Source organism: Lepisosteus platostomus, chromosome 15 (assembly GCF_059453375.1).
Source record: "Lepisosteus platostomus isolate fLepPlt1 chromosome 15, fLepPlt1.hap1, whole genome shotgun sequence".
NCBI lineage: Eukaryota > Metazoa > Chordata > Actinopteri > Semionotiformes > Lepisosteidae > Lepisosteus > Lepisosteus platostomus.
The window spans coordinates 21,231,213-21,375,391 of NC_142625.1; the positions used below are offsets into that span (position 1 = coordinate 21,231,213).

Here is a 144,179-nt window from a genome sequence, read left to right on the forward strand (position 1 = left end):
CAATCTAAAAGCAGGCATACGAAATACTTAGAACTGTTACAAGCAACAAGTGAAAATGAGCTCTTGCAGCTTTTCTTTAGCTAAAAACAAAGTCCTCGTATGAGAGACCTCTGCAAACTAGCTGTCTTTTGAACGGGAATTTGCCGACTCTCTAGACAGTGACGAGATTATCGACATATTCAATTCCAACCCCGGGGCCTGCGTCTGGTCTAGAAGCCAAAACCTCACAACAGAGGTAGGCACCGATTGGTTTTTTGTGTGTGTCCTCCGTGGCAGCCTAGGCAATTGTTGCTTAACCTGTGTGTGTGTGAGAGAGAGAGACAGTGTGTATACATAAGGTTCAGCTACTTCTACTGTTTGATTATACCGCTCGAGGATTGCATTATAAATTGGAGGGGTGCCCCTATGCTGGCAGGACGGGGCCCAGGCCACCCACTTTTGCACAGGCCCACCCAAAAATCAATTCCTGGCGACGCCCCCGCTTCGCCACCTTCCACCAGAGCTGACTGAGCGCTTAAAAAAAAGTGACCGAAATGGCATCACAATCTTCCACCTCTCTCTCGGGTCTGACGCCGGAGTGGAGTGGAAATTAGGGGCCGCCGTCCTTTTCCTCTTCCCACCACGCGAGGTCTCCGCAGAGTCTCCGGGATTTCATTTCTCACGGCTGAGATGGAGCAGGGGACGTACTGTGGATGCTTGAAAACTTAACACATCGGTTCAATTAGTTGTTTTTTTTTTTGTTTCTTTCTATTTGTATTTCTCCGAACTCAGAAATATACCCAAATGTTAACTCGTCACGAAAACACGTGCTTGCTGAATCATGCCGTGAAGGAGCTGTGCCGAAAGATGGATGTGTACGGACGAGCTGCGTGTGAAATCCTTAGAAATATGCCACGTTGAAATCTGGTTTTTTTTTTAAAAAAAAACAGAATCGGAAGATACACCCGGGGAAACACTGCTTTTCGGGAAATGACTAACATTGCAATTCTAAAAAAAACTAATTTCTGTATCGATTATCCACCTCGGTATGGTAGAAGTCAAATCCCAGGTAAGATAGGTAGGTTTATAAGGTATGAATTTGGCCATTTTCATTTGTGTCTTAGGTCCTAGAATTGTTTTACAGAGACATCGGTATTGTGTCATTGTCATAATTACCAGAAATATGTAATTACTTGTTTTCTACAATTAGCGGGACATTTATTTGCTCTACATGCAGTTGGACATCACTGGAATAGTTCTTTAAAGACCAGTTTAATTTCGTAGGCATTTAATACATGTTTTAAATAGGTACGTCTACATTTAGCACCCAAGTGCTGCGTGTTTCTTACTGGAGCAGTCGTGTTCAGTTGCTGGTACACCTGTAAGCTTCTTTGCTTCACCTGAAATACTACTATTCAAGTTGATGGATGCGTTCTCTTTCAATCCCTATCACTTGCAAACCACAATCTTAGGTTATAGCTCGATAGAATACGCACAGCGGTTGTTTGCAGTCAACACAAATAATAGCTATATCAGTTATATTATTGTTTATTTATTATTGTTAGTGCTGTTATTGTGAATGTTCTGCAGGTCCCGTCGGCTGCTTTCTGCCCCAAACAGACTGATGGTAATTTTAGACGTCATTTTCGACATTAGTTGGAGAAGCAGCTCCGAAAGCCGGTCGTGTGTCTTTAAGAGGCTGAACTCTCCGGCGCTTTGTTGTGCAGAAGGGGGTAGGAGAGGGGGGAAGGGCTGCTGTGTTTCAGATACCGACTAGCTTGCATGGCTAACTCAATGGAGGCTCCCTAACAGGATGCCAAGGGAAAAACCACAAGGCTTTTCCCGGGACTGAAGAGCATCGGCATATGCACACGGGGATGAAAGGAAAGGGAGAGGACGGGCTTTTTTAAAAAAAGAAGAAACGTGGAAGTGCGGTGCGCCGAGCCGAGATCCCTGTGCGCTTGAGTGTTAGTTCGGCATTGTTGTGCTCGTGTGTCAATTACATTTTGAGAAGGTAAGGCGAAGGGGCGCAAGACGAGAGAAAATACTGTACAGGCAGAACCTGACTTGACTGCAGTGATCAGCCATACTTCCCCTACCCTCTCATCTCTCCAATCAATACCGTTTTGTAAGATAGTGGATCCGTAAAGACCGATTTTATTGTGTGTTTTTCCTTCTAGCGCACCGGTACTAGGGATAGAGGCGCAAGATCGACAGCAGGAAACTTCACATGGAAAGGAAACATTTTTTTTTTACCATTACACAGACTTCTGAGCTGTAACTTAACCGTGTAACGGATTGCTGGTAGAACCTGTGGAAGATTTTATTTTTCATCCTTGGGGATATTTAGCGTGGTGAGGTGGGGGAATAAAAAAAGAAGTTGGCATTTTTTCTCTCTCTCTCTCGCAGTTTTGAAGAAATAATACAGTGCTGTTTTTGTTTTAATGCACATTGTAGTTTAAGCGAGCACCCGACAGACCTCTGCACATAATATAGGCTACCCACCAATTCATGAAAATGGACCCTAGCAGAAGTTTTTTCTGGACTGACTTCTTTGTAAGGTAGGGGCGCGTGTGAACGTACCGACTGTCCCGTGTCTGGAACCGGATCATAATTATTACTCCTGCTAATCATCACCGTGAAAATGGATCTTTCTTTGTAGCGATTACCCGTCAATCAGAGGTGCCCTGCTTTTAAAGCCTTCTAGTTGGTAAAGTGTTTTAGAAGAGAAAGGCCAACAAACAAGGAATTGACTATGGCTACGACGACGGGCTTCTTTTCCAACGGATCGGTTCCTTGGATCGAGAATGATGCGGAGGTCAACAATCTGTACAGAGACCTTGAGCTTGGCACTGTCCTGACACTCTATTACTCCAAAAAATCTCAGCGGCCGGAGAGGAGAACATTTCAAGTCAAGCTTGAGACGAGGCAAATTATATGGACCAGAGGCACAGACAAAATTGAAGGAGAAAGTAAGTATTTGTTGAACTACTGCACAACATAGTTGTGTATATGCGTAATTTTTGTTTTTTCAAATATTGGCAGCTGCGTCTTTAAATGTTTTGTTTTAAAATTACGTTTTTTACCTGATAACATGTTTTACAGCTGGGATTCTGATTATGTATCGAATAAGATTTAAAAGATAATACGTTCCAAAAGTTGCTAAAAATGTTACAAAAATATTTGGTGTTACTTAACACAAGTAGCGACATTCTGCAACTAATTCGTAGATGTTTGTTTTCCCAGAGTTTCCAACATTTTTAAACTGCAACATTGTCCACAGATGCATGGCGTAATAATAAAACTTTACAACTTCCTTGAGAAAAAATACTGCTTTTTTTACAGCACGCAAATTCTTGTTGGCAGCATAAATTGATTTCATCCGTTTAGCAATTAATGTCATTATCCTTTATAAACCACATTTTATCTTTATGCGTCTATTCATGACCGAACAATGAGGCCTGTACAGCAGCCATAAATACAAGTTTGGACATGTAGATTCTCGCTACTCATAAAAAAAAAAACAATTTATTCGCTACTGCTTTAGCGACGAATGATTCGACATTTCTAAAGTATTTGCCTGCTTTTACCAAGTACAATGTGTTATAGGTTGCATCTCGCGCTGATAACATTTTTGTAAATTCAATATATACTTTTTAAAGTACAATCTAGAAATCCAAGCTCGGCTAAAAACAAAAATGATAGTAACGTCCCTTCATGAGTACTATGATATCAATTATATTAGGCTGGTACATTGTAAAGTTATATTTAGATTATTTCAGTACCTGTGTAGCACGGAATGATTATTTTTCTCTTAGCAATAAATCAAAACATTAAATACATTTTAAAATAGTGCCTTGAGGTAATGTATACAATGCGTAAGGGTTCCAACAACATGCAAATATTGCTGATACAAGTTGTGACAACAGTGCCAAAATGCTGGGTGTAAACTATGAAAACCACACATCTCCTCAAGAATAAGCCTGGCCCATAGGTGGTCTACATGCTCTGTAAGGGGACATAATCCTTTTTTTCATAAGAAAGCTTATGTCTTGATTAACTGCTGCGTTCAGCACCGGATGTAACATTCAATAAATTCTTGTTTTTTATCTGCACTTTGCAGATACTTGCAACACCTCATGCAAGATCACATAATCCACTTGATACACCAGGTTGGACAATATTAGCTAATATAGTCTGTTAATTTACAGAAAGGGAACTTTACTGAGGGGGGCTCAGTATGGTAAACGATTGGAATTCTGTATGGTGGTTTGTTGTTTTCATGGCAAGCAGGAGGGAAACAAAGAGACATTTTTATCTGCTTAGTACACTACATGAGAAAAACAGGCCTTCGTTTTTACTCTCGAAGCAATCGAGCACTTTATTTATTATATTTGTCAGTTCTCAGCTCAGTCCTTTTGTACATTATCTTAGTTTTGAAATCTCTACATTTGATGCACCTTGCTTATCACGTTGGAAAAGGCTTCCAAACATCACCACCACCAGTCACTAGAGCGAGTTAAGTGTTCAGATTATACAGAAGAGGTGACATTCCCTATTTAATGGACTTTAAAAAAAAAAGTTTCACTTAATAAATTAGTGATTAACGTTGTTCCAGATACATGCTCCCACTGCTGTTGCCTGTAACTGTTATGTACGAACATGAGAGACAAAAGGACATTTTGCCAAACCAAAACGTAGGAAAGACTCTTGTTGCGCAGTGTTGTATGTCAATGGTGTCATGGTGACTGAAGGACTAGCGCCCACTGAAGAACTTGTTCCACTTCTCCATAATTCCAGCAGAAGTATTGTTTTATTATATCTTGGAAGATGAGCACTATACTGGGTTATGTACAAGCCCCGCATGCTGCTCGGTATGGCAGTGCAGCGACATGAAATGGGCCATCTGCATCTGAAACTCTCTAGGTATGTCAGCAAGAGTGTGAACCGTTTGATGGCTTTAAAATCAGCCCTTCAGATTTTTCTGTTGGCACCTGAGGGATACGTTGAACAAGGAATGAGCACTACTTCGCTACTCTGTTTTTTAGGCCAGGGTCTTTGGCCTTTTCATCTACTGCCTTGCTGCCCTTGTGATCTCAGCCCCTGGCCTAGTGTACTGGCTTGGATTGGACACAAGGAAACACAAGGCTGATTCTTTATGTTAGCAGTTTGGGCTTGTTGATTTCTTAGCACCTGAATATCACAATTCTATATTGGTTTTATATTGCAATATTCTATAATACTTGAATTATTGCTTTCTGTAATTTTTATAACTATTGTGTCTAAAAAAAATGAATACTTTATACTATAATTCGAATTTTACCACAACTGGGTCCTTTAATTTGAGTGACTGCTATACATGCTTTAACAGATTTCATCACGTACCAAAATATATTGGCAATAGTCTGAAATTTTCGAATGCAAAACTTTGTTTCAAAGTCAACTGCACATACTCACACAGCAGCAGTTCAAAGTGCTTGTGAATGTTCAGAATAAAGAAAATGTAGGTCAAGATTCAGGAACAGCGCAGTCAAATTCTTAATTAAATTCTAAGAATCTGTAGTAGAAGGCTGTTCTCGAGTGAAATCATCGAACTTTGAATTGAAATATTCTTGCATCGAAGGGTCACAAATTATGAAGGAATAGTGCCACAGGTTCACTGACAAATGTTTAAGAGGGTTTTATTGCTAAAGATGCATCAACTTGCTATTTCTGAGTTCTGTGAAGCAATTGCTGATAGAAATCTATTTTATTCTTTGATTCATATGTCAAGACAAATCTGGAAAATATTTTTACCTTTAACTCTTTCTTTGAGCAACTGGAGAAACTATACAGTTGCCTGTATTTCACCATTCATTTCTGTCTCTCTTCCGTTGTGATTGGCTGAGTGCCATGAGGTTTATCATAACCCCCAGTGAAAGTCAGAGTGTAGAAATAAAATCTCAGCAGAGCACGATCAAGTTGTAACAATTTTCCTATTGCAAAAATAAATACCTTCAAGGAGTATGTAACTTCTTGTGCAGATATATATACGAGAGTGCTGTGATGTATGTAGGCTTTGCACTTTGGTCACTTCTTGATGTTATTTTAGTATGAGTTTAAACCACATGTGGCATCTCTTTTTCATTTAAAGGATGGACCAATATTGTTTGACTTGTTTTCTTTCTTGTGGTATACAAGATGAAGACTGCAGCCACTCTTAATGTTTTTTTAAAATTCAAACCGCAGTGACAGGTGACCTCAGGCTGTATGTAATCTACAGTAAATTGATAATTGTGTTGCTCTTAGCAGAAGAACAGTTTTTTTTTAAAAAACTCATTCTAGCTATTGTTTTGCTTAAGACATAGGGGTGTATGCGGTAGTACTGGGCCAGGAGGGATAGTGAGGTACAAAAGTCATGCTGTTAAGTCTCTGTAGACTGCAGCAGAGACCCACAGCTTGAATTATGTCCTTCATGAATAAATGATAAATGCAGGAAAGCTGCAGTTTTCTTCTCAGTTGCAAACTGCAGGACGATGAGAAAATCTCCAACTCGGTGTTCAGCCCATGTCAGTGTGGAGTGTGGAGTGTCAAGCCCTCTGTTCTTCTCTTGGGGTCAGTCCCGATAAACCCGAAGCTGTGCTGAGGAAGGTCCATTTCTGGTTGTTAGATACTGAAGTGTCTTGGAGACCAATGGAACTGCGGTGCTGTGTCCCCCGTTGTTAGCAGACCATTGATAACCTGCAGCGTTATAATCCTTGTGGTTAAAGGAGAGGTTGTGCCACCTTCCATTTTATGTTAGGCTCCTGACCAGCTACGCTGTTTACATGTGTTCTATGGGATTTTCTGGGTGAATTGTCTCAGAAATAATTACCTATTCCTGTGGGGAAAAAAAGGGCTGCCGAAGAGATGGGGCCACCAGATCTCATGTGCTCAGGAAACAGGGCTTATGCCATGTAATGAGCCTGTTGCAGTGACAGTACTGCCCTGCAGTCTGACAAATATACAGATCCCCTTGCATCACAATGGTTGGCCTGTGCAGCTCCAGATGAGGTCCAGTTGTGCAGAATGCAGTGGTTCTGTGACTGGGATCTAGTAGCTTGTAGCTTGTTGGTTGTAGATGATGTTTCATAGGTTTAGGGGAGAGTGTGAAAGAGCTCATTGTGCTAAATGATTGGATTGTGGAAATGTCACTTCCTTCAGTGTGGTTGCCACGTCAGGGGTGGGGGGGCGGGCCTTTTTCGTAGTGTTTGATACTTGTGTGTACTTGGCATTATACCTGAGACAGCGCTTCCAAATAAGGATGCAGCCACAAATATGATGCTTGAACTGAATTTGCCATGACGCTGGAGGCTCAGTCTATAACAGTACCACTAATGCTCCTATTGCATTTGACCCAACAGACTGCGATGATTAGTTGTTCCAGAAATGTTCTGAACGGCGTATCAGGACACTATGACCAGAGATGTGTACCTATGCAATTTTCTGTAGAATTAATTTTTTTATTAACCATGTATTATTGCTGTTATGATGTTTGTAGAAAGGGTTTATAAAATTCCATGCTAGGCTAATTTCAGATTTAAAATAAAATTTACAGTTTCAGCAAACCAATCAAAATATAAATTTGACTTATGTGGTGTGATGCATAACTATTCACAGACAGTTAGACTATCCTAAGTGTAAAAGTTTATAGTATTTGGAGTTAAATGTGAAAATGGCCACTGACGTCATGCAAGACTGACAGGAATGACACTGACCAAAGTTTGATGTTCTTTTGTAACAGAAGTAAAACAAATTCTGTTTACTTGGCAAAAAAAAATGTTATCTTGTTTGTTAAAAGTTACTTGTGTAAATGTGGACCAGGTATTAGTAAGGTTAGTTATCTTTGTCCAGAAATAAGTTTTGAAGTTAAGCATGGTCATTATGAAGTTTTCAGAGCTCACCCATTTCCTATCCATTTGGCCTTGCGATAAAACGCATTCAAACCTTTTTTTTTTCTTTTTTAACTCAGTGATGTGGGATTGCTGATGACACCTTTTTCCTAACAGGATGCAGTTCAGGAAACTAAGCTATTCTCCTTTCTGTTGTCTGTTTCTCTTCAAAGTTAGCTGCATTAACTGCTGCTGTACAGAAAAAGAAAATCTTTTGTGCATGTTTGACAGGCTGTAAAGTCATTTAGTATGGCAGAATATAGATTTTGTGAACTGTTGTGCGAGGTGCATAATTTCAGTGTTGTGTAAACAATAAATTCCACTTTCAGCTGTGGAAACTCTGCTCAGACTTCCTCTTTCTCACTGGCCAGACAGGGAGAAATGTTAATCATGGAGACAATGTTTGTATACATGTGGTAACTCATGATCAAAATCATGATTATTTTAAAATATTGAAATATGTCTTTATTATATCTGCAAGTATCATAAAAATATTTTAAATACATAAGATTGTTTGTGCCAGGCGTTCGATAAAAGATGTCCCAGACGGATTTTGAGGTCTCATTTCAAATTCCCATAACACTTTGGCTCCTCCTGGCTTTTGTTTCTGGTGTAAAAGGTTGAATTTTCAAGAAGACCAGCTTTTGCTTTAAACACAAGTAAAAACATTCAGATGGAATATAAACACCCAGAGTGGCCAGGATACCTGCACTGTATGAGGGTGCGTGTATCGAAAGTGGCCACTTGATTAAGATAAAATAATTTATTTTTTCAGGACAACTAGTATTATAGGACTAAAATTAGAGAAACATTTGAGTAGTGCTTGTCTTCCAGTGCTGTTCTAATAAGGCCGTTCTGGTTTTCTGTTAGACTCCTGTTGCAAATACTGTTTTTATTGTTTTGGAGGTTATATTATAGTGTTGCTTTTTTACCGAAGAAACAACGCATTCCCTTTTGGGGGGAAAAAGCTCCTTCTTTGTACGTATACTTTGTGACTTCATTTAGGTTTATAGAATTTGGTAACTGTCTATGTACTGTACTCTACAGTATAGTTTTATATGGAGCCTTTGGCAGGAACGGTTTTCATAAAGGTATCCCCAGAAGTGAAATGGCTCGAGCTGTGACGTAAATAGAGACGCAGACACAGATCATGGTGTTGTCAGGGACTAAGTTTTACAAGCAGGGACCTGGATTTCTAATGGCCCGACCTTCTCAGTCCTCAGTCACTTTATGTGAATGTCAGATCTGTCATGCTGGCTGGTCCTGGTAACTGTGCAAATGGGTAATAGATTTTTGATCTTTGTGTAAAGCTTCACTGTGATGTTGTGTGGTTGTTGCCAGTAAGTGTAGCATAACGTAATTGTACCTTTACTGGGAATACCATGGCATCCCACTAAAAATACTTCTCGTGCATGTTTGTTTCACATGGGAGTTTGTTAATAGTCCAGTGTAGAAAAGCACAGTACACATGTTAAACCTACATATGAATATGGTACCTCTATTGTAAAAACCCTGTAAAATTGCACAAATCCTTATAAAGTTTCTTAAGGATACAGACAGGGGTGCAAAGAGAGAGCACCTCAAAAAGATGGAAGTGAGTGATGTAATTATTTGTATGTCCAGAACAGGAGAAGTGTTGTTTCTAGCCTGAATCCTTGTTAATGTCTATTTGAATCAGTTATCATTTTCAGGATGTAGGCTGCAAGATGCAAATAAATGCAATGCACAAAAATGCACACATTTTACAAACATTCCTCCCACATCAGTCAAATTTCAATTTAGGTGGGAACAATATCTGGGTTTCTAATAACTGACTTGAAAAAGTCAGTCATAATTGATAGCTGACGAGTAGAACATCAAAGGAAGGTAATTTGTACCAAACAGAATTACCTGTTTTATCTCAGAGAAGCCAAAGGAAATGTGTTTGGGACTTAAGACAGGAAATCTGTCTGTATTTAAGATAAGAATTTAATTACAGAGGGATGTGTTAAGAGATGGGTTTCTCTTGCCTAACAGTTAAAAAATAAAGCAATGTCTCAGATTAGATTTCCCAGAAGCAACACAAAATAACTTTAGTCCCAAAACTGATCCCTGAGGTACACCAGAATAACATTTATTTCATCATGGGGAGAAGTGACCTAAAAGATGTTGGATTAGTGCCGGAAAAACAAATGTTTTTAGATTAGCAAAAAAAGCCAGCTGGTCCTCATAGTTAAAGATTTCGGTATATAGACGTACTGATGGAATGGAAAGAAGATGGATTCTGTTCATTGCCACTGGCCCGACAGATCAGCACAAATTTGCATGGTGTTTGATTGCTTGCCCTCTGGAGCTGCAGGGGATCTTGTCATCTCCGTTTTATAATCGAACTCTTTTCTTTGTGTATTGCAAAGTCTTAGCCTTTGGGGAGTTACTGACTTGAGATGAGATGACTCAAAAGACCTGCAAGTGAAGGAACGGAATTCCAGGGCCAGTGTTGGTCACCACTGTTCCAGAAGATCAAGCAGTTGAGCTGATTTTGATGTGTGATTGGTATTGTTTTTATTTTGGCGTTTGCTATACAGTTGAGATGTGCAGAAATTCGTAGCACTTAATACATTTTAAAGGGGAAATTCTAAGGAAAATGAAAGTGATCTAAAACGTTAGCTTCAGGAAGCTTTTTGTTTGTGGAATGTGTGATCTGTCAAGACCCAGCTACTGACTGTTGTGTACGTGCACATTTATGTTGATGTCAGTAGTGTGTGCATTGAATTTCTCTTTGGTGCAATCATGGGGTTATCGGTGTACTATTAATTTTATAACTGGTACTTGGGGGAAAACCCCGAGGATGACTGCTGTGTGTAATCGTGGGCTGACCTGGGGTGTCTGACGCTATATCCATGCAGTGGAAATTATGATCATAATATTGGTGGGAGGTGAAATTTTTAATTTTTTTCATGCATATGTAGAACATGACCTTGAAATTTGTTTTCTTAGCATTTCGGGCCCTCTTTTTTTTCCTCTTTACGTTTATACATGGTTCTATTTTTGCAGTTGAAAGCTGAGGAAATGAAAATGGCAAAGAAGAATTTTCTGAACAGTTGTTTTGATGGCGCTGATAAAACGTAGCACACACTGAATGTTTGTTTTTCCGTTAGCGGCTAGAAACATTTTTCATGTGAATTTCTGTAAAATGTTTAAAGCGTGGAATCAAATATTAATTTCCATTCCAGTAGCAAAATCCACTGTTTTGATTTCAGTTTTTTTTTTTGTAATTTGTACTATCCTTTGTTCCAGCAGTGTTCCAGTAATTCTGGGATATGCTGGCATGAAAAGCAGTACAAAACAAATTTGATTTTGCTATTGTAACAGTATTTGTTAATTTTGAGAGCACACAGTGTTCGATTAAACTAGAGACTGTTGCAAGGTAGAATTCAAATATACCTTTTGTGACCGAATATTAGCAAAAGGCAAAAGGTGTTCAGCAGCAACATCACAGCGTTTTTTATTTTGCTGTATGGGATTCCATACAGAAGCAAACTCAAATGGTAACAGTATGGTTAGCTGGGTTTCTGACTTTCTGTTCTGGGAGATACTTTGAATGTGCTGAAGTAGATAAAAGCTGTTGCAGTTAAAGTACCATTCTGAGATGCTAAAGACTGCTTAAATAAGTAACAAGTTTCATTGTCTATAAGACAGTTTTTCTGATGGCAAAACATGTGGAAACCAAGGACTGTGTTATGTCCGTAGTATTGGGTGAACATCATATCAAACAATAATAGTATAGTAGTAGTAAGACAGGTATCGTGATAATGTCTGTAAAATCAGGCTCGTGATAATGTATGTCTGTGGTCAGAGCTTGGCCATTTTTGAAGTCTGTCATGGAAAAGACAAGGAGATTGTATGTATTCAGTTTTGTTCCTCACACTGTTCTAAGTACACCTTCTTGCCTGTATCAACTAATCAACTCTATGTAGGTAACCCAGCAGCACAGGAAATGTGGTTAACGCAGGAAGAAGGAGAGATGTTAACTTAGTGCAGGCTAATGCATTTCTCTGTACCCACATTGAAGATGGTAGATTTTGTCCGCTTCTCATGAACTCTCAGAAATAAAATAAATGGCAAACACAATTGTCCCACTCATCTTTAATATTTGTGCACAAATTGTGCCTTGCCTTCATTTTCGTTTCTCTCATTTTTGTACCTGTGAATTAATGTCGGTGTGGATGTAAACATCAGTCTCTGAATTGCGAGCTCCTGTTTTTCAGAGTCGAGCAGCTTCGGTGCCTGTTGCTGTTTGCACAGCTGCTGTGAGCAAGTGGAGTTATCTGCACTGTGTGGTGGATACAAAAAATTACCTGCAGAACTAGAAGGGGTTAGCACTAGAAGCTGGTGTGGGAGTTAACTGTGGAGCACATGCAAAGATGCAACATAATATGCTGTATATTAAACAGAAAAATGAACGGGCCTTTCTCCATACCTTTTTCTGGTATGGTCTACCATATAGCAAGAAATCCTCTTAATAAACATGAAAGATGATTATGCATGCAACTGTCTTTGACATCATTTATACAGTTTCTGTTTTGCATGCTCTGTAAATGGAGGCAAAGCTGCCTATTAAATAGCAGTTTTAACCTCTGTCTTCCTCCTCCCAAAATGAAGAGACATCCCCTTGGTTACAATGTATGACAAAAAAGCTCTGTTTAAATAAACACCCAAGTCCAATGTTATGGAGTCACAGGGCTTTGAGGGGTTCTTACACCCTGTGCAAGAGGAGTCTGCGATGCTTCAGTTTGCACTGCTTGAGAGCTGGTGACATCTTAATCCTAAAACTCCTACAGTCCTTGGAAAGTGGAAGAAACGAAATCTAGGTCCCATAGATCCTCTTTGATTGCCTTTTACAGAAATAATGGAATTTAAATCTTGAAAAGAAACCCATCAGGTTTTTTGCACTGCCAGAAATAGTGTTACTGTCAGGAGGCAAGTGGTGTTCCGAGCAACCAGTTCCCCTCTGAATTGTGGGTTGGCTGGCCTTGCTCTTGATATTGTGTTTTTAGAGATGGTGGTGTTAAATCACATGGAAATCATTTTTTAATCCTGTAGGAACTACTTTCATTCTCCTAATTTTTTTTTAAATTCTGGTTATTTACTAACGCCATCGATGCTTGTCTTCCTGTGAATAATGGTTGTACTTGTAACCACAAAACCGCTCAGACTTGTAACCTACACTCTTGGGAATTTTTGACAGAGCAAAAGACCTGAGAATTGAGGACCACAGGCTTCCTGCTTTGCTCGGTGGCGATGCACTGCTGTGGTTTCTGATTGCACTTTTGTCCCACCCTGATAAGTGGATATTTTCTAATTTATAGTTCCTTTTTGAACTTCTCTCTTCCAGAGAGATGTAGTCCTTTTAGGCGATGGCGTGCTCCTGCAAACACGGAGTGTGTTTCCTGGATTGTGCCTTTATGTTTGCCTCGCAGTTTGGAAAGGTTTGCACTGCGTGTTCTGTGAGATTCTTTTGATGCCCCCTTAGTAGGCCGATGATCCTTGTGGTCTTCGTGTTTGGGCATCTGGGCTGCTCTGAATGGGGGAGGGGTCAAATTAAGAAGATGAAAGACTATACATGATCACATTTGCAAAGCATTGCATTTGGTATAGAACATGTTCCAGTGGTTTTTCAGAATACAGTAGCTGCGATATTAGGATATAATCATTGGACTTTGTACAGGATCCCTGACAGTTGGGACACACTTAGCTTTTCTCGCAAACCTTAGGAAACACTTTTTTTTTTACCTAAGAAAGCACAGAGAGCGAGCGAGAGTATCCAAAACCCATCCTGTGAAAACCAAGGTTTATTTTTTCCTCTTCCACTTAGTTGATATCCGGGAGATTAAAGAGATCCGACCCGGCAGGAGTTCCCGGGATTTTGAGCGCTACATCGAGGACTCCTCTGTGCGCTCTGACCAGGCCCACTGTTTCGTCATCCTCTATGGCCCTGAATTCCGCCTCAAGGCTCTCAGCCTGGCAGGTAGGCTCCACCGTTACAGTTCCTTCTTATTTCACAGCCAAGAAACCCGATTATTTTGATATGATTTAGGAATATTAATGTGGTACAGCAGCTAATCTAAAGAATAGTCATTTAGTGTGAACAGTTTAAAACCTCATCTCAACCATCTCATTTAAGATGTTACTCTGCAGTCCTTTCAGGATGCTTGGCAAACTGAGAAGTCGGTGATTTCATTATCTGGGGTAACGATCTATATAAAAAGTTCATAAACGTATTGCGATGACTGTTAAGGTTAAAGTTAAATTGGTAGATCTCTTATCTGTCTTAATCTAAGCTGTTTAATTGTATGGTCCTGGCAACACCCTGACGTAATGCATTAGAATCTATTTAGATAAAGTTAACGTTGCCTCACCTGTTGGGTTTTGAAATCAATTTCTTTGAGTCATTTCAAAGTGTGTAGAACGCAGATAGATGTGCTAGAACCTGCTATTACTCTGTACGTAAGTATTTGTGTATCGATATACGTTGTGCCAGGTCTGTCCATTTTTACCTGTTACTATATTTTATGTTTTCAGCTTGTTAAATCAATCATTTTTAGTTTCAATGATTCAGCTGTTGCAAGGTAAAATTATTTTCTTTATTCACAACCATGTATTAACCTGTACTGGATTGTACTGACCAGGATTTGAAGGAAGTGCTGCCGTTTGTAGTGAGGGCAGTCTTTTGTGGACAAGCTCGGTGTCTGAGCTTTTCTCTCCTTGATTGGCAGCCATGTCAGATGAGGAGATGACGATGTGGGTGAAGGGCTTGAACTGGCTGGTGGCAGACACACTCAAGGCCTCCACACCCCTGCAAATCGAGAGGTGGGCTCTTGGGAATTGACTTAGAATTTGTGGGATTGCCCTGGAGGGGGGGTGGTGTACACATGTCATACGTGGAAGAGAACTATTTCGAAGATTTCACTTCCTTTTATATCTTGATCTTTGTTCTTGGTAATGTGAATGGGTACTATAAGATACTTATGAGTTTATAGGCCAACACAGTTCTAGACTGTGTTGTGGAGGAAACAGCATCATGAGTCATGTCTAAATAGCTAAGATTTTTGGATTTCGGCATGCTATCATGGCAGTCAGACTACCAATTGTAAAAATCTACCTTTTCTTTCAGGTGGTTACGGAAACAATTCTATGCAATTGATCGGAACCGGGAAGAAAAGTAAGTGAATTCCGGCTTTCCTGAAATGTAAAATTTAAAGGGAAATAAATGGTAAATCGGTAAATCTGATCAAAACTGCATTGTTTTTAAATCACATGGTTAAATATAGAGATTTGAATGTTTTTCCTCATACTGCTGTTCAACAAGTTACAAGCATTTTGTCATTTTCTGTTTAAATCAAGTGATAGTGAGGACACACTTGTTTTGTTTTAGCATTACATAGCGAGGACTGATGAATAGATACTATTCTCCTTTTCCTCTGGTCTTTATCTTGTCCCCGTCTAACCACAGGGTATATAGTAAGTGTGGAATAATTAACTGAATTCCTGTGTAAGACTCAGGTTATTTTTGGTTAGAACAGAGCAAGAGAGAGACTGGAGGTTTTCATAAGGACATAAGGATTTATACTGTACAAGAAAAACTGTCATACTTGAGTTCAGACATTGAGTACTGATCTCAGATTGAGCAAGCTTGGCAGCTAAAAGGTTATTTTTAGCATGACTACAGTTAAAAGCTCTGCTCTGTTGTTGTGAACCTGGTTTCCTTCCATTTGCCGAAGATCAGATGTAACTCCCATGTCTCCTGTTGCTAGATGGCTCCGTGAGTGATTTTATGAATGAACACGCTGAGATGGGCGCTTTTCTGGCTGTCTGCCAAGAGAGGGGGAGTGTGTCTGTGTTGAATGGTGGTGGTGGTGGGGGGGGTGGGGGTGGGTGTGAGCACACAACCCATAACTCTTCCAGTTCCTGTCTGTTCTCTTCCCATTGTGAAGCCTGCTTTGGGCTACACACCACATGAAGCCATGTGGAGAATAATTAACTGTTTGTAACCTAACTTAATTATGTTTCTTTGCTAGGTTTCTAGCTTGCTTTTGTGCAAAACAAAATCGCCTGGGACAAGCCCCATAGGTTTATCAATTGAATTCCAAAGTGTTTAAAACTGGGTTTAATTTAGCTGCAGTTTTGCAGAGCTGCTTAGCTGTTACCTATTTCTATTGCTTGTTGGATTGTGTATGCTCACAAGAGGACACGGTCCCAAAGGTTTCTTTTTTTCTTGCAAAAAGGCACAGCCTTGTTAAAACCCCGCTCCGCCCCCATGTTTTTGGTCATGCGTGGGTGGGGGGTGTTAACGATATTGTTGCTTGTGTGGAGAAGGCCGGGTGAAGATGCAGCTGTCGGTCAGTGGTCACATACCGAGTTGCAAGCCAGCTCTGTTGTGCAGTAGCTCCTGGTGCCACGTCCTCAGGAGGAGAAGAGGGGAGAGCAGGAGTGAGCGGAGACCGAAAGATCCTGTCAGAGCCAGCCTGCCTGCAGCTTTATTCCAGATGCCAGTGACCTGCTGGCCCTGGTCTTTCCAGACTGCAGTCAGCACCCGGATTAAGCGTGGGGCGGCTGAAGGTTATTGGTGCTCTGGGAGGATTTCCCTTTCGCACTGCGCTGTTGCCGGCCACCCCCTCGTCCTTGAAATTCAGCTTCAGACGCCCGAGTCCTGAAGCATCATGTTGCACGAATGAGGCAGTACTGAGTGAAATGCATACCGTTACCTCTCATTGCACTAACAGATGCAAAGATGCATCAGCCCCAGATTTCCCAAGATGTGTCATTATACAGAATTAACAGGAACTCATTCACCCTTTCGGTATGTCAGTACAATTATTGAGTCTTTGAGCTCACATCACAGACAGATGTCGATTTCTTTTTTTTTTTGTGCTGTCAGTTTTTTTTTTTAACTAGAGGTTGCCAGGCTTCCTGAGCCCTGAGTAGAATTTAGCTCGATATCCTGATGCAGGAAATGTGCTGAATAATTAATAAGACCTCCTGTTCATTGTCTGGGGTGAGCTGATCACTGCTCAGGATTCAGCGAAGTCGAAACGGTACTCTTCCGTTGTGTCACTACACATGTGTATGTCCTATGTCAGGTTCTTGTCCTGTATTTATTGGGAACCCTAAATAAGAAGAGGCTAAAGAGCAAGAGGTGTACATTAAAAAAAAAAAAGTCAAGCAAATTACTGCTAAAGATACTGTGAAAGGTGCACCATTGACCATATTCAAGATGTGAACATCCCCTGTGATTGTTTGGTCAGAAACATTATGATGGTTTATAAATTCAGTACCTGAGCCAATCTGTTGCAACCTTAGATCGTCCAGGAAGTTCTTCCTTGAGTAAATTACATACCCTTTTTTTGTTTTGCATAAGGATCATGCAGTTTTATTTCCTATTCTTTCCTTAACATATAAAGAAAGAGTGAAAAGGGTTTTTTTTGTTTTTAAAAACCGTTATTTTGTTTCAGGATTTCCTGTAAGGATCTGAAGAACATGCTGAGCCAAGTCAACTACAGGGTCCCGAACATGAGGTTTCTCCGTGAGAAATTTCCGGTAATGCATCTGGGCCAAAAGAAAGATGGGTTAGGTTCTAAATGGGTGTAGAATGACAGTGCAGTTCTTCAGTACTTGTAACATATATCCCTTTCTGGACTGCTAATCTGGAAGATGAGTGAAACCTAGTGGTTCATGGACAAATAAGGAAAGGAACAGGCTTTTGAAGCATTCGTAATCACCTCAGCCTTACTGAATGAGCTGTAATATCAGCCATTCCTGTTGGGTCATGGTAAATGGGCTCTGAGTGAACATACCTGTACATTAATTTGTAAAGAATAAGTAATTTCTGGAGGTCAGGTTTATCAGGTCTCATTTCAAAGTTACTTATTGTCCCCTTCAGATGTAAAGGTTCCATTTTTAAAATAGTTTTTTTTTGCTACTGCCAGCGGAAATTTGAAATACAAGCTCTTGGTGTTCATGTTGTGTACCTAGCTATTAAATGATGCATTATATTGACGTGTTTTTTCAGCGTAACATGATACTAACAAGAATGATTTTTCCTAAACTTTGTTACATGCAGCGTTCTTGTATGTGTGTGTCTTTTTCAGGATGTGGAGCTCAGAAATGGGGACGTCACCTACAGTCAGTTTGCCCAGCTGTATCGTAGCCTGATGTTTGATGCCCAGCAGTCTGTAAGTTAATCTGAGGAGCTGAGGGAAGGGGGTGAGAAAAGCGAAGTGAAGCTGTTTCTGGGTTTGACCTGGTTGACACACACGGCAGACAACAGCCCTACTACACCGCAGATCAGGAGGAAAAGTGAGAAATGACTTCACCCCTTGAGCCAGCCTTAGAATTTAGGGAGGCTAGATTATGCACACCCGGAGTGGAATTTAGTTGAGACTGAGGTTCACACCCTGCTTTTAAAAACTTTGCCATAGTTCATGGTAATCAGGAGCTCGTTTAACAGGTTATCTGTAGGACAGCACCTCCCATAACAGTGTCTGTGGTTTCCATAATGGGGTATTTGGGTGCAGGGGATCTCAGCCTTGCTTAGCTCTTTTGAGAGCTGATCAGATCACACTACAAGGCTGCAAGTAATACTTCTGTCTGTGAGCCTTAAATAATGAACCCAAATAGGCGAAGTTCAGCTCAGGTTATGCCTGTCTGGATTCAGAGCTTCTTTGATTACAGTGACATTGCTGTTCCGAGATGGAGAAACAGATCGCTCCTGCACCAAGTGGGCTGTGTGTGATCATGTATTCCGAGTAATGTTGAATTCACAAGAAGGGCTCCCAAAGCACAGGGGAGACAGATATGGCTTTCATGCAAGCAGAATATTTTAATCCAAACCACTCTACCCCCACCCAGTTTTCTGTTCATCCTCCTCGGCTCTGAAATCAATACCTACAGGTTTAAAATGTAGGAGACCTTCTGGTAAAAGCCATTAAGCCGCAGATGCACAAGTGGCGTGCAAAGAACCGTGTGTTTCGCGACTAATCATCTAAAAGAATTGTGATTGGGTCTGTGAGTGCCTGGGTTTATATGTGTGCTACTGTAGTGTGAAGAACACTTTTGAACTTATGAGGAGATACACAACTTTTAATTTTGCCTGGCTCATTGCTTGTTGTGCTTCTAGAGGTTGCTATTTAAAACTATACAGTTATAAGAGTCTGTCTGCTGTTGAGTTGCTGCTTCAGTCCAGTTCCTCAGAGTTTCTAGGTCTTGGCATAAATTGCACTTTGCTGAATCACTGGGGAATTAAGGTCTGGGTTCAAATCTCATAAATCGGAAAGACGTCATAATATTCTTGACTTTGAAGCTGTGCAGCTAATGGCTTGCTTAGTTTCACTGGTAGTATTGTTGCATTAATTTAGCACAAGCCACGGTGCTTTTTGTAGCAAGGGAAATTGTTACAATGAGGAAAGGAAGGTGTGCTTTTTGAAAGAACAAGCTGATTGAAAGCTGCTCCATTGTTCTGCTATAAAGTTACATTTCTTATGGATTTTTAAATATGCAATATTTAATTTGGACTGTAATCTGTATTTTAATCTGTTATACTACTCCAGTTGAGTCACTTCATGCATCATATGGGATTACTTTGGGATTACTTTTTGTATTATTGAATAAATAATTAGGGCTACCAGGATCTTTTCTGTAAGGAAACTCTCAAATAGTAAATGTACAGTCTTATTCTACATTTGTTTATTTCACTCAAATAATACATAAGGTAATGCTTATTTTTTAAAGAAGCTTTAATATTAATGTTGATGACATGATGATAACTGTAACAGATTGCTTACAATAATCCATCAGATTTGAATCAGACTTTGTTATATGATAGGCACTTAGAGTATTGTAATCACTTATTATCACTAGACTGTCACTGACATTAGTGTCCTAATTGTATTTGAAACTGACATAGAAGGAGAAATATCGGAAATACTGCTGCTTGTTATGAAATTGAAGTTTGGAAATTAAGTACAGTATGACCAAAACGTTTACCATGTATTGTTCAGTGTTGCTGCTGACCTCTACAAAGCAAATCTCACAATGTGAGTGTAAAAGGTGTGGGAAGCAGTGAACTTACTGCATTCATTGCGATCTGATCATTTGTAATTATTTAGGTGAGATACTGACCCATCTGTTTGCTTTTTTTGTAGATGGACATTCCTTTCCTCCAAAAGTAAGTTTACACATTTGATTCCTGTTTTAAAACTTTCCTATGTTGTGGTTGGATGACTGGCTAAAAACAGTAAGAGGTCCATTTGTCAGGAACACGGAGCCTAGGAATTGGCACATCGCCTGTCTTAGCCTGGCCTGTGTCGTTAGCCCTCTGGCTGGGATGTTTCACGTAGTGGCACACAGCTGTGTGCTGCAGGTGTTCAGGGGGGCTTGAGTAGGCCAGATTATTCTTGGGGTGTCCCTCCATCACTGACATGTTGGGTGTGTGCAAACCTCTGTAATGAGTGACGGTTGCATAATTCCCTAGATGTTATTTCCATAAAACAGGGAAGCGGGGCAAATATGTTGAACTGTAGTCCAGGTTATAGTGTAAGTATTTAATCGTGTGGTGGAATGTGGGGAATAATTACTAGAACTTGTAAGTTTAGCTATGCGGCTCTGTTAGTCACCAAACTGCCTCAAGGTCTGTTAAAGTATGATGATAACTGACTTTGTAAAAACAACAATAATTGGTTTGCCCCTAACGAGGTCATCAAGAGAAAGAGTGCTCAACTTAAAAAAAAAACACAGGACACAAACCAGTGCCTGAAACAAACCATCCCGTTACTAGGCTGTAAAGTGTAAAAAGAGATGGGAAAACTTCAGCAGTTTCTCTGTGCACTGCTGCTGTGGTGTGTTGAGCCCAATAGAAGCTGAATCTTAGAAGCCCGCTTAGAATCATACTGGGCAAAATCATGCAGCGCTCCCCCAAGAATGTTTTTTTTTAGCAGAAAAGCACATGTAAAATCTTCGTGCCCTTTGTGATAGAATGCCACAAATTCAGGAATGATGGATTTCTTTTATTAGTAATAATGTGTCTTGGTAGTCAGTAGAATGTTTTAAGTTGTAGACAGAGGAGAGTGGCCTACTAAAGGATCTGGAAGGGCTTGTGGGAATAGCGATAGAGGTGGCACCAGCCCCATCCCTCCAGGGAGCAGAAACGAACAACATGGAGGGAGAGGGCTCTTCTCCTGGCAGTGATACAGCCCTTGCCTGGAACTGACATTTTAGATTTACTTTGATGCTTTTTATTTCTATTTATTTGGATATGTTTCAGGACATAAAAGTTACTTTGCCCATTCCTAGGAAATTAATTACATTTGTTTCTTTCTTACAGATATGCAGAAAGACCAGATCAGCATAAAGTCACTCTAGAAGAGTTTCAGTCTTTTTTAGTGGAACAACAGAAGGTATTAAGTGAACTGATGTTATTGATTCCTCTGTCCTCTTCATAAAAAAACCTATCTATTCAATAAGGACAGTATCAAAAATATAAAAATGTACTATTGAAAAGCTTTTAACTGCAGTTGTATTGAGGAAGGTATTCTAAACCCGTTTGTTGCCCTATATATGCAAGACTCCTAATTATGGTTAATGACTATGGGTCTTTTAAAAGAAAATTGTGGAATTCAAGGCTTTCCATTAAACGTTCATGATTTTGGAGACAATTGATGAGAAATGTGTTAATCCTGCAACACTGATCTTTTGGATTATTCTTTGTGCCTTATTTAATATAATTGTGTCAAGTGTTTTTTTGCAGCACTTCTCTTTAGTCGACCACATACACCCATGCTAATGACCAAAGCCCCGCTCTGAGAACTGTTTTTATGTATATTTCTATAATGTTTAAATATTTGTATAATGAAAATTTGATATATGCTGTTTATGTAAGGAAAAGTGTGGCTTCAGGCCGGGGATCAGGAAGCTGGTGTGACTTAATATGGTGTTTGCACGCAGGAGCTGTGGGCCACAGACAACAACCAGGTCCAGGTGTTCATGTTCAGCTACCTGCAGGACCCACTGAGGGAGATAGAGCAGCCCTTCTTTTACCAGGACGAGGTGAGCTGCCTGCGCTGTTCACCACCGCAGGGCGGAATTCCTGGTTTACTTATTTACCAGCTGTTTTTTTTAATAAACCTTAGTAACTTAACAGCACCTGTTTTGGAAATTGAATTGCATTGTTTCGTATCTGTTTACTCCATTGACTTTCTACCTGTGTGGCCCTCACACCCAAGATGATTGCTGACACTTAGATAGCACTTTTCTGGACACTGCACTCAAAGTGCTTTACAGCTAATGGGGATCCACCACCACCAATGTGCAGCCCCACCTGGATGATGTGACGGCCAGAGTGTGCCAGAACGCTCACCACACATCAGCTATCAGTGGGGAGAAGAACAGAGTGACGCCATTTTTTTATAGATGGGGATTATTAGGAGGCCATGATTGGTAAAGCCCAATGGGAAATTTGGCCAGGATGCCGGGGTAACACACCTTCTCTTTTCGAGACGCACCCTGAAATTTTTAATGATCACAGAGAGTCAGGACCTCGGTTTTACGTCTCATCTAATAGACGGCGCCTTTTTACAGTATAGTATCCCCATCACTATACTATGGCATTAGGAGCCACGCAGACCGCAGGGTGAGCACCCCCTGCTGGCCCCAACTAACACCTCTTCCAGCAGCAACCTTAGTTTTTCCCAGGAGGTCTCCCATCCAGGTACTGACCAGGCTCACACCTGCTGAGCTTCAGTGGGTTGCAAGGGTGATATGGCTGCTGGCTACAGCTTTGCACATACAGAGCATTTAACAATCTGTTTGGTGCTGACACATATAGGACTCCATATCCGTATAGCCAGGTTAGAGTGATAGACATGACATCTGTATTAAGGTAACAACAAAACCTATAGAAGACATCGCTTTGCAGATGAGGGCTTGAGCTTTCTCTTGGCTTCTTCATTTTCACCGCACAATATATAACATAGCAGTTGCACATATTGGGTGCCCAATGCAGTTTAAAAACTGGCAGACCTCTCTGGTAGTTCAAGAACCTTTAAAAATGTTTAGAAACATTCTTATATATATATGATCAATATCATGTTACCTTGTATTGTTAGTACTACAAGTACTACAGAGAGCGTTCAACCTACTTTTCTGGACAACAAGAAAGTCTTTAAAAACCATTTTCCTAATAAATCAGTCTTGTACTGGCAAGATTTTATCTCTCTAAATCACAACACAAGAAAGTCTCCTCTCATTTGTTTCCTGTCTGTCGTTTCCTGCTGCAGCTTCTTGAAGGAGCCTTAATCACATGGCTGGGAAGTCAGGCCAGACATTCACACCTCTAAGAGCTGTTTCCCATTCTCTATCATAAACAAGTTCTCTCTTGGTTTCCAGTTGTGACTGTGTCCTTGTTTCACTACAGAGAATGAAAGAGTTCCCTGTCTTTACATCTTGGGATTTTATTTATTTCAATCAATTCACCTCTCAATCTTCTTTGTTTTAGACTAAACAAGTTCTTTTAACCTGTTTGTATATGATTATCCCCTGAGACCACAAATTATTTTTGTTGCTTTCCTTTGAACTCTTTCTAAGGCAGTACTATCCTTTTTGTGGTACAGTGACCAAGACAGGTCTATTCCGCCCTGATTCAGGTGAATAGTCATTGTAGTGGTGTCACATTTTACTTCAAACTCTTTGAAGTAAAATGTGAGACCACTTATGTTTCTTGAGCTTTTTTTAAATCCCTCTGAGCTTGCAGTTGTGCTTGTTTCACTGCTGGTTTTGTGGTTATCTTAACAATGTGAGACCTTTTCCTTTGTTTTCAGCTTTGAAGTGAGTTTGGTCCTCCATATCTACTCTGATTCATTATGTTTTTCAGAGATGTGTCCATGCGTTCTTTTTAATATCATACTGGACCACCTAGGTGTGTCCTTCTTACTGCTGTCTTGTTTGTCTCAGTGCTGCTGTGGACGTTGGAGGTTTCTCAAAGGGCAGATTGTCCATTTCCTAAAGCTCTAATTGTTTTTCTTCACTCTGTCTGCTTTACCACCCATTATGTGAATATCTGCTGAACATCTGTTTTTCTCCTGATATTTCTGTTCTGCAGTTCCTGACCTACCTGTTTTCCAAAGAAAACAATATCTGGGACCCCAAATTCGACCAGGTGTGCCCAGAGGACATGAACAATCCACTGTCCCACTACTGGATCTCCTCCTCCCACAACACGTAAGAGCCGCTGTGTTCGTCTTTGACTCATTGCAAGCAGAGTAGTCTGTGTTTGGTATTCAGATTTTTTTAGGGAGATGGAGGCTTAATGTGTGTGTCGTGCGCAACTCGTGTATAAAGATAGAAAAGTGCTAGTGTTACCTGTGAACCCAACATTTACTTCAAAAGCCAAACTTTTCACTTTCAAAAATGGCAGCAATTAAGTATGTGAGGGCTAAAATGCCTACCATGTTACTTGCAGATACCTGACGGGGGACCAGTTCTCCAGTGAGTCTTCATTGGAAGCCTATGCACGCTGTCTGAGAATGGGATGCAGGTGTATTGAATGTAAGCTACCCTTCCTGATATCTCCTGGCATACGGTGTGTGAATCAGTGCTTTGTCATTTCAGCCTAATCCTTCACAAATGCAGGTCTGGAAACATTATAAACATTTTTTTATGATGGCATAGGCATATTATGAAGGATCCCCATTCTCCTTATCCTGTCAGGTTTCTTAACACAACACTTATTCTTGTTAAGTAAATCTGCTCTGCCATTTGAGCTGACACGCTGTTTTTTTAATTTAAATGATTTGTTTTTTCTTCATATGAAGCTGTTTTTAAGATGGATCCAGGCAGAATTTCAGTTTCTGGGGTTATTAGAAAGAGTTCCATTTGCTTGCACTTTGTTTCAGTGGACTGCTGGGATGGTCCAGACGGAATGCCAGTGATATATCATGGGCACACCCTCACCACCAAAATCAAGTTCTGCGATGTCCTGAACACGATTAAGGAGCATGCCTTCGTCACATCTGAGTAAGTGCACCTCAAGATCTGCCTTTGGTCATGTGCATTTCATTACATCCGAAGTATCCGCTGTGTAATCATAATGATTCAGACTCATATCGTAGGGACCATTGTCAATAACCCTGTTTTAACCCTGGGGGGAGGTTTAAATTACATAGCAGAAACACAAAGGGATTCGGTTTTTGCAATCATTCCCCCCCACCCCCCATGCCAGAAAAGTGGGAAAAAGTCCAACAGTGTATATAGTTCTGTTTGGGGAGTCGTTTTAACACTGTGGCTTGTCTCTCCTTCCAGATATCCCATCATTCTGTCCATTGAAGACCACTGCAGCATTGTGCAGCAGAGGAACATGGCCACCTACTTCAAGAAGGTGTTTGGAGAAATGCTGTTGACCAAGGCTGTGGATATATCTGCAGACGGTCTTCCTTCACCCAACCAGCTAAAAAGGAAAATCCTCATCAAGGTGAGTGAGGATGATAGTGCCTGCTGTCTTTTCTAAATTGTTTTCTAAAATGATCCACAAAGATTCATCTGGTAAAATGTTGCTTTAAGAAAGTATTTGCGTTTTACTAAATGGGTGGGGCCCATAAAAAATTTAGTTGGTCAAGTTAGGGGCTTCTGAATGCAGATTTGAATGCTGAGCCCATTTGTTACAGACATTTCTTTAGGTCCAAAGATTTCACTTTTATCTGTGACCTGGAGTCTCCGAATGAGGGAGCACGATCGGTTGCGTTCTTGGAGGCCTTGAGCTGACAAGTGTGTCTTGGCTCCGAGTGCAGCAGAGACGTCTTGGACCTGTAAAGCACTTGCAAGCTTGAAGCGACACCACTAAGTGATGCAGCTCCTCTAACTGGCACTGGCTCTCCCGTAAGGCACTGTGGACCTGGCAGTGTGTCAGAGGATGAGTGGCTCTGGCAGGAGGACATGTCAGACGAAGGTCTCTGCAGGTTCTCATTCTCCCTGTGTGGTACACTAGTTGCTGTTGAGTCATTACCACTTGGCAGTTCTAAAATTGTGGGGATGTATAATGTAGAAAATGGGAGGACTACTTCTGAAGAAATGGTCTAATGTAACTACTTCCTTCTTTCGGATCTCTGTTTGTTCCTCGGCCCATCTCCTTGCCCTTGCAGCACAAGAAACTGGCAGAGGGCAGTGCCTACGAGGAAGTGTCCACCTCTACCCCCTACTCGGAGAACGACATCAGCAACTCCATCAAGAATGGGATCCTCTATCTTGAGGACCCCATCAATCACGTGAGCATCTTTCTAGTTTTCACAGCCTACGATTATAAGCAGGAAATGTCTGAATGGGTTCCCATGAGCGATCTTGATATTCTTCACAAGCAAAACCTTCCTCTACAGTGTTGATTAAAAATATATATTTTTTTGCATTGTCATCTGGAAAGTTTACAAATAAGACTCAACCGAGGTTCTGGTAGCCGTATCACAACAAAGGCACACACCTAGGATCTAAATCCAAAAAACATGTTCCCTGAAAGGATGAACAGTGTTCTTTGGTATTTTTTGTGGAAAAAAAGTTCTGAAATATTTTTAAAATAAGTTCAAATTTAAACTGGAATAGCTTACTGTAATATTTCTTGGTTGAGTGTGATGCATTTTAATGGAGTATGGAAATGTGTTGAGGAATTGTACTGTGGAAACATGGCGCATGAAAAGTTGGATGTAAGGAGAAGGCCTCTTTAAACATCTGTATAGAAACAACTTACTCGTGCCTTTCAGGAGTGGTACCCTCACTTCTTCGTATTGACAAGCAACAAGATTTACTACTCAGAAGAGACGACAAACAACCAGGGCAACGAGGATGAAGAGGAGCAAAGAGAGGTATGTTAATGTTGTCATGAGCTTTCCGAGCTCACCTCCTGTATTCCTTAATGTAGGGCAGGGAGAGGATGTTGGCCAGAGAGCCCCAATCCAGTTTCTTCACTCTAAGACACCTATTTTTTAAGATTAGGAAACCCTATACATGATTGCTTAACTACGCATGTTCTCAACTAAGCAGGTGTCCAATTAAGGTAATTTTGGTGCTTGGGGGTCAGAGGGTCTCCATCCTTTTTTAAAATTACGGATAAAAAACCACTACTTTTAATAATCACCAGATTAACTGTTCCCAGTAAACTTGTCCTAGCATTTGAAACTCCTGATGTATGGGCCTCCCAGATTGTATAAATGAATAAAAAATGAAGGAATAGGTGTTATTTTACACAAGGCAACATTCTAATTCTAAAAGGTTGTAAAGATATATTTTTGTACATTTTCCACAGTAAAGCAAAATCCAGTTAGAGCACCACATGTAGAGGTGATAGCTCTGTGATGTCTGTGTTAATAGTAATGTCAGTTCATTAGAGCTCTGAGGTTTTCAAGAGTTCATGGCATTAGTGAAAGCCCTAGTCTCTGAGGTTGGAAAGGAAATTGAGAGAGTTGCAGGAGCAAGCAACTTACGATAATTGGGGCTGGCGGCCGTGGTGTCACAGGTGTCCAACGGCATGGACCAGCATGTCACGGAGAAGTGGTTCCACGGGAAGCTGGGCGCAGGGCGCGACGGGCGCCAGATCGCCGAGAGGCTGCTGCAGGAGTACTGCCTGGAGACGGGTGCCCCCGACGGCTCCTTCCTCGTGCGGGAGAGCGAGACGTTTGTGGGAGACTACACTCTATCCTTCTGGTAACGGAAGCCGGCTCGCTGAGCACACTCTTTACTCCAGGGCAGAAGGAGAGCTGCTATACACACAAACTATAAAATCTGGGATGAATAAATAGGTCTTGGTTTCATTATGCAAAGTCTTTATTTGTTGAGATATTAGATTTTCATCTATGGATCAGTGTAATTTGACAAACAGGTTAGTCTTGATTGGCGAATGCAGACAGCTTGACACTCCAGTTTGGTAACGGGTGTCCGCTGGCTCCCACAGGCGCTCCAGCCGAGTGCAGCACTGTCGGATTCACTCCCGCCAAGAAGGCGGCAGCCCCAAGTACTACCTGACGGACAACCTGGTCTTCGACAGCCTCTACGCCCTCATCACACACTACAAACAGGTGGCGCTGCGCTGCAACGAGTTCGAGATGAAGCTGACGGAGCCTGTTCCTCAGACCAACGCACACGAAAGCAAGGAGTGAGTGTCATTCCCTCACCCTCTCCCACAACTCCCACCCTGATATCGCCACTGAGCAGAAGTATTTGAATGTGTTATGCAGACACTCCTCGATTTACTGTCGTAGCTATCATGATCATTTCTGGTCTTGTAAAAACATTGTAAATGTTCCTAACAAACGGAGACTGATTTGCCCATCAAGCTCATTAGGTTGCCAGGGGCTAATTGACTTCTTCTTGAAAGAAGTCAGGATATCAGCTTCAGCATGGTTGTCCGTCCTATTCCAGAATCCCACAAACCTTTGTGTCAAAAAAGTGAACTTAAGTGTGTGGTTTAAGTATTACTATATACTAGAAGTATTCTTTATAGTGTCCACTTGTGCTCTCAGGTATGTGTTTTATGGTTAATTTTGTAATCCATTGGGTTGATTTTGTCAATACTTTTGAGTGTTGTGAGTATATGGTTCAGGTTTCCTTGTTCAAGACTAAAAAGGGTTGGTGTCAATTATAGCGTGTCTCTGTACGACATTCCTTTGAGCCCGAGTCTCTGGGCTAGTAACCTTTTTCTTTCTTAATTGTTAAATTAGTAGGAATCAGAACGTTAATTTTTTATATACGGACACTACCAGGGTAATGCCACATGTTATGCAAACTTTCTTTTACATAAACTGCGAGTTTACAAATCCAGATTTGCTATGATTTTTGCATATACATGTACTGTAAGTATGTTTCCTAGCCCTTCCTTAAACAACCGCTTAATTCATGAGTCTTGTTTAGTCCATTCATGTTTTTCCCAAATATTATTGCATAATACAGTGTATTTGTTAGATGACAGTTAATAAAATAGGTTAGGAACCTGCCATCGAAGAGCATAATAGTAAAGCGCTAAAAAAGTGAAATTTGGCATAAAGTTTCAGTTCTGGAAACCATTCTGTGAGTCAGGGACTGTCTGCACCTCTCTCTTGCTCAGATAAGCATGTAGTTCTCTTCTGGCACTGAGATTCCAGTGGCCTGGATGGTGAGGCTGAGTGCTGTGCGCTTGTGTGCCGTGCAGGTGGTACCACGCTAACCTCACGCGGAGCCACGCAGAGAACATGCTCATGAGAGTCCCTCGAGACGGGGCCTTTCTGGTGCGCAAGAGAACGGAGCCCAATTCCTACGCCATCTCCTTCAGGTGAGCACGCCAAACCCAGCAGACCTGCACTGGCGCCACTTCGCCAGCAGACAACACTGGCCCACCACTTGGGGCACTGACACCTGCAGGGAAGCGGAATTTACGGGCTGGTTGGTTAAAAAAAATATACCACCTCTTTTGTCTTAGTCAGGGTCGTCTTCAGTTCAAGCAACAGGTATGCCAGTTCCCCCCTTTTATTTACTAAAGGCTGTCATTTCATAGAATTTCGACTTCCATTTTTTAGTGTTTTCACATTCTGGGATGTGCTTGTTCCATTGCAAAAGTCGAGGGCTTACATTAATGTATTTGTATATATGTGACCGTGTGCAATAACTATTTTTGTTTAGTAGTTAAGACTTAATTGTGAATATACTTGTCTGCAAATCTCCTCATTAATTTACATGATACATAGACAGAGTGAATATATAACATGCACACAAATACTAGCAACAGTATAAACAGTACATAGAGTATTTTAGTCCATGAAACTGCATGAATGCTTTCTTTTCTAAGTTTTTTATGAGTTAGAACCCCTTTTTGTGATAGATGTCAGTGCCAAGGAACTCTCCCCCACCCAGGTCAGCGGTCTCTCCTGGAGAAAGAGTGTGAAGAAATCCAGCTGTGTGTTACTCAGTTCAACAGAGGGAGAGCTGATCCCTCCCTCCCCTTGTGTCAAAACTCCTGACCCCCATTTTCTCACAGGGCGGAGGGGAAGATCAAGCACTGTCGAGTCCAGCAGGAGGGCCAGACAGTGGTCCTGGGCACCTCCGAGTTCGACAGCCTGGTGGACCTCATCAGCTACTATGAGAAGCACCCTCTGTACAGGAAGATGAAGCTGCGCTACCCCATCAACGAGGAAACACTGGAGAAAATCGGCACAGCTGTACGTCTGCGGCTCGGTGTGGCAGGACTGATTTCTTAACTGGAAACAGCTGCAGATCAAGGCGATTATGCTTTCATCCCTCCAAGTTCTATTCAAGCCTATTCTGTCCTCTGGCCTCTTCAGCTGATCCTTTCTGGGATGGGATGTTTTGCTTTTGTGAAATAGTACAACTTGGAAAATGTTGTACGTAGGAATGGCAGAACCTGACAAAAAACATGCTAAACCTTTACAGTGTTTTAGGCAGAAACCAGTTTATATTCTGTTCTTCAGTTATTTATGGTTTTCTTGTAAGGTCTGAAATTGAATCGCATTGTGTGTTAGGTGCGCAGTGGTAAAGATATCACAGGAAAGATGTTTCAAAAAGTTTGTCTTTCCAGGAGCCCGATTACGGATCTTTGTACGAAGGACGGAATCCAGGATTTTACGTAGAAGCCAACCAGATGCCTACATTTAAGGTGTGGCTTCTTCAGCATCAGGCAAGCCCCAGATTCATCCAAAACCATCCACTCTTTGTGTAGTGACTCTGTCTTCCTCTCTGCAGTGCACTGTGAAGGCCCTGTACGAGTACAAGGCCCAGCGTGATGATGAGCTCTCCTTTTCCAAGAATGCCATCATCCAGAATGTGGAGAAACAGGAAGGAGGCTGGTGAGTCAGCAAGGGCACACAAACCCATCAGCTGGTTAAACCCATGGCAGCTAAATAAGAAGGAGGGGAGGCACCAGTTTACTTTAAGGAGTTGAACTGGTTTTTACATCGTGATATTGAGTTGCAGTGTGTGTGGGAACTCCAGAGTACAGTTCTGGGATCTTGCAGCTCTTGTGTTTTGGGATACATGCAGTATTGTCAGAGAATGAGGTGAAAGACTGCACAGCGTTTCTCTTTAACTGGGTATTGTGTGTCCTGTCTGCCTCCATTCACTCTGCAGGTGGAAGGGGGACTGTGGAGGAAAAAAGCAGCTGTGGTTCCCATCCAACTATGTGGAAGAGATCAGCCCCACCACTGTGGAGCCCGAGAGATCTGTACGTTTTCTTGACTTGTTACCACTGTATTTCTGTCTGCAAAAAGAAATGTATGGATTGCAAGGGAGGCTCACTTTTCTCTGGACCTTAAAACATGGTTATTGCGAAGTGTATACTTAGTTAAATGTAACTACTTTACTTTTTCTAACTCTTGAACACCCAAGGGTGAATAAATGTCAATCTTTAGTCAAAAAATATTTAAAGAAACCCTAAAACATTTGTGGTAAAATCTCTCAAAATGGCATGCAATGTCACAGCATGACACAAACTACTGTTCAGTGTGTCCAAGCAAACTCCTAGCTGTGTTCCGGGCCAAGGACTCTGGCCTTCCCATCCCATGACGGTACTAACGCTGGTCTGTTTGAAACTGCAGCCGTCGGCTGAGAACAGCCCGCTGGGAGACCTGCTTCGGGGGAGTGTGGATGTGTCTTCGTGTCACATTGGTGAGTGACACTCGCAGATGATCCGTGCCCAGTCACGACACATAGACATCGTGGGTTACATTGCCCTGGGATGCTACATTTAGTTATCTCGATGCTCGTAAAAAAAGATCAGGCATTTCTAGATTTATTTTTCTGTGTGCCTTGTGTTTGTGACCCATATTGGTGTGTTCTCAATGCTAAATGAACTTGACTAATTATGTACATGTATACTTACTGGTAATGAAAGCTTGAGTGGTTTTGCGAACACATGGCATCCTTTAGCCTTTTGCAGGACCATGAAAGAAAAACACTGGAAGGCTGTTCTTCAAGGCCTGATGGTCTATTGAAGTAGCTGGCACAGCTATGCAGCTCAGCCTTCCTCTCCATCTCCGCTTTCCTGCAGTTGTGCGCCCAGATGGAAAGGGACCCCGGCCGTTCGTCTTTTCCCTCATGACAGCTCCCACACCGCGGCCCGGGCAGGTCCTGGACATCGCGGCCAACACGCAGGAAGAAATGAAGGACTGGGTGCTGAAGATCCGTGAGGTCACCATGACCTCTGAAGCCAAGGTCAGCCGCCCGTCCACGGCCTGCAGTCAGATGTGATGCAGCAGTCCTTCTATAGAGTTGCTACATGACAGCTCATTTGACAAATAATTACCCGTTTCTTTTATATGCACTTGATTTAATGTCTTTTGTACTCTGTCTTGTCTTTTATTTTGGTTTTAGTAAACATTTTCAGCAGCAGATGTGCTGTAGGAGTCTTTGGTGTAACGTGTAGTCTGAGATTCCCATTGCAGAGCACATCAGTGTCCTAGTTTTTAGATCCAAAACGGGCTAGATGGTGTCGAAGGACTTTCTTCACTCAGGTTAGGTGTGGTCAAGCCGAGTCCTTTATTCATGCTCATGAGGAGGATAAAATCATGCAGACCTGAGAGCAGTCTCTCATACAGATCTGTAAAAATCTACCCACACTGAGATGGTAAATGCAATGAGTTTTATACAGCAAATTCACACAGGAAAGCTCACTCTAAGTTTCCATATTAGGAGATGTTTTTTCTCTCTACAAAACATTTCTTTGTAATTGACCACGTTCTTCCTAAGAAGCAATTTTACCTTGCATATAGACAAAAATGAAGTAAGCAAACAGAAGGTGTGAAAATGAACTAGACACTTTGCGGTTGTAATATTAATGTCAAAAGGTTAAATAATATGCTTGAATTATCCTTTTATACTGTTGCTAAGCAAAAGCATATGAGCAAAGGCAAATAGTCACTATATTATATACTTAATAAAAAGTCAAATGCTAAAATTCTTCCTCAATGGGCTGAATGTCCACCTGCCATTTGTAGTCATTCTTCTATTCTTCCATGTTGGTAGCATTCCTTCTAGTCTATACTCTACAGTAACTCTGTGCAGCCTTCTGGGCAAAGTTATTTACCAAGCCAGTGTCAAAACTGGTTATAAAGTAGACATAAACATTGAACTGTTCTTCCTACGTAATATCTGCTTTAATGGTTATTCCAGGACTATAATGGATATATGGACCATTCCTGTTGTTCCATTGAGTCATTTGAATTTGTTTTCTTCAGCTGAATCCTGCTTGGTTTTTCTTAAGTAAACATAAAGTTTTTTAACTATGATAAGAGGACACCAACCAGCATTTTGTAATGTGTGTGTGGTCCCTTGCTGGTAGATGGAGGAGGGGAAGATGATGGAGAGGAGGAAGAAGATCGCTCTTGAGCTGTCCGATCTCGTCATCTACTGCCGACCTGTTCCCTTCGATGAGGAGAGTAAGGGCTATTCTTCATCAAACGATACTCTTTTAGGAGAATGAGTGTTGGATAAATCTAAATATTTCTATTAAGAAGGATATGAGTGATGTATTCAAGGGAGTAATTGTCATCTGAAGGTGACTTTCTAAGATATGGTCCCTGTATATTGGTGTGTGTATGTGGTGGTTAGGCTTGTATTGCTAACATTTGTATTGTGGTCATTTATTTTTTAAGTAGTTAAAAAAGCTGTATCTAAAATCTCACATTTTGATATGCTTTTCATATTACTGCACCAGATAATTAGACAATATTCCTGTGGTACAGGTAAAAATCAGTACTTTATTCATCACATCCTGCTGTCTATGCTCATGTAGATGAAGTAGTTGCTTGATGGATGTCATGCTGAAAGCTCTAACCTCCCTGGTCTCCTCTCCCCTGGCAGAGATTGGCACAGATCGTGCCTGCTACAGAGACATGTCCTCCTTCCCAGAGACCAAGGCAGAGAAGTATGTCAACAGAATCAAGGGCAAGAAGTTCCTCCAGTACAACCGGCTGCAGCTGTCCCGCATTTACCCCAAAGGCCAGCGCCTGGACTCCTCCAACTATGACCCCCTCCCCATGTGGCTGTGCGGCAGCCAGCTGGTGGCTCTGAACTTCCAGACGGCAGGTAGGGGAAGAGAGGGCTTTGTAGGAGCTTTGTGCAGTGTCCCAGTGTGGCCTGGCCTTCTGAACCAGTACACTGCGTGAACCTGTGGTTCAATCCAGATCGTGTCAGTCTTCAACACCTAGAACATTGAGATCTTCTTATGTGCTAAGCACGTTTCAAGAAGCAGTCTTTAGACAGCTTTACCTAGACCCACGGACATTGAAGTGAAATCCCTTCCAGTTCAGTACTTCATTCAAATGTGGTATTCCTCTTAATCCATATTAGAGCCATACATAGTGCGTTCAAACAATATAGGTAATAGAATGTAGAAGGAGAAGAATAGTTTGTATGGTCTCTTACCCTAAAACGAAAGGACCGTAGAGTTGGGTGAGAAAACTGCCCTTTCACCGCTCCTCACAGGACACACAGAATGACTGGTACATGTACTGCCCTCTGTCTAGACAAGCCCATGCAGATGAACCAGGCACTGTTCATGCTTAATGGGAGGAGCGGTTATGTGCTGCAGCCTGCAATAATGAGGGATGAGAACTTTGACCCCTTTGACCGCAACTCGCTACGCGGGCTGGAGCCAATCACCGTTCAGATAGAGGTAGGTAAATGGCGCACTCTGTTCAAACTCGCATTGGTGTACAGGGCAGAAGCATTACATTTTAAGACGGCAAATATTTTCATTTAAGAGAATGAAAGCATTCAATCTAATGATTACATTATCCTATCACTTTCAGTAACCGCTTATCCAATTCAGGGTCACAGTGGCCTGGAGCCTGTCCCAGTAGGCATTGTGTGCAAGGCAGGATATAAGCTGGAGGGGACGCCAGTCCATCACAGGGCACACACAGACACAATCGTGCACACTCTCACATTTTTTACCAGTTAACCTGCCAGTATGTCTTTGGACTGTGGGAGGAAAATGGAGCACCTGGAGGAAACCCACATAAACCCAGGGGGAACAGCAAACTCCACACAGACAGCACCCCAGATTGAACCCAGGGCCCCAGCACTGTGCCACCATGCCTCCCGATTCTAATGATATCCAAATCTACCTCGTGATGGTATTGGCTGCTTTGTTTCCTTCCCCTGAAGTGAGCACAAGCAATGTTATTATGTGTAGTGATGAGAGAGTGCTTTTGGTCCACACAGTCTGAAAGGTCTCTCATGCGATAGGTGCTGGGTGCTCGCCACCTGCCGAAGCATGGGCGAGGTATCGTATGCCCGCTGGTCGAGATTGAAGTGTGTGGAGCAGAGTATGACAATGCCAAACAGAAGACTGACTCCGAAGGTGAGCAATCTTTTGTCTAGTTTCAATGTACAGATTTGTATTGGATATAATATTGCTATCTTGCTAATAACAGCTTAGTTTAAAAATGGGTATATTCATATTTATTAGTTATTATGTACAGTGTATGTATCTAATACAGTATATAGGGTATGATTATACTTGGTTTTGTCTGTGTGCTTTCCAGAAAATCCTTTCTGGTCTTTATACAGATTCAGTAATTGCCTTTGAACGGTTGTGTGTTATGTTCAAAGAAAGAGGCTAAATTCATAGGTATTCATTATATTTAAAATAAAAATAGTTTTAATCAAGGGATCACTGTCAGGTCTGAACTGTTGTAAAACAGAGTTTATGCTCTGCAGGTTGTAAAGGAAGTTGCTAACATAGTTTTGGCGTTTGTTTCGAAAAGACTGATTATACTCTCTCTCTTTGTCTCCAGCGGACAATGGTCTTAACCCTATATGGCCAGTAAAGCAGTTTCGGTTCACTGTGTGCAATTCAGAATTTGCTTTCCTGCGCTTTGTGGTCTACGAGATTGATATGTTTAATGACCAGAATTTCCTCGCACAAGCTACCTTCCCTGTGACCGGACTCAAGACAGGTATGGTGTGTTCATGGAGTGTATCTGGTCTGCCGATGACAGCAGTTTGTCCTGTGAGATTCTGTGGCAGGTTTTCTAAAAGAGACAATTTAGTCAGATCTAGGTCATGACTATCTAGAAACCTCCTTCCTCAATAAAGTCAAAGCTTTAATGTGTGTCATTTCAAAGAAGATTTTTATCTAGTCTAAACACTGCTCATTTTTATGTACAATTTTAATCTTTCATTTCAGACTCTACTCTTAAGCGTTAACATACACTATTAACAAAACAAAGACAAGCTGTCATAGTAATCGGAAATCGGAAACCACAAATACTTGTGCGCTCTGCTAAATCCACATTTTCTGGAAGAGCATCAACAGGAAGTATAGGGGGACTTTAGGTTATGAAACACATAGTTAAACATTTTTGGATTCCCTACTTTGTAACTGGTCAGAGCTGAAAACTGTAAACTTGTAAAACCAAGCGCGGTTGCAATGCGGTTCACTTTCAATATTTTTCCCCGTGTGTCCGAGAGCTCCTTCACCGCAGCTTGTGTGCTCTGTGTTGCTGCCCAGGTTACCGGTCAGTCCCTCTGAAGAACAGCTACAATGAGGACTTGGAGCTGGCAGCTCTGCTGGTCCACATAGACATCTTCAGCGGCAGGGTAAGCACTGGTCTTTGACTGTATTTCAGTGTCCAGGGCTGCATGTGAAGGTGGCAGCTTGTGTTTACAGCCTAGCTCGGGGGTTTCCACGTATTCATACAGGTGACTCGAAATCACATGTTGATTAAAGATGACGAGCACTCGTTTAAGCAGTTGATCAATTAATTCCAAGGGGAAAGCTGGTCCCTGAGGGCTGATTCTGATTTCTTGTTCCAAATGATCTCTGAATTACTTCATTGAACACCACGTATTAAATAGTTGCAGGCTTTTAAAAATTGATGTCGGGTCCTCTTAGTAAATCTGCTGGACTGATGCCCTCCAGGACCAGGGCTGGAGACCCTTGGCCTGGTTGTAAAATAGCTACGGAGCAAATCCTGGGTTCCAGACAAGTGGCAGAGCCCTGAGACGGCCACAAGGTCCGACTATGGAGAACGGTCCCGTTGAATGATCAGTCAGCAAGCGCCTGTCAAGGAAGTGATGGCCCTGCTTCTTCCTCTCTAGCACGAGAATGGGGAGCTGAGCCCCTTCCTGGGCGCTGCCGCGGCCGCCCACACCATGCGGGACAGGCTGGGCGACGCCTCTCCCGGCCAGACGCTGGCCTACCGGGGGCGCGAGGGCTCCTTCGAGTCGCGTTACCAGACCCCCCTGGACGACTTCCGACTGTCCCAGGAGCAGCTCCTGGACCACGCTGACCCCAGAGAAAAGAGGTGGGACTGTCCGTCTGCATCAGGATGCAGTAGCCAACCCTGCTCGTGCTTGAGACCCTGCGTGCTGCTCAGCAGCCACAGGTAGTCGCTGTAGTGTGCAATACCGTCGTCGCATATTCCAACAGGAGATGCTTCAAGAGCAGTGAGCTGTTTTTTTCCTTACGCTTTGTGTCAGCAGAGTGTAAATGCACCTGACACTCCTGTTAAAGCTGACTTATCCTACATCAGTAATATTATTTGCGTAGTGTCAGGTGAATTATGCCATTGCCTAGCACATTTGTTTTTTGTTTTTTTTTTCAATCTTTGGGGGTATGAAATGAAACATTCTGTAATGTAATAACTTTTGGTTTTGGGCTTTACAGGTTAATGCGCAGGACCAGGGTGGGTGGAGAGAATCGTTTGTAGATGAAGCGGGGCCTGTTTCAAGTGCCTCCAGTACTGATGATGTCACTGACTGCTGTGAAAACTGGTTTCTATGGAAACGTTACCGCTTTGGCCTACATTTCAGGCAGCTCTTCCTCTTCTCTCTGTCCTCGGCCTCCCAGAACTGTTCTTGAATGGGGGGGGGGGGGGAAGCCATCAGTTCTGGAAAAAGAAGAATTGAAGTAACGCCTCTGTCTTGTTTTAAATGAGCTTTTATGTGCAAACGAAGAGGAGGAGTCTGATTTGGAAATACCAAGTCGTGCCGACATCTGTTTTAAACTGTTTATATAGTTTTCATTTGTTTCTCACATATATTTATTCAAGTTAGCTGCTTCCCATTTGGATCCAGCAGCTCCTTTTCTGCTCTCAAAGAGCTGAAATTCATTTTTTAGTTTAACAAATATTTTAAAGTTTCATTGTATTACTTTTTTAAAAATGTTCCCCCAGAGTGTTGATTCCACTTCCTCCTGATTTCCACTTTAAGGTGAAAAACAGGCATCCAGGTAAACTACTTTCATGTGCCACTGCAAAGTGGATATTTATTGTCATATAATTTCGGTGTACAACATTTTTGCTTCTTTTACAGTGTTTTTTTCGGTTTATGAGATGAGATAAATATTGGCTTCAGACCCAGCAGTCCTTCAACTCGGGCCTCCTGCTGTAGTTTCCCAAGACAGCCTTCTAAATCAAAACATTAAGCAAAAAATCTTAAAATGGCTTATCTTGCTTCACGAACTCACATTGATACAAAAATTGAGAGCATGTACTCTACATGTAGAATAATCGGCAGGGGCCAGTCATAAAAACACCCCACCCACTAAAGGAACACAAGCGTGGTTTCTTCATTTAGATCAAGCAGCAAGGAAAAGCACCGGTTGATTGGCCCATGATGAAAAGTGGTCAGTTTGTTAATGTTCTCAAAAGGCCAGAGATGTTTAAAATGGCTGCGTGGCGCTGACCGCGCTGTCCTGCAACCGAGTCGAAGAAGGTGTTGAAGGTGTCGTTGGAACCCCCATCAGAGTGATCCCAAAGAAGTGTGAGAGAGTTCATTTGGTGGGAATGCTATAATGTGGTGAAAAACCACAAACGAAGAGGCGTTTTAGAAGCCAGCGCTGTTTCCTGTCCCTCGAAGCAGTGACAGTGGCTTGCAGCACTCAGATGCTCTGTTCAGGTTCCAGCGTTTGAATTACACAGTACTTAAGATTTTATTTTTCCCCATCAGCATCACCGAGCCCTGAAAGTTTAAAAGTTCCAGTCCCCATGAAGCTGTTTTCAATTTTAGCAGGGAGAGACTAAATGGCTAAGCCTACGCTGTACTGCAAAAGTCTTTGCAAAACTCCTTGGTACGCTAACTGTTGTCTTAGAGGGAATATTGACATGGATGCAAAATGTGGCTGAACAGTGTGCTGCTGTTTCAAGCAATTTTTCCTGAATTAATGAAAAACCTGTTTGTCATTTTGTAGCATACCACAAACCATGACTCTGTGTTGTTGCAGTGTTCCGGCAAAGAAAAAGGAATTTTGTCACCACCTGGTTTTGACTGTAGTTAAGTGTTTGGGTAGGAAGACTTTTAACTGTGTTCAAGAGTATAGTAGATTTTAAAAGGAAAAGGTTTTATCATGACATTTCATCCTTTGCTAGTACAAAATGTGCCTTGACGGTTGTCAAGTTTTGTTTTTTTAGTCCAAATTGTTTTTGCCGTATGATTTTTACTGTTCTGTGTCTTTTTTTAGATTACATGCACTGCAGGAATCGGTCAGTATGTTCTCAGAAACCATTAATTCTGATAAAGGGTAGACTTGTTCAGAACCTTAAGTATTTTTTTTCCAGTTTTTCCTTTTTTTTTTAAATCTTGACCAACAAATGAAGTAATATACAGTATAGGAGGACCAAATTTCAGAGTATTCTTTAAAGAGAAAGACCAGTGTTCTCAAAGTTTTTTTTGGTGTTATTTTAACAAGGGGACCAACATTAGCATTAAATGTTGATAGAAAAAATGTTGTAATGGGAATTTTAATACTACCACACAATATCATAAATAGCCCACTACGGCTGTAGTTGATGGGTAACTGTAAACACAAACTTTGACAATAAAAAGCTTGTTAGTCGCAGTTACAATATGCTATCAGCAGATGTCACCCTATCACAGCTTTAGCCAATTGGAAACCTGATTTCTTGGACTTAACTGAAGGTCTAAAACCTCAAAGAAAGCATGTGAATAAATATACTTGCTTAGATATTGTAATCCACTCAATCCAATTTTAAGAAACTGAAGAGGTGCTTGGAGTTCCCATTTTATGCAACCTTTCTCAGACAGGTGCTAGTTTTGACTCTAGTGCAGGAGATTAAATCAGTTGAAGATTGAAGGCAGATGTAAATGAGCAGTTATGCCATTTTTTTATTTAATTTTACCTGGAAGCAGTGTTTCTTAATATAGCTGGGACAAGTGTAATAATTATGCTGCCAAAAACTTTCATTTCACTCTGCAGAGATTACTGATGCAGTGTTGCCGTTGGTCAAGTATTGATGGAATGCATGTCCAAGTTCTGTCTTGCAACAATATCCCTGTTTCAGATGCTGCTGTCACTGACTTTGACGGAGTTCTAAATTAACTGCAGGTTGTGTTGCTGAATTGGCGTGAGAAATGTGTTTGGCGGGTAACCCAAAGAGTACTCGCGCCACTTTGTGAGAAACCTCTACCTGTTTGTTTTCAAGCCTTCCTCCAGTCATTTCGCAGACTGAACTGTCACCACTGTATCTCTTGGCCAGACTGACATTCCCCCCCTTGTGTTTTCACTTGAGACAATGGAGTGTCTTTAAAAAGACCGAAACGCTATGCCTTACAGAGCTGGCCTCTCCGTTGCTGAACAGAGGAAGCACTGGGACAAGTAGTGGAGCAGACGTCCTGTAACGGAGGTCCTTCTCTGGCTGTGTTATGTGAGTCGCTGGTATGAGTCTGTGCCTGTGGACTGAAACGGGGGTACTGTTGCTATAGTTGGCAACTCCCAACAGCTGCTGCCGCTGATCTGTTTTCGCTTCAATGTGCCTCCGTATATATATTGTGAGACTCTTGTTGAATGTCTTTTTTATTATTTCTTACTGTTCTATTTACAAATGAAGCCTTTCTGTAACGTGCCTAAGCTATGAAAATATGTAAATTTAATTTTGCCTTTCATATTAAACATACTCTGCCTGAGAATTAAACTACTTATTCAGCCATTTCAGCACTCTTGCCTGTTTTCTGTATTAACTAGCGGGGCTGGAAGAAGAGCTGAGCAGAGGACTTTTAAAGCCTAGTTCTCAACATGATTTTTATTTTACAGTCAGAAATACAGTTAGTTAATCCAATAGATAAACTTCTTAAAACGAGATGATTTAATAACACGTTTTTTCTTTTCCCCTAAAAGTCAGACAGCTCAGAATCCATGCACTATTTTAATTATCCATTTAAAATACAGTACGGTACACACCCTTTTAACATTTCTTTGCTGAAAACCAGACATGCGGTTTTAAGAGCTACAGTTGGTAAAAGAAATGGAGACAGTTACACGGGGGAAAAAAAAAATCTCAATTCATGTGAATGTTCCATTTATTCTACAAGGGAAAAGAATTATAAATAGACAATGCAGCAGCCCTTGGTATGTATTTTATTCTGATAAAAGTTCGTTTGAAATCTTACACAGTCTTTATATTGAACAACGGAAAGTTAAAAACTGTCGAATTAACGGAGAGTAATTTTGAAGTTGTGCTGAAGTACGGCTTGTGAAATGACACAAATAGAATAAAATCCTCACAGATGTGCCTGGGACATTTAAAAATTGTCCACATCACTCCTACCCAATTGGCTTTTCGACAATCCCTCATTGCCAGCCGCAGTTCTGTCCTGTCTGAGCGTTCTTTTATCAGACCCGCGACTTGTCCTTCCTTCACATGCTGACGGGAGTCCTCTCGGCCCCGTTCCGCTGTGGGCTGAGGAAACCCGTCCCTGCTGGGACCCTGGCAGTGCCTCGCTGCGGCCCAGTCCCGTCCGAGGTCATGAAACAAACTCCCAAAAGCATCCATCTGCAGAGCCCGTCTCACTGCCCACTCTGGCACACAGGGCCTTCGCTTTCTGCTTCTGAAACACAGGGGCACAACAGGTAAATGTAAGGCCTGCTAACGCCAACCTCCTCCCTCCCTCCCTCCATAGGCAGCCAGCTCTGGGAGAGGAACTCTAGGCCTGGGACCAGGGTTTTACAGGCTTCTCTGAATTAACTTAAGAGCATAAAAAAAAGAAGATGGGGCTTTTTATCCACCAAAAAGCTCTTAATTACAATCCCAGCTAAAGGGCCACCCCTGGAGTAACCCATCTCTCATATATAATGAAGAATATTTGAATATTTTAGTTATGTTTTCAATCAGGAATTATGTTGGGTTTATTTTTAAAAAATGTACATGGCACTTCAGCTTGCCTGTCTAGACAAGCCACACACCTCTTTCTGTTTCCTCCTTCATGTGGTTCCTGAGCTCTTATCCATTCCCCACATTCACTCCCAGAACAAACACAACTAAAACTGATTAACTGGCTACCCTCCAGCTTCCAAGACCAGCCAGACAGCTGTTTCCCCACTTATTTTCTTCTTATTTCCACGTGAGAGTGTTCTTTGAATTGACATGAAGCTGTAAACATTTTCTTAAACATTATTCCCCACTACTTTGCCAAAGACTCCACGTCTAAGATGATTTGAGGGCTATGAAGAGTATGTTGTCTTACAATGATAGTTATTAAATATCTGAAAAACAGTATTTGTTTCACTGCAGATTTGTCTTCTTTCCCCAAGACCATAAACTAAAACATTTTCTAATTGTTTCAGTCATTAAATGCCCTTGTTTCACGTGGTTTATAGGAACTTCACCACCGCTAAAAGGTTGCAAAAGCAATTTTGAATCGCAGGTATGTTTTTTTAAGATTGTCGGTAGAAAATGTACTGCTTTATTTGTGGGGAATAAAGAAAATTTCCTTATTTCCTTATATTGGAATGAAAGGGGTTCTTGTACTATGAGTTATATTTTGTACAAAATTAACACAACAAAAAATACAATATTGTTATAGAGTTATAGAGGCAAACAGCTCTACACGATGTTCCAAAACGTCAAGTTTTAAAATGCAATACAGCACCATTAAGATTTGTCCTAAATATTGAAATACCATTTTATATTGTTCATACTAACTGCCTTGAAATACATATAAAGTAATACACACAAGAATTCCTTCCATGTCTCACCTAATGTATGCTCCTTGGGCTTTGAAGACTGCAATTCATGTGCTTGTGTTGTTTCCACCTCGCAGCTCAGGCTTTTTTTGGACAGTTCCTCTTTTACCTCTTGGTCCTGGGCCCCCTCTTCACTGCCCGTCTCTACTACTTTGTCTTCCAGTGGTCCCATGAGCAGGAGCAAATGTTTGACAAACCACTGCCGTACCTGCTCCTCGCTCAGGCCGCTGGAATCCGCCAGCCCTTTGACGTGCTCCTCCTCCAGTTTCTTGTGACTGGCCAAGTAGTCCGCCAACACCTTTGTGTCCTCCTTGCCTTCCTCCTCCACCATGCGCTGGTAGCTTTCCAGCCACTTCAGCTGCCCGTTCTTGCAGACGTAGCGGCTGTCCCCGAACCAGCGCACCACCTCAGGCCGCGGGAGCCCCGTCTGGGTGGCCACCTCCTCATACTGCGTGTTGCTGGGCCACTGAGTACGGGCAAAAAGCTGTTTGAGCAAGTGGAGCTGCTCGGGTGTCTTCTTACTGCGCGGAGATACAGAAGGAAGCGTTCTGGGGCTCTCTGTCGGCGCTGGAGAGCTAGCCTCTGCATCAGGCTTGCCATTGGACTCGGTGACCTTCAGCATCTTGAGGTTGATCTTAATGGGGTTCACCTTGGGTTCGGAGGCGGACACCTCCTTCTGTTTTTCCTCCTTCCCCCGCTTCTGAACACCCTTTCCTCGTGAGGGCTCTTCCTTTTCCTCTTCTCCCCCCTCCTCCTCTTCCTCCTCCTCTTTTTTCTTTTCCGCAGCCACTTTCTTTCTCCGCTCTGAGAACCAGCCATCGATCTCGCGGCGGGTCATCTTTGTCTCGGCCCGTAGGCGGTCCACCTCCTCTGGAGACGGCAGGGGGTTCTGGGTAAAGCTGGCTTCCAAGGCTCGCACCTGCTGTGGATCTCTTTCCTTGTAACGGATGGCGGTGAAATCGGGGGTCTGGTGCCACGATGATCGCCGAGAAGGAGTGCTTGGCGTTGCCTGCTGTTGTGGCTGTTGAGGGGTGTGCTGATGTTGTGGGGATGTCGGGCTCCCCACAGAAGAGGGACTATCTGCAAGATCCAGGACAGAGTTCCCGCTAAAGAGCCCCCCTGCAGAGGAGCGGGTGCCCTTCAGGTTACGGTAATGGTAACGCCGGTCACTGAACCACTTGCGCACCTCCCGGATGGTCAGCCCTGTGATTTTGGTCAGTCTCTCCACTTCCTCCTGTTCGGGGAACTGGCTGCGTAGAAAGCTCTGCTTAAGGGCAGTGAGTTGCTCTTGTGACTTCTTGTTCTTGTAGAAGCTGGGGTCCAGTATACTACTGGGGAGAGTGCGAGTGCTGTGGGTGATGTTAGCAATGGTTGGCGCAGTATCCACCACTTTAGTGCTGCTGCTGCTGCTACTGCTGCTGCTGCTGCTGTTGTTGACGCTGCTGCTGTTGTTGCCGTTTATGCTGTTACTGCTGCTGGTACTGGTGCTATGAATTTTGTTGCTATTGCTGATGCTGCTTATGATGACGCTACTGCTGCTGCTTCCACCGATGCTTACTATGGTGCTGGCCCCTTTGTCAGCCACAAGAGCAGTGCTGGGCCTGGCTTGCAGCTGAGGCTTGGCTGCCATCTGAGGCTTTGGGGTGACCGCCAGAGCCATAGGGGCACTGCTCACCTGGATGCCATTAGCCATCATGGGCTGAGTGACTATGACCCCTCCTTGCCCTACTAAGCTCCCTTGAATAATATGAGGCATGCCATTAGAGCCTAACGGAGCAGGCAAGACGGTGATGGTGTGCGGGTGAGAACTGTGGTGTGGCGGGGCTGTCTGAATGATTGTATTGAACATCTTCCGGCGGGCATCCTCAATTTCTTCCGGTGACCAGCTGATGCCCTGCTTCAGCCGCTGAGCCGTGAACCAAATTTTGATCTGTTCTTCGGGGTACTTCGTGACCACAGTTAGGTAGCAGAGTTCTGCCTTGGTGGGGTAGGGGAACTTACTAAACGAGGACTTGAGGTAGCTGTTGGTGTCCATTGCTGCATTATAAGCCGGGATGCTGCTCAGGGGAATCATGACCTTGGGGAGATTTTTGGAGCTAGTTGAGGACAGTGAAATGGGAGCTGGCTGTTGTAGGCTTCGATTCTGCACCACAGATACCACTTGTGTGATGGCAGTCTTCAAAACTGGCAGTGCATTTGAACCATTCACGATTTGTATTGCAGAAGGGAGGGTAACTTTGCTGGGTGGTCCATTGTGGACAATTGTAGCCATTGCTGTCACTGTGGGGGTCTCCCTTTTCTCGGGCTCTTTGCTGCAGCCTGTGTCGGGCTCCTCTACTGAATGGGACACAACAATCCTCTTTGGCTCCGACTTACCTTTCAGCATCTTCATAATGGGTGTCTTGGTGATGGAGATCTCGGACTCTTTGGCCCCCTCAGGGCCCGCTTCACCAGCAACCACAGTCTGCTCTACAGTTGTCTTCTTGTCTTTCTTGCTCACCTGCAAAGTTACACCTGTTGAGCTGCCCCCGGGGACGGCACTTGGGTGTGCCCGGGCATTGTGCAATGCCAGGCCTTCATAGTTCTTGGTAGACACTCCGCATTCCAGGCAGCAAAAGCTGGGCTCAGCCCGAAAGTTGGGGTGACTGCTGTTCATGTGATCCAGAAAGAGGTTGAGGTCCTGAGACTCAAAGTCACAGGGTTGGCAGGTGTATGGGCCTCCACACCTCTGCGCATGTCCTACGTCAGTTCTGGTAGGCTCGCACGGTTCCATGGGATCGGGCCCAGCTTCTTCGCTGGGAGGGAAGAGGTCTATGCTAGGTGGGCTATCTGGAGTTCCTCCTTCTTGCTCCAAGTCCTCCTGAATGTGCATGCTTTTGACTGGTATCATGCATGGTATGGTTGACTTCCTCTTGCTAGCCATGGCTCCAAAAGACAAAAGGACAGCTCAGTGACGACTGAACTACTTCTGTGCCTAAGGAAGTGTCTCAGTGCCTTCGACGAGCCATGAAATGGGGACAGTGTAGGCTCATGACCTTCAGGAATGTCTTCACACTGTAAGTGAACTGGAGAAACAGGTATGAGTGAAAAGCTACCTGTGGAAGAGAGGAAGAATTAAAAGCAATTAACAAAACACAAAAGCCTGAATTTGAGGTACCTCTGATAACAAACAACTTTTGTATTTTTTTGGTGCAAAATTCAATCTAAATTGTAATGAAGGAAAAACAAAATGTCAACTCCCACAAGTAACTGCAGTACCACCAAAAAATGTCATAATGGGCTGCATTTTGCATAAAACCATAGATGCTTTAGATAGAACGGAATATCCTGTCAACTGTTTACATCATGATATGTTTTGCTTCTCGAATGTTTCAGAATTGTTAGCCTCCCTGTTGCAGAATTTCAACCAGTCCCTTAACCCATAAGGGCATTTTGCCCATCTGTAAGGAACAGTCGTCACTGGGCCCTCAGCCCTTACTGCATGAAGGGCTCGTGCTACAGTGAGCCACCAGAAAGGCCAGACCTTCCTTAAAGGGACTGTCCAACACTATCAAATATACAAACTTTGAAAACACTGCGTCGTAAGCCTTTAAAGGACATTTAGAGTGTCCATTTTTTTAGATCAATAATAAACTGACAGAATAAATACTACTTTATCTTGCAATTATAATTGACCAATATTTATACAACAGTAACATAGACTGCCAATGGCCCTAAAACACATGGAAGACCCTGCTCACTGATATAGTGTAACTGATAGTATAACAAAAACACTTTCTGAATACATTTCTGAATGCATATGTAATTAACATATGTACAAATCTGCATTTACCTTACATGCATAACTCGGCTTCTGCATAAAGTGCTACAATAAATCAAAATGTAGCTTTCCTTCAAGATATTTTGCAATGGCCAACTATACCACAGTCAGCTGGATGCATTATCGTGTATTGTGTGTGTACATAACTATAACTAATAACTTATAGTTATGTATGTACTAACTAACTAATAACTAATCTATAACTAATTTGTCTTAGAAGTGACAACTATAATCCTTACTTGAATCCTTAATTGAAATTTCTGACACAAGCACAAGACAAGCAGGAACTGATTTATACTGTTAGAAATAAAACAGTGCTGTTTGGACATTTCTATTGGCTGTGCACGGCCTATGGTTAGGACACCTATCACCAGCTGAGCCTGCTTTTATCAGGTGGTTTTCTATTTTACTCTACACACATGTACAGCCCCCCCTCCCCCCTTCACTTCCCTGTCTACCTCCTAGCTCAAGCCTTTCAATCTCAAACCTCAGCTGGGTACCCATCTATCTAGCAGCTCACTTATTAACCACAGAACAGTTTCCTCGGTTTCAAAATCTCTCAACCTCTCTGCTATCAGTGCGCCTGTTGACTAGCCAAGTGAGAGGAAGGGAGCTCTCTACAGTCTGTCCTCTACTTATAAACCTTCTAGGCCGAATAGTCTGTGAACAGCGCTGCGAAGGTGTGACCACAAAGCTCTTGTTTTCAGCTGTAGTAACTTACTAAAAAAGCCACTGCCTTTTCCTTCAGTTTTATTTGCAGGAACCGCAAGGGTTTCAGTGTGAAAACGTAAGCCTCCCTCTTTTGCTGACATTTTGTTCATTTTTTTTGTACCTTGTATTGGACTCCCCCTGCAGAAATGAGAGAGCAGCAGCTACTGTCTCACCCTGTCAAAGCTAAACCCACAGGACAGAACAGAATTCTTCCCAAGCGGTTTATAAACAATCTCATGGAGTATGCTAAGAAGAAATTTTCCTGCAAATGGATATACAAAGGCCTTTGCTCCTACCTCCCCCCCCCCCCCCCCAAAAAAAAGCTTAACTTAAAAGCACCCCTGAAAACAAACGCTCAAGGTTCTCAATGTCCTGACAGAGGGCCTTTTAAAACTGCCTTGTGGCTGCTTCCTGGTAAAATCTAGGTCACCGCCATTTTACTACTCTGTAATCCCAGTCCACTGCGTCCAAAACACACTCGTTCTGCCGACGGAAAGGTCATGGTAGATTTAATCTGAGCACTTTTAACCCTCAGAGGGACAGCAGCGCAGAGCACGATGGAGTCAGAGCGGATGGGATCAGTCCATAACCACTCTCCACTAGCCCTTCCCCATCATCACTCAATCGCTCGTTTTCCACACCACGAGCTAGCAATTTAGAGAATTATATTCTGTGTGTATTTAAACCCAGTAATATCTAGAAGGTCAGAAGAAGTTGTGCATCTGACTACAGCTCTCCCGTAATGCACTTCGATCCTTTTTAGATTCATTTCTTCTGCTCTGCCCCCAAAGGAAATTTTCCATTCCAAACATTGTATAGAGATAGTTTCCAATTTCTGTGCTACGTCATGTAAGACACAAATAGGCCTACTCCCCCATTAGTCACTAAGCACTTTCAACAGAGTTATACAGGAAATTCCAAAATATTAGCGAGACACAAAATCTATTTCACTAGGCCTTTTGGAGAAGTTAATTCCTCCAGAATTTTCACAACTGGTGATGTAATAAATGATACCCAGCTCAAGAAAAGGGGTTACAACTTGTTCAGATCAACAAGTAAACTAATCTTAATATATTTACGACAAGAATGTTAAAACTACAGAAAATTTTAGAACGGAGGCAAGTCTTAGATTGGAAGAATATACAGTACTTGAAATTTTAATAAATGGTCTTTCATGGCTAAACATTAAAAAGTCCAACCCACCATATTCAGTAATCCACTCGGGTGAAGCTCTGGTGTCCTGCGTCACACTTGCTTAGAGTGCAAGTTAGGACTGGGAACACTCTCACCTACTCCCACTCTGGATAGGACCCCCGCCCATCCCAGAACCAAGGTGGACAATTTTGGACATCCCATCTGAACCAAGCAGTGTATGACCGGGAGGTGGTAGGAAACAGGAGCACATGGAGAACGTGCAAACTCCACACAGACACACGCCTTAAGCCAGAATCGAACCCGGGTACCTGGAGCTGTGAGGCTACAGTGCTGCAATCACATCACCGTGCACCCCATATTCAGAAATATGGGTCACACATTAAATGACGTTATGATGACTGGAACATGATTAGGAGCAGAGTATTGTAGTGCACTGTGTACTTTAAATACCCCCATGTGGTAGACCATGGCTAACAGATCCAGGATCTCCTCCAGCTGTGACAGAACCCAGCATGTTGGCTTAAACACATGGCTACCTTTTTTAGGGCTCCCACAACCCAAAAACGTACTTTTTTTAGAAAAAAATGTTAACGTTTGAAATCGGAAATGAGAATGTGAATCTTCACGTCCCCCGCACGTTCACAGCTAAGTATAGAAAGGAATTCATTTTTATACTACACAGCACCTCACCTAACGGCACAAAATACTGTAGGTCCCAACACAATTACAAGCTCCTGCAGCTCAGTGAAAACTTCACGGATCTTTCCCGGATCTCAGCAGCACTCCCACCTGCGAGCATGACTGCCAATAGTGAATTCAAGCACTTGGTTTAACGCGGCGCAAGCTAAGGAGAAGAAGAAGAAGAAGAAGAGATAGGAGGATGGCAGGCCCTGCAGAAGGGGTTAACCGCAATGGAGAGTAAATGCCCCAGAGGGTTGGGGACACTGTGTTCCGTCTGAGGGAGAAGCGCCCTGTAGCAGGCTGCCACTCTGTTCTGCGTGAGGGGGCACACGCCTGCCAAGACTCTGGGGTCACATGACTCAGACAAAGGAGCTGCTGGGAAGCGTGTGTGGGGGGTCCTGAAGCAGGGCAGTTAGCTTGGGATGGGTGTGTGTTTGGGGAGGGGGAGGATGTGAATACCCACGTAGGAAGAAATGAGGTGTTTGTGCCATTTCGTACTCGCACTCCGCACCTCCTGCCTCCCAAAGGCACGAACACACACGAGTGTGTACGTGTACATACTCTCCCTCCGCCGCCTCCTCGACCACCAGAATTTCAATCTCTGAACACGTCCACAAGGAAGAACACAAGAATCTCAACAATGTATTCACCATATTCCGATACATCAGTTCTTCAGTGATCACGCCGATGATAAACTCAACACTGCCAACTTCACAGACACACATAAGCAACGACTAATGTCATTTTCTATGCAAAGTACTTCTCTACTAAAGTTGCACGCTGCTCTTTCTAACACTTGCTTTAATGGCTCATTATTAAGACAATGATTGCACTAGAGGCCTTATGGTCATACATACACCGCCCTTAAAGACAATGTGATTTACACCTAAACAAAATACTGCTGCTGGGATGCAAACTTAAGTAGCAGTGAACTGGGATAAAATGGTTAATACAAAAACTGTAAATAGCAGTGAAAATGCAAATAATGTTCTTCAGATAGGTTTTATAAACTTATATTGTGTAAAAGACCTCTGACAATGGTGCAATGCATACATTTATTCTCCCGTGCAGTTCCGTTTTAATATAATGTTTGAAGGCCTGTTAAAATGTCAGTTTAATAACACTTAAGCCTACTAGTTATTTAATGCGGTTTCAGGCCCAGTTTTTTTTTTTTAACTTTTTTTTCCTGGGTGGTAAATTGGAACTCTTTACAAGAGTATAATTTAAACATGCGGGTCGTTATTCTCTCTTCAGTGCTGCAGGGTCTGTGCTGTGCTGTGATTTCTGCAATGTGCTGCGGAGCTCCAGATGTTGTCTGGCAGCTCGCACTGCAGGTCCGGCCCGGTCCGCAGGGAGAGGCATGCAGTGCTACTGATGTGTTAACATTGCCATGGCAACCCTCACCACACAGACAACCCACCCCCACCAAGTCGCTCTGAGCCTTGTTTTTCTGCACTGCTATGGCAAGCATGTCCTGCGATACTCCTATTTCCATGCTGTGTGATATGTGTTTCGAGGTGTGGTTTTTGGACAACCTCCTACACTTACCAGACTCCAGCCTTGCACTTTCTATTTGTGTATTGCTGACCAGCTAGTCAAAAAAGTAATTCTTTGTCCGCCTCTTACACAGGCTACCCTACTGCCACATTTCAAAAATAACACACCAGGGGGTTTTGTATGATACAAGCAAATAATAATGCACAAAAGAGCTCTGTTAGGCCTTCAATATTTCATGTTTCTAATTATAGATTTTACTTCACACTTTTTAAGTTCTTTATTTATTTTATTTAAAAAAAAACAAACCTTAAATTACATTTTCTAAAATTTGCAATGCCAACTCACTAACTGCTCACCAGCAATTCAGATGTTAAACTCTTTAAAAAAAAAAGATGGCACCCTACTCTGTGCCGTCTAATCTAAAATGGCTGACGTCCTAGCCTCTAAACACACGAAGCTTTGCCGGCTCCTACAGATAAAAAAGAGAAAGCACAGGAGAGCTTGTTTTATTTACTGTTAAAACCAAAAGCTTTAAAACCTAAAATTTTCCATCGACAAATTTCAGCATCTTCACATATCCTGCCTTGTAACAGGAGAGCCTGAGATCTATTGATTATGCAGCATATGCAGCAGAAGGGCGAGGTTAAAAACAACATTTTTAAACTAAAAAAGGCTCAATTATTTTTTTTAAAATACCTTCTCTTACTGATAAAAGACTTTTTCATTAATGCTTTACAGCTAACGTAAAAAGGTAGCCATGGGAAAATTGAATGCATGAGACGTTCTTGGGGGATTGTGCTGTGAATACTGCTGGCGACTGCAGAGCAAAATGCTAAAAACAACACAGCATTCCAGCATCCTTGAGATGTGAACTTCATATTGTAATTTTGCATTTGCAGTTTCAGCCTCAGAGAGATTGCGTCTCATCTATTTGTTTTATTTATATTGGCATGTCAATCAACCAGTAAAAATAGAGCCTTAACAAACACATAAAGCCCAGAGGATCTTGGGGATTTTAAAAACACGTACTGTACTAAAATGTACCGGACTCTGTCTTCCTTGTGTAGTTTAAGAAGTTTAGAAATTAGGGTTGTTTAGCTGAGCTGCAGATTACCAGTGGCCAAGTGGTGTGGGGTGGAGACTATTTGCTTCAATCATGCATTCCTCCAGTGATAAGCTGTGTGCCATGAGAGATACACTGCAGCTAAAGCTACGCATAAGAGATCAATTAAAACATTATAATTCCCTTGGGGAATTACCAAAAATGGCAGGATTTTACACAGAAATGTTGTCCTACTATTACAGTTCAGAAAAGGGAAACAACTTGACCTTGTTTTATAAATCAATAATGGGAGCTGATGTAGCACTGGTGCTTAGCCAACAACTCTGGCCATGTGGCTTTATGTTTTACTTTTTGCATGAGAACAGAGAGAGTCTCCTCTTGCTTTTGCAGATACATATGAGACAGCAAACTTTTCTAAGTCCCAGTATGGACCGAAGAACCTAGGATCAGAGACACTGGGGTCTCGTGTTTGAGCCCAACACATTAAGGAGTTCTAATGTAACCCTGTAGAACTCACAACTCATTGCAATTAAGATCTTGCTGGCGCGTGGACAGATCATCAATCGCATTGGCCAAACTTACAGTATTTAGGATGTAGCTCTGCTCTTTAGGCTGAGGAAGGGATTGAAGTGGACTGGGATGAACTGCCCTAGGACTTTTGTAAACAGCAATGGAAACATATCTTGCTTGTTAACTTTCTTATGTTCTTATTAATCTGGTTTTATTTGGGTCAGGACCAGACTGGTTCTTAGACTGGATTCAGACAAAGTTATGGCTTGTTGTAAAAACAGACTAACTCCTGGGAGGTTAATTAGTGAAACCTAAGAGGTAAATTCTCAACCCATCACACAGACCGATTTTCAAACTGCATTTCATCAAAGTCCTGGTACAAAAAGAACCATGCCTTTTTTTTTTAATCAGTAGGTTTAAACAGATATCAGATGTTTCTGTTGCATAACTGTACTCGAATTTCAAATTTCCAAATCAGAACTAAACAAAAAAGTCCCATATGAGCTTTTTCAGATTTTTTTTAGTTTAATTACTCAGTACTGACTGGTACACATATGAGTTATTTCTGAATTTCTTTTTGCCTTAAATTAAGTGTTGTGTAGGCCTACAGTAAATGATCTAGAAGACAGTTTTGCTTTAAATATTTTAATGAAAGGAAACATCGGGGAAAATGGGACTTTATTTACAAAAATTGCTTTTTAATATATTGTTCTGCTTTGTATCTTTCTGATTATACTGAAAGTAAGTAAGAAGCAGAGTATCCGTGGAAGTACTAACATATTTCAGTCAGGCCTCGCTAAACTTCACTTTCACAGCACAGTGAACATTTCCCTGCAGTTCCTAATGTAAACCACGAAAAGGCAAGATAAAGCCACTTAAAAGGCTATCACTCTCAAAAGCCAGTCCCTGTTAAAATTTTATTTTACGCATTCACTTTTGGCCAATGAAAACGGTCTCATACATACATTCAAAATCTAAAATATTTGTAAACATGTTGCGGAAATTCAAAATACACCAATTCAACGTTTTTTTTAAAAAAAAAAGGTTCATGAAAACTGGAATGAATCAGTAGAGGGAAAATCTTCATTTACAGGAAAAGTTTGGGTCATAATATGCAAAGAGCATTTTCTATAGCTCCATCAAACGCGGATGACCAATCTCTACATATATTTCAGGCGTCCTAAATCTCAGCCAAACTAGCGGCTCGTAGCAATAATTCACAGGCTAGTGACAGCAACAAGACTTCAGATGCGGGCGCTACAATGTTATCCTATATATATATACATGAGGCAGCGCTTAAGATAGGAGGTACTGTAACTCCAGTTAGTTTAAGTCAGCAGTGTACGAGGGCGCAAAGCCTGCAATACTGAGATGCGTGAATCCTTCCTGATAACAGAAAGAGAGCCCGCGTTGGGTCGTGGGCTTCGCGTTTTGCTCCAGCTTTTACAAGAGTGGAGTGAAACCCTGGCACGTTGCTGTGGCGCACGCACACACACACATAACAACAAAATAGCTGCCGAAGTCTTGAGTCAGCGCCCCCCACCTTCTGTCGCCATTTTAGACACTGGCGCTGCCGAGCTGCTGTAAGGCTGCCTGGCGCTGTTATAGGTAAATAACACAAGTACTGGCAGCGCAACTTCGGAACGGGTAAAAACTCCCTCGGATTTCCTCGGAAGAAAACGAATCAAAAAGGCACGCTTACCTTTCGGTAGATCGAGCTGGAAAATAAAAAAAATAGCTGGAAGTGTGTGTTTTTTTTAAATATATAAATAAATACACATAAGACGAGATCGGGGGGTCCCGGCCGGTGTCAATGGTGATGGGGCAGGATAGGGGGGGGTTGGCCAACCTCTTTCCTCGGTGGCGCAGGGTGTGAGGTAAACCCGAAACTGACCACGGCGACGTACAATTGCCCCGTAGACCTTGTTTATTTCGGATCGATCTGAGCAGAAACGAGAAGGGAAAAGAAAATACGACGTACCCAGGAACACGTGATCGTACAGCGTCACCCACCAGCAAAAAAAAACACTGATCGGCGAGAGCTGGCTACTCTTCTGTACTGGCTCGTTGGCAGAGAGGCAGAAAAAAAAAGTTTTCAGAGAAAGGGACTGAAAAAAAGAGTTTAATATAATTTGCATGGGGTGGTGCATCAAGTAAAAACAATACAGGTAGCAGAATCCTATGCACTAACATCACTGTTTCTGAAATATGGACCTCTCCTTTCATTCATCAGACTCGGAAAATCTTTCATTCTCACTGCAATTACACTCTTAAACAATGCAAAGTAACTACCTTGGCTCTTGCTTCTTATCTCCTGTAACACTACTGTATTCTCTTTCCTTTTGGTGATGTTTATTTGTCATTGCGTTGTGTTTGACTGTGCCGTAAAACAAATTTCCCCGAGGGGACAATAAAGCTTGAATTGAAAAATTGAAATCATTTGATTTTTTATGCCTGTCATGACAACCACGGTCCGCTGTACATTATTCAGCACTACAGAGGGACCGTTACAACAATGAGAATAAGCATTGAACTTCCAAAGGCACGGAGAGCAACGAGTCGTACACGATATGTTGGGATACTGTCATACATTAGGAGACAATTTTCTTTAGGACGCTATAAAGATAACGTGTACTTTTAAATTACAGCAGTGATACTTCGAACAATGGAAAAAGTAAAGCCACCCATAGAGTATCTACACATTAAAAGAAATAAACGTATTAACTACCAAATCAATCTGGGTGGAAAAAAAGTTGAAAAACGCCTTAAATCAGACCGTGTTGTTACAAGATCCTTATCTGTTATTGTTGCAGTTCAAAGTTAGGAAACGCGCGAAACCGATAGGCTATTGTGCCGCACTGAAGTCAGGAAAGTAACCTCATCAATCAGCTCTTGATAGTTCCCTTGGAAATAGGAAGCCCTAAACTCTCGAAAAGACCTCCCACCCACGTTTTGGGAACTCCCAGAGTGACGCTGCTGAAGGCGGCGGCAAAGACTGCGCTTTTGAAATACAAGGATTTATCATAGGAGTAGGAAAAAATAGACTACTGTACTTGGCTTTCTCTGCGTAGTTTTCAAAAGCACACCCTTCATTTTAAGTGCGCCGATTTGGGGGGGGGTCATCTTCTTTATGCTGCGATCAGGAATAAAAAAACAGCAAAAATAAATAAATTGGCGCCTGAGTCACCCGATTCTAAAATACGTCCACTTACTGCTTTGTGTCTATTCTAGCTTGAAAATGTGACACACTGGAACATGTGGGGAATATTGAGGTTGGTGTGATTTTCTTTTAAAGATAGCTGTGATTTCGTGTCCCAGATGATTACAACACGGTGGAATAACAAGGTAAACCGTTCGAAAAGAGAATGTAATCGGTCGTTTCTTCATCCCTAAAACAAGACGTATTCTGTAAAGATAAGGTGAGAGTGTGTTTCAAACTAGAAATACAGCTACGTAGACCCTAGAACCAGGTAAATACAGCGCAAAATTATTTATTTTACATGCTGATGCCAATTCCTGGGTTTCAGAACTTCTCTCATTCGGAGGTGCTGGAAGAAATTTGACCATAATTGAGTGGGTGTATGATACTTTGTGATTTTTACCTGTGTCTATTCATCATACATTAAAGTTCCATTAAAATTATTTCAGAAACAAGCGAACAAACTCTTAATTATTAAAAAGACTGCTTAACGTTCTGTATTCTGAAATTGCTCGTTATCTTTGAAGTATTGAAACCAAAGAGTTGAAACAAAAAACCAAAAGTTGAACAGAAGAAGCAGATCGATTAAAGGGACTGTATGGCACCAATTATTAACAGAAAAGAAAACCTGTACTGGGAACCAGGGTTTTATTGTGTATAATAGGAAAGGAAAATAGAAACTGCAGATAACATTTCAGTGGATGCAGTATCAAGGCAGACACGCTGGATCAATATTTCATGGGGTTGACCTGTCCCTTAATATGAAGTCACTTAAAATATTCAAAATACGCAAACATCGGGACAATATTATCAGCCGAGCAACATATTCTTTACGTTGATCTTATCCTCAAAACTATGAACCTTTAAAAGGCGACACAGACAGTCCCCCAACACCAGATGGCGCTCTTTATTTTTGGCTGGATTTAAATAGTCAATCTTCTCTCATCCACTACGGTTATGTTGATGACACGGAAAACCTATTTTTATTGGCTGCCATCAGGAACGTCGCATGAGCTGATTGGTTTAGAGCAAAGGGTCATTTCCTAGTGCGCCTGCGTCAGATCCCCACGGAGTGCACAATTCAATCTGTGGAGTCAGCAGTGCTTGTATCAATTTGTCAGATTCAATCAAAGCAAGAAGCCTCTTGACTGTTTAAAGAAAGAGAGCTTGAATCCTTCAGGTTTTTTTTTAAGAAGCCCAGACTTTGGGTGTCGTCCAGCTCCAGTAAAACCGTCTCTGTTACTTAAGAAGTGTGCAGCTCGGCAGTACAAAAGGTGCCCTCAAGTCTCTCGGTTGGCGTCGCGGAGAATGACGAGCAGTGCAAGAAGGAAAGAAGAAGTTCATCTCGCCAATGGGGGGATAAAGCAGTCTGCATGGAGTAAAGCTTTCAAGAGCAACGCCGTGTGGGAGGAAAAGGTTTGGTTTATTTGGGATCGGTGGTGCGTAGGTTTCTGTGGTGCGGTGCTTCGGATAACTTTTAGTTTTCAAATGTTTTCAGTGGCTCAGGATCTGAAAGGGTTAGGGTTGACTGGTGTCAGTCGTGCCCACGTCCGACTGGAGTTGATCTTCAAATAAGAGCAGGACCGTGGTTTTCCATAGCTCTTTTTTTCCTGTAGTAATTTCTGTAACGTGTAAACCGCGCATTTAGAAGAAAATTGTTTAAATATTTGCAGATACGTAAGCGTATTATCAGAAAGTAAGACGGCATCATTTTTTACAAAGTAGGATAGTGACACCTCCAGTAAAGTAGTCAGTGTTCCCATATCGTGAGCCCTAATATGGTCGCCTTGTTACCAACACAATCAATCATGTGAAACAGTTCCCAATCTGTCGTTAACGATGGACGATATCATTTGGCACAATAAGCTACATGGTTCATTTAATGACGTTTCTTTCATTTTTACTCTAAGTCGTACCTTTCCTTGGTGGTGAGGTGATCTGTTTTCAGAAGCAGGAATATATTTATACTTGGCTTTGCACTATCCCGTTTTTATTTCAAAATTGAAACATGTTCTAAAATCATATTTTCTTAAGAACACATTTGGCCTGTTTTGGAATCATCCCAAGATGATTGTTTCCTGGGATGACAGTTTGTTCCCTTTCCTAGGTTAACCATCCCTGTAGTGTACGTGTCTGAGTTCAAAGTGTTCATGTGTGCGATACCTTTATCTGTTGAAGAGCATGCAAACCACTTATTTTACTGAAAATTAATCTTTTTTTCCCTTCCTTTTTTGCAGGATGAATTTTTAGATGTGATTTACTGGTTTCGGCAGATCATTGCAGTGATTTTAGGGGTCATTTGGGGAATTGCACCTCTAAAAGGATTTTTGGGTATCGCAATGTGAGTCACAACTTTGCAACCTGGTCTGTACCTAGTTTCTCATTCACACCTTTCTGTTCTTTCCTTACCTGTATCAGCTCTGCATATAGTGCATTTGTCTCCCTTTTAAAAATGCAAACTGTTTTACAAACCAGTCCTGAAAAAGTCAAGCAACAACAACAATGTAAAGTTAAACATGTGGCTTCGAAGGAATTCCTTTACATGTGGTGGCTGCTTGTGTTCAGGGCATTGTTTTTGGAAGGGCAAATAAAAGGGTGTATTCATCCATATCAGTTACATTTGTGCTTATTGTTGTGTTCTCAGATTCTGCATCATCAATGCTGGACTCCTTTATATCTACTTCAGCAGCTTTCAACAGATTGACGAAGAAGAGTATGGAGGAACATGGGAACTAACTAAAGAGGGCTTCATGACCTCGTTCGCACTCTTCCTGGTATTTAAAACTCTGATATCCTGTGTTTCAAAATTGAAGGAGCAAAAATGTTATAATTCCAAGAGGGTTATTCTGTTGAAATGCACAATTAGGCACTGGTGTATATCTCCTCTCCTTAATGCAGACCTACAGATTGAATTATCCGGACCTGGATAGCTTAGTTCATTAAACGTTTATGTAATGTGAGTGACAGAACACATCAATAATATCCATCAATGTCTTGTTTTTTATGACAAATCTGCATAGCTGGATATACTAAACTGATAGTCTTTTAAAAAAAGTGTTAATAGTTATTATTAACAATATCAAGGTAAAACCTAACTGGACAATTTAAAATAATTAAGCTTACATTGAATTAAAAAAGGCCTGGAGCAGATATGGGACACCAGCACCAGCACCTGAAAGTGCAACCCCAAACCCTGCTGAGCTGGAGTACTGGTCAAGGAAATTACAAGTCCAGAATCATCCGTGTCCAGATGTTTTGAATCATATTACAAAATTCTTAACACCGTGCAACACTGTCGCTTGACAGAGCGTATAAAATAATAAATTATGGAAGGGGTAACTGAATGGGTCACGAATGTTAAGCCACTATGTTAAACTGTGCATATAAATTGACATAATCGAGTCAGGAATAGCTACAGACATGCAATTATTTTTAATGGTATCCTACTGAAATTATATATTGTGGCTGTTTCATGTGCTGGTATGAGACTGATTTGATTTGTTTTTTTTATTATTTAATCATTTAATGTTCAAATAATACATTATTTACTTAGATCTGAATATAGCTGAGTCGCAGTGTTGCAGTAAGATGCTTCCAGTTTGCATGAATACAGGCTGGTTAATTCTGCAGGAATATGCTTTCTCCATAATTAAACGAGCAAAACAAGTACTGAACTTATACAGAAATGTATGGTGAAAAGGTGTTTAGTTAATTCTTTCCCATTCATATTGCAGGTTGTTTGGATCATATTCTACACAGCTATACACTATGATTGAAGAAACACGAATCTCTTTTGCGGAAAGACAAGATGGAACATCTTAGTTCATGTGAAACGTAATAAGAACTTTGAAGTCCAAGGTGTTTTTTTACCAATATAACACATGATCATTCAGGAGGGAGTGGATTATGAGTATTTGACAATGGCCTTCACAGGCTGAGATTGTGCAGCAGGTTTTTTAAGCTAACACTTTACATCCTGAACATTTTCCAAAAAGCCATGGATTAATTTTTTTATATAAACAAATAGCATTGTATCAAACACAGTTGTAGTTGTTTTATATAATGCTTTCCTCAAGTAGCGCCTTGATCAAATCGGATGTCCATAGATTTTAATTTAAACGAGTCTGTAAAATATCTGTACAATTTTCATCTTAACAAAAGAAAATGTATTAAACTGATTTGTTTGTATATTGTTATTTTGTTGTTTAATTTGCAGAACTTGACCAAAGGTATTCTGATGCTATTCTAAACCGTTTGGTTAATGTGGGCATAGAAGCAGACACTTTATTACACAATATATACTGGAGGCAGGATCACTGTAGTTGGGGAGATTCAGGTGTAAAATGTTTTTTTAAGGTTGAAATAATCCCCTTTGGAATTGTGTTAAACCATGTGTTGTTGTTTCAAACACTCAGATACAAATGTAAGGGGCTTCCAAGAGTCTTAGTCAGTAAAGGTGCCCCTATAGACTGCTGGTTGAGCCCGGAGGCCCTAGCATTGCAAGTTGAAGCTTGGATCATGTCCCCATCAGCACAATTGCCAGGACATGGAAAGGACTGAGTGGGGTTGAGTCAGCCAAGGTCCCCTTGGCATTAGCGACACCTGCAGGCTTTGGGGGATATGTGCACTGTTTCTCCAGTTGGTACTTGTTCTCTTGTCCAGTGTTGTCATTCCATAAATTTTAGAAAAATAAATGTTGGAATTTGTAGATCAATGTAGAGATATTAAAAGTCAGGTCCCTGTAAAATGGAGTAGGCTTTTTTTTTTTAATTGCAAATGTGCTTCCTAGGTTTGGATTTCCCCATTTCTGAGGCAGAAAAAAAAACTAACTTTATTTCTTGTTTAAGCTGACACATCTACTCTTGTTCATATCACATGAGTAAGAAATAATTGCAGTATTTTGTCCGGCTGCCAAATATTTGTGGACATTACGTTGGTTTTATGATATCAATGTTATCTTTGTGTGGAAATGCAGAAAAGTTGATGAACATTGATGAATATTTTTCTTAGAGCTGTATTTAGCTTTTATACATGGTACCTACTGTTCATCTGAAATCATTGTCGTGTTAAGAAATTCGCTTGTCAGTGTCCTCAGTTAATGCTGGTGTCATTCTATGCTGGTGGAGGGCTTCTGGTCCTGGAGACTGAGATGTAAACAAGTCCATGCATTTTAAAGCCGTAGACCACTGATAGTCATGCACGATCCTGCAGAGCCACCATCCAGCAGGTTTTATTGATGCTTCTAATCATCGATGAGTAAATTGACCTCTTTTCCAAGTGTCTAAATTCTGACATGATCTGTTTTGTCCTTCAGTGCCTCTTGAAACTTCACTCATTTAGAATTTATTTTCAAGAGATATTTTTAGTGGGTTAAGTTTTGTCTTTATAAATGAAAAATTTGGATCTGCATGCATACCGACAACTGTATTGAAGAAGCATTTGATTTTTAAGAAACTGAAACATTTAATTATGCAAAGCAAACCCATTTTTTTAGACGCATCAGTGACTGCCGCAGCCGAACTGCTTGAGGGAATCTTCAATTTTCCTTAAATTAAACAGTTCTTCTGTTGACAAAACGCTGCTTAATAGTACAACGCATTTTCTGAAATACTATTATTAATTTAGGTAATAATTGTTCATATCTGTTCATACACAAACCTAATTCGACAGCATACTTTGCTCAAAGCAATTTCTCTGCTGGATAAAAAGCTGTTTAGCAGCTTTTTGTATATCAGGAAAACTCCATTCTGATAGTACTTTTATATAGGTTTTCTTAGGATGTTTTGTAAGTGACTTGGTGAACGTCATTCACTAGCTATACCCAAATAAAAATATACTGCTATTTATACACAAATTTAAAAACACAAATCATTTAAATGGTAACAAATTATGCAGCGAGAAACACAAGATACCGGAACAAGGAAGGAGATTTACAGATAGAATAGTTTGTAGGCAGCGCTGCCTCAGGCTCTATTTAATGTTAAAATTAAACATTAAACAGAAGGTCGCCTTGTCTCGACAGGTAACCGGCAATGATACTCCTTTGCAGTATTCTTCGGCCGATGTTGTTTGCCTACAAATTCAAACCGTGAGCCAATGATCATCACCCATTCCCGGCGGGAGGCAGTCTTATGTGCTTGTGTAAAGTTGGCGGAACCGGTTTTGCGGCTTTCGCTCAGCCAATGCCGGCTGCCGTGGGCTGGGTTTGTTCGAGTTTAAAATGCCAGATAAAAAAAAAAAGTCATGATCTCAGAGAACTGGTAACGCACGACACTGTGCTGAGCGTAGGGTTCAGAGTTAGCATGGCATTGTCTCAGTGCCTCGACGATTTTCCCATCCCGGGCCCGACCCGGTGCAGGAATAACCTGAGTCCCCAGGAATTGTACAGCGAAGCGCACAGACTGGCTTTGGAAGAGCTGATCTCTGGGGGCAAAGAGTCCTATGTGGAATTTTTAAAGAAAGAGAAGATACCCAATTTCCTTTCCAGCGATGAAATCAGACTGATTATGGACTCGGCTGTGCACCCTAAAAACGTCTCTCTAAGCGGAGAGGATACGGGCATGGAGCAGTCCGTGAGCAGCTCGATGGACTGCTCCTCTGTCACCTACTTTCCCGAGGTCTCGGACGTAGAGCCGCCGCTGTTGGAAATAGGCTGGCCGGCCTTCACCGCCGGCTCATTCCGAGGAGTCACTCGGGCTGTAGCTCACTTTCAGCCCAGCTATGGTGAATGCATCTATAGTTGCAAGGAGGCTGCTAGGCGAATGATAAGAAGCGCAAAAGAGGTAACAATTTAACACCCACATTGGCTTAAGTGGTACTGTTACTAATCTCAGTCGTGGTCGCTATGACACTGTCAGCGTTAGTTCCGGTTTCTATATGCAGTAAAACGTTTACCGTGGTAGCGTGGAAGATTTTAAAGGAGTGAGAAAGAAGTCAAGACGGCGTCTTCTGTGATCGCGGACGGTTATGTGGTCGGTCGAAAATGCTATTTTGAGTTTATGGGCCAGGGCAAGGCGCAACAGTAAATTGTGAATTAAAAGTTTCGCACGAATGTGACCTCATGCACAACAGACGTGCAGTCTAAAGTATACAGATACGCGACACCCCCACAAATAATACTGTAACCGGTTTTGAACTTCGCTTACAATTTACAAATATTGCATTGTAAAATGTCATTTTTGCCCTTGCTGTATACTATCCGGATCGGTATAACAGCGGAGGGCAAGGAGGATAACCCACACCCTAGCACTCACCTAGAAATGTACGTTAAATATTCTGTTACAGCTCACAAAATACCTGTAGTCACTAGAGGAACAAATCTCGTTAAGACGCATGAGCAGTGGAAAATTTAAATCCTTTCTCACTTGATGAGCCGCAGCAATTTTATCTGTGCGTTGTTTGAAGTGATAATACTACATTATCGTCGCGATATATTTTTCATAAATCACGCAGGTGATGTGCTTAAGAGTTGGCCTGTACTTTAATTAGTGCCGGGTTACAAGCATCTCGATTATGGTGATGGGAGAAGAGGCCTTAACAGCATGGGTCAATAAAGCGCATTTAAAGTCATTGATTTTAAGAACAGACAGCGGGACATTGAAATTTGAACTGATGACACCCAGCGTTCCCTGTAGAATAATCCCGCGGAATCAGGCACAACAATGATTGTCAACACGTTCTGATTATTTTGATTTTACCTTTTTGCTTTTGATTGTATTTTTAAGGAATATGGTATTACCAGTGGAGTTGTTTTTCAGAAACCTAGACAGTGTGCTTTTTACCATTCATATAACCATGGAACATGATTTTACGATTTTAACAATCCTATATACCAGTCAATACATGATCTTTCAGATGTCTCCATAGGTAAAAACCACACGTGTTCTGCTTAGATGATATGACTATTTGGGAGCCAGCTTGAAAAAAAAAACAGTTTCTACACTTCTGTGCTGAAGTATTGGTAAATTGCCAGCAACAAACTCTTGAGAAGCTTTATTTGTACTGATACACCAGCATTCCTATTTTGTTTTTTTTCCCACCTTTTATTCATTCTATTCGATTCTCGTTGTTAAAATTTGTGGAAAAAATATTCCTAAAAAGTTTCAGTGCTATTAAGTCGTGTGTACAAAACAATCATGCAGTAGGTGAGTGACATATTAAAAGGACTTTAATTGCTCACACTCTTTGTATAGCGTTCAAGATGTAAATGCAAGGGTTTATAAAAAGTGGGACTGAAAAAAATGACAGGAAGGGAGTATAGACATGTTTGAACATATTTGTGCCATGCCTCATGTTCACTGCCATATGAATCACAATTGCTTATCAGACAGAATGTGTTCCCATCACTCTGTACACCTGGATTGTCAATTACCAGCCCAGGGCACTGTAACATGAAAAGCCCACAGTGTCTTAGGCAGTTATAGTCAAGGCCGTCGTTCATACATGGATGATTTGTATTTCAGTATTATTTTAGGACAAGTCAGAAATTGCAGCACTTTCACATTTGGAATTTGTAGGAGTTGTCTTTTGCTGTCTATTGTCAATTATGCATTCTTTTCCCTATTTTCTCTGGAATGTACAGTAAGTGAGCAAATTTCCAGAAGGGTATAAAATATTAACACTAGTAGACTAGAAATTCCTGTAGAAGTTATTTGCTAAGAGTAAAATGTTCCAACATGCTAAACACTCCCCAGAAATGATAGAGATTTTTTTTCCCCACTTGCAAATATGTTTAGTCTACACATACTATGGACAGGACACTACTTGCAGGTGCTTTACTAGTAAATTAAAAATGTCACAACTAGAAGACTAGAGGGAAGTCTGCCTTTCAATATGATTTGTCTGTGCCGAGATTCAAATCTAAACATTTTCAGAATATAAAAGAAGACAGAGGGAAGTTTCAGGTTTGTGTAAATATTTTAAGTATTAGTATTTGGTATTTTATATTTGACTAAATTGTACTCCAGCTCTGTAAGCAAGTTGAGGCATGGAGGCTATATTGATGCACAGAAGGAATGAGACAATTGGTTCTAATCGATTTAATTAACATATTTAGACAAATGTCAAATGAAATTTTAGAGCATGTCCATGCAAATACAATCCAAAGAATCCGAATGCATTTTCACTTCTGGAATGAAATAATGAAACATTTCAAAGAATGTATCCGGTATTACCTCCTGAGATTTATCCCAGTCCCGGGAGCGCTCATACACTAACCTGGCCAGGTGGCTGTAGGGTGTTCTGCCATCTGCCAGCAGCCATATCACCCTGCAACTCACAACTGGCAACCCACAGAAGCTAAGCAGGTGTGAGCCTGGTCAGTACCTGGATGGGAGACCTCCTGGGAAAACCTAAGGTTGCTGCTGGAAGAGGCGTTAGTGGGGCTGTTAGTGTATACTGTAAACAGGCGCCGTCCTTCGGATGAGACGTAAAACCGAGGTCCTGACTCTCTGTGGTCATTAAAAATCCCAGGGTGTTTCTCGAAAAGAGTAGGGGTGTAACCCCGGCATCCTGGCCAAATTTCCCCATCGGCTGTTATCAATCATGGCCTCCTAACAATCCCCCTCTGTGAATTGGCTTCATTACTCTGCTCTCCTCCCCACTGATAGCTGATGTGTGGTGAGCGTTCTGGCGCACTATGGCTGCCGTCGCATCATCCAGGTGGATGCTGCACATTGGTGGTGGTGGAGGGGAGTCCCCATTACCTGTAAAGCGCTTTGAGTGGAGTGTCCAGAAAAAGTGCTATATAAGTGTGCAGCTGTTGCCAGGTGGTGAACTTCCTGGTGGCAGTTACCTTGAACAACACAACAGCTAGAGCGACATGTTACTCCAAGTCCACACAAATGTTGTCCACCGTCAGGTCTGTGAATGTCAACAAGATGTTTATTGCTGCATAAGCCACTCCACCACTCTCTCTGCCCCCTCTCGGATATTCTCTGAGCCCCAGACACTTAGCTGTCAACATGTTAACCCTGAATGACCTCTGAGCATTCAGATCGTTTTCATGAAGACGGTGAGCTATGCTCATTATGCTGATGTGTGGGTTTTTTCTTCATATAACCTCTGATCCTGGACACCCAATGTAAATAATATGATGTATGTGCTCTGTCAGCTATTGATGTAGACTTGGACTATTATATTTTCACTCTTAATCAATGTTTTCATTTGAAACTGATTTCCCCCAATGGACACATTCATAATGTTTTCTTCAGGTCTCTTTACAGTGGCCAGGATCATAACCTCATTTCACAGTGGCTCATCTCTAGATGTAGCTTAATGTAAGATGAGCAAGACAAATCCTGCTTAGTGTATTATGAGCAGCCCATTTTACAGTTTTTACAGTGTCGGGCATCTCGATTTGCAAAGCCTAAAACCATACTCTTTTCCTTGGCATTTCAGGTCATTGCCTTAGTAACAGACTCTTTCACGGATGTGGACATATTCAGAGACATCCAGGAGGCCTGCATCAAGCGTCAGGTTCCTGTCTACATCCTGTTGGATCAGTCCTGTGTGTCTTCCTTCCTGCAGATGTGCAAGAACTTGGACGTCCAGCTGGAGGATCTCCAAGTACGAGCTCTTGTTTTACCTCTGTGTAACACTGAGAGTCAAGGCTGTGATGGGCACTGGTGTTGCTGTCTGCACTCAAGAGAACTACAAGTGGAAATGTGTGAATGTGTGCTGGTGTCCTATCCAGGCTGTAACCCTGCCTTGCCCTCTGTCTCTACCTGCTTAGGTTCCAGCTCACTGTGAACCTGAGCTAGCTTACAGCATGAGCATGATAAGATCACTTTATTGGCCATACACAGTTGCTTGTATTAGGAATTTGTCTTTTTGCATACCCCAACTTGCTCTCCATGAGACACACAGTGGGAGAGGGAGAGAAGCTTGGGGTCAGAGCGCAGGGTCAACCATTTATACGGCACCCCTGGAGAAGTTGGGGTTAAGAGCCTTGCTCAGGGGCCCAACGGAGTAGGATTCCTCTGCCGGCTGCAGGATATGAACCGGCAACCTTCCAGCCACAGGCGCAGATCCTTAGCCACAGAGTCACTGCACTGCCCCATGAGAGGATGCTCCCAATGCTTGTGAAGATTTTCAGTGGCTGTCCATCCACCTCCTGGAGACGTGCTGTCTTGGGATGACGGACAACTCCAAATTGTTTCTTTTTCTGTGGCCTGGCATCCCAATTCCCATTTGGAAGAGCACTTATGTGCTTTCATTTACTCTGTGCATCCTGTGGTTCTGGGATATGTTCCAGAGTGTCAGGTAGAGTGACTTACTGATAGTGAATAGATTAATGATCAAGGACAAGTTTAGCATTCAAATCATTGTATTTCATTTTTGCATCAACTTTGGCTTTTGACAAGGCATTAATGATTAAGTTAAAAATATGTTCTGGAAAGTTGACCGGCCAGTTGGGAGATTTTTATGAAGTGTGAGTCATAACTTTTATAACACAATATTGTCCAAGGAAATGTTACCCTTTGTAAATGAAAGAACAAGTTATGTATGTTTAAGGGATTTTTTAATTTTCATTATATATTACAGCATATGAGGGTACGAACCATCACTGGAGCTACGTTCTATATGCGGTCTGGTGCAAAGATTGTTGGAAAAGTTCATGAGAGGTTCATGTTGATTGATGGAAACAGGGTGGCAACAGGTTCATACAGGTAATTATAAGTTTATTTTCTTCTTGTCTGTGCTTTAGTAGAGTGGCTCTGTTGGGAAATGTTTAATTGTTTCAGTTGAATATATTCACATTACTGTAGTGGGATCTTGCTGTGTCATGGGGAGAATAGGGAAAAAACAATGTTAGTTATCTCTGAACTAACATTGTTTTTTTCTTGTTTGTATTACTTGCTTTTCTTAGGTTTGATTGGACGGATGGGAAGCTTAACAGCAGCAACTTGATCGAACTGTCAGGCCAGATCTCCGAGAGCTTTGACGAAGAGTTCCGGGTCCTCTACGCCGAGTCTAAACCCATCAGTCCCAAGCTTGCCCCCAGTCGCAGGAGCAGTGGGATCTATGACCACGTCCTTCTCAAGGTACCTCCTGCTCAGGAGCCTCCTAGGACCAGCCAGTTTTCCAGCACACCAAGCAAAGCTCCAGTAGTGTCTGTGCTGCCTGGAGATGATGAAGATGATGCTGGAGAGCTGTCCCCCCAAGGCAGCAGAGTGTCAGAAATGTCCACCATTGGAGATGACTGGATGGAGGAAAACCACATGGAGGATGTTATTGCTGCTGCGAATGCTCTGACAGGTGTAGATGTTGCTGTGCCTTCTTCTGCCAAGGTGGCAGCAGCTGGAGAACCTTGTGTCCCTGTGACCTGCCATGCCTCCACACAAACCTTCATTCCTGTGGCGGAAAGCAGCATGCAGACTGATCTAGCCAATCAGGAAGAAGCACCTACTTTCTCAGCTTGTGCCACCCAAACGGATAGCAAGGGCTCATTTTCCTCTGGATCTGGTTCCCAGCCTTCCGCTCCTCCCAGGGAGCAACCCAAAGGCTACAGACGGTCCCCTGTCAAACACTCGCCTCCGTCCCCTGACGGCTCTCTGCGAGACTGCTTCAACAAACTGACCAAGGAGCGGCAGTACCACTACTCCACTATCCGCTCCAAGCTGGACCACATGGTAGCTCTCTTGTCCCAGCGGAGGGAGCTGGTGGACCTCACCAACCTGGCCTTGAACCCTGGCGCCTACAAGCTCAGGAAGACACAGGAGCAGTGCGGCCGCCACCAGCTGGTACTGAGGGAGACGGTCCGCTTGGGTCCCTTATCACGATCGAGGTGCTTAAAATAAATGGAAAAGACTGACTGTACTTGAGCAACAACACTACTGACAGATTTGTGGAAGGGTATGAGAGCTATCAAAGAGTATGTGTTCATACTAAATTACAAATATTGGGACACAGATGTAAAGGACTCATCTTTTCTCACTTGGGAGTAATGTTGTATCTGAGTTATGTTGAATTGCAGACATTAAACCTAAAAAACAGACCACCCCCCAATGCATTGTGTTCAGTCAATTTAGGAGCGTGTCATCTACAATGTTTACAAGTGCTGTACTTGCCTTGTAACACTGAAAACTAAGAATGTTTTGCAACTGCCAAAAAATTTGCTCCAACACTTACAGAGTGTCTACTTTTCCTTTTAACTCTAATTACAAGATAAGAAAACCACTTGCAGTGGTAGTGTTTCAGGTTGGACTTTTTTAGTATTCTTCAATACTACTCACAATGGTTGTATATGGTTATAAGAGTTTATAACTATCGCATGTCATGGGCTGTATGTATTTGGTGGTGAGAACCTAAATATAATTGTCTGTGTGTTGAATCTGCAGGTCTTATGACGGTTTCAGTCACATCTTCTCGCCTGTTTCCTCCAGGAATATCAATGATAATTGTACTGTTTAAGGAATAACAATAGGCCAAATGGGTAATGAGCAATTGGGCTCAAAATGAATTGACAAAGATGATGAAACAAAGCCCATAACTGAACTGTAAAAGGATTTTAAATCGGGGCTGAGACAAATACCCAAGTGTTTACAGCTTCTATTTTTATATAAAAAACCCAATATATTCACAGTGTCAGACAGCACAATTGTAGTGAACAATACACTATACAACACTGCTTTCATTTGTTATATTAGGTGCTTGAAATTAATGTTCACTACTTTTAACTTTACTTCCCTCTTTGTTTTCGGATATATGTATGTGTAGTATTAGGTATTTTTTACGTGTAATGGAATTATAGTCTGCAGGGACATAGATTTTTGGTGTGATCTCATTAAATAAATGTAATTGTGTTTCTTCTGAATATGCAGTTGTCCTATTTGTCTGAATGTTTTAATATTCCATCTCACCTAAAAACATTAACGATTTAATTTTGAAATAAAAATGATTAGAACAGCAACAAACAGACTGCAACCTATGGCCACCAAGTCCATATTCAGAAATAACAGTTCCTTGAATTTCTTTATTATATTAAATCCCAGAAGATCCTTAAGGCCTTAATATATAGGAAGGGACTTGCATCATTGAAGTACAGCACTCAACTGGGTGAGACACGGCAGTCATTCTGTTCCCGTAGTCCTGCTCCACAGCAGATCTGCATTTTTACAAATTAATTATGGTGGATATAGAGTATATTCTACCAGTTTTTGTGTGGGTTTCCTCTGGGTGCTCCAGTTTACTCTCACAGTCCAAAAACATGCTGGTAGGTTAATTGGCTTTTGGGAAAATTGTCCCTGGTGTGAGTGTGTGCAGGCCTGTGTGTCTACCCTGCGATGGACTGGTGTTTGATCCAGGGTGTACCCTGCCTTGCTCCCATTGCTTGCTGGGATAGGCCTCAGCTAACCCGTGACCCTGAAAAGAACGAAGTGGTTAGAAAATGGATGGATGGATGGATTAAGGTGGAATCTTTAATTGGGTGAAATGTGCAAGTCCAAATTGAAAGTTGGGTTAAACACCTCTACTCACTAACAGTGCCAAGAAATCTTTTAATGTCTTGACCTCACTTTAACTTCTCATTTGAAGGATAACACCTCCTACAGCACAGTGTCCTCTGTTGCTGTACTGGGGAATTGGTTTGGACAGTGGTCCAGAGAAGAGCACCACCTATTAACACCAATTAAAGCAGCAACATGGTTTTCCTTAGGGGTATGCCATTCCAGGAAAGACCAGGTGCAGACTGTGCTTCTGGGATCCAGGGAGTCAGTGACATTCTCTCTGATTTCTTGGGGAATTTGTATTTGTATTTGTCCTGAATATACATCGTTTGTGAATTACAAATTCTTGTAAACTATTTTTTTCCACTCCTTGGCAAGTTTTGTATGCGAGTTAAAAACAGCACTACGTACAAGGTTGTCGCGGGTAGTAAATAACACATCCGAGAAGCAACACTGGAAAGTCCACCGTCTCACACCTGCGGACCGCGGCAATATTGGAAACATTTTTTTTTATTTTCACATAACAGAAGTGAACATATATATGAATTCTTTGATAAACTGTCATTACCCGTGTGTTTGTATTTACAGGAGTCTTATGCGCAAACACGAAGCGGTGAGCTCACAGTATGTTTGTGTTTCCGGCCAGTCCTCGGTGTAGAATACAGCGTGAGGACACACCTGCCCTCTGAAGACACAGGTGTGGGTGCCTGTGTTAGATCCTCAGGTGTCGAGTCTTCTGCAGGCTGCAATGTAATGACCCAGACATGTTTGCTTGTCCTGCTACATGAGGTTGCCCACCCGCCCGTCGAACAGCACAAACGACGAAACTCACCGCAATCGTTAATGCTGCGTTTTTGCCGGTTTGTGTTGCTGTAAGTAGCGTTTGTGCTGCTTTCGTTTCCCAGATATAGCGCCTTGTTTTTACGGGTAATCACGTAACTATCTACAAGGAAGTTTATAGGTACCAACAAACTCGGTACCGGAACTCCTGATTGTGATGAAAACAATGGGGGCAATTTGTTTTCCGAGTCTGTCTGATCGTACATAACAGCAAAGTCACGCCACCAGATCTTTCAGTTGTGATCTTTTGATCAGTCGACCCCAGACTTTGCAGCCTTTACACAAATAAAACAGTCTTGCATTTAGGGAAGAGTTACTATGTTAGTTCATTGGGTTAGGTGTTTTCTTTTAATTTTTTAACCATGTTCTCGAAAATGTATTGTTAGTTTCCAAATTACCACTGGTACAACACGAGAGCCCATATTCACATTTTTAGGTATTAGTTTCAAGATCGATATAATTTAACAATACAAAATAAATTGAAAGCACGAGCACAATAATATAATGATCACAGACTTTACATTTCTATTTATTTTTGAAGTACGAAGCAGAAGGTGTTTCCCCTGCCTTAAATATCTGATTAAAATTGTTCAAATGCCATGGATTTATTATATTGCAAATAAAAATGTATTTATTTCGAAGAGTACGGGATATTGTGAATCAATAAAGACGTTAAAAAATAAGCCGATGTAGTTATTTTGCAAAGCATTTAAAAAATAGATTCTCATTAACAGTAAACAAGCCACCTGGCGCTGCTAGCTTGAACAGCTCTCAGAGCTGTGATTGGCTAAACCCCCGAACAGTCCGGGACGCGATTGGGTGAAGAGTGAGAATCGACACTCTGATTGGGTAAAGCGCCACAGCGGAAGTTCTGTGTGTACCGTGTGTGTTGTATGAGCACGCTGGATATACAGTAACACATCCATTGGTTTCCAATTACTGATCGATCTAAGAGAAGTCGCACTGAGGTAATAGCAGACAAAGAATGTCATGGCATCCACAGCGTGTTCACGACTCCCAATAGCATGTCACGATAGGACTGCGCGCATCACGATCACATCGCGATACCCATTGCGACTGGAGCATCACTGCCACCACATTGAGTCCATATATCGCAATATGACATGCCCAGCCAAAACGCCCACCCCCCCATGTCCCGACATGGAGTCCATATATCACAATATGACAAAACTGTCACACCCATGTCGTGACATGAAGCCCGTATATCGCGATATGACATACCCCGGCAAAAATGCCCCGCCCCCCATGTCGCGACATGAAGCCCGCATATCGCGATATGAAAAAAAAACACGCCCATGTCGCGACATGAAGTCTATATATCGCGATATGATATACCCCGGCAAAAATGCCCCGCCCCCATGTCCCGACATGAAGTCCATATATCGCGATATTTTATACCCCGGCAAAAATGCCCCGCCCCCATGTCGCGACATGAAGCCCGCATATCGCGATATGACATAACCCGGCAAAAAGCCCCGCCCCCATGTCCCGACATGAAGCCCGCATATCGCGATATGACATAACCCGGCAAAAAGCCCCGCCCCCATGTCCCGACATGGAGTCCAGTCCATATGTTGCGATAGGACATACCCTGAGAGGATATGCTGACCTCATGTGGTGACACAAAGTCCATATATCGTGATACGTACTATCTGGGTATATCAGACCTTTGTTGCAACAGCAGTGCAAGTGTGGCATGGAAGCAAGGCGCTAGTCGTGATATACACTGCCGCGATATAGATGCGATATACATGGGGTCCCTATCATGACATGCTGGGGAGGTCTAGTCGGGATGTTATCCCAGAGTTACGTTTGGCAACAGCGTGTCACGGTTGGGAAAGAAAAAGAAAACGTGCCTTACAAAATAAAAACCATAGATCTTACAATCACAGTGATTTAACATAGATTAAAACCACAGGTTTATGTCATAGATAGTTAACTTGTTGGCACGTGTCATATCTTAGTATTATTCACATGAAGGAGGCTCATATGTTTATGGATATTGATTGTCCTTAAAATGTTAAACGAATTTCCATTTGCACTGAAACCATCTTTCAAAATATGATTCAATGGAAGGTGTACCACTGCCGCGCAAAAAAAAGTATTGAAAAAGGAAGAAACACCGAAAAAGTATAAAGTCTAAAGCTTAAAGCAAAACCTTGAAAGACGTTTTTTGGGTATGCATTTATAAACCTCAACCAAGCGCAGGCTCTCTTAGTGATTCTTACGAGTGTTCTCTGTATTGAGATTTAAATAAAGTTTTGTAGTTGTGACTTATGACCCGAAATGGCGGCGCCCCTGCCCATGATGAAATTCTGGAAGCCTGGTGAGACTAGATATCGGTGTTATTAGTAACATAAATATATTTGCATTATTTTGTGTCCTGACATTTGTTACCACATAATTTATTTTGGTTTAATGTCCAGTTGTATTGCTTGCTGTTCTATAAAGTAATATCACGCCGGCAAAAATCTCAATTGAAACTCATTGTTTATATATTCGTTTACGACACGTCTCTGCTTTATAAACCTATTTTAATGTTTCCCCTCTTCCTCTTCTTGTCTGTTTAAAAAACTCATCGTGCTTATTACTAGTGACTTTAAATGGATTTTTCTAGATCTGAGAAGCGCTACGGTTCAGTAGTTGGCTAGCTACAGAGAACGTGTGCGTATTACGAACCACACAACAAAGACAGAACGGTATGGCTGCTGAATAGACAGATGACATTTAAGATTTTACATTATTAAATGTCATTTGTTGTAGGGATCCTTACCCGTTTTGCTGATATAGCTGAGAAGACCCAGCTCCTATTGGTTTGCATGAGAAAAAAGCCACGGGATTTCTTTCTAAGATGTTTGTCACAAGAGAAGATTGGGACACATTTGCCAAAACAGAACAAACAGCGCCACAAATGTACTGTCCTCGGATTATTGGGACCAATATGTTTATAAGGTGCAGCACAACATGTAATCGGTTGCACCAAATGCTGCACTAAAATTAATGATGCTGGTGGTTTTACTGGGTAATAAATCCGGTTTGAGGGGTTTTGTTATGTAATTAGTATGTTACTATTTATGATTTTTTTTTGCCTGCTTTAAGAATGATATGCTTTAGGAAATATACTGCTGTTAATATTAACACGGAAAGAAGGAATGGTTTTGACAAAGTATGAAATATGAAAAGAAACCCAACAGGTTAAAAACAACAACAACATAGTGCCCCTTAGTTATTTTTAGTTTTTCCAAAAGTTATGTATGGGTCCTTCAGTTTATGAATTTAAACAGGGCTGTCCAGTCCGCAGATTTTCTTTAATGCACCAGCACCTGAAGAGATGGGAAAAGATGTCAAACTGACTTCTAATTTAGGTCGTGAAGAACTTAATTGGAGTGACAACCTGTAGAGACTGTCTTGGCAAAATTGGACCCCCATTAATTTAAAGCATATTGGTACTATTTTAAAACGAAGTTATTTTCATGACTTCTTTCTGCCTCTGATCTGTCTTGTAGGATTAGAGGCCCCTGGAGTAGGAGAGGAGCGGGAGTTGTCCTCAGAGATCGGCGGTTCTCCGGTCATATATAATCCTCTCTCCTCCTTGTCCATCGAGAAGCAGAGGCAGAAGCTTCCAGTATTCAAGGTATCCTTCCGTAGTAAAGAGCAGCGATGAACACTTGTGGTCTGTAAGACTTTCTGCTTTACCCCCATGTTATCAACCTCTAAAGCACTGGAACCATTTCACTGTGATACCTTACGCAGTTCACTTACCTAATTCAGAGATCAGTCCCACATGCTGTGTTTCTAAAGGGCCTGGTCGGGCTACTGTCGAGGTAACAAATTGCTGTGAATGCATATGGGGGATCCATAATGCTTGCTAGATTGTGCCTCTCAAGGAGTAGGATGGACCATCCCTTGCAGAGTGCAACGTATCAAAATGGCAGCTATAGAACTTTGAAGAGTGAAATGACGTTTATGAAGGGATTTTAGATGGCGCATGAAAGAAACATATTATTACGATGAAAAAAAAAATAGTGTGCCTATGTTGTGTGCCGTAATTTAGAAGTCTGTTTTTCTGAACATAGATGTGCATGTGTTATTGTACTGTCCTGTAATGTCCTGTTGTGTTGCCTTTTAAATCCAGCACAGAAATCACATCCTTTACCTGGTGGAGAACTATCAGACTGTGGTGATTGTGGGTGAGACAGGCTCTGGGAAGAGCACCCAGATCCCTCAGGTTTGTGTTCCATTAGGCGCTCAGCGCAGCTCTCATTCCTGCTTTGTATTTATATCATTGCCAGAAATGTCCTTCACACTTTACATTGTGTCCCTCTCTGATTATTTTTTTGTTCACACAACAGCATAACAGTTCGCTACCTAATTACATAGAGAGATCATATTAAGCAGCAATGGTAATAAATATTTATTAACCTGGAAAATGGCATGAAGATGAGTTTTGAGGGGGTTTCGTATTGGATCAAGATTAGACTGCGTGGTTAGAAACGAAACTTTTCTTAAATACTTTCAAGACAGTAATACTGAACAACAGTGTCTTGTTGTCTCTGCTTCAGTACCTTCTGGAGGCTGGATGGGCAGCAGAGGGCAAGGTGATCGGGGTGACCCAGCCCCGAAGAGTTGCAGCAACTTCGGTGAGAGACTCCCACATTCATGCTTTGTGGCTCTGACGAGGGACACTTAGACTGTTGATTGTGCTGCAGTCACTTTGTTGAAACAGCCAAATGCAAGATAGATCCGCCTGTCCCCTCTTCTTTCCTTCCGATCAGGTGGCCAGTCGAGTGGCTGAGGAACGGGGGGCATTGCTGGGTCATGAGGTGGGCTACACGATCCGATTCGACGACTGCTCTGACCCCCATGCCACGCGCATAAAGGTACGAGACATGCAGATGCGATCTTGGGAAAGGCCAAGTATTTCAAGGAGTAATCATGGTCAGCGGTTTTTGCTTTTTTTAATGACTAAGACATACAGTGGAAGAAACCAGGAGTAATCCATTTTCCTTTTCTAGATCCAGTGCCTCTAATTATCAACCTGAAAATCATGTGAGATGTAGGAATTATCAGTACAACAGGCATTGACTACTGGTCAACTTGGGGTTCATGGGTTTTCTGTGACCCCACTAAGAATAAGCACTGAAATTGTAAATGATCAATTTAGAGAAGTAAAGGTTAATTCCACGCATGAGAAAAAGTGTCATCAGCATTGAACTCCCCCTTCTCTCTCAAAGACTGACTCGTTTCTTTTCTAAACCCTTCCATTAGTTTCAGCTTTCAGCTTTTTACACCTATCCCTGAGATCTCTTTTCGTTTTGACACACTTTCTCACCTGTAAGCCCGTTCTCTCTAACTCCATGTTGCACTGTGCTGTGCTTTATATTCTCGCCACCTTACTCTCTCTCAACTCATACCCGAAGGAGGCTCAACATCTAAAACGTCTTCTTACTTTTCAATGTGGAATTAACTTTTACTTGTTCGTTTACAGGAAAAACACTGCAAGCTGTTGCAGCTGCATACTTAAACAAATGTGAATGTATTTTTAAGCTCAGCTGCTGCTTGCAGGGACTTTGTCATGTCCTGTGTTGTTTGTGGTGTTTCAGTTTCTGACAGATGGAATGCTGGTCAGAGAGATGATGGCGGATCCACTGCTAAAAAAGTACAGGTACTGTCCAAAGGCTATACCCTGAATACTCAAAAATACACAAACCCTGTTTGTGGTTTAGTCTAGGAACTCGTGTGACATTATCAGTGTGCATCTCATTCCAATGTAAATGAAATGTCAAACTGAGCTATATTCACACTAAAAAATAGATTAGACCTATAATAGCAACAGTAGGTTGCTTGAATGATGCATACCAGATATATGTATTAGAAGTGGCAGCTGAGATTGCCATAGCTAAATCTGGTCATAACATTTAGACTGTTTTTCTCCCCTTAATCACAGTTCTGGTATGTTTTTTTTGCATTCATATTTTTCATTTTTGTTATTACAATATAGCAGAGAACCACCATTAAAATACATTTAGTGATGTCTTCTAAACCAAAAGCACAGTTAAGATTTCCCAGAATATGTCATAACATGATTAATAGATTTCTCCTTCCAGGTTGCAGAATTTTAATTATAATGATCAGAGCCAAGTTTATATGCCAGATTTTGAAAAACACGGTTGGTTTTGCTGTTATCGTTGCTGTGGTGGATAAGGCAACGTCTGTACAAACAACTTAACCTTCATATCAGCTTTTCCTTTCTGAAACTGAATCTCCAGTATGACTTTTCTCATTCATTCTGAGCAACCCATTCAAAAGATTTTTTAATTTTAATCCTCTTCACAAAAACTGGGGTCTTCAGCAGTAGAGAAAGAGGCTGTTTGTTCTAGCAGTGTGATGTAGTTGTTTTAATCCTGTACCAGATTTGAGCTGATGTTCTACTGTCCTCTTTGCAGTGTGCTGATGCTGGATGAGGCTCACGAGAGAACACTCTACACAGACATTGCAATCGGCCTGCTAAAGAAGGTCACTGTATTACTTCATTTGGTTTTTAAAGAAAGCTTCTTTTCTGGGGAATCTGTCAGAGTGGATCATTTTTCAGTCAATTCTGAAATGTGATTGTACTATTAGCGTCTGGTGGTATTTTGTTTTTTTCACATTTTGAATGACCAAAGTCAATTTAGACAAAAGGGCCATATTCTTATGATGAATCTTTAAAGTAGATTTAAAATAAAGGAGTAATATTGTAGGTGTGAACACTTAGGAAAAAAGACAATTGTTAAGAATGTTAAGTAGAAGTCTAGTGAAGGTATTTTTTTATGTAGCTGTGAGGTGGTGATCAGTATATTTCTAGTGCCTACGGGTGAATAATATCTTGCCTTGTGCTTATGGTGAAAGCAGTTACTGTAGTGTGTTAATTGTGTGGATTAATTTGTGCCTTACTTAAGGATTAAAGATCCTTTTTTGAAACCTTCATCAGATTCAGAAGAAACGCAGAGATCTCCGACTGATAATTGCTTCAGCTACTCTAGATGCCAAGGTAATTTAGAGGGGGAATTTGAGATGAATGAAGGTGGAATGGTAACAGAAACATGTATTCCTGCAGGTCTTGATAAAATGTTGTGGGTCTATGTATATTTAGAATGTCAGTTTTTATTTATTATCCCTGTCTTCTCATGAATCATCTCAGTTTAAGCCAGGTTTGAACAGGTTTTAGTGCTCAGCCCACGGTCACATTTCCAGGATCTGAATTGTTTGCCTTTGACTTTAGACAAAACAACATAAAAAGTGTGAATAACTCTATGATATGTAAAACGCTTTAGGGTTCTTGAAATTAAGATAAAAAACATTATAAAATGTAAGTTTAGTGTTAAACCATTCTTTAGACACGTAAGTAAATGATTTTGCGAGTGTAGAGATGAAATTCTGTCTGAAGCTATTACTGTATGAATTTCAAAACGGTGCTTTTTTGTCTTTAGAAATTTCAAGAATTCTTTAACTTGAATGAGTCTGGAGACCCCAATAAAGACACCTGCAGGATTCTAACAGTAGAAGGGAGGACGTATCCAGTGGACATTTTTTACACAGTGAGGTAAACCTGTAACCAATGTAACTCGTATTCGTTTGTATTACTACACGTTACAAGGACCCATTCCTTGTCATCTTCCCGATACTGCAGCATCACAGCGTCCCTATGACAGTGAAAATAATCTGCCATCTCAACACTTATTCCCGAGATAATGACCTTGTTTTGTTTCAAGGGAAACTGTGTCAACACCCTGTTTACGATATTTCTGTATTTTTCACAAAAACCTGTTGAGATAAATGCGATGTGTGTAATTCGCTGAGCGATACACAACCTTCATTTGTCAGTGTCGGTGATAAAAGCTCAGGTTGTTTTTGCCAGGGCAGCACTGCGACTACACTGCAAGGACTCTGTCGGCTCTCTGTCTGCTGCGGCCATGAGAGACACATTGCTCCTCCAGTTTTCACGACCTTTCCTGTCCGGCGCTCCGGCAGCTAGTGCCTACGGGTGGGCATGTTGGAATTCTCAGAATTCCAAATGTGAGCCTGTCGCATTCTGCCCAGTGCAATATGGGAGTTGTTGCTGGAGAGCTGATCCTTTAAAAAAAAGCCATTGACAGGTCCAGTATGTGTAGGAATGTAAAACAAAATAGTGATTCCAATTAAGGAAGAAAAAAACAACCAGTTGTTATTTTATGGAGCTCTCCTCTTTTTATAGGGTCACTTATTAAACAGGGTCTTGTAAAGTGAAGCAGAACACTGACACACTTTACACAAAGATGGATCTCTTTTCTTTTATTCATCCGGTCTTTTACCATTTCTCTGTGTTTCTAGCGTGTTGCATTGCATGTAACCCTTGCAGTTTGCGGTGTGATTTTACACTCTGTTCCCGCTGTTTCCAGCCCTGTCCCTGACTATGTGAAAGCTACAGTGGAGACAGTGCTGAAGATTCACGAAACAGAGGGAGATGGAGATGTTCTTGCTTTCCTCACCGGTCAGGTATATAAACTGCTTGTATGAAATTACATTACAAACATTACAAGGATAACAATTATCCTGATTTCTCACTTTTTGTTATTGGAGCATAAAGGCACAAACCTCAAGATTCAGAGACAGCTTCTTCCCACAGGCTGTCAGATTATTCAGTTCTGTCTCTCACTGACTCAGACCGATGTTTTCTTTTGCACACAGCTTGTGCTGTGTTGGAGCATACATGCAAATAAGCATTTCATTGCACTTTTGCATATGACAAATTAACTAAACTGAACTTGCAAAGAGCTGAAATTATGATCCCAAAGGTATCTTGAGTGGTGGGGTCAGGGGGGCATCCTCTTCTCTGTAGTGCACCTCAGATGTCAGTTGTGTTTATTATAACATCTCCCCTCATGTGTCCCAAGAGCACTGACTCCCCCCAACCGCAAAGATCTGGTGTTCTGCTGTTGTGCATTTGTCCCTTTGCTGTGTGAGTTGGGTCAACAGCAGAGGAGGATGAATTGAAGACTCATACCATGCTACTGGAATAACGCACTTCTTGGCTTTGCTGAGGTTGTTCTCAGTTGCAGGGGCTTTTGTGTTTTTAATTTCCTTAGATTTTTATGATGTTTGTTACCCATGTGGTTCCCTATTTGGACAAACCTTTGAGCTGTCTTGTGTTGGCAGGAGGAGGTGGAGAGGGTGGTTTCTCTGCTGGTAGAGCAGGCCCGGGCCCTGTCGCGCTTTGGGATGAAGAAACACCTCCGAGTGCTACCCATGTATGCAGGCTTGCCCTACCAGGAGCAAATGAAGGTTTTCGAACGAGCGCCCCCTTCTGTGCGAAAGGTGAATTTCTTCTGTGCATTCTGGGTTAAAAAAACAACTTTTACTTTATTTCTTAATGATTGGCCAAACAACATCAGTGGTTCTTAGAAAATGAGCAAATTGTAAAATTATTTTTATTTACTCAATCACCTATTGACATTATGTCGTAATAAGCCAGGATATTTTTTGTCTGTGTGATACATATACTTTATGACATTTGATAGAGATTATTAGTATTACGATGTGAAAAGATGAGTATGTTTTTAATGTGGCAGTCAGAACAGAAGCAATGCATTTATGCTGGGTTAATGTTTTTTCCTCCGTATTTTACGTCTTCATATTTCTTCATTTCTGGCAAGAGATACTGTGTTGGAGGAGAAGGACTTGATTATTTGGGCATTAAAGATCCCACTTCTACTTAGAATATTTTGGATTTTTGGCTCTGGGCTTTCACAGTCTGGCCTTCCTAAAGTTCCCCCTTAATTGGATTTGGGAAGCTGTCTCTCGCTTCAGCTGCTCTGCTGTGCAGTGGGGCTGCTGGGGCAGGATAGCTGATGTCACCCAGGTGGTGGCTGCACTTCAGTGCTGGAGGAAGCCTATTGTATAGTGCTGAAAAGCACTATAGAAATGTAGAGAATTATCATTTTTTGAATTGTGCTTTATTTTTGTTCTGTGACAGGTGGTGGTTGCTACCAACATTGCAGAGACCTCCATCACCATTAATGGGATAGTTTTTGTGATTGACTGCGCATTTGTGAAACTGAGGGCCTACAACCCCAAAACAGCCATCGAGTCCTTGGTGGTGACCCCCATCTCGAAGGCCTCGGCTACACAGAGAGCAGGACGGGGGGGGCGAAACAGGTCAGGAAAATGTTTCCGGCTCTACACAGGTAAGGAAGACCCGGGTACGTTTTTCCATTGCCTTCCCAAGGGTGCAGGTCTCCTTCCCTTTTCCCTGATCCTCACACTATTCCCTGTGCAGAGGAAGACTATGAAGAGTTGCCCCCAGCGACAGTGCCGGAGATGCAGCGCACAAACCTGTCCCCAGTGATCCTGCAGCTGAAGGCCTTGGGCATAGACAACGTCCTGAGATTTAACTTCCTCTCCGTGAGTCACTGTTGCAAACCACAGGCCCCTTAGTTCTCCAGATAGACTGCTTTTTCCCCATTTTGCTGCAGTGAATTTGCTCACTGAATCTGATTCTGTTTAATAAGGCTCTACTTTTGGGGTGGGAGATGGCTAACCTGGGTCACAAAGTCAATGAAATTGAAAGCCTGAAATGAATTGATAACTAACATGAAAACAAAACTCTTTTCTCTGCCAGCCCCCTCCAGCCCAGTCTATGGTTCAGGCCTTAGAGCTGCTTTACGCTCTTGGTGGTAAGTAGAGACGGCTGCGTTACACATTATTTTTCGTGCATTGAGGTTATCCCCTTTAGTTAAGAAAGTATGAGGATCTCGTTAAGTTGCAGTAAATACCATTGGCGTTTGTGTGGTTTATCAGTGACATGTGAAACTATCCCTTTATTATTCGAATTCTAAGCCATAAGCATAATACTTTATGTCTTAGGAAACAATTGTCTCTTTACCTTTTTGAGCACAAAATCATAGTCAGTGGTGGAGTTTACCTGTTCCTGTCCCTGCTCCAGGGTTAGACCAGTATGGGCGACTCACTGAGCCTATGGGAGTCCGCATGGCAGAGTTCCCCCTCGGCCCCATGTTTGCCAAGATGCTGCTGGAGTCAGGTAAGAGTAGAAATATGTCGTATAAGAGTAGAAAGCCGCCGTCTTCTAGACTGAGATTCCCAGAGGCAGAGTCTTTATTAGAAATACAGTAGGGAACACTATCTAAACGTAGGTTTATCACAAATAGTTATACAATTCCCACAGAATGTTTTACTACATTGTGTATTGTGATCTCTAAACACAAAAGATTAGCTGGCTTATTTAAAAATCTGTATTGTGAAAACTGTGTAGACCATTCACACAGTAACGGTTAAGACCAGAAGATGTCACAGCTCTGGGTGTGCTGGCAGTCTTGTATGCTAAAATTGTACTGGTCCACTTCTGTTAAGCACGGATGAAGTTATTGCCTTTGGGTGTGTACCATGAGGTGTTCCCTATGGTCCTGTTTTTATAGGTACTGAATTTAAAAAATGTTTTTACTTTGTAGTTGCTTCTAAGGCTGACTTTTTGCATGTTCGGTACAGGGAATTTTGGCTGCTCTAAAGAGATAGTGACCATTGCTGCCATGATGCAGATCCAGAATGTGTTCCTGAGTCCTCCCAACCAGAAGAAGGCAGCTGTAAGTCCTACCATGCTCATATTACCACCGTGTGCACAACAGGCTGAATCACAAATAATTTGTATGTGTTACAGGATAATATACATTTGAATCTACCGTGTGCAATGCTGATATACCTGTGATGCAGGTTTTTCATCCTCTGGATTTATGCATATGATCAACAGTGTTCACCCAATTCCAGGAACCAAGCAGTGCATCATGCATCATAGGAAGGGAATTCAGTTCAGTTCACCATCGCTTTGGTTTCATATATGGTATAGGGTAGAAAGGATGCCTTTCTTCCTCTGTCCATTAGACTTGGTTTTAAAACTTTAAGATGCACCAATTTAGTTTGCAAATTATCTTTAAACATAGGGAACTCCCACTTCAAACATGTGGCTTGTCTGCTCAAATGTCCTCCTCTGTTTCCCACGTTTAAATGAATTCCATTAGTGTAAGTTAAACTAACTCCTTGTTTGGTTGCTGCTTGTCTACCCAGTGCTTGCATTAGAGGAATGCTTGGTTCATCTGGCATACTTGGACCTTCTAAGTATCCCAACACGCAGGAATTGTGGATTCAGATTATGTGACAAGGATGGGCCACTGTGGATGTCAGGGAAGCTGTTTGAAAGGATATGAAAACTTTCCTGTAGATGGTTTAACATATTTTTCAGTCCATCTGAAAATATTAAGCCATCTGAAAGAGATCATCAGTCTAAATTCACATTGCTTTTGTCATCAGTGTGCCCAATGGGAAACTGAACTTTTGATAACAGCTGTTGAAGTGGTTGGAGTAAAACCATCCACAGTTAAGATTTTAAAATTGAGAATTCCCATTCCTTTTTTAACTTCACAAAAGGTTGTGCATCTAACTTCCTAAATGGTCAGATGAATTTAAAAAAATCACTTTGTAATACTAGGAATACTGGTGTGTCCTGTGCATGTAATTTGGACATGTACAGGACACGCCAATATTATTCTCCTATTAAGATTTGCAGTAATCCTGGGAATATAACATGCAAGAGAATTTCACAAGTTGACAGTATTACAGAAGTATTAGAAATTGAAGTTTTTCAATTAGGCAAAGGATTGTATTAAATGAAAGCTTTGATCTACCAGTTAACTGAAAAGCACAAACCCATTTTTTCAGAGGCAGGTAGAGGTAGGCTTCTGAAGATGAAATCGCTGTGCTGTCCTTCTAAAGTTAAATAGTTGAACAGTCGCATGCAGTTTTGCATTGAAAGTATTTCCTTTTCTGCTGGGAAGAAGCATTAAATCAAGACCTCCCCTTTAGTACAGTCTACATCACCAGGACACAGTCTGATGCATACTACTTCTTTACATTCTCCTGTTTCAGCAGCTCCCCCCCTCTTCCTCACTCTGAACTAAAAAAAGGCAAGCACTTTTTTTAAGTCTTCTTTCTGTTCCACCTGTCACCTCTACATGTCACTTATATCAGTTATATCGTTAGCATTCACCTGTTATTTCATATCCTGCTGTTTCACATTGTCTTTTCTGTACCTGTACACTCAGTGATTGCAATATTGTTGTTTCAGCTGCAATTATTTTCCATGTTGGATAAGTATTCCAAGAAATAGATGAGGAAATGTAAGAGGATGTGTGCATTTATACCCATGGCAAAGAGTTCAGGCCAAAACAGCTGACTCTTAGTTTGAATCCTCACCTTGTTCCCTATGTATGCCTTACTTGTTTCACGTTTTCTCATGGTTAAACATTTGTTCGTAGTGGATACAGTGTGCCTGAATAGAGCTCCCTTTGAAAACCATTTCAGCATTAGCTAATGGGTTTGTCCCCATGGAGAATAGTTGTGACTCATAAACCACGCTGACCCACATTCTGAGATTGCTCATTGCTTGTACAGTTCAATTTAGGGAGCCTCCTAGTACGGTTACAGCATACTCGAACCAGCCTGTGTATTTTCCATATGGACTGGGACTGCCCTGCTTGGGGATTACAAGGAAGACATCCCTTCTCTTGAAGTAAAAAGCCTTCTGTTAGTAATGGGCTTCAAAGCCCTGCGTGATCCTAATTTGTTTCCTCACTGCATTTCCCTGTGAACTGCATTGAAAAGGAATGTGTGGATACACCACTCAAAGTAGAATAATTCAAAAGGGATGCACATGAAAATGTGGAAAAAAGCTAAAATGCAGGTACTACAAACTACTGTTCTTAAGTTTGAGATTTTTTTACCATCGTCACTCCAAACTACTTACGAGTGTTTAATCGATGGCTCTTAATTTGTGGACATTGCCATTGCACTCTGTATCCTAGTCCTTTACCTGTAGCAAATGAGTTGTGCATTCTGTGAAAATGGAGGTCACTCCGTGCTTTGAAAATGAAATTCCACTGTCTGCATTGTTACTGTTGTAGAGCAGGTTTGGAAGTTTCTCATTTCATACTGTGAAATTTGCATGCTTAATTTGTCTTTCTCCACTTCAGGCTAGGGAGCACAGGAAGTTTGCAGTAGCTGAAGGCGACCACCTCACCATACTCAATGTGTATGAAGCCTTTATTAAAGTATGTACCCACCTCATCTTTTAACACTTTCACTCTCCCTCGCTTCATCAGGATGATCTTGGAAATACGAAAACATGGTGCATTGTAGATATTGTCCTGGTAGGTAGGTATTGGTGTTTTAGACCACAGGGCAGAGCGTATTAAAGTGTTGGCATTTTTGTCATGGAAGAAAAGGTATTTGCCTAAAGTACTCAACTGTGTAACTTGCCACAAAAGCTGAAGAGCAAGAATGTTTAGTTGGTTTTATAGCTAAATGTATTTGTAGGTAAATTAAATCTGTACCAATGTCAGTGTAGATTCTTCTGAAAGTACTCTTACCAGTTTTATCCGATCTGGCTCTCTTTGCAACATTAGTTAAGCGTACTCATAATCAAAACTAGTTTTCCACCCCATTATTGCTATATGATTTCATTTGAAATCCCAAGTTCCCAGTGGCTCTGCTATTAATACTCATTTTCATATTATTCTTAGCATCAGAAGAGCTCTCAATGGTGCCAAGAGCACTTCCTTAACTACAAGGGGCTTCTGCGTGCAGTAACCGTGAGGGAACAACTCAGACGGCTGATGACCAAGTTCAAAGTACCCAGAACCTCCAGTGAAGGTTTGTCTGTGAGGAATGGTAATGTCATAGATAACAGAAGAGAGTCCTGATTTATTGCTTATGTGTTCAAGTACAGTTGTATTTCCATATCCATATTATGGGCCTGTGCTGTGTATGTATCTTATCACGTACTGGAGCTACGTTAACAAATAACAAAATAGAATTATGTGTGATGCCTAGAGAGCATGCATTCTTGTTGTCCATGGCAGACTCTCTACAGCTTTTTCAAGTTTATAGAAAATGAACTCTCTTTATACACACTACAAATGAATAGTGTGAACTCCTTCTTCTGCCAAAAGAGAACAATTATTGGTGTGTCCTGTGCATGTTCAGATTTAGAAAGGGTTGTTACGGTTGTGAAGTCTAACTACGAGGAAGCTGAATTATCTCCAGGTGTATTTTTTTTTATATTTCAACCAGTGTAAGAAAACAACAACCTTTGTTACATTGCTTGTATGATTATGCGACAGATTTTCTCTGTCACCAGTAGGGTGTACTGTTTGCCTCTTTCCTGTTGTTGCTTGGTGTTACTTCATCAGCTATAGAACTGTGGCAAATATAGGACATGTTTGTGATATGTTGCTTTATCTACTGTCCAGGAGATCCTGATGTTATCCTGAAATGCATTGTCTCTGGGTTCTTTGCAAATGCAGCCAGACTTCATCATTCAGGCTCCTACAGGTGAGATGATTTGAATCTAATATAGCGCATAGTATACAAGGTACTTAGAGATAATTTCTGCCATTAGAACAAGCTTTAAGGAAGGAGTACATTTAGCATTACCTTTGATGAATGTTGCTTAAGTTGTTTTTACTGTGCAATTTCCTCCATAAGAAACATGTTTAAAGCTCAGCATTCACTAAAACCGATAACAAAATATTTTTAACGACGAGTTATGATTTTTGTGCAGAATTTTCTTTCACTCTCTCAAATTACATCTTATCACGGTACATCTGTTTTTAATCTTCTTGGCAGCAGCAGAGTGTGACTTGAGATATCTGGTTCTTGTTTAGGACTCTTCGAGATGACCGTGAGCTGCACATTCATCCCACATCTGTTCTGTACGCTGAGAAGCCACCAAAATGGTAGGCCTGCATGACCCTGCCTTAATACTTGAAATCGCAGTCTGAAAATCACCTCAGATTGCCTTCGGGACTCTACAAGTCTTGTGCTCCTCATCCCCAGGGTGGTTTTCAATGAAGTGGTCCAGACGTCCAAGTATTACATGCGTGATGTGACTGCAATTGAATCTTCCTGGCTGGTAGAACTTGCCCCACATTTCTACAAGCAAGCCAAGGTAGGAGTTTTAAGAGTATCTTTTTCTCTACATTACACTTCAGTCTCCTTTGCTCACTGAACAATAGTTTTTTATGATTTTTTGAAAAACCTCTTAAAGTAATAGGGCTTTTTTTTTCCAAACCCTTGTATGATGGAGCACATGACTCAGTCTACATCATCAGCCGTCAGGACATTTTATAATGTTGCTTGTTCCAGCTGCTTTTACAGCATTGATGGATGTGTTGACTGTTTTTCCCATTGCGTTCGAGAACTGTGAAGATATGCATTGAGGTCCAACACTTACACAGTATTGACAAATGCGATTAGCTCTGGCTAGTTATTGACAGTGAATGCATGAAAGACAAGAAAAGGAGAAAACGCCCATTGGTTTTGGAAAGCAAGTGAAACCTGTTTCACTCTTTGTTTTATAGAATCGGTCAATAGGCAACAAGAGGGCCAAGATGACCTGAAGTGAGCACAGTGCCCTGCTAACCCCACAAGATGCCTGCTGCAGACCGTAGCTCTTGCAGTTGCACTGCTTTAGCCCACATTACACCATTAAAACCTGGAATGGAAAAGAGATTTTGGTGTGGGGGTACCAGGGCAAGACAGCCAATGAGAAATACTACAGTGGTGAGCACCATCTCTGTATATATAGATATGTATTATATTTATTTCCCATTTCTTTTCACCTGTATATAATGACTAGATAAATAAGTCTAGCTAACACTGTGTTTTTTAAAACCTAAATACTTGTCAACTGGACCCAGGTTTTTTTTATTGTTTTAACTTACGGAAGGCACTGTATATAGAGAAATGTCACATTTCAGCGTTTCAAGGGAGACATTGAAGTGGTTTAAAGCAGGTTTTACTGCGTATCATTAAGCTCAAAACAAGAGTCATCGCTTTGCAGCCTCAAATCCTGTCATGCAGCCTGAGTGGGAGAGAGATGAATGGATTTGGAACTGCAAAATTAGTTAAATGTGTAACAGGGCTCATGTAGTAAATGAGTCTGTTACAGTTATATAACCCCTAAGACATTCATTAGTGTTGAATTCTACTGTGATGGGTGGGGCAGCCTAGTGTGAAGAAGAATTCTTTGCTGGTTTAGAGAAAGATCTGTGTGGCTCAGGACTGGATGTACACCTGATTCATGGTAACTATATCCCTACTGGGGACAAGCTACACATGCCATAGATGTGTTGCAAAGAAATAGGTCCAGCACCTTATAATCTGAGTTTTGTAATGATCAAACTTTATTTTTTTCTGCTTTGATTATTAGAAAGAAATACTTGTTTTCAGAAATTCCCTTTGGCTTTTGAAAGTGACAATAAACACATTAATCTCTTTGTGCCACATTTACACAGGCTAAGGCCAAACTTCAGGCGGTCCTCAGTGCTGTTTACCTTGAGTAAACGGGCAATGTCAACAGTTCATTTCCTACGTATAACCTGATCATGAATTTAGGATATTATTTTGACATCACCTTGAATTATACTATTAAGAGACAGTTGTATTTATCTATAGTCACTGTGAGTCAGACACAAAGTGTTCTTTATCAAATTTACTTAAGAATTTTCCTAAGTGTTAGATACCTATTATATGATGATCTGCACACTGAGAAATTCTGGCACAAAGGAAAGGTCAATTAACAAACAGATTCCATCAGGTATCAATGCTCCTTATTTAATAGAGATAACCTGAGAATAATTTGAAAGAAGTGCAAAGCACTTACTACGGTCAGTGTGTGTCCTCAGTGCCAAACAATTGAAGATACTCTAGCATTTACCACTTTAATCCATCAGCAAGTGTTTATACACTGAAAGTGAAATGACAGATGTTTAGACAAGATCATACATGCACCATAAGATATGTGAAATGAAAGTCAGTATACATCTGTGTGTGCCACTTCAGGATTCAACAGTGTGCGGATCATCTTGTTTACAAAAAGTATAGACACTGAACCAGTACACTGCATAGTGCAAGCAAGGTACAGCAAAATTATACTTTTATAACCATAAAACATAAACAAGTTAAAACAGTAGTGTTGAAGTTTTATTTCTAGAATGTTTGTGTTTATTTTCATGACCTCTGTCTTTGTGTTTCTTGTTAAACCTACTATTGTAATTTCATGGAGAATTAAGTCCTTGGTGCCCAGTTTCGGAAAACAACAGTGTGATAGAAGTTGTACTATCGCAATTCCAGTGAAACCTGCTTTCATTTCAGTAAGGTTACCTCTTTAACTTTATTGCTAAATGTCTGCATGGTTATGTGTTGGTTGTTTCCTAGACTTAGCTGTTGCTGTATACCACATGAATACCATGGTAATGTGAAACCAGATAAAATTGCATATTCTTGCATGTTGGAAAAAAACCTAAATAACACCCAAAGGTCATCATATGAAGTAGTGGCCTGCAAGAAGTTACACATTTCTGTGTCCTTTAAACTGTGCTCAGCTAAATTCTTGCCTAATTAAACCCCTTTCTGTAATACATGATGTATCTTCAGAGAGCTGTCTAGACCATCAAATAAATACATAAGATCATGCTTATACGATGTTCTTTGCTTTTTTAAACAAATTTTAATTTTCCAAAATGCAACCAAAAAACACAACATATACAAAAGATATCTATGAAGAATGGAAGTTCACTCACACACCAAAAAAAAGTAAGAAAGGCTAATTAAATTTTTACACAGTCACAGTGTTAGAACTGGTACAATATGACCTAACTATACTTCTTCCCATTAGAAGACACACAGACACCAAATACAGTCCAGTGTGGTCAAATTGTACCTCAGTCTCTATCCAGTATTTTTTGTTTAGCTGCAGTCAAGACCTGCTAGAAAAAAAATCCAGAAGACAAAACCATTTGGAAGTCGTCATTGAAAAGAAGCAGTTGGGTCAGGGGCTTAATGGCACAGTTATCCATTATATCCAAGACCATTTGATTCATACGCATCTCTTTTTTTCTTTGTAAGCTGACATGCTTACACAATTAGATAACTATTAAGAAAATGTATTGGACAATGTAATTTATATTGAAAGGAAAACTGAAAGTGCATAAGAAACAGTCATTACCATATCTACTGTATATTTTTAACTTAATGCTCTGAGGTGTTCTATAGTAAAATCTATGATAACTCATTGACAGCAAAATACCAATTACAGTAAATAGTTGCAGTCCATGTAGTGTCTTTTATACTGAAATGTCTTTATAGCCCTAGCGCACTACTCATCCACAAGGTTTTCTCCAACAACATCAACAAAAGATCGTAATGTGTACAGGTATGGAACTACACCACAGGTAGGAGTGTATGCTTCCTTCACAAGAAAATGAATATTACTGGTAAAATCCATGATGGGCCTTAACAGTTAGAAACGTTACTTAAGTAAACCAGCCATTTTTGGAGAACAAACTCATAAAACCTTTTCACATGGCCATTTCTATCAAAGGAAGACTTTGAATACCGCGGGTCTGGTTATTACATATCTTTGCAGCACATTTTGTAACATTTACCTTTTACCTGAAAATGACGACAAACTTTCAGTACACACCTACACAAAATAACACTATAATACTTTAAATAGCACTTTTATTCCCAGATTATTCTCCACCACTTTTTTTTCAGATAGTGGAGGACTCAGCACCCTCTTAAGCTCACCTTAAGTGCAGCACCTTCTAGCGCAGAGGTGGGTGTTTGCAGGGTTTCACTCCTACTCAGTTCTGAAACTATATCAACTCACTGCTGACTTAATTGGACTTGAACATCTTCCAATGCTGACGTTTTCGACAGATCTAGAAATGTTCATGCCATCTAGTACTGGACATCCCTCCTCAAGAAGGACTTACATCATAAGTGCCAGCTTTTTACCATAAATAGGGGTGCTTATCTTTTAGAGCATTTCTCTGCCTCCCATAGAAATTAACCATTTCTTAATACTCATGAAGGTATTATACTATTAAGGATGATGGGTTTCTTCATGTCGCACACCTGCTAATGAAGTTATTTATGGCACCTTCAAGATCCAGTAAAACAGCATCTCCGTGAATATGGAACACACTTTTTCTAAGCAGAACTTATTTGTTTTGCTAGAAGATTTGTAGTGACCGATTGTTCATTTGTTTAGAAAATTAGCGCATGATACCATCCATCAGCTCCTTTCTTGATTGGATGTTGGTTGGATGCTGCCTTTGTGGAAAAACATCAATAACTCCTACGTTTTGGATTTTTGCAAAAAGGCCTTTTGATGATAGTGATAAAAGATAAGCCACCAAAATACTAATGACCCACTCTGCTGAAGTGCTGGCTTCCTCACCCTCATCAAGCACATTAGAAGATAGCTTATTAATCCTATTGTCACTGAAATGAAGTTGAGTGCAGATAATGGGGGTATGTATTTTTTTTGGTAGTGTTGCTTTTCTGAAATACAAATACACCATTTTTAAAATATATAACACCTGTGAAGCTCACTTGCTGGCAGCGACTGTCCTACACAGACAATTGTTCTGATCGAACATCATTATTGATTCGCTGATAGGTCATTAAATGACAAATCAACTGAATCACATAGGTCAGATAAGTTGATTTCATAGTCCGGGACAAGACACAAGTTGTGAATTGCACTGTGAATACAGTCCTATCTGTGTAATCTCTCACAAAGTAAAAATGCATTCACCTTTGCTTTACAATGATAACTTTTTGATCCAAAATATCTGGTGTGCTTGAACATACAGGTATACTGTACAGCACCCACAGAGCTGGTCCCTAAGACATACAGAGTAGGGCGTTTAACATTGTAAAGCAAAGCTGTCGTGGTGCCATAACCCCCTGGGCCTCCCAATAATACTGATTAGTGTAACAGGAGACCAGCCTGTTGGTGCACCAGGACACACCAGTGTTGGAGGACAAGCTGTGCGGGACACACATTTAAGCCTTCTTGTTGTGAACCTTCAGGTGTGATTTAAGATGTGGCAGCTGAGTGAAAGCCTTACCACACACTTGACAGATGAAAGGTCTTTCTCCGGTGTGAATTCTCTTGTGCTTTTTAAGTGTGCCTGACTGAGAGAAACTCTTCCCACACACAGTGCAATGATAAGGGGTCTCTCGCGTGTGAACCCTCTGGTGTAGTTTTAAGCTGCCCAGGTGACTGAACTTCTTGTTGCACTCGCTGCACTGGTAGGGGTTCTCTCCCGTGTGCACGCGCTGGTGGATCTTGAAGGTGTCCCCCCTTTTGAAGCTCCTGCCACACACGTCGCAGTGGTAGGGGGTCTCGCCCGTGTGGATCCGCACGTGCTTCTTCAGGTGCACCGACTGGCTGAAACGCTTGCCACACTCCTCACAGCGGTAGGGCGTCTCCCCGGTGTGGGTCCTGATGTGGTTCCTGAGCCCCCCGGACTGGGCAAAGCTCTTGTCGCAGTGAGGGCAGCTGTAGGGGGTCTCTCCCGTGTGCGTGCGCTGGTGCTTCCTCAGGTCCCCTGCTTGGAGGAAAATCTTGTCGCAGACTAGGCAGCGATGGGTGGGGTCTCCGGAGTGGATCCGCTGGTGCTCTTTCAGGTACCAGCGCTTAGAAAAGCCTTTTCCGCATTCACTGCAGGTAAACGGTGATTGGGATCCAGGGATTTTCCCAGAGGGGCCTCTCGGAGTGACCGATTCTTCACAGTCAGAATTCCCTAACGGGAGCTTCCCATAGCCATGCAGTAGTTGGTGGGATTCAAGCTGGCCTATTGTACTGAAACTCTTCCCGCAATCAGTGCACAGATACAAGGTTTTATCTAAATTGTTTCCCACATCTCCCATATCCGGGTCTTCTTTAATTTTTAACACTCTTGTGTCCTCTAATAAATTTCGGTGAATGACTCCTTTGGAGATGCCATCTCTAATTAAATGGGCCATCCTCCACCTCTGTATTTTTAAGGCTTCTTTTTTTTCAGCTGCCGACCCTGTATTTAAAAAATAGAATGTCCAGAGATGTATAAAATACCAAAGGAACCATAGAATTTAATTAACTTTGCTTGTCTGAAACAATGCACTGTGACTGACTAGTATTTACATAATCCACCATTAAAAAGGTTCGTTTTTACAGAAACCACTCCTACATCTGTAGTTATGACAGCAGCTGTAGCTGCAACAGTTATCTACGACTACAATGAAATAGTATACTTAGGCACATCTGCAATCTGTCTTAATATCTGCAAAGACGTGCGCTGCTTTGACAGTTTTCTGTTTACAGCATGAACAAATTCTAAAATAACGGTAAACACTATTAGGACCACAGATTTACATAGAAGACAGCACAAATCTGCCTGATCTCCTGCATCTGTAATACTCTTCATCTCCCGAAAATGTTTGAAAACCGTTTAAAATCGAAATTAAGCAACAAGCCTTTTTTGGGGGCGAGAAAGGAAACAAATTAAAATAAAACACCCCCAAATTTTATTTGCATATTTTGCAAGTTAAGAATTAGGTTACATTTGCACCAGGTTTATAAAACCAATTGCTCTCGGGACGTTTTTGCTCATCTGCTGAATGAAGCACAATGTTACATGTACATTGTTAAGTCACACACAAGTTAACAAGTCCCTGAACTCCAAATTCACTGGAAATTTACAGGTCTGACTGCTTTGTATTACATTTTATTCACATAACGGGTAATAATTTATTACACTCCTATGTGCATTTTTCTGTCGCTAACGTTTTACTACCTATTACATATTTAATTCTTAGTATTTCTCAAATTTCTGATATTAGCTTACTTATCCCGTTACAGCGTTGTTCTCTGTTCTAACAATTGCTATAATGTATGTTATACTCACTTTCACTGTAAATATCATCCACCGTACAGAACTTTTTGTGCTTCTAAAATTTATCTTCTAAAACACGCGATTTAATTTTAGGTAAAGCAGACAGATAACAGGAGAATTCTGTTCCACGATTCATCTAAGCTGCAGCAGCTACATCATATTTGAAAGCTACTACTTCCTGTGTCGGAGGAAACAGCGTGCAATTGTAAAGTAGTCGTATGAGATAGCTAGTTGTAGCGCTTCTTTGTGAAAACGGTCACAGCCACTTTGCAAGAAACGAAACAATCTGTTGCCTTCTACCCCATAAAGGTTACGATAGATTATTTTATGGATATAATCTTGTATTGCTGAGCGCTGCAAATGTATGAGTTACTGTACTAAACTACATATCCCAGCAACCAACAGGCCTACGTGAAACAGAACGGTACATTAATTTCATACAGTTCATAATTGCACTGTGAAATGCGTAAACCTCAGAGTAGGCTACATTTAGTTGTGTTAATATTTACGAATTCTTAAGCTTTGTAAGTCTTATTTTTATGTTTTAGAGTTACTTAAAAAGCCGTCTCTATTTACAGACAGCACCGTGTCTGCAGTCAAAAATTCTTGCTGAGATTTTAGGAGTGTAGTGACGAGTTATCTTCTTAAAACTGAGTAAATAGGAGGTAGATCTATGAGCCTCCTGCTGATTTCTCTTTTTGAAAACCTATTTTTTCTTTTTCTTTTTGTAACCATTTAACACTGTAGTATCCCCTCTGATCCTGTAGGTGTTGTACGTGTATGCATTTTCTCACATTTCTGGCTACGCTCATTTAATTCCCTGTTAAGAAAAACATTTGACCCAAAAATCATGAACCCACTGTTAAAAGCCAATTCTCATTGACATTAAACAAGCCGATCCACCTGGCGCTGCTAGCTTGAACAGCTCTCAGCCCCGTGATTGGCTAAACCCCCGAACAGTCCGGGCCGTGATTGGGTGAAGAGTGAGAATCGACACTCTGATTGGGTAAAGCGCCACAGCGGAAGTTCTGTGTGCACCGTGTGTGCTGTATGAGCACGCTGGATATACAGTAACACATCCATTGGTTTCCAGTCACGACTTCGATAGCATAGACGTGCGCGCATCACGATCACATCGCGATACCCATTGCGACTTGCGCATCACTGTCATGGCGCCACTGCCGCGGCATTGAGTCCATATATCGCGATATGACATACCCCGGCAAAAATGCCCCGCCCCCATGTCGCGACATGAAGCCCGCATATCGCGATATGACATACCCCGGCAAAAATGCCCCGCCCCCATGTCGCGACATGAAGCCCGCATATCGCGATATGACATACCCCGGCAAAAATGCCCCGCCCCCATGTCGCGACATAGAGTCCATATATCATGACACGTCCTATCTGGGTATATCATGTGCTGATATGAGACCTTTATTGCACAGCAGTGCCAGGGTGGCATGAAAGCAAGGCGCCAGTCGTGATATACACTGTCGCAATATACATGCCATATGGGGTTCCTATCATGACATGCTGGGGAGGTCTTGTCACGATGGTATCCCACAGTTACGCATTTGGCAACAGCGTGTCACGGTAGGGAAAGTAAAGCAGAATGTGCCTTACAAAATAAAACCATAGATCTTACAATCACGATGATTTTACATACATTACAACCACAGGTTTATGTCATAGATGGTTAACTTGTTGGCATGCGTCATATCTTAGTATTATTCTCATAATAAGGAGGCTCATATGTTTATGGATATTGATTGTCTTTAAAATGTTAAGGGTACGAGCTAAACTGTAAAAGAGCGATCACATGACTATGCACGGTGACTTTGACCTCCAGTGACCCCGTCTAAATGCCCTGCAGTATTTTTAAGTGAACGACGTTTAGAGAGCTATGTAAAACACTGAATTGTTATAGTCGTATTACAGTATTTTGGATGTATTTTAGCTCTCTAAACGTCGTGCAGGGCATTTAGAGGCGATCTGAATAGTTATCTGCAAAATGCACACTCGCTTCTCTCTGTCAATATTATCTTAATGCTATTCATGCTTTCCAAAACTTGTAATTTGTTTACAGGAGAAATTGTAGAACCTCTTCGTGCTTAACTACTACAGGTCGAGCATGTATCGAGCTGCTACAAGCAAACGCGTGTGCACTGCCCCTTGCGGTCCAGAAACACTTGTATTCGGGAAGCCAGGCTGTACTCCTTAAAACCCAAGATGCCTGTAGCAACTCATGTGTCTTATTTATTTCCGGACTGGTCTGGTCATCTACAGCTGTACATGTTGGCTAATAAACCAAAAACCTAGAGCTAGATAGCTCTAAGAGTGTCTGATGTCAACGATAGCCAATTAGGCTACGGCTACGCATGCACCGCCCCACGATATTTACATTATTGTCTTATTGGTCACAAAAGATACAGCGAGCCAATAGCAAATCACATACGATGGAGAAAAAATCAAACACGTAACATTAAAAAAGCAAATCATGTAACGTATACAAGTGGAAAAAAAATCTTAAATTACTTTGGACTGATTGGGTAGGCCTAGGATCAATCACCAGGCCCACCAGTGGCTAGGCCCCTACATCCAGGTACTCACCAGACTCACACCTGTTGAGCTTCAGTAGGTTGCCGGTTGTGAGTTGCACGGCGGAAGTACACATTTCCAATAGAAAAATTATAATCTACCTGTTTTGAAATTCAAACGTATCTGCACTGTTACACAGCCGATTAAAAAAAACGTATTCTAAGCATTTAGCACACTTTAAATTTTCCATCCCTTTCTATATCTTCATATATGCTTCTCTTATTTCTGCATGGGTCCGGTGGGTGAGTGCTCTGTATTGTATTTACACACATAATTGCACTTGACCGGGCGCTGTCCTGGGCAGTATGGCATTCCCAACACACATCATGCGTGACTATACCCTTACAACAAAAATAAGAATGATTAAAAAATTATGAATGATAAACACATCTGCAGCACTTACCTCAAAATACCTTGATACCAATAGCAATAAGACAATTAGCCCTCTCTGTAATACCGTTTTTTAAAAAACGTCACTGCTTCCGGTGTCAGTGGAAACACATGTTGTAGCCGAAGCACTTTTTTTGTCCCTACAGTGCTCGTTAGTCCCGTCTTCTCTGAAGACGAACGACCTCTGTAAGGGTTTAGTTCGAAGAAAAAGATTAATTACATCGACCCGCTACCGATATTTATTTTAGACACCTTCGTCCACGTTAGTTCTATAGTTTTATCCCGACAGAAACGAACATTTTTAGTGTTACAGCAACTGACCTCTTATTACTACAGTCTAGAAAATGGTTTAGCTGAAACAATATCTGAGGCGGTTTTTAGACGTGTTATTACTTCCAAGTCCGTACACTTGTACAACGCTAAGAGGAAACCTACTTCACCCACCACTGAACTGCTGCCCCCACTACACAGCACATTTGGGGGAGAAGTAAGAAATCGATTATTTTAAGTGCATTAATGGGGGGCGTTTGGAAGGTCAGATTGTCCAGACCTGAGATGGATTTTTGTCCGGATAGCGGGGGTAAAAAAGGAATTCACTTCAGTTTTAATTTTACAGCGATTTTCCCTATTGAACATCTCAAAGTGTGCAGTCACTGGCACAGGACCTCAGGTTACAGTAAGCACAGGCATTCCACAATAGTCAATAGCACTACTTACTCAGGAGACAAATTTCAAGTATACTTAGAAAATTAATAAAACACAACTTTTTTTTTTTAAATAAGCTTTATTTTGCTGTAACAGGGTCCAATCTAAGAAATATATTTCTGGAACATAAGAACGGTTACAAAAGAGAAGAGACCGTTTGGCACATCAGGCCCGTTTACATAATAATAATAATAATCCTTGCACTTATATAGTGCTAGACACTCCACTCAAAGCGCTTTACAGGTAACGGAGACTCCCCATTCACCACCTCCAATGTGCAGCCCCTGCCTGGATGATTTTGAAATTTTACCAGGCTACTGGGGTGAGTAATTACTTTACAGACGTCACTCAACTTTCCTTCAAGTGGAAGAGGAGCTTCTGAAATGGGCTGGGAAGGTTGTTCCACACACCCGCAACTCTCGGAGTAAAAAGTTGATAGAAGCTGAGCTCTATCAACACTTGTGTTCTCTTGATAATTTCTTACAGCTGGCGGCAACTGGCAATTGCAATTTCTTCAATATGTTTGTGTGTTCCCCAGGAGATCCATCTCTCCTGCTCCTTGCAATTGTTTTTTTTGTTAGCAGCTCCACCAACTTTCAGGTGAAACCTTACCATGTACTTAATCCTTTTCAATGTTCATTGATAAAGTGACAGATTCAGTAAACGGCATAAAGTACTGTTGTGCCAAACAGCAGTGCAGTTCTTGCAATCACCAAGAGGTGTCGGTATCAGCTTTGTCATATCCCTGTCAGTTCATTTCCCCTTTTAACACTGCAGACTCTGGGCAAAGCACAGCCGATCAAGGGTCTTTCTTGTTTGTATCCACTGCAACTCATCAGTATCACACCTTTCATCTATTCATTAACCCATTGACTAAAAATTGGCATCTGTGTTTTTGTTTTTACAATTTAACCGATTTCTTTAATATTTAAATTGTATTTTTCTGTCAGCCACGTATACTGTACATGCTGATTCTTGACAGGTCTGTTTCTGGGAATTCAGAAGATTACAAAAGGGGTTAGATTACAGTGTGCTTTTTCTGCCCACTTTTTAAAAACATTTTAAAGACAAATTTAAGATATTACTTTCTTAGTGCTAATAAGTACTGATAATGTGATAACATATTGTTACAAGTATACGTCTTCTCGCACACTGTATTGCTTAGTTGTAATGCACCTAGATTTCCAGAATTGTCCTTTCTGTTACTATGGCCTGCTATAGGCACTCTAGTATATTTTGTTGAACATTTTAAGCCTGGCACACAGTGGTACAGATCCCGTGGCTGGCAGAGGAATCCTACTCCGTTGGGCCCCTGAGCAAGGCCCTTAACCCCAACTGCTCCAGGGGAGCCATACAGTATAAATGGCTGACCCTGCGCTCTGACCCCAAGCTTCTCTCTCCCCATCTGTGTGTCTCATGGAAAGCAAGCTGGGGAATGCGGGAAAAAAGACAAATTCCTAATGCAAGAAATTGTATATGGCTAATAAAGTGATCTTATCTTATCTTTCTAAATGTCAAGGAGTCTTATTGCAGTAACACCTCATACACCTCACTCTGCCCTTGGAAGGCTTCTAAAAATAAGTTCTTCAAGGCAGTTCAGAAATTCTAACTCAAACTCGGTTGTCTTATGTTTGTGCACATTAATAGTCTGTATCTACACGGACTGCATGTTGATATTGCACATCTTTTTATTTAATAATCAACAATTGTTCCGGCTCAGAACTGGAAATATCTGGTTTTACAGTAATTTATTCCAGAAAGGTATCATGACACATATGTTGTTGTTGATTCTAGATTAGATAGAATATCTTAACGTGCATGCCAGCTATTTGTCATAACAGTCAAGGGTTAAAGATACATTTCTTGAATTCTACTTTTTTCCTTTTTTTGGACAAGTGAATGTGCCTCCAGTGATAGGTGTAGGGTTACTGCGAGCCCATCGATCGGAGCTTTGAAGGGAAATGTAAATACACTTCTCCCGGCTGTTAGAGAGAGAGGGGCTGACTTCCTCGCTTAGCTCTCCAATCGGTCTGAGCGGCGGAAAGCACATCTTCATTGCTCCCCTGGGAAATAGAGGCGAGAACTCCGCGTAAGAGAGTGGATCAGTGTTTCAATTACCTCTGCCAAGACAAGCCATGCAGAGTGGGATGGGCAGAACTATCTTAATCATGAATGTTTGCAGATTTGATTCATCCCGTTTGAGATCCTGCCCAACACTGGCATATTCTAGGCTCATAGAGGAACAGAGGGGATTGTTTTTCTCTAAGCCCCAAAAAACTCAGAATCTGTTTTGGCTCGGTGCTGTGGGTTGCATTTCTTATGTTGCTCCATACAGCTGTATTGCATCCAGTTTTAAACATTTTTTTTACATAATACAAGTAAAAGCAGTTCTAAAAAACAAAAACCGAATTCAAATCACTGGTCACCAAGCCTATCACTTAATGATTTGGTAATATAACAACTAATATTCTAACCATTACATCTGGATTAGTTAATACTTCACTTAATGTAAACAGATTAAGGGCACATAAATCTAGAGGTCTTAAGACTTTTCTTCCTTTTTAAAGGTTTACTTTGTGTTTTTATGTTTGGAGAAAGTTTAACCAGCTTGACTACACATTAGAGAAAGTTTATTACATTATTAGTCTTGTTCAAAGTTTGCAAAAGGTTTCACATGAAAAACAATTGGTTAATGTTTAAAAGAGCATGTGAGGTGTGCTTGAAAAACATTTGCCATTTACATGTTTTATAATACGATTAGCTTTGTTTTTAATGTCAAGCTGGAAATGTGGTTTAATAAAGAAACCAGGCTTTCATCAGGATGTGTTACACTATGTTCTTAAAGTGTATCTTATTAATATAATTTGTTATGGTCATGTTAGAGTGACTGAGAACTTGAGAAATGCACAAGAAACTTAAGGGGCCTTAACTGCTGATGTTAGATTGAACTACCTTTGAATCCACAGTATAATAGACAGTATATGTCACTCCGTGTCAGTTGTTATTTGAGTCTATGGTTGAGTTAACACTTTGCTTAAGTTTCCACTGTATAAGCAATGTAACGTTTCCAATCAGTGTGTGAAGCAGTAGTGAGATTTCTGGAAAACCTTTAAAATGGGAGGTTGTGGGTTCAACCCTTCAGCAAGGTACAATATTTCACCCTAAGTATTCCAGCTGAATAAATTAGTAAAAATATAAGTTTCCTTAGATAAATGTGCCACCCCAATATATTAGTATGAGGCAGAATCACAAGTTGAGGTGTTAGATACTCCTCAGATAGACTGATTTACCTGGCACAAATAGAATGCTCTGCCTATTTCATCTCTTTGTGCTGTTGTACTTTAATCAACTTACTTAGAACACCGCACGTTTTTTTAAATAACTATTGATATCAGTATAGAATGTCTATACGTCATTGGTTACAATCTTTCAAGCAAAGATTCACAAAGGGTCCAACACCATTTTACAATAATATCTTTTTGTAGTTAATAATGACTTTGAAAGGTTACAGTAACATTATCTTGGAATGGCATCGAGCTGTGTTGTACAATTCATTATGATGACCAACCGAACCAAAAAATAGAACCCAAACTTTTAATAAACTGACCAACTTTCTTAATTCACATCTCACACACCAACCCGAGAAGCACTTCATAAATTCCCTTATCAATAAACATTAGAAAAGGCTATTTCCAACCTCACTGGGATTATTATAAAAATGTCTTCAGCTCCCTGGTTCAGTGCGTCTGAGCTATTGTGCGGCATGCTTTGCAAGTGTTCAACGCTGATGGAAAAACGTTCTGCAGGAAACGGAAAGCGGCGAAAAATAAAAAATTCAAGGAGGAGGAATTTTTACATTTGGAGATGCAATCAGTTGTTGAAGCTCTCTGCTCCGGTGACAAATTGAAGGTGCCTCAGACTAGTTTATAGCCCTGATCAGGTCAAACGAAAAATATTGGAGGTCTGGGCAAAGAGACAGCCCGCCTGGCTCAGATAAATGGACTGATCATTTCTTATTGAGAAACAATTCCTAAAAGGTAGTTTACTGCGTGACTGGGAAGCACCAGGTATTCAATGTTACTAGGTGCTCCCACCCTGACCCCTCCACCAGAGCTGGAATTAAATGGATAGAGAGAACGCTGTTTTTTGATGGCAGAACTCCATGAAAAAGACACTCCATTTGTTATGAAGTAGGGGTCCTGATGAAGTGTAGGGAGCTTTTTTTCAGGCACACAAGGACGGCCTTCAGACTGCAACCTGAAATGGATAGAAGGAGGCGATTGAATTTTACACTCCCCTGGCTATGATTAATGTGTCGCCTTTTGTGATGGGGAGGTCTTGCCACAAGGTGGCGCCAACTCTCCACAGGTCAGAAATCGGCGAAGCAGGAGAGAATTGAAGGCTACAGGCCCTTGCAAAATACAGTAATCGGGTTTTCTTCGTATTTTCCTGTAAGTACTCTGGTTTTAATTCTGCACCAAGTCTAACGTTAACATTCCCTTAGTGTTAACCGAAGCATTAAATCGACCTCGATATGTTTTCCGTGCTTCAGACAACTCCAATTCTTCCATAAAGTTAAAGCCTGTAACGGAACTTCATACAAAGTCCAGAAAAGGCTTAATTAAAACTCAATTAATCACCAATAAAATACCGCGGTAATTGAGGACTAGCATCCAAGTGTACACAAGGAATTAAAAAATAAGCTATGAATCCTTTTTGTCTTCCCTAAACACTTGTACTCCAGGGAGACATTCTTATTGGACCCTAATAAAAAGGTAGAATTGCACAAAAAAAACAATAAAATGAAAAAAGTGGTGCCATGTGTTAAATTCTACATAAGGTGCAGTAAGTATCTAAAGTATGATATTGTAAGATTGTCTAATATAAGTAAATTATGTCAATGCGTACAGTATTTACTCCTCGTTACCTATTCTGAAAAATGGGAGAAATCAAGATGTTAGTGGACTGGATACCAGCCATGCGTTGTCAATTTTTGTGTTTTTTTTATTTTATACTAACGAAGTTTGGAATAGTCACAATCTCAACACATAGCAACAGCTCCAAGATTTTATATAGAAAAAGAACATTGTTCATAATTACTCTGCTAGTGATACTCTTCAGATATACTCACAAAAAAAAATGGTCTAAAACGACTTCCTCTTTTAATGCTCATAAAATGGAAAGATGGTGTACGTAATAAATTTAACTGTGTTCTGATTTATAATTACCTTTGGCAGCGTATTATTTTTTTATTCACCTTTTCTGTTGTTGTTATTATTTGATGTGAAATTAAAGTTTCGGGTGGGAGGGACTAAGCAGCAGCTCTTGTGAATAGGGAAAACGGGGAAAAAAGCCGACCAACTCCTCCGACCTGCTCACCCACAGTGCCCTAAGTCTTTGGACACGCCACGTGCACCACCACGCCACCTGACGTCATCGAGAGTGCTGTAGGACAGAGCGGTGGGTCTCTCGCTGACGTCACTACGTGGCTGCAGGTATCCACGAAGGTGCAGTAGTCTCCGTTTCGGTGTGAGAGATAAGACACCAGATTAGAACAAGTTTAAGTAGTAGCTGCGTCAGCATACGTAGGCTGCAAAGGAACAGGTAAAGGTTTATTCCATGATGAAAGGAAGAGAAACGTTCTAGCTGCGGAGTCTTCTTCAGGCGTGATTTAAGTGAGCTCGTACTTGCAACTTTTACTGCTTTTTTAAGATATTCATATAACCGCATGTTTTTCTCCAAAGCAACAAGAAATTACTTAGTGTTTCAAAAGCAATCAATAAGGTTATAATTACTAATTAACTTGGCAGACGCTTTTATCAAAAGTGATTTACGTTTGCAAAGGAATAGTCAGTGTCTGACCTGGAATTTAAAGCCACAGCTTTCCAGTTGGTGTTAACCTACTTGCGCACTGCTGTCTTAGTTAATGTTATTTCTCAGCTTGTTCTCACCTGCACATGGTCTGGTCCTTCATGTTGTGACTGAGAACATATACAGTAAGCATTCGTATTAAGGACAGTTCAAAGCTTAGTAAACTCTTATTTGAATTAACATTTAGGTGAAGTGCACTCCAAAGATGAAAGAAAATTCCATTAACCCCCTGATTCAGGTATTTCAGAGACAATTCATAATATAAAATTCTTAATCACACAATGTTGTGGTTTGGAATGCAGTTACTGGAGACTGGAGGCAGGAAATGTTTGGAAACACGTCCACAACAGGATAATAAAGGGATGCTGTGCTCTAGTTTGGAAATAGAAACCAGTTTAATTTTATATAAATAATGCAATGATCCATTGAGTCATACAGCATGAAGGCTGATGTTAAAGGTCTGTACAAAATGGTGATTTTTCACCGTTGATCCTGCTTGTTAAATGGATTCTGAAATGCCAATAAGAAATCAAAACATTCTTCAGTGAACAGGTGTGTGGAAGAAACCACACTACATCTACCATAAGCACATATCAAGGGTATTACATTAAATTAATTTTAATTGCACATTAATTAAATAAATTGCGTGTATGTACATGTGTTACAACGAAAGATTTGTTCGTTGATGAAGTCTCTATGCAGTTTGACTCTGTTGAGAAATGGTAGGACCTACTTAATATTCATTCTTCTAACACATAGATATCTGCAGCATCTTATCAGGTCTTACATAGAATGTGTCACAGCATCTGACTCACAACTGGAAAGATGTGGGTCAGTTCCAGTGTCATTTCAGTGCATAGTTAAAAACTGAAGTGCTAAATGCAAAGTTTGACCAGTTTCTGTATTCCCTTCTTTAGCATTCATGCAATACATTCATGATTTTTAAAACCACTCTTCATAATCAGTGATATAATACTTTAATGTTTAGGTTAATTGTGGTGTTATTTTGTCATATATATTTTGGAAGGTTATTGAATTAAAGTCAGTTGTCATTCTCTTTTGTCAAAATTTTGGAACTGTATCTGGAATAGAGAAACTCTTTCAGTGCCATAGAATGTTTTAAAGTCTGCTTTCTATAGATGTTCAGTATCAAAATCCTTTAGCTATAATTGTGTCCTGTAATCTGTAGAACAGTATGGTACTCAGAAAGTATGAAAAAAGAGACCTCTGGAGTGACAAGTGAGTAATCTAGAAAATATTTACTGTGGTATAAAGAGAACAATATTATTGAGTTACATTTATATCTGCTAATGTCCTGCATGGAGAGTGGCTCTCTGCCATTCATCTATGCACTTTAGAAAAGCAAGAAAAAGCAGAAGGAAATCAGTTTAGTTTTTTTATAAAAGAAGGCAAAGGATCTCCATGATTGTAAACTTTGTTGAAACTTTCAGCACCTTTTTGAATTTTTAATTGTTTCAGACCTCTGTTTTCAATGAGACAACCCCCCTTAACAAAATTCCAATACATTTTTTTAATCTAGCTCCAACCGAGATGTTTTTGTGATTTAAAAAAACACTGAAACTGCCCAACATTAATCACTATCTTACCAATATAATAATAATAATAATACTTTCACTTATATAGCACTGTTCTGGACACCACACTTAAAGCACTTTACAGAAAATGGGGACTCCCCTTCACCACCAATGTGTAGCCCCACCTGGATGATGCAACAGCAGCCTTAGAGCATCAGTACGTTTGCCACACATCAGCTATCAGTGAGAGGGAGAATAGATTGATGAAGCTAATGAATGCCAGGGTAACTCTGTTCTACTCCCTCTACTCTTTTAGAGAATGCCCTGGGATTTTTGATCACCACAGAGTCAGGACCTCTGATTTATGCTTCATCTGAAGGTTGGAGCCTTTTTACAGTATAACATAACATAACATCACTTTATTAGCCCTATACAATTTCTTGCATTAGGAATTCGTCTTTTCGCATACCCCATCTTGCTCTCCATGAGACACACAGACAGGGAGAGAGCCTGGGGTCTGCCATTGTACAGCGCCCCTGGAGCAGTTGGGGTTAAGGGCCTTGCTCAGGGGCCCAACAGAGTAGGATTCCTCTGCTGGCTGCAGGATTTGAACTGGTAACCTTCCAGCCACAGGCGCAGATCCTTAGCCATAGTGCCACCGCTCCACCCATAGTGTCCCCGTCCCTACACTGGGGCATTAGGACTCACCCAAACCGCAAGGTGGGCAGCTCCTATTGATGTTACTAACACCTCTTCCAACAACAACCTTTGCTTTCCCAGGAGGTCTCCCATCCAGGTACTGGCCAGGCTCACACCTGCTTAGCTTCAGCAGGTTGCCAGTAGAGATCCATCAATTTTCCATCAGTTTTCTTACTGCTTCATGCAATTCAGGATCGTAGGGGAGCTGGAGCCCATCCTGGCAAGCAACAGGCACAAGATGGAATACACCCTGGCGAGATTCCAGTCCATCGCAGGACAAACACACTCACACCTGGGCCGGTTTTCCTAGAAATTAACCTACAGTACCAATATATTGGACTGTGGGAGTAAACCAGAGCAGCTGAAGGAAACCCATGCAAACAAACTCCAAGCAGATAATACCCAGGTCCAGAATTGAACCCAGGTCCCCAGCACCGCAGGGCAGCAATGCAAACCACTGCACCACCATACTGGTCCTCCTGTCACAGCCATTTCTCCCACAAGTCTGAAACATGGGAAGGAAAGGGCCACAGTGTCTAAGACAAGCGGGAATTGGCACTTTGTCTCTTTAAGATGGCAGACCCGAGGAAATAACCAGAGATAAAAACAATGAGAGACTGACAAGGGAAGAGATGGCAAGGCGAGGCAGAAATCAATAGGAAATCAGTGTTTCAGGAGGGTGCGCCGTTTATCAGGTGACATGGTTAAACAGCGTTAAGGCACTAAAAGTGAGAAAAATACAGCCCGTCCAAGCGGCAGTATTGATCACACTAGAATGGGACTGCAGAAGGCCGAAGCCACTAATAAAATAAGACATATCTGAGAGAGAATCAGCTAGATCGATCCGCCCAGTGATCAAGGCCAAAAACATCTTCACTGGAATTTAAACTCCTTGCACTGACCAGTGCTCCCACATTTCAAACACAATGTTGCTCCAGCAAGCTTTCGGGGCTGCTGGCTCAACAACTTGAGTGCAACTTCTTGATGTGCCCAGAGAAAATCCACCAAGAAGTTAGCTTTTTAGCCTCTCTTTTGTCCACATGTCACAGTTGTTGAGCAGTTCAGTTGTAGAGTTTGGCTACTGAAACTTGCCGTTTTAATATTTCTGCTAGATGGAGGACTGGAAAATAATGCCTTTTAATCTCTCAACATCGTTTTGTAATGGCTTCAACATAATAAACTTTCAGTCTGTCTTAATCAATGTCTGCAGGGCCTGAGTAATTTTTTATTTAGATCTTGTAAATAGCTGACAAATTGAATTAATTTCACACTTCTCAATTGTACCTTTTTCAGTCATCAGTTTTTGACCGTGACTTCAGTTTAAAAGAAAAATACAAACATAAGACCACAAGAAAGGCTAAAAACAAGAGCATTCAAAACTCTTGATTTGTTGTAGCTTATAGATCCAGAATATTCATCCAGCTATACCTTGAAAGTACAGGCTTCAGCAGACTGGCGGGGTAATTTGCACCAGACTCCTACAGCCATATCAGTAGTTTGGCTATGCTGTAACACAGGGGTTCCTGGTCCTGAAGGCTCAGCCCAACTTAAATACCTAATTGAAGCCTCAATTGAATAAATAAGCTCCTTGTTTGTAATGTTTGCGAGTATTTGTTTTTGACTTAAGAGTTTGGGATTTGATTTTGATTAGCAAATGCAATAGTTAAATGCCTGCCTCTAGTAGGTTTAAAATCTGAAAACAGTGACACTGGTAGACATGTGCGTCTGCAGGACCAGGACTGGGAACCCCTGCCCTAATGAATGTGAAGGAGGGATGAAATGTTTAGAGGGTGTGTGGCATTACTTGCCAAGCTCAGGAAATGGCAGCCTAGCTGTGTGGATGAGGCTGCCCGAATCCCCCCCACTATTGTGAGGAATGAGCCACGGAGCTGCTGAAAGGGTGTAGATGGAGTGGCAGGAGGAGTCCGAGAGAGATGCATGAAGGGACGTCCCGGGTGCAAGATATACTGCATATACACGGGAGAATGGCAATGGGCAAGATTAGTGTCTAACCTTCCTCCTGAACTTAAACTCCATTTTGTGTAAAGAAATTATTTTCTTCTCAGTCTTACTGTACATGCACTGAAACTAAAAGATGCAAATTAGATAAGTCATAAGAAATGAATTATTTATCTTACTGATATAATGTGTGCTGCATGTATACAGTATATATGAAAGGTGAATTTTGTATTCTTGATTCACAAACCCTTATATACAAGTACAGCTAATCTTTAACTATAATTCCCAACAAAACGTGGAAAATTGAAAATGTAATCGATGCAATGATCGGGAGTGGTTTAAATGCTGCACTTAAAGTGGGTACAGAGAAGGAAATGGGTTTTCAATGCCACCAGGCAAAACTTTTATCAGGTAAAAGAGATTTTCATTTCAAGTTAGACTTTCTGGTTAAATAAAGGTCCAGTTGAATAATTCTGCTTAGTGTTGATTGTATTTTTTTTCTCCTCATGAACATTGCTATCTTTCATAACCAGTCAGCCCCTTAAAGATGTGTAAGCTTGTTTTATTCTCTCGGCTGCTAAGCTTTAGTGCCTTAATGGTCCGTTGCTCTTTCTTTCTCCTTGAACTGACGCCTAATTTGCTGCTACCGAACTGTGATCCCCCAACACACACTCAGTCTCTCTGTCTGTAATTGAAGAGAATACAAACAATTCATCTGGGCTTTTAACCCCTCCTCTGCCAAAATGGTGCTCTCACTGATATCCACCTGACTCTGCTGGAGAGTAGAGTCAACCACACGTCTTTACACTAACTTGTCCGACCTTCCAATGCTTTGCTGCTGAAGATTTTTGACGTCTTCAAGTGAACAGTAAAGCTGGTATTTGGCTGACAGTGAAAAATCACCCAAGCTTTTCTTTTTTTTGTGATTACACATGCCTCTCAGTCAGGAGAGGAAAGAAGTCTGAAAGAATGATGCTTGCCTTATGGCTTTCAGAAAGCCTGACTTAAAGCGAAGAAAAGAACAGTACTTGAAGTGCAATTGAAGCCTGTAAGTGCTGTCAGTGTCTTCTAGCCTCCTACAGATACCTGTAAGCACAATTCTCTGTACTAGAGCACACATAACACTACACATTCTGTACATTTTTAAAGCCTTTAGTCTTGAGCGGGATCTACTTTTTTTAAATGTATTTTTTTTCCAAATTAAAATATTATCGTCATTGTCAAACTAATTCTATTTAACAATGATGAGCAAATGAAATCTTTTGTCGCAATGCCTATTCTGGTAGCAGGATATGGTAATTCATATTCATAAAATGTCACTAGACTATAAGTAGCGTATAGGATATTAGATATCATTATTTTGCTCATGTTTCTGTAAGCCAAGGATCATTTTAAAAAATTGTATTAAGAATGCTCAACTACTTGTGTGTCTTCCAAAAAAGCATGCCTGCCTCTTACCTCTCATTTACATAAAGAATATAATGAATAAAGGTCGTATATTAGGATGTTGCATAAAAATATAAGGAAGAAAAAAAATAAGATCAGGTGCTCCATGTATAAGAAAGTACAACAAATCCTAATAAAACCACGTGCTAAATGTAAGAACATCCCGTTTGAAATGTAAGAGTAAAAGCTTTTGTATTTCTTTAAATAGGTCTTTCTATTGGTAAAAGTTAAGCTAAAATAATTCATTTTGAAATTCTGTTTAGTTGAGTGAAATTCTTGCTTGGTCCTTTCTTTCTGGGATGTTATTATTACAAGGATGAAATCCAATAAAAATAATTAGAAATGGTAGAGATCAATAAGTATGTGCCCTGGGATTTTGCTCTCTCTATACAGTGTGTAACGGATCCTCAGAGCTTTTCTGATCCCAGGGTCTCGCCCGTTAAGACACAGTGTTGCATGTCAGGACAATCGTTAAATGGGATCCCTTGGAGACTCTGTTTTCCAGTGTTTCATATTACAGCAATTTATATTTTGTTGACAAGCCTGTAAATTTAATTTAATATCTACTTTTCTTGCAAATTCCAGCCCGTTATACTACTTAGTATTCTGTCATTTATTTACGTATTCTGTGCTGTTTACTTATGCAAAAATGTAGAGGAATGTGTTTGGCACTGCCAGATATATAGTAGTTTGGCATTGAGAAGATACAGTTTAGGAGGTGCAACAGAAAGCCAGATATATTTTAGGATTAAACTACTTTTTAATTTTACATCTCAATGTCAATTTTTCTATGTGTGTCTTGTAAGTACAACCTTCAAAAAGTAGCATAACAGAACCACGCAGTATCTCACGCAGTCTACACGCAATACATATTAAAAAATCAATATTATATGGAAAAACTATTTTTTTTTACCGTACATGAGTTTTCATCATCCGTTCGGCTCTCTCATGTTTGATTCAGAGAAATGTAAAAGTGGACCTACATGCTTTTACTCATTTTACAGCCCTGAAGGGATAAGTCTTATTACTCGAATCATTCCTGGCTTCTATGATATCGTCACCGCTCTTGCAGATTGTGCAGATGATGCATTAATTACTCCTCCCCTGGGGCTCTGGGGCTTCCACGAGCCTGGCATTAGCAGATGCCTTGTCTTGGTGGCCTTTGTTGGAAAAATCTGCCATCACAGGCAGCCTGCTCTACCTGTGTGAGGAAGATCTTCCCAGCAAGAGCGACAAGCAAGTGGACACAGGAGAGCGGAGAGCACTCTTGCTCCTTATGGTCCCCCATGTTGTCCTCATTTTCCATCCTGCTCTAGAGCACCTGTTTTCCAAAACTTCTGAGCATCCCAGGCAAAGACTGGGGCATGGGAGAAATTCAGTTTTCCCAAATTTTCTTCTGGCAGTTTTGAAGGGGCGGGGGGTCGGCATGTCCGGCCTGGGGCACAGAGAAGCTTGGATAACAAATGAGTTGCCATCGTGCGGGCAGAGCCTCTCTCCCCAAGCCGAGCGTGTTGCCCATCGGTCGGTATGGTAACGGCCCTTTATTCAGCGGAGAGAGCCATCCGTGTCTGTGGCTGGCTATTTGTCCTTGTCTAATTACTGATCCTGGCTGGAGCTCTCTCTGTGCTGATGACTAATGGAGGAGGGCGATCAGGGGGAGGACTGGACGGGACAGCGGGCAGTGATTTGTGGGCCAGGCACTCTGTCATTGCCTGGGAACATTTGTCTTCTTGATGCTGGGGGCTCCTGGGCAGAAAATGGTTTAGAATTACTTCCATTTTCCAGCACTTTCATCCTTGGCCACTGCTTGGTTTACTCGAGATGGGGCAGTGATGTAAGATATGACAAAATCCTTGACGGCTTTTTTTTTTTGAAAGAAGCCCAATCTGTTTTCTTGTTGTCAAAAATAAGGAGAAAAGCGGTGTGATACAGTGTACACTCTGCATGTCCTATTTACCCATCACTGTAGATTTACAATGGTCCCGATGTCTCATAGATGAATAATTTATTAAATTATACCCAACATGCATTTTTAAAAAGAAATAGATTCATCAACCTGGCTATTTAATGTGCATGTACATACTGTATATGAGACCTGCCTACTATAATAGTTCCCTTAAAAGTGCCACTGAAGTCTGGACTTCTCTTTGAACTGACTTTGATTAGATCATCTAAGCATGGATTTTCATTAGCTTTCCCATCTGGTTGATTTTGTATTTTGTGCCTTCACACAGACAGGTTGAATTGACCTTGGAAGAGCCAATTCAACCTTTTCCCAGGATTGATCTATATACACAAAAAAACGAGTTAGCATCTTGTTTTTTTTTTAAATGACAATAGTAGCTACAGAACAACACTGTTTAAGACCCTTGTTCATTCAGATAAGTATAGGCCAAGGGAGAAGACTATACAGAGATTAAATTATTATTTTACATAATGGCCATAACTAAAGGTAATGCAAAATTCAAAACACAAATATAAGAACATAAGGTCTTGGTCTTGCTGGGTCTTTAGACAGAATTAAAAGTAAATAGAATGGAAATAAATGGATCAGTCCTTTTAGTTAGGATGGAAGAAACCCATATTTTGAATTGATTGACTGTGGTGGAAAGTTGCTCACTCTCTCATGTCTCTGAGTCTGCCAGTGTATCCAACCCAAGCCCAGTCCAATCATTAGTCATAGATAGGGATCAGCACGGAGTCAGTGTATGGTATATACAATGTAATGTTAGCTGTCAGAATTATATGAATGGCTCTCCAGACAGGACATGGCTGGAAGTCCACAAGAAACATTAGCAGTGGAATCCCATCCCATTGCAGGATGGCCTTCATTTGTTAATGCAATGGGAGTAATGGAGTATGGGACTGAACTGCATATTCTAATGGTCCCACCAGTATTCAGGAAGACGGAGATGTGGGGATTATTGTAGCCAGGAAAAGTGATAGAAGACTGTCTGACACTGTCTAAGACAATAGTCTCAGTGAGTGCACTGTATGTCCGTGTTCCTTCTGCAGTTAGTATGATGATTATAAAAACAAAAGAACATTTACAAATGACCAGGGAATTTGGCTTATCTAGCCTACTTGGTAATGTATGTTTTGCTCTATATATTCCAAGACATGGAAGATGAAATTCACACTTTATTCTTGTAACAATAAAACGAATTTACACCATTTTCTTTAATATGAATTGTATTGTATGTTTCAGACACTGGTCAACAGTCATTACATTAACCACACAATTACTGTGAAAAGGTATGCAATGAAAAAAAAGAGAAGCGCTCGACACCAAGGTCATTGACAAATCTTAACATGGTGAAGACAAAGCAAACAGAACCTGGCTGCTGGAGAGCAGTTGTGGAGTATAACAGAAAACATCAAGAAGTGTTCAATTACTTTGACAGATCTAGGGACACTGTTGGTTGAAGAATTTTACATTTTAAATGCTAAAATACAAATTATGCTCTCCATAGATTTTCAAACTGCTTTTTGCCACTAACAGTGTGAATTGGTTTCAACAATGAAATGTGTCATGGTAACTACCTAACAAATAGCCCTTCTGAAAAAATGCCTGCTAAATAATATTCTGATAAAGCTAATAATTCTTAAAAACATTATTTTGGCCCAATGAAATTAAGATAGAATGTTTTACTTTCCAGACGTGAACTGCAACGTACTGAAGGAATGTGTGCACAGCATAAGAAGAATAGTGTCTTTATCAAACACAAAGCAGAGTCATATTGATCTTCTTTCGCATTGCTCAGTAGGATGCAAGTTGTATTGCAGCAAATATCAAAAGAAAAACAATGATTTCATCAGTGGAAAGTTGGGATTCCTACAGGCTCTAAACAAAGGACAAACAGCAGCTTATTGTTTTGAAGAAATACAAAACAGATAGTCTTGACTAACCATCATTGGACTGGAATATAGTGGAATTGTGGTTTCCAGCAAGCTAGACTGCCAGAGCATTACAGTGTCTCATTTTGGAGTGAATGTTGAGTTTGTGCCTCTGTAACCACCTGTTCTTTAGCTACAGCCCTAGTCCGAGGGCAGGTGAGACAAAAACGACACTGCATGAAGCATTCTTGCCGGAATTCATCCGGTCAGCTTCTTCTTTTCTCATTGTGAGCCCCCAGCAGCACCACCTGCTGGGCTGAAGAATATAAGAACATGAGAAATGTGAAAAAAGAGAGGATTTCACACAGCCTGCTTACCTAATCCTTTACAAAAAACATTCTATGGGGTCAGCTCCACTCACATGACTGGAGAATTGGTCCCTAAAGCAGTCTTCAGGTTTTCTAGAATGCTCTTAAACATATTTTCCAGTTATGTCCCTAGCTTTTTGTATTGCTGCTGATCTGGAAGAAATACTCCAAGATGACTTAATGGTGTTTGGGATTTTGAACATCCAAATCAAGTCCTCATATAATTTCTGTGCACTAGGCTAAGAAGATTCAGATCCTCTGAGTACGACTGTACTCCTAAACAAGTAATTAGTCTGCTTTCTCTTTTTTGTACTTCCTCAACAGTAGCAACTTTCTTGTATTGTGTGACCATAACTGGTTACAATTTGGGGATAGTATTTACATGACTTTCTTGAGTTTCATGCTTCAAATTACAGACTAAGGACAGATGCAGCTTTCACTGGCAAGCTGCTTGTCTAACTTCAAACCCACTGAACCCTACTTGTGTGCAGCCACTTGTGTGACACCCTTTGGGAAATCTCAGTTGCAATTGGGTAATGACAATCTCTGGACTACAGAGCTCAGCCTGTGGTGTTAGCAGAAGCTTTTATTGGTTAAGTCACCTGGGAGCACTGTAAAGCTGAGGTTTAAATGAAGAGCTGCTTCATAAAATTCCAGTTTCCTGTTGGAAATCCACATAACAGCTTCTGTATTCCTACAATGTATGTGTTTTTATATAGAAAAAGTGAGCACCTATTGTCCTTACTATTGATTTTTTGAAGTTTTTCCTTTGGTTTTTAAATGTAAATAAACACCTGATTTGTCATGTTTGCACAGGCAGGCTGACTCCTGGGCAGGCATGATTCATTCTGCCATCTTACAGAAGGATAGTTCAGGGCCCACAGCAAGACTGTGACCTGAGCTCTGTGCCCCTCTGGTGCTAAATCACATCCTGTCAGGGGCTGGCAGAACAATAGCTGGGCTCTGATTGCTGGTGTTTCTTCCATAGTTAGTGTGATTATTTCACCAGCTCTCAGGCACTCTCCTTGGAGACACAGAAACCCCCAAAAAGGCCTAACTAGCTCCTGTCCGATATCTGAGGTGAAATTAGTCATTAACACTGCAAGAGCTTTACAGGGGCTGCAGGGTTTTATCTTATGCTGGACAGCAAAAGAAAACACAGTTTCTAATCCTACAAAGATGATCAAATAGTATAATGTAGTAATGAATACACAAAGAACTGAAAACCTTAACAGATTTCCTCTTAGTGCCAGAAACAACCCTAAGAGGTTTTGCTCGATAAGCTAAGACTTTTTGGACTTCAAACATTAAATAGATTCCATTTCAGAACCTGAGGAAGAAAAGTACAGAAAGTGGAATTGCAAAGGGGAAGTGGGAGTATGCAGTTTTTACTCGTGAAGAGTTTCTTTTTAAAATTGGTGACGATTTAATTGTATTTTGTGTTGTTAACTTGGGTTTGAGTTCATTTTGCCAGGGTGTCTAGCATACTGTGGGGTCTGTAAATAGGGGAGCTCTGGGTTTTGTATAGTTCAGTTCACTCAGTGTTGGCCCCAGCACTTTGTCCGGGCTGCAGGTCTTGGCTCTTTGTTCCTATGCTTTGCCTGGATCAGAGGTGCACTTGTCTGGAAAGACCTCCTGGTTCCTGCTGTGTCTCCCTTTAAGTTTTTCAATCGGCATTGAACGTAATCTATCAAATCTCTTAACTGAGAGTGGATCAATATGTCAGCGCCCAAACACCACCAACATGCAGTTATGATGATGTTCCTGGGGATCGCGTTACAGTGCTGTGAACAGGGATCGAACCTGGCCTGTCAGGGAGCCTGACGGAAAGCATGAATCATTATTAGAGGGCTGCTGTTTCCTTTCCTAGGCATAATGCGCGCTTTCTCTTGCGTCCTCTGCATTAATAAAAGGCTGGCCTGTTAACCACAAACAACCAAGAAACTGTCTTGGCCAAACTCGTGACTGCAGCTCATGTGCTGCATGTCTGGTTTTACAGACTCGTTGTCATTTTTTCTCATTAAATACCGGGTACTTTTTCTACCGATTTCACAATACCTCAGGCCAGCTGGACCCTGTAAGTCACTAAAAACTGCATCAAACCTGCAAAAACATGTAATCTGGTTTTTAAGAAGCATGGTATCTGAAGGAATTTGCTTTTCTTTGTCTTGAAAAATAACTCACTGGTATAGTATTGTTCTGTATGTTTTTGTAACTTTTTTAGAATGGTGCTCTTACAAATCACAATGAATGATAATTCTCTGATGTTCAGTCACGAAGTAACCAAGTTCTCCAGAACAGCTTACTGTAAATAACCTGACAAACTCTGATATTTAGTACTGGTCTCCAAGTCCAAATACCTTATTTTGTGATTGTAACATATAATATATGTAAATGTAAATACATCTATAAATATATGCTTTGCTTTGTTCCCAGTTAATCCTAACATTTGTTTTCTTTAATTAATGTACAGTTGCCACTAATTACAGAAGTAGATATTATCCATTCTTCACACAGGTCTGAACTACCGTCTTGTTTGGTGCAGATCTGTGTGTTACACAGTGCGTTGCCAGAGCTGAGTTCAAATCAGGGCTTTGGGCCCTCCAAGTCATTTATAATATCAAACAGAGGTGCCGGGATTTTCTGAGTAATGTGGTTTTCACAGATATCAGTTTCATTGTCTCGATGCACTTATATTTATCAAGTGGAGGCCTTGGCACTGTATAAAAACAATATTGTTAGTATGAATGTCATCCTTATGTATTTCTTGTGGCATGTCACTTTTTCTTTTTAGTTAACAATGTTATGCAGTGAACAAATGTCGTTACAGGTTTGAAAGCTTATGCTATTGAACTTGTCCAGAGCCCTGACGAATATAAGGCACAATAAGAGTAATATATGTAAACGTGGGCTTGGGAAAAATAATTATGCTACTTCAGCGAAAACCATTGGAAAGCAGAACATTAACATCACATGGTCAGGTTAGTGGAAGATCATGCAGTCAGAGTGTTCCTCAACTTATAGGCTGATTAGGCAACAGAATTTAAATTTTCCATTCATTGACCTGTTTTTCTGGGTCACTCTCTGGGTTGCTATATGTGAAATGAATCTGGAGTCGGAATTTCACCAAGTGGTGATTTCACAACACCAAATGTAACTGCTGTCTTTAGTTAGAGTGAACATGTTTCAAATGCCTTTCGCCCCTAGTTCAGTTCAGGGGAAATCAGATCCCATGTTTCTTCGTGCAATCGAGCACTCTCAAGAGCAATAACTGCTTCCACAATCAAGTGCACAAACTTGCCAGACACAACTACTTTTTGTCTTATAATAACTACTGGCAAAACAACCCTGCTGTATTCTTTTAGTTTCCTGGTGTCAAGAGCCTTTTAACCCAAAGACAGAAACCCTATCTTCCCTGATATACTGCTCGTTATCCAGAAAATGGGCTCAGCTGGGCTCAGTTGAGGCGGGTCAGGTTTCTTGATAATCTCATTCAGTGCCATCACTGTAGTGAGTAGCCGCTTACGTGTTGAACAAATAACCCGAGTTCTAATTGGCAGTGGCGAATGGAGGGTGGGTAAAGGGAGATATTATTTAAGTTTACAGGATGCAATTTCCTTTAATATAAACGTCCTAATGCAATTTGGCGGCTGTGGTGCGTCTGCTCGCTGGGTGTATTTTTCTGCTGACTGCCTTATTTTTTATTTATATGGATGAGTGGCTCTCTGGGAGTGCATTATGCATCATTTTCAGTGTTTAAAGATTATGTGCGAGGAGGCATTACACAAACAAGGAAATATGTCTTTGATTAAAATATCTTTTATCTCTTTATTGATTAAAAGGCGCAGTTTGGTAATAGAATGTTGTTGCCCCTCCTCCCCTGAGCAGGACTCATAATGTAGAACAACAGGAGAGCAGGAGGATAGCCAAAGGAGACTGGAGGCTCCTGTATCAGTGAGAACAGGGAGACTATCCTGTGCTTTGCACAGCTGAGATACAGGTTTGGCACCTGCATTATGGCACCAAGAGGGACGTCTTCGTTAAAAAAAAAAGAACAAAGGGACATTGAAGATTTGTGAATAGAATAAAACTTAAAAATGCTTCAGCAACAAAGAGGTATTCATCATGTAAGAGTGCCTATTGTCTTTAAACCCCCCCACACACACACACTTTCTTTTAAAATCCCCTTTTTTTGAAACAGGAACTGAAACTTTCTGACATCCCTATCATTAGGAGCAAAAAGGAGTCGCAGGGAAAAGGGTTGGATCTTCCATATTTGAAACTGTTTTCATGGCTCTCTGGCTCTTAAGCATTTGGTCTATGTTGTTTTGTGGCATATACTGTTTTGTGGCCTGTGGTAAACTTTTGAATAGGAGCCTCTTTCCCTATTGGAATCTCAGGTGAGCGTAAGAGCCTTTCTGGAGATTAATACAGTTTGTGCAGCATCCTTATGCCTGAAAATGTATGAAGGTATCCAAATACTGTACATTACACAGAACATGACATTTTACATCTTGTGCTGTAATGTGTTTCACATCTCCTAATTTGTGTATTATAATTACTTTATTAAGTCATACCAATGAGAATATGGTACCATAGTGCTCAGTTCTATTCATCTCCCCTGCATAATGGCGAGATTTTTTCTGTAAAGCAACCTTATCCATTTTCTTGCGCTAGAACTTCAGGAAGAAATAAGTAAAGGAAAAAGAGCAGTTCAAATACCGTTTTTGCGCTGTGGCCCAGGAGAACAGATGGGAGTTCACTTCCTAATTAACCCGTCAGAACCACGCGGCTGGAAATTAAATTCCGCCCGTGAATAACATCACAAGTGGCTGGGAGAGAGAGGGGGGAGCTGACAGCCTCCTGGTGTGCCCCCGCTGAACGCACACAGTTTTATTTCTCATTAGCAGCAGCAAACTGCTGGGGGATGAAATTTGCTAACAGGAATTAAAAGTGCATTAACACATCGGAGAGATTCGTTTCTGCTAATAGTTTTATTAGCAGTTTGACCTTTCAGTTCATTAGGGAGGTGGATTGAGAGGGGGGGGACATCAGCCGGGCGAACATACGCTGTACAGCACATCACTGCACACCAGGCTGGGAGTGTGATCGACATGCTCCGTGGACTGATAGCGCAGATTAGAAAAGAAAATCTCTAACCTCTGATTCAGTTGTTGCTGTTGTGCTAGGAGGTGTTTGCGGTTTACTTTTTGGAGGAATGCAATGCAATGGATTATCACAGTTCATTCTCGTCTTCGGTGTGCTTAACTTGTGCTTAACTCTTTTCACTTCATTGATTCTGCCTTTGTCATTCTGTATTCAGTTTGCCTTCTTTTTCTATCATGTTATCCCAGCTCCTAGTGACATTTTCGCTTCAATTGAGTTTAAAATTGTGTGCCAAACCTTAGTAATTGTAATCAAAATGAATTATTTACTATTTATCCTTAACCACACATAGCAGATTAGTGAATAAGAAAGGATAAAGACCATAGGCCAAGTGAAGCTCAAATTATGTTACCTTAATTCAAGGGGTATGGATTCTTTGACAGGGAGTTATTTTAGATCTCACAGACGTACTGTAGGTAATATTATTAATTAGTTAACAGACTCCTTATCCAAAGCAATGAAGACCAGAGTGTACATCAACTGCTGCACAAAAGGGTCTCACCCAGAAGAAGCTTCGAATGAGAGAACTGGAATTCCAGCTTTTAAAAAGCTAGAAAAAAAAATGAAAACATTTGTCTTATTTTATTGGAAAAACTACTGAGCAGGTTAAATTGCAATTTACTTTTCTTGTTTCATGTAATTAGCACTTTAAAGAAATAAAATACATTGACTGCAGGGTCAATAAGCCTGATGTATTGTGAAATTAATCCTTCTGTCCTATCGACATGACATGAAAACTATACAATTAAAAACAGAACAGAAAGGAAGCAGGAACGAGAAAGAAATGGGATGCTTTTTATCTCATGGATTCAGTGTGCAGAAATCCTATGGAGGCACTAATTAATTCATGCATTGTTAATGAGAGCTAGTGTAAGGAACTTTGGATTATGCATGGGGAAAGAAGAAAAAAACAATTAGAGATAGAGAGCTAATGATTTTTTCTTTGGTCACTGGGTATATTTATTGCCAATTTAAAAATGAGCAAAAGCGCAATGTTCATTCCCCAAGTCAACAGGCCTCAGATCAGTGGTGCAGAAACTTTATAGCAGCGCAAACCAGTTTCTGCTTTCTGCTTATCCTCCAAAATTGATTTTGCAGGAAAGCTCAAGCCCACCTTTTGCAATTAATTTTCACCAATAATGTCTTCCAATTGAGATGACCCTGTGACAAAGATTTGAAATTGTTGGAGGAACTTCAATACAAATTGTACCCGTTTTCCATTGAGAATTTTTCAGAGGACATCGGGCTCAAAGCCTTCAGGTTCATGGAAATCTTTTTTTTTTGGTGAACTCAACATTGTTCATTAGGAATGAAGTAAAAACACCCCCTGTATTCTGCTAGTGGCAGGCCAATGGGTGTGGTGGGGTTTGAAGTCCTTGCAGGTGTTTGGCTCCAAATCTGAATGGGTTTTTTTTCTCACTTTTGCTAGATCTATTTTGTAAGGGATCATTAAATCTGCTGGCAGTTCCTTCTAACCACATCCTGCACTACAAGTTGCATTTCAGTACTTCTGTCAGATCATAATAAATGTGATATGGAGACAAAATGCATTAGAGATTGTGTGCAGTAACTTGCCATAAGGATGAGGGTGACCGTACCTTTTCTCACTTTCTCTAGGAATGAGCCAGGGAGCTGCTGCAAGGGTGAACATGAAGTGACAGGATGGGTGTGAGAAAGATTTGCAAAGGGACTTTCAGGAGGGGAGATATATATACATACTGTAGGAGAGCAGACATGGAAGAGGTTAGGATCTGACCTCCCTCCCAAACTGAGTTAAAAACAGTAATCCAAGTGGAACAAAGGTTGTTGTGCTGATGAAATCTGCTTAGAGAAAATAGGTAAAGTCCCAAGACCATATTTAGTTGTTGCAGTACATCTGTTAGGTGTTTAAGTGATTACATTTGTGACTGTATGTAGTTGTAAATGTGCTTTTGCTAGATGCAGTGTGATCCGTTGTGTGTCAACTGTTTCCATTTATGAATCATTAAAAAGGAATTTAAAAATGAAATTGCAATTCTTTTTTTCTTTTCCATCATCATTTTTGTTATGCACATGTTTCTCAAGAAGTATCACCCCCCCTCCAAAAAAAAAATCAAACCTAAACTTCCTTTTGTCAGAAGCGAAAATCAGCCCATAATTAGTAGACACAAAATGGAAAATGGAAAGACACTTGTGGATAAACATGAGAATGAGTAAACAATTACATATCCTTGACACGCTGACTTAGGAATTCATGTACAAGAGATCTTTTACAATTTCTTTATTGTTAGGAAAGAAGACAAAAATGGATACAGGACCAAGTATTTTTCTAATCAAAGATCTGAGAAGGAAGAGGATCGCCTAATGTGCATTTTCAGAACACACAAGAAGTGTCTAGTCTAGGCATTGATATTTAAGTCTGACTGATTTTAGTACATTAAAAATAAAGCATTCTTTACAGTATTCCTAATTGCTACATTATTTTTCTGGTCAGGAAATGTGCACCATCATGCCATACTTTGAGCTTGTCTAAGGGAGATTCTTGGGTATAGGTAAGGTTTACACCTTGTGAGTTGCAACTCAAATTCGAGGCTCTTCAGGATCTTGAAGGATGTGCTGGCCAGGCCTGAAGAAGGATTGCCTTTCAAGAATTACGAGCCATTAAATCAAGGAAAGGAAATTTCAAGGTTTCTCAAGACTGCTGCACAAGGAGTCTTCGGAGAGAGAAATATTGTTTATGGTTTAAAATCCCACAATGGTTTTCTAAAAGAAACATACATCATCACAGGAAAACGGAACAAAGCATTCTGGAAATAAATACTCACTCTATACGTATACTTGTCACTCGGACAGCACCATAACAAGTGAATTGGGAGGAAGATTCTTCACTGCTTGGCATCCAACCCAAATGCAGTGTATTCAAGTCTAGCACAATACAGAGGAATTGAAAATGTTTAGTGAGTGTTTTTATTGTGGATATACACGCAAACAGTCTGTACCCAATCTTTAACAAATTTGCAACAAATCTTTCTTTACAGTAGGTTACAAATATTTATTCTTCACAAAGGGGATAACAACTGTTTTGTATTGCAGAATGTGCCTCAGATGTTTCAAGAATGCCTAATTGTCATTGTCTGCTTCTTGTTTGCGTCCATACTGGCTGTGTTTTGTGCTGTGCTGTTCTTTGCAGGCTGTTACAGGTGGTTACTCTTGAAACTAATGTATGTATCTGTTTTAAGATTGGCATAAGACCTTTCTTAAATGTCTTACTTATGCTGTAGGACAGCAATCAGTTCTTGCTGGAAAAAGACCACTTAAGAATGACACTGCTCTTCTTGTAGTTTTTTCCATAGTTTTGTCTGGCTTATATCACCGTGCTCTGCCATTTTTTCCATGAATGGTTTACGACTCCTCTTCCCAGTTTCTTTGGTTTTAGTTTTTTTTACTGCATATTACTCTTTACCTTGGTATATCCCATTCAACATTTATAATACTAAATACAGTGACAAAACCGGAACCGGAATATATAGGCTTGTGCGTGCTGGCAGCTATAAAGCTCTGTATAGGACAGTGTGAATTGTAAGAACATATAAGGATTCAAAATTACGAGGGCAAAACAATTCCAAGCCACGTGTAATCTCAGTGTCTTCCAGAATGGGAAAACAGTCAATTTTCCTTTCACAGGAGTGAAGTGCTTTTAGGAACTGAGGTTTCAGTGGTGTTAGGATATGTGTTGAAAACATAAGAGAGCTATGAAACAATACAGAATCAAAATTCAGATTTTCTGATGCCGAGAGTCACCTTCTGTATGTGTTTATTGCAGAAGACAACGCTCACAGGTGTTTAACATGGAATAACATTAGCTAGAAATAGCAAAGCGAATTAAAAAACGGTTAAATTCTAGCAAAGCAGAGTGTGGTGTGGGAATGCATGGCAAAATGAAGTCAATTCACAGTATAACCACGGTAAATCCGAGGAAGAATTGTGAAGAAATTCGGATTTCTTGACATAAACCTACAGGGATGTGCCAAAAGGACACTTTGGGGAGGTTATTTTATAAAAGACGAATTCCACGAGACGTGTACTGCACTTCCCAGAGAATGCGGCAAAAACAAGCCGCCGGGGGGCCTGACAGCAGAGGGCGCTGTTGTGGCAGAGGCAGGGGTCCCGCGAAGACAGCCTGGGCCCGAGCGGGGAGATGGCTCAGGCAGCGGATGTGCCGGTGATGGATGGGGCGGCCGAGCAAGGCCGCGGATAAGAGTGCAAACAAACTGGGTAATAAATGAGAGCGACAGAGCGGCGGCGATGAGGCCTGCCCCTCGCACCATGATGCATGCCGAGCGGAGCCGCCAGCAATCTGTAATGGAGAAATAAGGGAGCTGTCAGAGAAATGAAGAGACAATATTTCGCAGCAAGAATGGCATAGTTCACACCGCACTGTGGCACACCTTACAGGGTTAATCAAAGAGCCTCAGACACAGGCGTGTATTCATGATCCTAACCAAGGGGTTGTTATTCCAAAACTAATTTTTTTTGCACCACATTTCTTGATGTGAAACTACAGAGGTTTCGGTCTGTGAATGCTGTACCCAAACTAGTGTGAGACGGGGTGAACATCCGCTTTCTAAACTTTAGATTTAACTGCAGTGCTCTTGTTCTTTTCCTGCATTTGGAAAGAAGCTCCTTCATGTCCATTTATTTTGTTATTCTCAAGACATTCACTCTTGGTGATAAGAAGGTGTTCACCATTTCAAGGTTTGGTATGGTTAGGCTAAACACTGTGTAGTTTGAAAAAACGTTAGTAGTCATTGACGCAGGAACAGCCTATCTATGCGGATTTTACCCGTTTTTGTGGGAGCTTTCCTTAAAAATAAATGTTATACAAAGGGGTCCAAATATTCATGTCTTTAATAAGGTTTAGGTAGTGGGAGTCTGAAACAAGACATCCAATCACATTGTTGATGACAGCCTGGTTCTTTCATGAAGTGGCAGAACAAGATCCTCAGATCAGTCAGATACTAGTGAACAAGCCAAATGAACCGAATGCTCACCTCTTGTTCCTATCCCTTCTTGTTCTTCTAAAAGAGGTCAAATCACTTGGACCAGTTCAAGCATGGTCAATATATGCTTTAAGAGAGAAAATCAATGTTCACTGTTTTCCCCATAGTGTTTGTAGTTTTAATAAGCCGTGCTAAAAACTTTAGGTTTTAGAGTAACCCACAGGTCAAACCACAAAGTTCTCTCATTAAGGAAGCCATTTGCTCTTGTTTGAGATCTCTCCTTTTGTTTGGGAACTTTGAAATCTGTAAATATAGCGACTGCCTTTGTAAGTGTTAAATCTGTAGCTTGTATGAAATCCAGGATCTTTGTCACTTCTCCTCTCCCTTCATCATTAGCATAATTTCATCATAGTATAGGAGGGTGTGAAATCAACCCTTAACACCATGAATGTTGTTATAACAGACACAATAGGTTTTGAATCTCTCAGGCACCTGAGTCTGAAAAATGTAATGTACCCTATACTTTCATTAAAAGTAAATGATAAATCTAATAATAATGTCCGATATCAGCGAAAAATATATGAAATGTGTTTCAATTATATTTTAATTGTAGCTGAACATCTCAGGATATGTTGCATTTACACCACAGCACTGCGAGAAATTGATTTGGATGTAGTCAAGAGAGACGAGGAATAGATTCCCAGAATCTGGAGCAGCTGATGGAGCCTGTTCATCTATTGTACAGTAAGAAGCTTTCACCTCTGCCCATATAGCAGGGAGGGGAGTTAATGAAAAATGTACAATAACTTAGAACGTAACATTTTTAACTAAACATAAATCAATAATACATTATTTTTTTGAACTGCAACAGGAGAAGCATCAATAGGCCCATTTAAAGAAGGATCCAGTTTAACGTGAGCTGTGCCTTGCCTGTGAAGAATCACAAACAGGAGAACCCATGAACTGTGCACCCAGTCTGTCACTGTCAGACACTTACTTAGGGCAATAATGGCGATAATTTATTACCCGCGCTTCCCCTGCCGCCAGTAAACAAGCCTGCCTCTTTAAATTCCCAGAGCAATTACTGCAGTGAGGGCACCTACATTAGCATTCATTTTCACAGCCTGCTCAGTCCATGGTGCCTTTCTCTGTTTTTTTTTCTAACAAAATTAACAGACACACTTTCTTAAAAATGAAAATGAACCCCCTCTCCATCCCCCAAAATGAAAAACACTGCAGTCATAAAACTTACATGACTCTGGTGTTCTGTTGTTATCGGAACAATTAAAGTATTTGTGTTATTCAGTTTGCCCTACTTATTTCTTTGTTGTCCAAAACTGGACTACAGTCCACCTAGAGGTTTTCTCAACACTCCACTTAGGCAAATAAAGCAGCCCAAGACAGGCCCTGCAGTCTCATTGTCTTATCGGACTCTCTCTTCCAGTCAGTTGGTGTTGGCTAGATGTCAGACAGAAGTTCCTCTGACCTCTGCTGTGATTTAGTCTACTTCTTTTCCTCCTCTGTCCAGGAAGGTGTTGCGTTTGACACGATTCTCTCGTTACACACCCTGCCTTGACAGATTTAAATCTCACCTTAAAGACCCTGCAGAAAATCTGTCTAAATTTGGTTTCAAATAACAACTTGGTAAACATAAGGCACAGTTTGTATTATGTATTATAATGCAGCCTAATATTAATCCAATCAAGGCAAAATTTTCTAGCATGGTTTTAGATTTGACATCTGTTATTGCAATTGAAATGATACTGTTTTATCCAGATTTTACTCTACAGAATGTGTTATACTGTACACATAATATATAATATGTATCGACAGGATTATCTAACTTTAAACACTTATTATATTATGGTAAAGTTTTTACATAACTTTTGCTCTACTTTCCTATGATTACTGCTTTACCCTATAGGAATACCATAACAGGATTATGGATAACAGGAGTAAGGAACACTTACTGCTCTTGACCTTGTTTTAGTCATAGTCCTGCACAGTAAAGCACAGTCAATCCTTTGGAACAACATAGCAAAAAAAAAAATATAAAACCACTAAAAATCTAGGATAAAAACACCATGGTTAACTTTCATAAGGGCAACCTGAAAAAAGAAAAGAATCTTTGGAACAACGCATTTTCCCAGAACACATGTTGTTGTCCATTCTTTTATGTTGGCTGGCTGTCCTTGGGAGTTGAGGTCTTTAAAAAAGTGCTTGCTTTATACTTCCGCACAGCACTGAGGTATGTGAAGCCCATAGTTATGCTAAAGAGAAATTGGCACAGGACACAGGTACGCACTGTTTTGCTAAATATGGAGCTGTTATCCTTCACTTTGCAAGGCCTGTTTCACGGAGCCACCCAGACTCACCGCAGTGCTGTAACACTGTCACTGACTGGAGCTGTGAAGGGTGCAGCTGGGAAGACAAATTGGGCCCTGCACCTGCACTCAGATAATTAATACCAAGACTGTGTTCCAAAAATAAATCAGAATTTCAAGAAGACTTTTCTGTTTGGGTCAAAATTTCTTTTTTAATTAATCATACCACTTGTATGCGTATGTATACCATATGAGCTGTTTTTTTTTTGTACTGTGTTGTATTTTTTTGAAAAAAAAATCATAATTCTACATTTTTTATAATTAGCTTTTCTGTGATAAATGGATGCCCCCTTTGCATTCATTTGTTATGTTCTAGCTTTGCCCAGGGAGGTGAAAGCGGTGAGGTGAAGTTTACAGAGACGCAGGGAAATCTGAGATCGCCCCAGCTGTGAGAGAAGCACTTAGCACTGCTGAAGGTCACGGGTTCGGGAAGCTCAGTAATCACAGAGCACGGCTGCCATGCGAAAGTTTGCGGGTTTGAAATGCTCTACGCGAGGAAGGTCAGTTGCTTGGTGGCAAGAGTGCGAGACTGAACTGCCCACAGTACTGGGCTGGAGTTATTCAGCGGTCAAAAAAGTTGGCTGTAGATAAAAAGAGGCAGGACTCAGCAGATCAGTGGTTGAAGTGCTAGATGGGTTTGTCAAAAACCTTGTTTGGAAGTTTGAAGCGGCGTTTGCAAGGTTGTACATCGGGAGCACAAACAGCATATAGCAAATAAAAAGACCTGAATTGTTCTTTTAGTGTGCAAAAAAAAATCATTACTGTTTGTAATAAAACTGTTATGGAAGCTGAAACTCCTTTCTAACAGACTCTCCTCATCATGGCCTTTTTAGCATAGAAACAGATTTCTATTTAAAGAATGATGACGGTTCTGTTTTTAAGGACACGTGCAGTAAATAGAGTTGCTACACTGCTTTTCTAAACCCAAGAGTGGTGTCATTCACCTCAAGATCACAGCGTTTCTTCAGTTTAGGGAACTGGCAGGCATAACAGTGACACGTACTGGACACTTGCAATTTTAGAGAAATCTTCCATATTGCAAATGTAAAAGCTGTTGCAAAATCAGCCCCAGAGGCCGTGGAAATGAATGAAACGCGTGACAAAGTCTGTGAGGGTCAGTCTAATTAAATAAAAATGACTGGCTCTTTTTTTCTGATGCCATCTGATCAGCCCTCCAACACTTCCTATTTTTGCCTCTGCACATTTTGAAGTACAGAAAAACAAAGAACACAAGATAACAAATGTACCATTTGCAGGACACTGCAAGTTCTTGCTTGGGTGATTTCTTCCACCCTGTTTTTGTTCTATTCTTGTGTGCAACAGACAATTAGAAACTCATTTATTTTCGCATTACAACTCGACGAGGCCCAAACACATATTTATAGATCTATCTTTCTCAATTGTTCCATTTGCATAATGGGATACCATGGGTTTGGAAATGTCGCCCCCCGGGGCAGAAATTAAATTGAAGCCAGGGATGGAGTGAGAAATGTATTTACTGCTGTTTTGGGAAAATTAATGGTGCATTTTTAGTTTTTATAATGTTATTTAATGATGCAGTTCGTCTAATAAAAAAGAACATTTTTAACATTTATATTTTTCTTTACATATCCAGAGACCTAGTGGGGCAATGCAAATATTACTTTTTGGTTCCTTGATAACAGTTTGAATGCTCCCGGCCCTTTTTTTTATGACTGTAATGGGTATATCTGTACCGCTACTTGTGTGCTGGTGGACCTTGGACACAGCTCGTTTTCAAATTAATACACACGAGTTTAAATTCACAGATCTTGAAAACAAAAGTGAATCAATGACAATCTGAATTCGGTTAATTAAGACTAATAATCACATAATAGCAATTGAAAATGTGCAATTACAAAATGGAATAGTAAACTGAAAATATATGAGTTTTCATAGATGTATTTGTATACAATACTTACGCTGTTAATAAGCGAATTGATACTTAACAATCATGCAGATATCAATTAGTCCAGCATCTGAAATTCCAAATGGGAATTAATCTGTGTATTAACGCATTTAAGAAAATCTGCATGCTTTTTTACTAGGAAAAGGAAAAAAAGGTTTTATAAAATCGGACAAGTATCTGTCATTAAGAAAGCAAACCTTGTGTGATCTGTTAGACGATTTTCCTTTTCTTTTTTTTTTTGCGGGTCTGGAGAAAGCTAGTGGTGTATCGGGTTTCGGAGCTCAGCGTTTTAGCTCCACGAAGAAAACGGAAAAGCAGGAAGCGGGAAGAGTGAATTAAATTTAGGAGCATTTGTCGTCAGACTACACCCCCCCAAGCCGCCTGCCTTTGGCGTGCTCAGCACCCACCTACACTTCCACGTGCGGCGCTTCTCCTAATGCTGTTCCTACAGCCGCACCTCCCCCCTCCGCTGCGCAGGCCGACGGCCGCTGCTGAAACCCTGCTCCGGCGTAATTGCTCAAAACATCTCTGACATCTATGACACTTCTCCTACTGACCTTGGCTGTTGCAGTCGAAGTTCAAACCCCGGCCAAGTACGCCTGTCAGACCATTAGTGCAGGCTCAGAAGCTGGCTTTACAACTTCGGAACAATTTCTTTAAAAAAAAAATCTTTGAAACTGAAACAGCGACGCTACACAATTTTATCTCAACGCCTCGATCCCCGCCTCCCCCCATCTCCACCTAAAAGAAAAAAAAAAGAATACATCTTTATCCCTTTGACAACGTTTGAAAAGCTGACAAATTCAAGATGTTGTAAGAGTTGCCTTTCACAGTATTCACCTTCATTGTGAAAGCCTTTTCAAAATGAGGAGACCTCACCTGAGAAATATTCAGTGGGTCAGAACAGATTATTCTGGCCTTCACTGATATTTCGATGAGAGATGAGGCTAAGTGCACATCTTTTGTGGGCATGCTCATATGTATATAAATGTATTTCCAGGTATACACAATACAGAAAAATCTGCATGCTAATGCATTTAGGCATCTTTAAAAAAATCTTTTCATATGGCAGTAACTCCTCGTCTTTGTCCTATTCGATCTGGTGTATGATGTACGTGATTATGATGATGGGTTTACAGCATGGGGCTGAGATGTTGGCTGAGTGCTTGGCCTGTCTTTCACTGTGCTGGGCTTCAGCTGTTTTTTTTAAACAGTGCCTTGAGATGCTGCTCTCGTGAAAGGCACTTTAGAAATTAAAATGGCAGCCGTGCTGTAATGTGGCGTAAATGATCCAGAAAATGCAAGATATATTGACCATTTTATGAAATGCACGTCAGATGTGTATGAAAGTCTTTAATTCTCATCTTAATTTCATTTCCCCTCCTTTTTCAAGTTATGTTTCTGTAGAAACTCTGAACCCGGAGTTCAATTATTGTATTTTTCTATCTGGAACATTGCAATATGAATAAAACTCTGGTTCATGCACAGCGCAGATCTCAAGTCAGACTGAAGAAAGAGTGATCATCCTTTGACATCACATCAGCATGTTCCCAAAAAGTGTAGAGTGTAAAAAAAGACATACAAAACCCTCCAAAACATATGTAGATCTTTATTTCCCTCTCTCTATTGCCTGTTTTTCATAGTTAAGTGCTCAAAGGAAAAAAAAATCACTCTTCACACTAGCTACAAATGCCCTTTGTGGTTTCCCAATAAATTATTTAAAAGGAACTATCTCTATTTTAAAGACCTAGACTCACAAACCCCCAAAGCATTGCATAGCTCCTACAGTACAGAAACCTTATAATCTAATGAGTTAACCCTTGCATCAGTGGGATCATTGCACTGTCAGGCAAAGTGATGTTTTTTATTCCCTAGACCATATGAAAGTGGAGGTCAAAGTAGTATTCCACAGGACTAAAACTACAAATGGACCCACATCTTCTCCGTAACGTAAGTGTCTTTAGGTCATGTGTGTCACTGGGATTGTGCAATTGTTCCCTTCCTTTATTTTTAACCGATTTTGGTTTTAGTAGCATGCATTAAGGAACCAAAAAATAGATACAGCTTCCAGTCACTGAAAAAAAGGAGTGATTATTTTTCTCCCAGCACAGAACAAAATATCCTGTGATAATATGAACACATGCTTAGTAAAGTGCTGATTTAGGAAAGGTATAATTCCATGACAGGTTTCAGATCACGCTGTCTACAGCTTTGTATTCAATGGAAGAACTATATCTGTTGGGGGTGGAGCTGTTGAGAAATGGAGGTGAATGCATTATTCCGTGCTAAAACTCTACAGAGTGTTCATCCCCCCTAAACAGTCCGCATTCTCAGATAGTGGGTGACACAGTGATTGATGATGTCCTGTCAATGTGACAGTAATAGCAGACATCTATAACCACAGATGCACATTTCATGAGTTGGGCTAGAGTTCTTACTACATGCATACATATATATACATGCCAGGTATAGATGCTGTTACATTACTATTATGTAGTGTTTTTGTATTTTATAATGTGAATGTTAATGGTGCCCACTTCGGATTTCTCCTCTTTGAATCTTTTTAAAGATGATTGATCCCTCAACCTTAACCTTCTGTCAAAGTCAACAAGAGGACCACAAAAAGAATAACTGTTTTTTTTTCTGGCTTTTAGTTTGATAATATGAAGTACAAAAGGACAGTTTAGGTTCTGTAAAGTTCAAAAGATTTTTATCGGTGGCGTTATTCTGATTAACATTATTCCTTTACAATGAATGATTTCCATCATGAACATTGGCACTCTTTGACTGAAATCATCTAGTTCTACACATTCAAATTTTAATCCTACGTCTGAGGATGCATTGGCCACCAATAAATGTTAAAAAAATATAATTTATGGAAAAGTATAACAATATTTATTGAATTAAATGAATTTGTCTCAGTTAAAGGTCACAGTGCTTTTGTCTGTGTCTGCACATACTGTATTCATATATGGATTTATATACATGTATCACAGGTGTGTTTCACACAAGTGACTTTAACACAATCCCCAGTGAGGTGACATCAGCTTCATGATGCCTGCTGGAAGGTATTGAGTCTGTATTTAGTACTGTGTGGACTATTGTAGAGTTGAAACAACAGCTTTAAAGTTTAAAGTGCCTTTAAGACTTTCAAGACTGAATTTTGTTATTTACATAAAGAGCAGCCTACATCATTTGTTACTTTTAATATAATATTTTCCACAGTATTCATAGTATGAAAATACATTGGTATCAATGCTGACACATCATTTCTTTCTATGGTACAAAATGTTGAAACCATAAAAAGGACAATGTTAGAATATGGTGTTTAAAGTGTACAATTTAAATCATGATATGTCAAACATGTACAATGCATTAGCAAGACCCCGCTAACAATATATACATTTTGGTCAACACATTACAAAAAGGATATTTAGAATCTGTCCAGAAAAGAGCAATAAGATCATTCTAGAGCTTAAAATTGACGTCCTCCTCTGACTGACTATAAAAAAGTGAATCTAAGCTTTGAACATGTGAACTGTGATGGGTTCTGAGTCAGGTCACTTAAGTCTTGTAAGGTATTGCCAAAGAAAACTCAGTGGCCACTTTCAAGATCAACAGTGAAACATGATCCAAAGGGTATTCAGCAGAAACCGCAGCGATGTACATTTAAAACTGAAAACAGGAGGCAATTCTTCTGCAATGTTTTGTGCAATGACCTGCTCTCTATGTAATCTTCATTCAGTTCTCACATTCTTATAAGGGATGCTAAAATTCCCGGGCGAGTCTGTTTTTTAGTTTTTCTTAAAGAAGTGTTTTTTTATTTCTAGCAAATCTAGATTAACAATCTCCATAAAAATGCCCTCCTCAAACATACTTTTAAATGCAAAAAGCCTCACCCTAACTCATCCCACAGTAGCAAGGTAAAACACAGGTGCACCTAAAAGCAGGTGCAGGTTAAATGAAAGAAGCAAAAAAGGCACATATCTGGAAACCGTATCAGAAGGGATCGCAAAAACATTTTTTTTTTTAATTTGACAATGAAGTTAGGTTTGTTTCACACCCGAAAGCTGCCTGTTTTGTGGGAGCCAGGTTTAGGGAAGTTAGGAATATTCACTAGACGCAAAGTGCGCCTGACTGTTGGACACTGCAGCTCCAACTGGAGGGGACAGAAGATGCAGCTGCTTTTAAGACTCCTAATTAATACATAACCCACCAAGGCAAGAATGCTCTGGTGACAGCAGAGTCTACATTTCCATGTCAGGTATTTCCAAATGCCAGAGGAATTTCTGAGACACAAAGCGGCTTATGCAATATTACACAAAATTAATCATCTTCCAACATCTGAAGTTGGAAACGTGTGAAGTTCAGGAGAAAAAAATAAGAGGGAGGGGGGGGAGAGGTGGTGGTGGTGTTGGTGGGAGGGGGGGTTACAAAGCCACAAATAACTACCATCAATCACACTGCAGTCAACATTTTCACGTTAGGCCTTGCCGGTTATTGGCAGCAGCTTGGGATCTCTGGAGCGCTTTCGTTCAGGTCTGGGTTTTTTCCTGTTTTAACCACAACAACAAACATCGACAACAACAAAAAAAAATCTCGCTTGTCAGCAGGAATGTGGCAGGTGTGTTAACTCCCTAAGTACCAAATTAGTTTGTGCAAGATTGCAAAAAACCCCCACATTTTTATATAAGAAAAAGGCAGGCACATTATTATATTTTGTTTCATGTCAGTTCTTTCTTTTTATGTTGAAAACGAAAACCCAACAGAAAACAGCACCACCACCACCACAGGACTGGGAGCCCTCTCTGAATTGCTTTGCTCTTTTCACTTTGTGAAGTGCAGGTCTTGTGCTTGTTTTCTCAGTAGCTTCTGTTTGTTTTGTGGATTTTCCAGTGCAATTTCTGTGCGAATGATCCGCCCTCTTTATGTTCGTACATAAAGAAAGTAAATCTGAATTATGGAAATCTAAAAGAAAAAGGCCTTCCGATTCTATTGTCAGATATGTGAGTTTGTATTTCCCAGATCAGATTTTATAGTGTACTTCAGCTCCCAAGCGGAAGTTCTGAAGTGGGAATGGTCAGCTTAGTTAGAAATAAGTATATCAAACTGGTACACTGAGCCTTGATTAGTGCCTGACTTCGAATAACTCTATTTTTGTTATTAGTAACCCGAGGATATTCATCATTTTTCAAGAGTTTACAAAAAAGACTGTTAAGTCTTCCAAAAGAACACTTGGTTCCAATGATAAATTAAGTAATGTGTGAGAGCATGAGGGAAAGTTGCTGCCACCAACACCCAACTTTCAGTCATTCCCCCTGTCTGTGTATGACCTGCAGTTTATCTCACGAAGCTGAGGGTTCTTCTCTGTTCTTCCTGACTTTTCTCTCTTTCATCGGCTTTTGTTCTGCTTCGAACACAAGGGGGCGCTGGTGTGCTATGTAGCGCTCTGTCTCGTTAGCTGTGCCTTGTGCTAGACTCCTCTCTCAGCACCGCGTAACATCGCATGCAGCATCCTTTATTTCTCATTTATAATGCCCCATGACGAAATGTTGGAAGTACACTTATCGTCATTTTTGGTGTCCCTGTCATTATTTATCTCTATAAATATATTTTCTTTGGTTTTACAGACACTTAGACTTAAGTCAACATTTAGTATTGTGTAACTGAAAATGAAAAACGCACAATTTCTCCGGGTAAAGAGATCTTGCTCTCTCTGATAATACTTTCTGTATTGAGATATTATTGCATTGAATCGAATGCTTGATTTTCTTTGCACTTTTGTAGAGAAAGTATTGTTGGGGACAGTGGTAATTTCGCAGTAAAGCTGCAGGGAATTCGCCTGGCGATGTGCATATATTTCTTTCCTTCTGTCTGAAGGCACACAGCGTTTTCCATGGTTACATCTTTAACAATGTTGATGCTACGTTAGATAGCTCTGCTAATTGTGTTGAGTCTGCGACTAGCACCTGGGATGGGGTTGTTTAAGGAATTGAATTTCTCCATGGGATTCAAACAGCAACACAAACTTTAAAAATAATGACAATAGAAAAAATAGCTGGCCAACATTAGATTGTCCACAATGGTATAATACTATTCTATCAATATCTAATTAAAATGTATCCTGTTTAGCCTAACTCTTTTTTCATGCTAATTTCTTCTCGAATGGCTTGTTAAATTGACTGTACTATATCTATCACACCCTTTTAAATTAGAGTGCAAGGAATTTGGTCATGTTAGTATACGTGATTAAAAATGGAGAGAGTATCAATCGGATTGTATTTTGTAGCTATCCCAGTACTGTATTCAGTCTCCATGTAAGGGTGTTTGAGAAGTTTTTGAAATTAGATGCTGCTGCAATCACAAAGTCCATGAGGCAGGATATTTTGTTTTCTGGAGAAAACAAAGAAACGTGGAGCTTGAAGTACAAATCAGCACACCAGTATAGTATGTACAGTATGTTTTTGTACATTGAGCTGTGTTTATAGGTGTTTCTAGAAGTATCTCCCAACACTTCTGAAGTGACTTTATGCCGTTTACTGACAAGAAAAAAAAACCTGCCTTTTTTTTTCTTCTTTGGAAAACTGAAATGCAATACTCTTGCAGTTTATTTACTTATTTTATTTCGGAAACATCTGGTTTGGGTCCTTTTCAGAAGTTTGACTTACAGAGGAGCACAAGCTTATTATATAAAAAATTGACTCATTTGTTCCCTTCACAAGCTGTTATTTTCAAAGCCAAAACTTTTCCCCACTTTCAAACAGATTGCAGTTTCATGTCAATAATTGTGGTTTGATTATGGAGCTTATGTTACTGACTGTCATTCAATTAGCAGTGCTGTTACTGTGTAATGGTATGGTTTTTATGATGCTGTATTAGGTTGGTAAATTGCTAGGAGTTTTGCTAATGCTTTATACTGGTCATTTGTATATTGAAAATCTGATTTGTCTTACTGTAAATTAAATTAAGAATTATTGATGTAAAACATTGTGAAAGCTGGTAGATTGTAAGTTGTACTGTGGTTGTATAAAAAGGAAACATTGTTCTGTAAACAGTTTTCTTCAATAGGCATTGAAGAAATCCTAGCTGAAACCAAAAAGGAATGCCAGGAGCAAACAGAATAATTTCGGTTTTAAAGACATTTCTAGTTTTTAACATTTCTTTTAATATTTGGGTCAAATTTCAAATTGCGGATGCTAACATTTGCAGCTAGGCATTTGCAGAATTTTTATGACATGTGGTCCTCTCAGACAAATGGCTTTTGAGGAGAAAATGAAGGTTTGTTCTTTTGGTGAAGATAAATTGGTCCTTTTTCAAACACCATAACTGTTTTTCTCTGTAGATTTTACATATATTTAATTTTTCACTGCTCCTTGCTAATTTCTGACTTTTGCAATAAAAGCAATAAAATATATTTCCTACAGAGGCACCTCATTTATGCAACACGAAAGGCCTTAAAATGCAATAAAAAACAGATTGTGTCTTTTCAGGCTAATGTACTATTCAGCGGTTCAATACGTTCTAAATGAAATGCCCATAGATGATATTAAGGGATGCCATTTCCTTTCAACAGACACCCTCTTAGTACTTTAGTCCAGAGCTATACTTTGAAGAATTGAAAACCTATTTTTTTAAACACCAAATTAAAAAGTTAATTGAAATGGTGTTAAAATGGTTATTTTTTTCATTTAGTTCCAGCAGTGATTTATTAAATTGACAAAAGCATAGTCATAATGCTGTTAGCACCACAAACTATAGGCCAACATCACCCCTCATAAGTTTTATTCATGAAAATGCAGACAACTATGAAGTTCATGTAAAGTCCCACTCCTTGCAATGTAATAATTTTTAATCCCAGAAAAGCTAAAACATATATACAGTTCCATTTTGTTTCACTAATACTGAGCCCAGGGTATCTGAAATCTCTTGTTTAATTCCTTTCTTCTTATTTTGTTTTAGGACAAGCCCAGATAGACCTAGAGCAGCTGGTATCAAATTTTGCACTTTCTATTAAATCTCAATACTTTTTTCCAGGTGCTGTAAAACAACATAAAATAATAGATCAAGATTATTAATAATGTTTTAATGTTTTTTCTCAGAAATTATTTTTGGATGGATGAAATGAAATAAAGGATTTGGAATAAATAATGAATTTAACTACAAGTCATGTAACAAGTCCTACAAGTCCTTTGTTACTAAAGTTAACGCCTCTGATAGTAGCTAAACCTATAAAATATTAGCCACTGATTTTGATTGATCACAAATGTGAAAGACATGATATATGGACTCAAGTGCCAACAATTCAGCTGAGTGGATTAGTACATTGCATTGTAAGGAGATGAGTGCTTCATAGCAATACAGTTAAAAGCAAACATGCAGTTGTTATGGCTGAATTAGTGAAATTTATTATGGTGATGAACTAATGCAGGAAGAAGAGATAAAACTACATAATTCAAAACAAAATGAATGTCTGTTATTGGTATTTTAAGAACCTGTGCTACTTCAATGTTTAATCCTAATATCATTATTAAACCAGAAATACAGTATATTTCCATTTCAAACATAATTGGTTGTCTGGGCAGCAAGGGAAAGAATTGTAATCTTCAAAATTTGAATCTATTGTACAATTTGTCCAATTGTTTTTTGATAGTTTTGCCAGATATTTTATTTCTGTTATGCCAATAAAATTGAAGTACTTTTCCCCAACCAGTATTTTAATTATGCATTCAGGGCTGTATTAAATGGACAGTAAAACATAGATTCAAGATTGGCTCTTTTTCTTGAAAGCGAAATTCAGACTATTACTGGCTTTTAGCAAAATAATTCCACGTTTCTGATTTTTAAATAACAAACAATAGATATGCACATTTCAAAATCCAAATCCTTACTATTTGTTGAGAATTCAAAATAAAAGTTAAAACATAAATTAAAAAATATAAATTTAAGAGATTTGATTTGCAGTATAATTTAAGAGATTGTTTCTTACGTTTCAGACACGTATTTAATAATGTTCACGTCTGAAAAACAGCACCATTTAGGTTACTTGACATTACAGATTTGCATGCTGAAAATGAAAAGAAAGTGTTTTTTTTTCTTAGAGCTTCCAGAGGAAAGCTGTAAAAGAAGCTTTTATATTTTAAACACCCTATTAAACCCTTCGAATAGGAATACTATAGCTTTCTGTGGAGAACTAATGACATTCACATTTGACAGAATAATAATTGTGCCATACAAAATTAGTACATTGTTAAATAAATTTCTTAATGTGGTGAAAGCACAGCACAGTTAAAATGAACCAAATTAACCCTAATTCCTTGTAATTCCTTAGGTTTAATAGAAAGCACTGCACAGATAAAGTGAACTGAATTAACCCTAAATCTTTGTAATTCCTATGCTTAGTTTCTGTGCCTGAAGAGCTCTAGATTTATTTTTTTAAATTATGCACAACTTAAAGTATTGCACAAACATGAAAACATATATTAATTGGTAGAATTTAATATTTCATCACATACAGAATAAGACATTCTACTTTGAATTCCATGTCCATGCACAAACTCTTGTGCACATACAGTGAAATAATCGAGAATGAAATCTAGCTTTCCTCTTACAAAAAAACTGATTTAATGTTGGAAATAAAATGAATAAAAAATTGCTCGTCTTTGTGGACAGACATACTGTATACTTGTTTTGTGAGAACATATGTAGGTAATGATTTTAGTATTTCAGTAATTCAACTAAGAAAAAGTTATTCACACATGTGTTTCTTTTATGTAAAATAGCTTATAATGGATCTGAAGGTATTATGTATTAGCAATGTTCAGTTTACATGTTAAGGAGATTTCATGTGACAGTCAGGCTACACATGTTTTTGATCAGGTCTCACAGCAAAATTCCCTTTACTATCCTTTGCATCATTTGCAATCTTGAACTTGATTTCTATATGGATTACTCTAGGCACCAGCGATGTCTGAAATCAGTTCATTCTGCATTTCATCACTGCTCCCAATACTGCCACATCCCTCGCTCATACCTACACATTGTAAAGGCAACAGAAACCATCAGCAGACTGAAGTGTGAGTGCTGTGTGCTCCAGTTTAATAATTCATTTGTAGTGTGTGTGCAATTACAGGGTCTACAAAGTGAAAGAAATAAAAGTGACAGAGTTTATTGACGTGTGCTGTTTTGGAGTGCTAAATTACATGAACTGTAACCTGCAGGAAATTAGGAGTAATGAAACCCTAGTGCACAAGACAAAGCTGAACTTATAAACAGCTGTTCTCTCCTCTCCAACACCTTCTCAGGACTGCAGAAGACGCAGCGTTTGAAAATGTTGATGCTTCTCTTCTGGTACTTGGTTTTATAGCTATCGCAGGATGCCAATGGACCACAGCACCACAACAGGCAATGTGCTGACACAAGGTGCCGTTTGAGAAGGAGAGTTACTGTAGGAGAATGCTGCCTAACTGAGCTCTGTTTGATCAGATGTGCAATATCTCTCTGGTTGTTTGCATTACCCTGTTTGTTAATTGTCACCCTTTCTTCGAGCACACAGAGGAACCGGCTACTGGCTCTCTTTTTCCTGCACAGGAATATTTAATACATAGGATGCACTCTTGCTTTATAAAAAGCTGATAGCTGTGTTGCAGATTTTCAATGTATTTTTTGGAGCAGCATTCTGTTTCTCAAATGTCAGTTTTTTGATATACATCAAACAGTGCTCAAAGCAGGGGATGTAGCCTAAGATAAGCTTTTACCAGATGACTTTACCAGATCAGGCACAACAGCTTTGTGAGGAGTGCAGTATTAAAACTAGGAAAGAGGTCCTTTATTGGTGTGAGGCTACCAAAAGTATTTTTGGTGTTTTTACCAAAAATCAGAGATGAAGAATAGTCTATGTTCTTTTCTGTTTCAGAGTCATCTTTAAGAATGAACTATGGAATATTTGAAGTTAGAAATATTTCAAGTGGAAACTTACTGAAGATGTTCCTTGGTATTGGCCAGAGAATGTGAACACGGTGTAATTTTGTCTTCAGTTATTTTCACAATGTCAGTCTCCTAAATAATTATACCGATAGAGTCAGAATGCAGTGTTCTCACGCGCCATGAATCGGCACAGTATGATCAGGTCTGTCAGTGCAGTGCTTTGTTTTTCAGACGAGATGAGCTTGACCAAATTACCGGTTGTGTGGGTATGTCCCCTGGCTCAGACTGCAAGCTGTGGCAGACAGCTCTCCTCTTCATGTGCACTGAGCTGAGGGAAGGCTTTGTCTAAACACATTTGGAGCTGATTCAGTGAAAGTGACCGGTTTCACAGTTTGAATAAAAATCTGCTTATTAACCACTGCTTTTAATCAATAATTACTACCTAACATTGTTTTTATCATTTAATTTTATTTTCATAGTACTTCAAGATACCTACCAAGTACTCTATAAAACAAAAGCAGTTATTTTTTATTGTAGTTGTTCTTGACTGTTTGCGTGAATACTTTTTTGAGATCTGAGATACAAAGAAGAATGCTGCACTAGTGTAGCAGATTTAATGGACGCTACATTTTTTTAAATGGAATCCATCAGTGTGCTTCCTAAAATTCTGAAAGGTTGAAGCTTGTCCTTGTTATTAGGTAGTATTCGTTTCTTATTTCATAAAGCTGTTGCATGTACATCTTCCCAGTGTCTCTGAGAAGAACACCCAGGTCATTAATCACATAGCAGTGCTTTTCATTTTACATCACTTTGCTGAAAATATATTATTTGGTATTTAAACCCACCTTGGATGCACGTATTTTCTGACATTAAGAATTGTGAGCCACAGCAATGTTTGGACATATTCACAGCTAGTTCTCCATTGAACAGGGATGGAAACGTGTCCTTCTGCAGGTACAGCTCTTGTTGAACTGGACTGACTGGCATCATCAGGTGGTTCCTTTGCCAAACGAAAGGGCTTTGTTCTGTGTGATCATAGTTTTTAAAATTCTGTGTAAACACAAGTTTCCACGCATAAATAAAAAAAAAGACTGGATTACTAGTTTTGTAAGCGGCTGTGAATTCCAAGTATAAGATTAACTGTATCACAAAAATGTAAATTAGAATTAAACCCAGCAAATAAAAAGGTGTTTTGTGTGTGGGCTTTAATTTAAGAAATCAGCTGGTCTTTCCCAGCTTTATGAACCATTGTAAACATGCAAGCTGTATGTTAACCAGGGGCTTTCCGAGGGTGGTGCAAGAAAACTATTTTAAAATTCGAGAGGGAATAACAGAAAATGATTCTTTCTGTTGTGCACTGTGGGCTGTTTGTCCAACTCTTCTGTCATTCCAGGTGAAAAATAAACAATAAAAAATGAGGCAATGCTTTCAGGAAAGAAGCATACAGTATGTCTGTGTTTCTGCCTAAAATGAATAAAATAACCTGAATCTGAATGGACCATAACCTGTAGGAGGGAAGACATTATCTTTGGATATTTGCCCATACACAGGCAAACATGTTTCTCCCTTATGGACACCCTGTGGCTAGTCCTCTTAGACCACTACTATAATACGCGGTCTCGTGTTCTTTGATGTTGTTTAGTAGTGAATCCCTAAACAGGCTTGTATTATGTTCAGTGTTCCTCATTCCATCCCGTCTTCTTTAGCATCTTCTGGTGTTGAGGAGTGGGTGTTAAACCTCAGGTGTTATTTAAAGATTTTCGAAAAAAGGATGTCGCCGTCATGATCTGCGATTTTATTAGAAAATGGACGGGCTGTTTACAAAGTTGTCACCATGAGCTGAAAATATAAACAGGACACAAAATTGGGTTGTGCTCCTTGTTTTCTGTCTTTGCATTTTGTCTGCGTGTTAGTTAAATATTTTTAAAAGGGGAAAAAAGAGATTTGGATTATTGGACTGCAACGTTATTTACATTTTAAAGTGCTGATGCTGTTAATTTGTGCGGATGTGAGCCAACACGCATGATGCTGAAGGAAATTTAATACTGTTGTCTGACTTTTTCGAATTGAAGTAAACAACTTGACAAAAGCAGGTGCAGACCATTCCTTCTGGTGAGTGGCCCTTTAAACAAAAACAGGCAAAAAATTGAGCATTCTGGCTGCTGATCACTCTCTTTGTAGAATATGGAATTAAAACAGAAATGAAACACAAATATGAAACATGAAAGGAGGTCATCTGCCCCATCGACCTAAATAGCTTAGTCATCCCGGTGCCTCATCAAACTGGTTTCTTAAGAGTCTGCAAGGAAAGTGATGAATCAGCCCCTGTTGTTTGATGTGCAAGTTAGTTTAATACCCCTACAATACCTGGCACTTTGAAATACCCCATTTTCAGCCCTGAACTGAGAAGAACTTAATTTGCTTTTGAGCCTTTGGTGCTCGATTCTTTCTGGTCCATATTAAGGAGACAGAATCCTTCAGTCTGGTCTATATGGGCGCACTGTTGGGATGATTAGGTTCTCTATTCTGGACACTTTTTGCAGAGCAGAAATAAAGAAGCAAAGTGACCAGAATGGGATACTGAATTGTGAATGGGGGAAATCTTGATTAGAATACATCACCTTGTATTATATATTCAAGACCTCTACTGATTTCTTTCAGTCTTTCCCCCAAAATTGCCTGAAATTCACATTCGCAAACCAGCACATGGTCTGAATGGTCATTGCTGTGCTGATGATACACAAATCTATATCCATACTAAACCTGACACTGAAGCACAGTAGCTGTTTCTGCATTTTCTATTTGTGTCTCTGATATAAAAACCTGGACGACTCATATTTTCCTTCACTTAAACTGTGACAAGACTGAAATCATGCTGCTCAGCACCTCCCATTACCTACACATACATCTGTGCATGGCATTGTACTGGAATTTTAATACAAATTTAAGAATTTAGGGGTGTTATTTGATCCTGGCCTGACTTTTGATATTGTAAAACATCATTCTTCCATCCTAGAAATATCACCAGACTATGTCTTACGTTGTCTTTGACTGTACCAGAAGAGCTGGTCAACACGTTTGTCTTTTGATTACTGTAACGGTGGGGTGGGGTATCTAGAGACACACTGAGCAAACTCCTGACCATGTCGCATGCAAGCGATCACATTACACCGGTCTTGGAGTCTTTGTATTGGCTTCCTAACAGGTTTCAAGTCAACTCAAAATCTCAAGCTCACCTCAGGCTCTACATGGCTTGGTACCTCAGTACTTGATTGACTCATTACTTGTCTTCTCCTCACCTTGTAATCTTTGTTTGTCTGACTCTGGTCCCCTGTTTGTCCCCCAAGCTGGTATGTGCTCTGTGGGGGAAGGGGGTCTTCTCCTACTATGCTCCAAAACTCTCGAATTCAATCCCAAAGTATACCAGAAACTCACCTACTCTGAGTGCACTTAAATCTAGACTCAAACCTTTCTTTTTCAGCTTTTATTTAATGTCTGTGTCTTTACTACATTTCAAACGGCTTGTGTGTTCCTTGTTTGTTTATTTTGTTATTTGTTATCCTTATAACAGCTTTTTACATCTACTGTAAAGTGCTTTGAGATGCTACTATACACAGTCATTATATTCTTCAATATGTATAATTATGTGAATATCAATAAGCAAACCTAAGAGACATAGCATCATCTAATTTATTACCACCCACTTTATCTAAAGTGTACATATAAAATGTTCTGGCATGATTTCATATGATGACTTCTTTAAACACTCTATAGACTGTCATTTTAGATGATAAATTCATCAACTCTTTGATAAAATCTCTTTGATAAAATCATTTAGCTTGATGTCCTCTGACATCATTTACAGTAACTGATTTATACAATAATTATGCTTTTCTATTTCTTTCTATTTATTGGTGTTACAAAATTGCAGTACTAATTATTTTTAATTGTTTTCTAACTTTAAATTCACCTATGGCATTCTATGTGTTTGTAACATTTTTGTGTGTCCACTTAAGCCACCTTTTTGTGTCCAATGAAGAGCAAACAGACTAGAAACATTTAGTCTCAGAGGAGTCTTATCTTAACGGTTTTTACAGATAAATTTACAAAATTCGTGTTAACTGCAAATGTCACCATAGTGTTATCAGAAAGATACTACAGAGCAACATCATCAAAACATGACCTTAAGCCATGACAATAATATAAAGAGGATGGTGTACCCCCATTTCTACTGGCATGTACTGTTTGCCTGCTTTCAGTTTTCAAAATATTAAAAACCACGCATATGTCACCTTTTCCCTGTGAATAGTTATTCAAAACAATATCTGGCAGACTGTGTACTTTGGCATCCTTACTAACAGAACATATGGAGACTTGGAGAGAGAAATGATCCTGAGTTTTACAAAATCTAAACTCAAACGATCAAACCATATGGAATAAGAGCTGAGCATCAGTGTCTTATTTTCTGAAAGTCATGCCTCTTTTGGAGTGCTTCTTTTTTAATGTCTCTTTTAGTCTGCTGGGATAATAATTCTGAGTAGTGTGTCATTTCAACTGCTGCTCTTGGCTCTTGGTCACTGGGAGGTCTCATTTCTCTTTCCTTCTCTTTGCCCACATTGCCATTTTCCAAAGTGCAGACTGTTTTCGTTCTCATTTTCCAGTGCTTTGTGCAGTGAGGTCCTCGCTCAGTGAGGCAGAGGTTAGGGAAACGGTTCATCTCTGGCCCCTGGCTCTGCAGCTGACTCCAGTTATTGAACCTTGCTGTGTTCTCTTCTCTTCTGAGATTGACAAAGGGAGTCTCCTGTAAAGGGCTCTGAAGCAGTACCTGTTAAGGTATACCTCATTCCATTTGGATGAAAGCATCAACTGAATAATTTATAGCTCTTCTTACCAATATTATTACGATAGACGTGATCATTGCTATCATTTCTACTATTTCATCGTGCAGTTCTAGTGCATAAGTGTAGTTTGCTTGCCTTGCTCATTTTTGTTGTGTGGAATGCGTAATGATATTAGTCATTTTTGAGTAATGTTTAGTAATTTTTTAATTAATTATTTGTCTTTACCCCTTACCAGCACTGCAATTTATGGCTTTTCAGGCCTAGTAAAGCTCTTAAACTCTGTCTGTGTCTTCAGGAAACCTAAGGATTATTGTCAGTCCCATAGATAGAAAGTCTAAACTCTGAAATTTTGTCGTTATTAACATTTTTAAAATACTTTTGTCTTCTTAGCATCTCTTCCTAATTGTGTTTTCAGGGAAACACGTGCATTTAAATTAATAATTGGTTAATAAAGAATAATAGAAAACAGAGACTACTGATATTGAGTGAATGCTAAAATTGTGGTGGAGTACCTCAGAGATCTGTACTGGGCCCACTGCTCTTCTTAATTTATATCAATGATCTAGATACTGCAGCAGTTCAGAAAGCTCTGCCCATGATACCAGATAAAGAGGATTAGTAAACACTGTAGAAGCAGCAGATGGAAATTGAAAAGATAAAATTCCAAAATGGTCTAACACTTGGCAGATGTCATTTAATGTAGAGCAGTTCAGAATTTCACATGTGGGTAGTAAAAATGTAAACCATAAATACAAAATTGGAAACTGTAATTGAGTGTTTATGTTGACACAGCACATTTGGAAACAAACAAAATATTTGGATATAGAACTATATTTAATTATAACAATTGGCTGAATGGCCTCTTGTTTGTAACATTTCTTATGTTCTTATCTCTAAGTGAAATAAAATCACTTATATCTGCT

General features: G+C 40.5%; 5 protein-coding genes across 7 annotated transcripts; 4 read left to right on the forward strand and 1 right to left on the reverse strand.

Moving 5' to 3' along the window:
• Window positions 1-653: 653 nt before the first annotated feature.
• Window positions 654-40,834, forward strand: plcg1 (phospholipase C, gamma 1). 2 transcript variants are annotated; one of them, XM_088608294.1, is made up of 33 exons: window positions 654-1,048; window positions 2,160-2,951; window positions 13,744-13,896; window positions 14,645-14,738; window positions 15,043-15,090; window positions 17,381-17,465; window positions 18,017-18,100; window positions 20,069-20,091; window positions 21,247-21,319; window positions 21,867-21,968; window positions 24,019-24,137; window positions 24,379-24,464; window positions 24,812-24,932; window positions 25,218-25,386; window positions 26,054-26,176; window positions 26,663-26,764; window positions 27,415-27,602; window positions 27,850-28,050; window positions 29,083-29,202; window positions 29,905-30,085; window positions 30,463-30,540; window positions 30,627-30,730; window positions 31,011-31,104; window positions 31,478-31,547; window positions 31,930-32,093; window positions 33,220-33,316; window positions 33,741-33,965; window positions 34,406-34,554; window positions 35,130-35,244; window positions 35,681-35,842; window positions 36,397-36,485; window positions 36,987-37,192; window positions 37,555-40,834. In XM_088608294.1, exons 2-33 carry the CDS (start codon window positions 2,735-2,737, stop codon window positions 37,595-37,597), a joined length of 3,885 nt encoding a protein of 1,294 aa, XP_088464420.1. In that variant the 5' UTR covers window positions 654-1,048; window positions 2,160-2,734; the 3' UTR covers window positions 37,598-40,834. The 2 variants fall into 2 exon arrangements, with proteins under 2 accessions (XP_088464420.1, XP_088464419.1); XM_088608293.1 differs by lacking the exon at window positions 654-1,048 and adding an exon at window positions 1,595-1,993.
• Window positions 40,835-41,245: 411 nt separating this feature from the next.
• On the reverse strand, window positions 41,246-54,534 carry zhx3b (zinc fingers and homeoboxes 3b). 2 transcript variants are annotated; one of them, XM_088608296.1, is made up of 3 exons: window positions 54,286-54,534; window positions 42,880-45,962; window positions 41,246-41,732 (listed from the first exon to the last, which is right to left on the reverse strand). In XM_088608296.1, the coding sequence occupies exons 2-3, from the start codon at window positions 45,788-45,790 to the stop codon at window positions 41,692-41,694; spliced, it is 2,952 nt and encodes a 983-aa protein (XP_088464422.1). In that variant the 5' UTR covers window positions 45,791-45,962; window positions 54,286-54,534; the 3' UTR covers window positions 41,246-41,691. The 2 variants fall into 2 exon arrangements, with proteins under 2 accessions (XP_088464422.1, XP_088464421.1); XM_088608295.1 differs by lacking the exon at window positions 54,286-54,534 and adding an exon at window positions 54,007-54,279.
• Window positions 54,535-56,545: 2,011 nt separating this feature from the next.
• Window positions 56,546-59,691, forward strand: rab5if (RAB5 interacting factor). The gene is made up of 4 exons (XM_088608073.1): window positions 56,546-56,919; window positions 57,741-57,844; window positions 58,148-58,277; window positions 59,238-59,691. Exons 1-4 carry the CDS (start codon window positions 56,812-56,814, stop codon window positions 59,277-59,279), a joined length of 384 nt encoding a protein of 127 aa, XP_088464199.1. The 5' UTR covers window positions 56,546-56,811; the 3' UTR covers window positions 59,280-59,691.
• Window positions 59,692-61,520: 1,829 nt separating this feature from the next.
• On the forward strand, window positions 61,521-69,319 carry sack1d (scaffolding CK1 anchoring protein D). The gene is made up of 4 exons (XM_088608022.1): window positions 61,521-62,285; window positions 65,902-66,069; window positions 67,048-67,172; window positions 67,373-69,319. Exons 1-4 carry the CDS (start codon window positions 61,635-61,637, stop codon window positions 68,301-68,303), a joined length of 1,875 nt encoding a protein of 624 aa, XP_088464148.1. The 5' UTR covers window positions 61,521-61,634; the 3' UTR covers window positions 68,304-69,319.
• Window positions 69,320-73,054: 3,735 nt separating this feature from the next.
• On the forward strand, window positions 73,055-89,373 carry dhx35 (DEAH-box helicase 35). The gene is made up of 22 exons (XM_088607784.1): window positions 73,055-73,137; window positions 74,318-74,445; window positions 74,947-75,039; window positions 75,374-75,451; window positions 75,587-75,691; window positions 76,415-76,476; window positions 77,258-77,327; window positions 77,782-77,841; window positions 78,281-78,393; window positions 79,229-79,325; window positions 79,986-80,144; window positions 80,803-81,013; window positions 81,106-81,230; window positions 81,448-81,502; window positions 81,772-81,867; window positions 82,332-82,426; window positions 84,866-84,943; window positions 85,415-85,544; window positions 86,144-86,225; window positions 86,558-86,629; window positions 86,730-86,841; window positions 87,254-89,373. Exons 1-22 carry the CDS (start codon window positions 73,098-73,100, stop codon window positions 87,290-87,292), a joined length of 2,100 nt encoding a protein of 699 aa, XP_088463910.1. The 5' UTR covers window positions 73,055-73,097; the 3' UTR covers window positions 87,293-89,373.
• The last annotated feature ends 54,806 nt before the right edge of the window (window positions 89,374-144,179 follow it).

What these genes read in the sequence shown, in the direction of transcription:
- plcg1 (XM_088608294.1), top strand. Translation starts at nt 2,735, where the DNA reads ATGGCTACGACGACGGGCTTCTTTTCCAACGGATCGGTTCCTTGGATC. An exon ending in ATGAAGAGGAGCAAAGAGAG is followed by an intron (nt 26,765 to 27,414) that starts GTATGTTAATGT and finishes GTGGTGTCACAG; the next exon opens with GTGTCCAACGGCATGGACCA. An exon ending in TGTTCCCTTCGATGAGGAGA is followed by an intron (nt 33,317 to 33,740) that starts GTAAGGGCTATT and finishes CTCCCCTGGCAG; the next exon opens with AGATTGGCACAGATCGTGCC.
- zhx3b (XM_088608296.1), bottom strand. Translation starts at nt 45,790, where the DNA reads ATGGCTAGCAAGAGGAAGTCAACCATACCATGCATGATACCAGTCAAA. An exon ending in GCCCAAGGAGCATACATTAG is followed by an intron (nt 41,733 to 42,879) that starts GTGAGACATGGA and finishes CCTGTGTTTCAG; the next exon opens with AAGCAGAAAGCGAAGGCCCT.
- rab5if (XM_088608073.1), top strand. Translation starts at nt 56,812, where the DNA reads ATGACGAGCAGTGCAAGAAGGAAAGAAGAAGTTCATCTCGCCAATGGG. An exon ending in ACGCCGTGTGGGAGGAAAAG is followed by an intron (nt 56,920 to 57,740) that starts GTTTGGTTTATT and finishes CCTTTTTTGCAG; the next exon opens with GATGAATTTTTAGATGTGAT. An exon ending in GGATTTTTGGGTATCGCAAT is followed by an intron (nt 57,845 to 58,147) that starts GTGAGTCACAAC and finishes TTGTGTTCTCAG; the next exon opens with ATTCTGCATCATCAATGCTG.
- sack1d (XM_088608022.1), top strand. Translation starts at nt 61,635, where the DNA reads ATGTGCTTGTGTAAAGTTGGCGGAACCGGTTTTGCGGCTTTCGCTCAG. An exon ending in TGATAAGAAGCGCAAAAGAG is followed by an intron (nt 62,286 to 65,901) that starts GTAACAATTTAA and finishes TTGGCATTTCAG; the next exon opens with GTCATTGCCTTAGTAACAGA. An exon ending in TCCAGCTGGAGGATCTCCAA is followed by an intron (nt 66,070 to 67,047) that starts GTACGAGCTCTT and finishes TATATATTACAG; the next exon opens with CATATGAGGGTACGAACCAT.
- dhx35 (XM_088607784.1), top strand. Translation starts at nt 73,098, where the DNA reads ATGGCGGCGCCCCTGCCCATGATGAAATTCTGGAAGCCTG. An exon ending in GACATTTTTTACACAGTGAG is followed by an intron (nt 78,394 to 79,228) that starts GTAAACCTGTAA and finishes CGCTGTTTCCAG; the next exon opens with CCCTGTCCCTGACTATGTGA. An exon ending in ATGTTTCCGGCTCTACACAG is followed by an intron (nt 81,014 to 81,105) that starts GTAAGGAAGACC and finishes TTCCCTGTGCAG; the next exon opens with AGGAAGACTATGAAGAGTTG.